This window comes from Diceros bicornis, chromosome 3, assembly GCF_020826845.1.
Source record: "Diceros bicornis minor isolate mBicDic1 chromosome 3, mDicBic1.mat.cur, whole genome shotgun sequence".
Lineage (NCBI taxonomy): Eukaryota > Metazoa > Chordata > Mammalia > Perissodactyla > Rhinocerotidae > Diceros > Diceros bicornis.
The window spans coordinates 3,594,381-3,738,559 of record NC_080742.1 but is presented as its reverse complement, the minus strand read 5'-3'; positions in this window follow the sequence as shown (position 1 = coordinate 3,738,559).

Genomic DNA, 144,179 nt, shown 5'->3' with positions numbered 1-144,179 from the left:
CTTGGTATGTGTCCAACTCCTAGAAATAACTTCATGCCCCATCTCCCTTACTTCCAGCTAGTAAGGATCACATAATTATTAGCAATGATTTGACACAGATTGCCAAATCGGGCATTCAGAACATATAGCACGTTGCTGTAAGCAAGCACATTTTCATTCAAAGTTGCAAGTTACTATGTAGGAACAAGTTTGTATAGGTATTTCAAAGATGCCCAGAACTGAGCTAAACTTGGTATGTGTCCAACTCCTAGAAATAACTTCATGCCCCATCTCCCTTACTTCCAGCTAGTAAGGATCACATAATTCCTAACAAAGTTTTGACACAGATTGCCAATTCGGGCATTCAGAACATATAGCACGTTGCTGTAAGCAAGCACATTCTCATTCAAAGATGCAAGTTACTATGTAGGAACAAGTTTGTATAGGTATTTCAAAGATGCCCAGAACTGAGCTAAACTTGGTTTGTGTCCAACTCCTAGAAATAACTTCATGCTCCATCTCCCTTACTTCCAGCTAGTAAGGATCACATAATTCCTAACAAAGTTTTGACACAGATTCCCAATTCGGGCATTCAGAACATATAGCACGTTGCTGTAAGCAAGCACATTCTCATTCAAAGTTGCAAGTTACTATGTAGGAACAAGTTTGTATAGGTATTTCAAAGATGCCCAGAACTGAGCTAAACTTGGTATGTGTCCAACTCCTAGAAATAATTTCATGCCCCATCTCCCTTACTTCCAGCTAGTAAGGATCACATAATTCCTAACAAAGTTTTGACACAGATTCCCAATTCGGGCATTCAGAACATATAGCACGTTGCTGCAAGCAAGCACATTCTCATTCAAAGTTGCAAGTTACTATGTAGGAACAAGTTTGTATAGGTATTTCAAAGATGCCCAGAACTGAGCTAAACTTGGTATGTGTCCAACTCCTAGAAATAACTTCATGCCCCATCTCCCTTACTTCCAGCTAGTAAGGATCACATAATTCCTAACAAAGTTTTGACACAGATTCCCAATTTGGGCATTCAGAACATATAGCACGTTGCTGTAAGCAAGCAGATTCTCATTCAAAGATGCAAGTTACTATGTAGGAACAAGTTTGTATAGGTATTTCAAAGATGCCCAGAACTGAGCTAAACTTGGTATGTGTCCAACTCCTAGAAATAACTTCATGCCCCATCTCCCTTACTTCCAGCTAGTAAGGATCACATAATTCCTAACAAAGTTTTGACACAGATTGCCAATTCGGGCATTCAGAACATATAGCACGTTGCTGTAAGCAAGCACATTCTCATTCAAAGATGCAAGTTACTATGTAGGAACAAGTTTGTATAGGTATTTCAAAGATGCCCAGAACTGAGCTAAACTTGGTATGTGTCCAACTCCTAGAAATAACTTCATGCTCCATCTCCCTTACTTCCAGCTAGTAAGGATCACATAATTCCTAACAAAGTTTTGACACAGATTCCCAAATCGGGCATTCGGAACATATAGCACGTTGCTGTAAGCAAGCACATTCTCATTCAAAGTTGCAAGTTACTATGTAGGAACAAGTTTGTATAGGTATTTCAAAGATGCCCAGAACTGTGCTAAACTTGGTTTGTGTCCAACTCCTAGAAATACCTTCATGCCCCAACTCCCTTACTTCCAGCTCGTAAGGATCACATAATTCCTAACAAATTTTGACACAGATTCCCAATTCGGGCATTCAGAACATATAGCACGTTGCTGCAAGCAAGCACATTCTCATTCAAAGTTGCAAGTTACTATGTAGGAACAAGTTTGTATAGGTATTTCAAAGATGCCCAGAACTGAGCTAAACTTGGTATGTGTCCAACTCCTAGAAATAACTTCATGCCCCATCTCCCTTACTTCCAGCTAGTAAGGATCACATAATTCCTAACAAAGTTTTGACACAGATTCCCAATTCGGGCATTCAGAATATATAGCACGTTGCTGTAAGCAAGCACATTCTCATTCAAAGTTGCAAGTTACTATGTAGGAACAAGTTTGTATAGGTATTTCAAAGATGCCCAGAACTGAGCTAAACTTGGTATGTGTCCAACTCCTAGAAATAACTTCATGCCCCATCTCCCTTACTTCCAGCTAGTAAGGATCACATAATTTCTAACAAAGTTTTGACACAGTTTCCCAATTCGGGCATTAAGAACATATAGCACGTTGCTGTAAGCAAGCACATTCTCATTCAAAGTTGCAAGTTACTATGTAGGAACAAGTTTGTATAGGTATTTCAAAGATGCCCAGAACTGAGCTAAACTTGGTATGTGTCCAACTCCTAGAAATAACTTCATGCCCCATCTCCCTTACTTCCAGCTAGTAAGGATCACATAATTTCTAACAAAGTTTTGACACAGTTTCCCAATTCGGGCATTAAGAACATATAGCACGTTGCTGTAAGCAAGCACATTCTCATTCAAAGTTGCAAGTTACTATGTAGGAACAAGTTTGTATAGGTATTTCAAAGATGCCCAGAACTGAGCTAAACTTGGTATGTGTCCAACTCCTAGAAATAACTTCATGCCCCATCTCCCTTACTTCCAGCTAGTAAGGATCACATAATTCCTAACAAAGTTTTGACACAGATTCCCAATTCGGGCATTCAGAACATATAGCACGTTGCTGTAAGCAAGCGCATTCTCATTCAAAGTTGCAAGTTACTATGTAGGAACAAGTTTGTATAGGTATTTCAAAGATGCCCAGAACTGAGCTAAACTTGGTATGTCTCCAACTCCTAGAAATAACTTCATGCCCCATCTCCCTTACTTTCAGCTAGTAAGGATCACATAATTCCTAACAAAGTTTTGACACAGATTCCCAATTCGGGCATTCAGAACATATAGCACGTTGCTGTAAGCAAGCACATTCTCATTCAAAGTTGCAAGTTACTATGTAGGAACAAGTTTGTATAGGTATTTCAAAGATGCCCAGAACTGAGCTAAACTTGGTATGTCTCCAACTCCTAGAAATAACTTCATGCCCCATCTCCCTTACTTCCAGCTAGTAAGGATCACATAATTCCTAACAAAGTTTTGACACAGATTCCCAATTCGGGCATTCAGAACATATAGCACGTTGCTGTAAGCAAGCACATTCTCATTCAAAGTTGCAAGTTACTATGTAGGAACTAGTTTGTATAGGTATTTCAAAGATGCCCAGAACTGAGCTAAACTTGGTATGTGTCCAACTCCTAGAAATACCTTCATGCCCCAACTCCCTTACTTCCATCTCGTAAGGATCACATAATTTCTAACAAAGTTTTGACACAGATTCCCTATTCGGGCATTCAGAACATATAGCACGTTGCTGTAAGCAAGCACATTCTCATTCAAAGTTGCAAGTTACTATGTAGGAACAAGATTGTAAAGCTATTTCAAAGATGTCCTGAACTGAGCTAAACGTTGTATGTCTCCAACTCCTAGAAATACCTTCATGCCCCAACTCCCTTACTTCCAGCTAGTAAGGATCACATAATTTCTAAAAAATTTTGACACAGATTCCCAATTCGGGCATTCAGAACATATAGCACGTTGCTGTAAGCAAGCACATTCTCATTCAAAGTTGCAAGTTACTATGTAAGAACAAGTTTGTATAGGTATTTCAAAGATGCCCAGAACTGAGCTAAACGTTGTATGTCTCCAAATCCTAGAAATAACTTCATGCCCCATCTCCCTTACTTCCAGCTAGTAAGGATCACATAATTCCTAACAAAGTTTTGACACAGATTCCCTTTTCGGGCATTCAAAGCATATAGCACGCCCTGTAAGCAAGCACATTCTCATTCAAAGTTGCAAGTTACTATGTAGGAACAAGTTTGTATAGGTATTTCAAAGATGCCCAGAACTGAGATAACTTGGTATGAGTCCAACTCCTAGAAATACCTTCATGCCCCAACTCCCTTACTTCCAGTTAGTAAGGATCACATAATTCCTAACAAATTTTGACACATATTCCCAATTCGGGCATTCAGAACATATAGCACGTTGCTGTAAGCAAGCACATTCTCATTCAAAGTTGCAATTTACTATGTAGGAACAAGTTTGTATAGGTATTTCAAAGATGCCCAGAACTGAGCTAAACTTGGTATGTGTCCAACTCCTAGAAATAACTTCATGCCCCATCTCACTTACTTTCAGCTAGTAAGGATCACATAATTCCTAACAAAGTTTTGACACAGATTCTCAATTCGGGCATTCAGAACATATAGCACGTTGCTGTAAGCAAGCACATTCTCATTCAAAGTTGCAAGTTACTTTGTAGGAACAAGTTTGTATAGGTATTTCAAAGATGCCCAGAACTGAGCTAAACGTTGTATGTCTCCAACTCCTAGAAATAACTTCATGCCCCATCTCACTTACTTCCAGCTAGTAAGGATCACATAATTCCTAACAAAGATTTGACACAGATTCCCAAATCGGGCATTCAGAACATATAGCACGTTGCTGCAAGCAAGCACATTCTCATTCAAAGTTGCAAGTTACTATGTAGGAACAAGTTTGTATAGGTATTTCAAAGATGCCCAGAACTGAGCTAAACTTTGTATGTGTCCAACTCCTAGAAATAAGTTCATGCCCCAACTCCCTTACTTTCATCTAGTAAGGATCACATAATTTCTAACAAAGTTTTGACACAGATTTCCTATTCGGGCATTCAGAACATATAGCACGTTGCTGTAAGCAAGCACATTCTCATCAAAGTTGCAAGTTACTATGTAGGAACAAGTTTGTATAGGTATTTCAAAGATGCCCAGAACTGAGCTAAACGTTGTATGTCTCCAACTCCTAGAAATAACTTCATGCCCCATCTCACTTACTTCCATCTATTAAAGATCACATAATTACTAACAAAGTTTTGACACAGATTCCCAATTCGGACATTCAGAACATATAGCACGTTGCTGTAAGCAAGCACATTCTCATTCAAAGTTGCAAGTTACTATGTAGGAACAAGTTTGTATAGGTATTTCAAAGATGCCCAGAACTGAGCTAAACGTTGTATGTCTCCAACTCCTAGAAATAACTTCATGCCCCATCTCACTTACTTCCAGCTAGTAAGGATCACATAATTCCTAACAAAGTTTTGACACAGATTCCCTTTTCGGGCATTCAGAGCATATAGCACGTTGCTGTAAGCAAGCACATTCTCATTCAAAGTTGCAAGTTACTATGTAGGAACATGTTTGTATAGGTATTTCAAAGATGCCCAGAACTGAGCTAAACTTGGTATGTGTCCAACTCCTAGAAATAACTTCATGCCCCATCTCACTTACTTCCAGCTAGTAAGGATCACATAATTCCTAACAAATTTTGACACAGATTCCCAATTCGGGCATTCAGAACATATAGCACGTTGCTGTAAGCAAGCACATTCTCATTCAAAGATGCAAGTTACTATGTAGGAACAAGTTTGTATAGGTATTTCAAAGATGCCCAGAACTGAGCTAAACTTGGTATGTCTCCAACTCCTAGAAATAACTTCATGCCCCATCTCCCTTACTTCCAGCTAGTAAGGATCACATAATTCCTAACAAAGTTTTGACACAGATTCCCTATTCGGGCATTCAGAACATATAGCACGTTGCTGTAAGCAAGCACATTCTCATTCAAAGTTGCAAGTTACTATGTAGGAACAAGTTGTATAGGTATTTCAAAGATGCCCAGAACTGTGCTAAACTTGGTATGTGTCCAACTCCTAGAAAAACCTTCATGCCCCAACTCCCTTACTTCCATCTAGTAAGGATCACATAATTCCTAACAAAGTTTTGACACATATTCCCAATTCGGGCATTCAGAACATATAGCACGTTGCTGTAAGCAAGCACATTTTCATTCAAAGTTGCAAGTTACTATGTAGGAACAAGTTTGTATAGGTATTTCAAAGATGCCCAGAACTGAGCTAAACTTGGTATGTGTCCAACTCCTAGAAATAACTTCATGCCCCATCTCCCTTACTTCCAGCTAGTAAGGATCACATAATTCCTAAGAAAGTTTTGACACAGATTCCCAATTCGGGCATTCAGAACATATAGCACGTTGCTGTAAGCAAGCAGATTCTCATTCAAAGATGCAAGTTACTATGTAGGAACAAGTTTGTATAGGTATTTCAAAGATGCCCAGAACTGAGCTAAACTTGGTATGTGTCCAACTCCTAGAAATAACTTCATGCCCCATCTCCCTTACTTCCAGCTAGTAAGGATCACATAATTCCTAACAAAGTTTTGACACAGATTGCCAATTCGGGCATTCAGAACATATAGCACGTTGCTGTAAGCAAGCACATTCTCATTCAAAGATGCAAGTTACTATGTAGGAACAAGTTTGTATAGGTATTTCAAAGTTGCACAGAACTGAGCTAAACTTGGTATGTGTCCAACTCCTAGAAATAACTTCATGCCCCATCTCCCTTACTTCCAGCTAGTAAGGATCACATAATTCCTAACAAAGTTTTGACAGATTCCCAATTCGGGCATTCAGAACATATAGCACGTTGCTGTAAGCAAGCACATTCTCATTCAAAGTTGCAAGATAGTATGTAGGAACAAGTTTGTATAGGTATTTCAAAGATGCCCAGAACTGAGCTAAACTTGGTATGTGTCCAACTCCTAGAAATAACTTCATGCCCCATCTCCCTTACTTCCAGCTAGTAAGGATCACATAATTCCTAACAAAGTTTTGACACAGATTCCCAATTCGGGCATTCAGAACATATAGCACGTTGCTGTAAGCAAGCACATTTTCATTCAAAGTTGCAAGTTACTATGTAGGAACAAGTTTGTATAGGTATTTCAAAGATGCCCAGAACTGTGCTAAACTTGATATGTGTCCAACTCCTAGAAATACCTTCATGCCCAACTCACTTACTTCCATCTAGTAAGGATCACATAATTCCTAACAAAGTTTTGACACATATTCCCAATTCGGGCATTCAGAACATATAGCACGCTGCTGTAAGCAAGCACATTTTCATTCAAAGTTGCAAGTTACTATGTAGGAACAAGTTTGTATACGTATTTCAAAGATGCCCACAACTGAGCTAAACTTGGTATGTGTCCAACTCCTAGAAATAACTTCATGCCCCATCTCCCTTACTTCCAGCTAGTAAGGATCACATAATTCCTAACAAAGTTTTGACACAGATTCCCAATTCGGGCATTCAGAACATATAGCACGTTGCTGTAAGCAAGCAGATTCTCATTCAAAGATGCAAGTTACTATGTAGGAACAAGTTTGTATAGGTATTTCAAAGATGCCCAGAACTGAGCTAAACTTGGTATGTGTCCAACTCCTAGAAATAACTTCATGCCCCATCTCCCTTACTTCCAGCTAGTAAGGATCACATCATTAATAACAAAGTTTTGACACAGATTGCCAATTCGGGCTTTCAGAACATATAGCACGTTGCTGTAAGCAAGCACATTCTCATTCAAAGATGCAAGTTACTATGTAGGAACAAGTTTGTATAGGTATTTCAAAGATGCCCAGAACTGAGCTAAACTTGGTATGTCTCCAACTCCAAGAAATAACTTCATGCCCCATCTCCCTTACTTCCAGCTAGTAAGGATCACATAATTCCTAACAAAGTTTTGACACAGATTCCCAATTCGGGCATTCAGAACATATAGCACGTTGCTGTAAGCAAGCACATTTTAATTCAAAGTAGCAAGTTACTATGTAGGAACAAGTTTGTATAGGTATTTCAAAGATGCCCAGAACTGAGCTAAACTTGGTATGTGTCCAACTCCTAGAAATAACTTCATGCCCCATCTCCCTTACTACCAACTAGTAAGGATCACATAATTCCTAACAAAGTTTTGACACAGATTCCCAATTCGGGCATTCAGAACATATAGCACGTTGCTGTAAGCAAGCACATTTTCATTCAAAGATGCAAGTTACTATGAAGGAACAAGTTTGTATAGGTATATCAAAGATGCCCAGAACTGAGCTAAACTTGGTATGTGTCCAACTCCTAGAAACAACTTCATGCCCCATCTCCCTTACGTCCAGCTAGTAAGGATCACATCATTCCTAACAAAGTTTTGACACTGATTGCCAATTCGGGCATTTACAACATATAGCACGTTGCTGTAAGCAGGCACATTCTCATTCAAAGATGCAAGTTACTATGTAGGAACAAGTTTGTATAGGTATTTCAAAGATGCCCAGAACTGAGCTAAACTTGGTATGTGTCCAACTCCTAGAAATAATTTCATGCCCCATCTCCCTTACTTCCAGCTAGTAAGGATCACATTATTCCTAACAAAGTTTTGACACAGATTCCCAATTCGGGCATTCAGAACATATAGCACGTTGCTGTAAGCAAGCACATTCTCATTCAAAGTTGCAAGTTACTATGTAGGAAGAAGTTTGTATAGGTATTTCAAAGATGCCCAGAACTGAGCTAAACTTGGTATCTGTCCAACTCCTACAAATAACTTCATGCCCCATCTCCCTTACTTCCAGCTAGTAAGGATCACATAATTCCTAACAAATTTTGACACAGATTCCCAATTCGGGCATTCAGAATATATAGCACGTTGCTGAAAGCAAGCACATTCTCATTCAAAGTTGCAAGTTAATATGTAGGAACAAGTTTGTATAGGTATTTCAAAGATACCCAGAACTGAGCTAAACTTGGTATGTGTCCAACTCCTAGAAATAACTTCATGCTCCATCTCCCTTACTTCCAGCTAGTAAGGATCACATAATTCCTAACAAAGTTTTGACACAGATTCCCAATTCGGCATTCAGAACATATAGCACGTTGCTGTAAGCAAGCACATTCTCATTCAAAGTTGCAAGTTACTATGTAGGAACAAGTTTCTATAGGTATTTCAAAGATGCCCAGAACTGAGCTAATCTTGGTATGGCTCCAACTCCTAGAAATAACTTCATGCCCCATCTCCCTTACTTCCAGCTAGTAAGGATCACATATTTCCTAACAAAGTTTTGACACAGATTCCCAATTCGGGCATTCAGAACATACAGCACGTTGCTGTAAGCAAGCACATTCTCATTCAAAGTTGCAAGTTACTATGTAGGAACAAGTTTGTATAGGTATTTCAAAGCTGCCCAGAACTGTGCTAAACTTGATATGTGTCCAACTCCTAGAAATACCTTCATGCCCAACTCCCTTACTTCCATCTAGTAAGGATCACATAATTCCTAACAAAGTTTTGACACATATTCCCAATTCGGGCATTCAGAACATATAGCACGCTGCTGTAAGCAAGCACATTTTCATTCAAAGTTGCAAGTTACTATGTAGGAACAAGTTTGTATACGTATTTCAAAGATGCCCACAACTGAGCTAAACTTGGTATGTGTCCAACTCCTAGAAATAACTTCATGCCCCATCTCCCTTACTTCCAGCTAGTAAGGATCACATAATTCCTAAAAAAGTTTTGACACAGATTCCCAATTCGGGCATTCAGAACATATAGCACGTTGCTGTAAGCAAGCACATTCTCATTCAAAGATGCAAGTTACTATGTAGGAACAAGTTTGTATAGGTATTTCAAAGATGCCCAGAACTGAGCTAAACTTGGTATGTGTCCAACTCCTAGAAATAACTTCATGTCCCATCTCCCTTACTTCCAGCTAGTAAGGATCACATAATTCCTAACAAAGTTTTGACACAGATTCCCAATTCGGGCATTCAGAACATATAGCACGTTGCTGTAAGCAAGCAGATTCTCATTCAAAGATGCAAGTTACTATTTAGGAACAAGTTTGTATAGGTATTTCAAAGATGCCCAGAACTGAGCTAAACTTGGTATGTGTCCAACTCCTAGAAATAACTTCATGCCCCATCTCCCTTACTTCCAGCTAGTAAGGATCAGATCATTAATAACAAAGTTTTGACACAGATTGCCAATTCGGGCTTTCAGAACATATAGCACGTTGCTGTAAGCAAGCACATTCTCATTCAAAGATGCAAGTTACTATGTAGGAACAAGTTTGTATAGGTATTTCAAAGATGCCCAGAACTGAGCTAAACTTGGTATGTCTCCAACTCCAAGAAATAACTTCATGCCCCATCTCCCTTACTTCCAGCTAGTAAGGATCACATAATTCCTAACAAAGTTTTGACACAGATTCCCAATTCGGGCATTCAGAACATATAGCACGTTGCTGTAAGCAAGCACATTTTAATTCAAAGTAGCAAGTTACTATGTAGGAACAAGTTTGTATAGGTATTTCAAAGATGCCCAGAACTGAGCTAAACTTGGTATGTGTCCAACTCCTAGAAATAACTTCATGCCCCATCTCCCTTACTACCAACTAGTAAGGATCACATAATTCCTAACAAAGTTTTGACACAGATTCCCAATTCGGGCATTCAGAACATATAGCACGTTGCTGTAAGCAAGCACATTTTCATTCAAAGATGCAAGTTACTATGAAGGAACAAGTTTGTATAGGTATATCAAAGATGCCCAGAACTGAGCTAAACTTGGTATGTGTCCAACTCCTAGAAACAACTTCATGCCCCATCTCCCTTACGTCCAGCTAGTAAGGATCACATCATTCCTAACAAAGTTTTGACACTGATTGCCAATTCGGGCATTTACAACATATAGCACGTTGCTGTAAGCAGGCACATTCTCATTCAAAGATGCAAGTTACTATGTAGGAACAAGTTTGTATAGGTATTTCAAAGATGCCCAGAACTGAGCTAAACTTGGTATGTGTCCAACTCCTAGAAATAATTTCATGCCCCATCTCCCTTACTTCCAGCTAGTAAGGATCACATTATTCCTAACAAAGTTTTGACACAGATTCCCAATTCGGGCATTCAGAACATATAGCACGTTGCTGTAAGCAAGCACATTCTCATTCAAAGTTGCAAGTTACTATGTAGGAACAAGTTTGTATAGGTATTTCAAAGATGCCCAGAACTGAGCTAAACTTGGTATCTGTCCAACTCCTACAAATAACTTCATGCCCCATCTCCCTTACTTCCAGCTAGTAAGGATCACATAATTCCTAACAAATTTTGACACAGATTCCCAATTCGGGCATTCAGAATATATAGCACGTTGCTGAAAGCAAGCACATTCTCATTCAAAGTTGCAAGTTAATATGTAGGAACAAGTTTGTATAGGTATTTCAAAGATACCCAGAACTGAGCTAAACTTGGTATGTGTCCAACTCCTAGAAATAACTTCATGCCCCATCTCCCTTACTTCCAGCTAGTAAGGATCACATAATTCCTAACAAAGATTTCACACATATTCCCAATTCGGGCATTCAGAACATATAGCACGTTGCTGTAAGCAAGCACATTCTCATTCAAAGATGCAAGTTCCTATGTAGGAACAAGTTTGTATAGGTATTTCAAAGATGCCCAGAACTGAGCTAAACTTGGTATGTGTCCAACTCCTAGAAATAACTTCATGCTCCATCTCCCTTACTTCCAGCTAGTAAGGATCACATAATTCCTAACAAAGTTTTGACACAGATTCCCAATTCGGCATTCAGAACATATAGCACGTTGCTGTCAGCAAGCACATTCTCATTCAAAGTTGCAAGTTACTATGTAGGAACAAGTTTCTATAGGTATTTCAAAGATGCCCAGAACTGAGCTAATCTTGGTATGGCTCCAACTCCTAGAAATAACTTCATGCCCCATCTCCCTTACTTCCAGCTAGTAAGGATCACATATTTCCTGACAAAGTTTTGACACAGATTCCCAATTCGGGCATTCAGAACATACAGCACGTTGCTGTAAGCAAGCACATTCTCATTCAAAGTTGCAAGTTACTATGTAGGAACAAGTTTGTATAGGTATTTCAAAGATGCCCAGAACTGTGCTAAACTTGGTATGTGTCCAACTCCTAGAAATACCTTCATGCCCCAACTCCCTTACTTCCATCTACTAAGGATCACATAATTTCTAACAAAGTTTTGACACAGATTCCCTATTCGGGCATTCAGAACATATAGCACGTTGCTGTAAGCAAGCACATTCTCATTCAAAGTTGCAAGTTACTATGTAGGAACAAGTTTGTATAGGTATTTCAAAGATGCCCAGAACTGAGCTAACTTGGTATGTCTCCAACTCCAAGAAATAACTTCATGCCCCATCTCCCTTACTTCCAGCTAGTAAGGATCACATCATTCCTAACAAAGTTTTGACACAGATTCCCAATTCGGGCATTCAGAACATATAGCACGTTGCTGTAAGCAAGCACATTCTCATTCAAAGTTGCAAGTTACTATGTAGGAACACGTTTGTATAGGTATTTCAAAGATGCCCAGAACTGAGCTAAACTTGGTATGTGTCCAACTAGTAGAAATAACTTCATGCCCCATCTCCCTTACTTCCAGCTAGTAAGGATCACATCATTCCTAACAAAGTTTTGACACAGATTCCCAATTCGGGCATTCAGAACATATAGCACGTTGCTGTAAGCAAGCACATTCTCATTCAAAGTTGCAAGTTACTATGTAGGAACAAGTTTGTATAGGTATTTCAAAGATGCCCAGAACTGAGCTAAACTTGGTATGTGTCCAACTCCTAGAAATAGCTTCATGCCCCATCTCCCTTACTTCCAGCTAGTAAGGATCACATAATTCCTAACAAAGTTTTGACACAGATTCCCAATTCGGCATTCAGAACATATAGCACGTTGCTGTAAGCAAGCACATTTTCATTCAAAGTTGCAAGTTACTATGTAGGAACAAGTTTGTATAGGTATTTCAAAGATGCCCAGAACTGAGCTAAACTTGGTATGTGTCCAACTCCTAGAAATAACTTCATGCCCCATCTCCCTTACTTCCAGCTAGTAAGGATCACATAATTCCTAACAAAGTTTTGACACAGATTCCCAATTCGGGCATTCAGAACATATAGCACGTTGCTGTAAGCAAGCAGATTCTCATTCAAAGATGCAAGTTACTATGTAGGAACAAGTTTGTATAGGTATTTCACAGATGCCCAGAACTGAGCTAAACTTGGTATGTGTCCAACTCCTAGAAATAACTTCATGCCCCATCTCCCTTACTTCCAGCTAGTAAGGATCACATAATTCCTAACAAAGTTTTGACACAGATTCCCAAATCGGGCATTCAGAACATATAGCACGTTGCTGCAAGCAAGCACATTCTCATTCAAAGTTGCAAGTTACTATGTAGGAACAAGTTTGTATAGGTATTTCAAAGATGCCCAGAACTGTGCTAAACTTGGTATGTGTTCAACTCCTAGAAATACCTTCATGCCCCAACTCCCTTACTTCCATCTACTAAGGATCACATAATTTCTAACAATGTTTTGACACAGATTCCCTATTCGGGCATTCAGAACATATAGCACGTTGCTCTAAGCAAGCACATTCTCATTCAAAGTTGCAAGTTAATATGTAGGAACAAGTTTGTATAGGTATTTCAAAGATACCCAAAACTGAGCTAAACTTGGTATGTGTCCAACTCCTAGAAATAACTTCATGCCCCATCTCCCTTACTTCCAGCTAGTAAGGATCACATAATTCCTAACAAAGATTTCACACATATTCCCAATTCGGGCATTCAGAACATATAGCACGTTGCTGTAAGCAAGCACATTCTCATTCAAAGATGCAAGTTCCTATGTAGGAACAAGTTTGTATAGGTATTTCAAAGATGCCCAGAACTGAGCTAAACTTGGTATGTGTCCAACTCCTAGAAATAACTTCATGCCCCATCTCCCTTACTTCCAGCTAGTAAGGATCACATAATTCCTAACAAAGTTTTGACACAGATTCCCAATTCGGCATTCAGAACATATAGCACGTTGCTGTAAGCAAGCACATTCTCATTCAAAGTTGCAAGTTACTATGTAGGAACAAGTTTCTATAGGTATTTCAAAGATGCCCAGAACTGAGCTAAACTTGGTATGGCTCCAACTCCTAGAAATAACTTCATGCCCCATCTCCCTTACTTCCAGCTAGTAAGGATCACATATTTCCTAACAAAGTTTTGACACAGATTCCCAATTCGCGCATTCAGAACATACAGCACGTTGCTGTAAGCAAGCACATTCTCATTCAAAGTTGCAAGTTACTATGTAGGAACAAGTTTGTATAGGTATTTCAAAGATGCCCAGAACTGTGCTAAACTTGGTATGTGTCCAACTCCTAGAAATACCTTCATGCCCCAACTCCCTTACTTCCATCTACTAAGGATCACATAATTTCTAAAAAAGTTTTGACACAGATTCCCTATTCGGGCATTCAGAACATATAGCACGTTGCTGTAAGCAAGCACATTCTCATTCAAAGTTGCAAGTTACTATGTAGGAACAAGTTTGTATAGGTATTTCAAAGATGCCCAGAACTGAGCTAAACTTGGTATGTCTCCAACTCCTAGAAATAACTTCATGCCCCATCTCCCTTACTTCCAGCTAGTAAGGATCACATAATTCCTAACAAAGTTTTGACACAGATTCCCTATTCGGGCATTCAAAACATATAGCACGTTGCTGTAAGCAAGCACATTCTCATTCAAAGTTGCAAGTTACTATGTAGGAACAAGTTGTATATGTATTTCAAAGATGCCCAGAACTGTGCTAAACTTGGTATGTGTCCAACTCCTAGAAATACCTTCATGCCCCAACTCCCTTACTTCCATCTAATAAGGATCACATAATTCCTAACAAAGTTTTGACACAGATTCCCAATTCGGGCATTCAGAACATATACCACGTTGCTGTAAGCAAGCACATTTTCATTCAAAGTTGCAAGTTACTATGTAGGAACAAGTTTGTATAGGTATTTCAAAGATGCCCAGAACTGAGCTAAACTTGGTATGTGTCCAACTCCTAGAAATAACTTCATGCCCCATCTCCCTTACTTCCAGCTAGTAAGGATCACATAATTCCTAACAAAGTTTTGACACAGATTCCCAATTCGGGCATTCAGAACATATAACACGTTGCTGTAAGCAAGCACATTTTCATTCAAAGTTGCAAGTTACTATGTAGGAACAAGTTTGTATAGGTATTTCAAAGATGCCCAGAACTGAGCTAAACTTGGTATGTGTCCAACTCCTAGAAATAACTTCATGCCCCATCTCCCTTACTTCCAGCTAGTAAGGATCACATAATTCCTAACAAAGTTTTGACACAGATTCCCAATTCGGGCATTCAGAACATATAGCACGTTGCTGTAAGCAAGCAGATTCTCATTCAAAGATGCAAGTTACTATGTAGGAACAAGTTTGTATAGGTATTTCAAAGATGTCCAGAACTGAGCTAAACTTGGTATGTGTCCAACTCCTAGAAATAACTTCATGCCCCATCTCCCGTACTTCCAGCTAGTAAGGATCACATCATTCCTAACAAAGTTTTGACACAGATTCCCAATTCGGGCATTCAGAACATATAGCACGTTGCTGTAAGCAAGCACATTCTCATTCAAAGTTGCAAGTTACTATGTAGGAACACGTTTGTATAGGTATTTCAAAGATGCCCAGAACTGAGCTAAACTTGGTATGTGTCCAACTAGTAGAAATAACTTCATGCCCCATCTCCCTTACTTCCAGCTAGTAAGGATCACATCATTCCTAACAAAGTTTTGACACAGATTCCCAATTCGGGCATTCAGAACATATAGCACGTTGCTGTAAGCAAGCACATTCTCATTCAAAGTTGCAAGTTACTATGTAGGAACAAGTTTGTATAGGTATTTCAAAGATGCCCAGAACTGAGCTAAACTTGGTATGTGTCCAACTCCTAGAAATAGCTTCATGCCCCATCTCCCTTACTTCCAGCTAGTAAGGATCACATAATTCCTAACAAAGTTTTGACACAGATTCCCAATTCGGCATTCAGAACATATAGCACGTTGCTGTAAGCAAGCACATTTTCATTCAAAGTTGCAAGTTACTATGTAGGAACAAGTTTGTATAGGTATTTCAAAGATGCCCAGAACTGAGCTAAACTTGGTATGTGTCCAACTCCTAGAAATAACTTCATGCCCCATCTCCCTTACTTCCAGCTAGTAAGGATCACATAATTCCTAACAAAGTTTTGACACAGATTCCCAATTCGGGCATTCAGAACATATAGCACGTTGCTGTAAGCAAGCAGATTCTCATTCAAAGATGCAAGTTACTATGTAGGAACAAGTTTGTATAGGTATTTCACAGATGCCCAGAACTGAGCTAAACTTGGTATGTGTCCAACTCCTAGAAATAACTTCATGCCCCATCTCCCTTACTTCCAGCTAGTAAGGATCACATAATTCCTAACAAAGTTTTGACACAGATTCCCAAATCGGGCATTCAGAACATATAGCACGTTGCTGCAAGCAAGCACATTCTCATTCAAAGTTGCAAGTTACTATGTAGGAACAAGTTTGTATAGGTATTTCAAAGATGCCCAGAACTGTGCTAAACTTGGTATGTGTTCAACTCCTAGAAATACCTTCATGCCCCAACTCCCTTACTTCCATCTACTAAGGATCACATAATTTCTAACAATGTTTTGACACAGATTCCCTATTCGGGCATTCAGAACATATAGCACGTTGCTCTAAGCAAGCACATTCTCATTCAAAGTTGCAAGTTACTATGTAGGAACAAGTTTGTATAGGTATTTCAAAGATGCCCAGAACTGAGTTAAACTTGGTATGTCTCCAACTCCTAGAAATAACTTCATGCCCCATCTCCCTTACTTCCAGCTAGTAAGGATCACATAACTCCCAACAAAGTTTTGACAAAGATTCCCTATTCGGGCATTCAAAACATATAGCACGTTGCTGTAAGCAAGCACATTCTCATTCAAAGTTGCAAGTTACTATGTAGGAACAAGTTTGTATAGGTATTTCAAAGATGCCCAGAACTGAGTTAAACTTGGTATGTCTCCAACTCCTAGAAATAACTTCATGCCCCATCTCCCTTACTTCCAGCTAGTAAGGATCACATAACTCCCAACAAAGTTTTGACACAGATTCCCTATTCGGGCATTCAAAACATATAGCACGTTGCTGTAAGCAAGCACATTCTCATTCAAAGTTGCAAGTTACTATGTAGGAACAAGTTGTATAGGTATTTCAAAGATGCCCAGAACTGTGCTAAACTTGGTATGTGTCCAACTCCTAGAAATACCTTCATGCCCCAACTCCCTTACTTCCATCTAGTAAGGATCACATAATTCCTAACAAAGTTTTGACACAGATTCCCATTCGGGCATTCAGAACATATAGCACGTTGCTGTAAGCAAGCACATTTTCATTCAAAGTTGCAAGTTACTATGTAGTAACAAGTTTGTATAGGTATTTCAAAGATGCCCAGAACTGAGCTAAACTTGGTATGTGTCCAACTCCTAGAAATAACTTCATGCCCCATCTTCCTTACTTCCAGCTAGTAAGGATCACATAATTCCTAACAAATTTTGAAACAGATTCACAATTCGGGCATTCAGAACATATAGCACGTTGCTGTAAGCAAGCACATTCTCATTCAAAGTTGCAAGTTACTATGTAGGAACAAGTTTGTATAGGTATTTCAAAGATGCCCAGAACTGTGCTAAACTTGGTATGTGTCCAACTCCTAGAAATACCTTCATGCCCCAACGCCCTTACTTCCATGTAGTAAGGATCACATAATTCCTAACAAAGTTTTGACACATATTCCCAATTCGGGCATTCAGAACATATAGTACGTTGCTGTAAGCAAGCACATTCTCATTCAAAGATGCAAGTTACTATGTGGAAACAAGTTTGTATAGGTATTTCAAAGATGCCCAGAACTGAGCTAAACTTGCTATGTGTCCAACTCCTAGAAATACCTTCATGCCCCAACTCCCTTACTTCCAGCTCGTAAGGATCACATAATTCCTAACAAATTTTGACACAGATTCCCAATTCGGGCATTCAGAACATATAGCACGTTGCTGTAAGCAAGCACATTCTGATTCAAAGTTGCAAGTTACTATGTAGGAACAAGTTTGTATAGGTATTTCAAAGATGCCCAGAACTGAGCTAAACTTGGTATGTGTCCAACTCCTAGAAATAACTTCATGCCCCATCTCCATTACTTCCATCTAGTAAGGATCACATAATTCCTAACAAAGTTTTGACACAGATTCCCAATTCTGGCATTCAGAACATATAGCACGTTGCTGCAAGCAAGCACATTCTCATTCAAAGTTGTAAGTTACTATGTAGGAACAAGTTTGTATAGGTGATTCAAAGATGTCCAGAACAGAGCTAAACTTGCTATGTGTCCAACTCCTAGAAATACCTTCATGCCCCAACTCCCTTACTTCCAGCTAGTAAGGATCACATAATTTCTAACAAAGTTTTGACACAGATTCCCTATTCGGGCATTCAGAACATATAGCACGTTGCTGTAAGCAAGCACATTCTCATTCAAAGTTGCAAGTTACTATGTAGGAACAAGTTTGTATAGGTATTTCAAAGATGCCCAGAACTGAGCTATACGTTGTATGTCTCCAACTCCTAGAAATATCTTCATGCCTCATCTCACTTACTTCCAGCTAGTAAGGATCACATAATTCCTAACAAAGTTTTGACACAGATTTCCAATTCGGGCATTCAGAACATATAGCACGTTGCTGTAAGCAAGCACATTCTCATTCAAAGTTGCAAGTTACTATGTAGGAACAAGTTTGTATAGGTATTTCAAAGATGCCCAGAACAGAACTAAACGTTGTATGTCTCCAACTCCTAGAAATAACTTCATGCCCCATCTCCCTTACTTCCAGCTAGTAAGGATCACATCATTCCTAACAAAGTTTTGACACAGATTCCCAATTCGGGCATTCAGAACATATAGCACGTTGCTGTAAGCAAGCACATTCTCATTCAAAGTTGCAAGTTACTATGTAGGAACAAGTTTGTATAGGTATTTCAAAAATGCCCAGAACTGAGCTAAACTTGGTATGTGTCCAACTCCTAGAAATAACTTCATGCCCCATCTCCCTTACTTCCAGCTAGTAAGGATCACATAATTCCTAACAAAGTTTTGACACAGATTCCCAATTCGGGCATTCAGAACATATAGCACGTTGCTGTAAGCAAGCACATTCTCATTCAAAGTTGCAAGTTACTATGTAGGAACAAGTTTGTATAGGTATTTCAAAGATGCCCAGAACTGAGCTAAACTTGGTATGTGTCCAACTCCTAGAAATAACTTCATGCCCCATCTCCCTTACTTCCAGCTAGTAAGTATCACATAATTCCTAACAAAGTTTTGACACAGATTCCCAATTCGGCATTCAGAACATATAGCACGTTGCTGTAAGCAAGCAGATTCTCATTCAAAGATGCAAGTTACTATGTAGGAACAAGTTTGTATAGGTATTTCAAAGATGCCCAGAACTGAGCTAAACTTGGTATGTGTCCAACTCCTAGAAATAACTTCATGCTCCATCTCCCTTACTTCCAGCTAGTAAGGATCACATAATTCCTAACAAAGTTTTGACACAGATTCCCAATTCGGGCATTCAGAACATATAGCACGTTGCTGTAAGCAAGCACATTCTCATTCAAAGTTGCAAGATAGTATGTAGGAACAAGTTTGTATAGGTATTTCAAAGATGCCCAGAACTGAGCTAAACTTGGTATGTGTCCAACTCCTAGAAATAACTTCATGCCCCATCTCCCTTACTTCCAGCTAGTAAGGATCACATAATTCCTAACAAAGTTTTGACACAGATTCCCAATTCGGGCATTCAGAACATATAGCACGTTTCTGTAAGCAAGCACATTTTCATTCAAAGTTGCAAGTTCCTATGTAGGAACAAGTTTGTATAGGTGTTTCAAAGATGCCCAGAACTGAGCTAAACTTGGTATGTGTCCAACTCCTAGAAATAACTTCATGCCCCATCTCCCTTACTTCCAGCTAGTAAGGATCACATAATTCCTAACAAAGTTTTGACACAGATTCCCAATTCGGGCATTCAGAACATATAGCACGTTGCTGTAAGCAAGCACATTTTCATTCATAGTTGCAAGTTCCTATGTAGGAACAAGTTTGTATAGGTATTTCAATGATGCCCAGAACTGTGCTAAACTTGGTATGTGTCCAACTCCTAGAAATACCTTCATGCCCCAACTCCCTTACTTCCATCTAGTAAGGATCACATAATTCCTAACAAAGTTTTGACACATATTCCCAATTCGGGCATTCAGAACATATAGCACGCTGCTGTAAGCAAGCACATTTTCATTCAAAGTTGCAAGTTACTATGTAGGAACAAGTTTGTATACGAATTTCAAAGACGCCCACAACTGAGCTAAACTTGGTATGTGTCCAACTCCTAGAAATAACTTCATGCCCCATCTCCCTTACTTCCAGCTAGTAAGGATAACATAATTCCTAACAAAGTTTTGACACAGATTGCCAATTCGGGCATTCAGAACAGATAGCACGTTGCTGTAAGCAAGCAGATTCTCATTCAAAGATGCAAGTTACTATGTAGGAACAAGTTTGTATAGGTATTTCAAAGATGCCCAGAACTGAGCTAAACTTGGTATGTGTCCAACTCCTAGAAATAACTTCATGCCCCATCTCCCTTACTTCCAGCTAGTAAGGATCACATCATTCCTAACAAAGTTTTGACACAGATTGCCAATTCGGGCATTCAGAACATATAGCACGTTGCTGTAAGCAAGCACATTTTCATTCAAAGTTGCAAGTTCCTATGTAGGAACAAGTTTGTATAGCCATTTCAAAGATGCCCAGAACTGTGCTAAACTTGGTATGTGTCCAACTCCTAGAAATACCTTCATGCCCCAACTCCCTTACTTCCATCTAGTAAGGATCACATAATTCCTAACAAAGTTTTGACACATATTCCCAATTCGGGCATTCAGAACATATAGCACGCTGCTGTAAGCAAGCACATTTTCATTCAAAGTTGCAAGTTACTATGTAGGAACAAGTTTGTATACGTATATCAAAGATGCCCACAACTGAGCTAAACTTGGTATGTGTCCAACTCCTAGAAATAACTTCATGCCCCATCTCCCTTACTTCCAGCTAGTAAGGATCACATAATTCCTAACAAAGTTTTGACACAGATTCCCAATTCGGGCATTCAGAACATATAGCACGTTGCTGTAAGCAAGCACATTCTCATTCAAAGTTGCAAGTTACTATGTAGGAACAAGTTTGTCTAGGTATTTCAAAGATGCCCAGAACTGAGCTAAACTTGGTATGTGTCCAAATCCTAGAAATAATTTCATGCCCCATCTCACTCACTTCCAGCTAGTAAGGATCACATTATTCCTAACAAAGTTTTGACACAGATTCCCAATTCGGGCATTCAGAACATATAGCACGTTGCTGTAAGCAAGCACATTCTCATTCAAAGTTGCAAGTTACTATGTAGGAACAAGTTTGTATAGGTATTTCAAAGATGCCCAGAACTGAGCTAAACTTGGTATGTGTTCAACTCCTAGAAATAACTTCATGCCACATCTCCCTTACTTCCAGCTAGTAAGGATCACATAATTCCTAACAAATTTTGACACAGATTCCAAATTCGGGCATTCAGAATATATAGCACGTTGCTGAAAGCAAGCACATTCTCATTCAAAGTTGCAAGTTAATATGTAGGAACAAGTTTGTATAGGTATTTCAAAGATACCCAGAACTGAGCTAAACTTGGTATGTGTCCAACTCCTAGAAATAACTTCATGCCCCATCTCCCTTACTTCCAGCTAGTAAGGATCACATAATTCCTAACAAAGATTTCACACATATTCCCAATTCGGGCATTCAGAACATATAGCACGTTGCTGTAAGCAGGCACATTCTCATTCAAAGATGCAAGTTCCTATGTAGGAACAAGTTTGTATAGGTATTTCAAAGATGCCCAGAACTGAGCTAAACTTGGTATGTGTCCAACTCCTAGAAATAACTTGATGCTCCATCTCCCTTACTTCCAGCTAGTAAGGATCACATAATTCCTAACAAAGTTTTGACACAGATTCCCAATTCGGCATTCAGAACATATAGCACGTTGCTGTAAGCAAGCACATTCTCATTCAAAGTTGCAAGTTACTATGTAGGAACAAGTTTCTATAGGTATTTCAAAGATGCCCAGAACTGAGCTAAACTTGGTATGGCTCCAACTCCTAGAAATAACTTCATGCCCCATCTCCCTTACTTCCAGCTAGTAAGGATCACATATTTCCTAACAAAGTTTTGACACAGATTCCCAATTCGGGCATTCAGAACATACAGCACGTTGCTGTAAGCAGGCACATTCTCATTCAAAGTTGCAAGTTACTATGTAGGAACAAGTTTGTATAGGTATTTCAAAGATGCCCAGAACTGTGCTAAACTTGGTATGTGTCCAACTCCTAGAAATACCTTCATGCCCCAACTCCCTTACTTACATCTACTAAGGATCACATAATTTCTAACAAAGTTTTGACACAGATTCCCTATTCGGGCATTCAGAACATATAGCACGTTGCTGTAAGCAAGCACATTCTCATTCAAAGTTGCAAGTTACTATGTAGGAACAAGTTTGTATAGGTATTTCAAAGATGCCCAGAACTGAGCTAAACTTGGTATGTCTCCAACTCCTAGAAATAACTTCATGCCCCATCTCCCTTACTTCCAGCTAGTAAGGATCACATAATTCCTAACAAAGTTTTGACACAGATTCCCTATTCGGGCATTCAAAACATATAGCACGTTGCTGTAAGCAAGCACATTCTCATTCAAAGTTGCAAGTTACTATGTAGGAACAAGTTATATAGGTATTTCAAAGATGCCCAGAACTGTGCTAAACTTGGTATGTGTCCAACTCCTAGAAATACCTTCATGCCCCAACTCCCTTACTTCCATCTAGTAAGGATCACATAATTCCTAACAAAGTTTTGACACAGATTCCCAATTCGGGCATTCAGAACATATACCAGGTTGCTGTAAGCAAGCACATTTTCATTCAAAGTTGCAAGTTACTATGTAGGAACAAGTTTGTATAGGTATTTCAAAGATGCCCAGAACTGAGCTAAACTTGGTATGTGTCCAACTCCTAGAAATAACTTCATGCCCCATCTCCCTTACTTCCAGCTAGTAAGGATCACATAATTCCTAACAAAGTTTTGACACAGATTCCCAATTCGGGCATTCAGAACATATAGCACGTTGCTGTAAGCAAGCAGATTCTCATTCAAAGATGCAAGTTACTATGTAGGAACAAGTTTGTATAGGTATTTCAAAGATGTCCAGAACTGAGCTAAACTTGGTATGTGTCCAACTCCTAGAAATAACTTCATGCCCCATCTCCCGTACTTCCAGCTAGTAAGGATCACATCATTCCTAACAAAGTTTTGACACAGATTCCCAATTCGGGCATTCAGAACATATAGCACGTTGCTGTAAGCAAGCACATTCTCATTCAAAGTTGCAAGTTACTATGTAGGAACAAGTTTGTATAGGTATTTCAAAGATGCCCAGAACTGAGCTAAACTTGGTATGTGTCCAACTCCTAGAAATAACTTCATGCCCCATCTCCCTTACTTCCAGCTAGTAAGGATCACATCATTCCTAACAAAGTTTTGACACAGATTCCCAATTCGGGCATTCAGAACATATAGCACGTTGCTGTAAGCAAGCACATTCTCATTCAATGTTGCAAGTTACTATGTAGGAACAAGTTTGTATAGGTATTTCAAAGATGCCCAGAACTGAGCTAAACTTGGTATGTGTCCAACTCCTAGAAATAACTTCATGCCCCATCTCCCTTACTTCCAGATAGTAAGTATCACATAATTCCTAACAAAGTTTTGACACAGATTCCCAATTCGGCATTCAGAACATATAGCACGTTGCTGTAAGCAAGCAGATTCTCATTCAAAGATGCAAGTTATTATGTAGGAACAAGTTTGTATAGGTATTTCAAAGATGCCCAGAACTGAGCTAAACTTGGTATGTGTCCAACTCCTAGAAATAACTTCATGCTCCATCTCCCTTACTTCCAGCTAGTAAGGATCACATAATTCCTAACAAAGTTTTGACACAGATTCCCAATTCGGGCATTCAGAACATATAGCACGTTGCTGTAAGCAAGCACATTCTCATTCAAAGTTGCAAGATAGTATGTAGGAACAAGTTTGTATAGGTATTTCAAAGATGCCCAGAACTGAGCTAAACTTGGTATGTGTCCAACTCCTAGAAATAACTTCATGCCCCATCTCCCTTACTTCCAGCTAGTAAGGATCACATAATTCCTAACAAAGTTTTGACACAGATTCCCAATTCGGGCATTCAGAACATATAGCACGTTGCTGTAAGCAAGCACATTTTCATTCAAAGTTGCAAGTTCCTATGTAGGAACAAGTTTGTATAGGTATTTCAAAGATGCCCAGAACTGAGCTAAACTTGGTATGTGTCCAACTCCTAGAAATAACTTCATGCCCCATCTCCCTTACTTCCAGCTAGTAAGGATCACATAATTCCTAACAAAGTTTTGACACAGATTCCCAATTCGGGCATTCAGAACATATAGCACGTTGCTGTAAGCAAGCACATTTTCATTCATAGTTGCAAGTTCCTATGTAGGAACAAGTTTGTATAGGTATTTCAAAGATGCCCAGAACTGTGCTAAACTTGGTATGTGTCCAACTCCTAGAAATACCTTCATGCCCCAACTCCCTTACTTCCAGCTAGTAAGGATCACATAATTCCTAACAAAGTTTTGACACATATTCCCAATTCGGGCATTCAGAACATATAGCACGCTGCTGTAAGCAAGCACATTTTCATTCAAAGTTGCAAGTTACTATGTAGGAACAAGTTTGTATACGTATTTCAAAGATGCCCACAACTGAGCTAAACTTGGTATGTGTCCAACTCCTAGAAATAACTTCATGCCCCATCTCCCTTACTTCCAGCTAGTAAGGATAACATAATTCCTAACAAAGTTTTGACACAGATTCCCAATTCGGGCATTCAGAACATATAGCACGTTGCTGTAAGCAAGCAGATTCTCATTCAAAGATGCAAGTTACTATGTAGGAACAAGTTTGTATAGGTATTTCAAAGATGCCCAGAACTGAGCTAAACTTGGTATGTGTCCAACTCCTAGAAATAACTTCATGCCCCATCTCCCTTACTTCCAGCTAGTAAGGATCACATCATTCCTAACAAAGTTTTGACACAGATTGCCAATTCGGGCATTCAGAACATATAGCACGTTGCTGTAAGCAAGCAGATTCTCATTCAAAGATACAAGTTACTATGTAGGAACAAGTTTGTATAGGTATTTCAAAGATGCCCAGAACTGAGCTAAACTTGGTATGTGTCCAACTCCTAGAAATAACTTCATGCCCCGTCTCCCTTATTTCTAGCTAGTAAGGATCACATAATTCCTAACAAAGTTTTGACACAGATTCCCAATTCGGGCATTCAGAACATATAGCACGTTGCTGTAAGCAAGCAGATTCTCATTCAAAGATGCAAGTTACTATGTAGGAACAAGTTTGTATAGGTATTTCAAAGATGCCCAGAACTGAGCTAAACGTTGTATGTCTCCAACTCCTAGAAATAACTTCATGCCCCATCTCCCTTACTTCCAGCTAGTAAGGATCACATAATTCCTAACAAAGTTTTGACACAGATTCCCAATTCTGGCATTCAGAACATATAGCACGTTGCTGCAAGCAAGCACATTCTCATTCAAAGTTGCAAGTTACTATGTAGGAACAAGTTTGTATAGGTATTTCAAAGATGCCCAGAACTGAGCTAAACTTGGTATGTGTCCAACTCCTAGAAATAACTTCATGCCCCATCTCCCTTACTTCCAGCTAGTAAGGATCACATAATTCCTAACAAAGTTTTGACACAGATTCCCAATTCGGGCATTCAGAACATATAGCACGTTGCTGTAAGCAAGCACATTTTCATTCAAAGTTGCAAGTTCCTATGTAGGAACAAGTTTGTATAGGTATTTCAAAGATGCCCAGAACTGTGCTAAACTTGGTATGTGTCCAACTCCTAGAAATACCTTCATGCCCCAACTCCCTTACTTCCATCTAGTAAGGATCACATAATTCCTAACAAAGTTTTGACACATATTCCCAATTCGGGCATTCAGAACATATAGCACGCTGCTGTAAGCAAGCACATTTTCATTCAAAGTTGCAAGTTACTATGTAGGAACAAGTTTGTATACGTATTTCAAAGATGCCCACAACTGAGCTAAACTTGGTATGTGTCCAACTCCTAGAAATAACTTCATGCCCCATCTCCCTTACTTCCAGCTAGTAAGGATAACATAATTCCTAACAAAGTTTTGACACAGATTCCCAATTCGGGCATTCAGAACATATAGCACGTTGCTGTAAGCAAGCAGATTCTCATTCAAAGATGCAAGTTACTATGTAGGAACAAGTTTGTATAGGTATTTCAAAGATGCCCAGAACTGAGCTAAACTTGGTATGTGTCCAACTCCTAGAAATAACTTCATGCCCCATCTCCCTTACTTCCAGCTAGTAAGGATCACATAATTCCTAACAAAGTTTTGACACAGATTGCCAATTCGGGCATTCAGAACATATAGCACGTTGCTGTAAGCAAGCAGATTCTCATTCAAAGATACAAGTTACTATGTAGGAACAAGTTTGTATAGGTATTTCAAAGATGCCCAGAACTGAGCTAAACTTGGTATGTGTCCAACTCCTAGAAATAACATCATGCCCCGTCTCCCTTACTTCTAGCTAGTAAGGATCACATAATTCCTAACAAAGTTTTGACACAGATTCCCAATTCGGGCATTCAGAACATATAGCACGTTGCTGTAAGCAAGCAGATTCTCATTCAAAGATGCAAGTTACTATGTAGGAACAAGTTTGTATAGGTATTTCAAAGATGCCCAGAACTGAGCTAAACTTGGTATGTGTCCAACTCCTAGAATTCACTTCATGCCCCATCTCCCTTACTTCCAGCTAGTAAGGATCACATAATTCCTAACAAAGCTTTGACACAGATTCCCAAATCGGGCATTCAGAACATATAGCACGTTGCTGCAAGCAAGCACATTCTCATTGAAAGTTGCAAGTTACTATGTAGGAACAAGATTGTATAGGATTTCAAAGATGCCCAGAACTGAGCTAAACTTGGTATGTCTCCAACTCCAAGAAATAACTTCATGCCCCATCTCCCTTACTTCCAGCTAGTAAGGATCACATAATTCCTAACAAAGTTTTGACACAGATTCCCAATTCGGGCATTCAGAACATATAGCACGTTGCTGTAAGCAAGCACATTCTCATTCAAAGTTGCAAGTTACTATGTAGGAACAAGTTTGTATAGGTATTTCAAAGATGCCCAGAACTGAGCTAAACTTGGTATGTGTCCAACTCCTAGAAATAATTTCATGCCCCATTTCACTCACTTCCAGCTAGTAAGGATCACATTATTCCTAACAAAGTTTTGACACAGATTCCCAATTCGGGCATTCAGAACATATAGCACGTTGCTGTAAGCAAGCACATTCTCATTCAAAGTTGCAAGTTACTATGTAGGAACAAGTTTGTATAGGTATTTCAAAGATGCCCAGAACTGAGCTAAACTTGGTATGTGTTCAACTCCTAGAAATAACTTCATGCCCCATCTCCCTTACTTCCAGCTAGTAAGGATCACATAATTCCTAACAAATTTTGACACAGATTCCCAATTCGGGCATTCAGAATATATAGCACGTTGCTGAAAGCAAGCACATTCTCATTCAAAGTTGCAAGTTAATATGTAGGAACAAGTTTGTATAGGAATTTCAAAGATACCCAGAACTGAGCTAAACTTGGTATGTGTCCAACTCCTGGAAATAACTTCATGCCCCATCTCCCTTACTTCCAGCTAGTAAGGATCACATAATTCCTAACAAAGATTTCACACATATTCCCAATTCGGGCATTCAGAACATATAGCACGTTGCTGTAAGCAAGCACATTCTCATTCAAAGATGCAAGTTCCTATGTAGGAACAAGTTTGTATAGGTATTTCAAAGATGGCCAGACCTGAGCTAAACTTGGTATGTGTCCAACTCCTAGAAATAACTTCATGCTCCATCTCCCTTACTTCCAGCTAGTAAGGATCACATAATTCCTAACAAAGTTTTGACACAGATTCCCAATTCGGCATTCAGAACATATAGCACGTTGCTGTAAGCAAGCACATTCTCATTCAAAGTTGCAAGTTACTATGTAGGAACAAGTTTGTATAGGTATTTCAAAGATGCCCAGAACTGAGCTAAACTTGGTATGTCTCCAACTCCTAGAAATAACTTCATGCCCCATCTCCCTTACTTCCAGCTAGTAAGGATCACATAATTCCTAACAAAGTTTTGACACAGATTCCCTATTCGGGCATTCAAAACATATAGCACGTTGCTGTAAGCAAGCACATTCTCATTCAAAGTTGCAAGTTACTATGTAGGAACAAGTTTGTATAGGTATTTCAAAGATGCCCAGAACTGAGCTAAACTTGGTATGTGTCCAACTCCTAGAAATAACTTCATGCCCCATCTCCCTTACTTCCAGCTAGTAAGGATCACATAATTCCTAACAAAGTTTTGACACAGATTCCCAATTCGGGCATTCAGAACATATAGCACGTTGCTGTAAGCAAGCAGATTCTCATTCAAAGATGCAAGTTACTATGTAGGAACAAGTTTGTATAGGTATTTCAAAGATGTCCAGAACTGAGCTAAACTTGGTATGTGTCCAACTCCTAGAAATAACTTCATGCCCCATCTCCCGTACTTCCAGCTAGTAAGGATCACATCATTCCTAACAAAGTTTTGACACAGATTCCCAATTCGGGCATTCAGAACATATAGCACGTTGCTGTAAGCAAGCACATTCTCATTCAAAGTTGCAAGTTACTATGTAGGAACAAGTTTGTATAGGTATTTCAAAGATGCCCAGAACTGAGCTAAACTTGGTATGTGTCCAACTCCTAGAAATAACTTCATGCCCCATCTCCCTTACTTCCAGCTAGTAAGGATCACATCATTCCTAACAAAGTTTTGACACAGATTCCCAATTCGGGCATTCAGAACATATAGCACGTTGCTGTAAGCAAGCACATTCTCATTCAAAGTTGCAAGTTACTATGTAGGAACAAGTTTGTATAGGTATTTCAAAGATGCCCAGAACTGAGCTAAACTTGGTATGTGTCCAACTCCTAGAAATAACTTCATGCCCCGTCTCTCTTACTTCCAGCTAGTAAGGATCACATAATTCCTAACAAAGTTTTGACACAGATTCCCAATTCGGAATTCAGAACATATAGCACGTTGCTGTAAGCAAGCACATTTTCATTCAAAGTTGCAAGTTACTATGTAGGAACAAGTTTGTATAGGTATTTCAAAGATGCCCAGAACTGAGCTAAACTTGGTATGTGTCCAACTCCTAGAAATAACTTCATGCCCCATCTCACTTACTTCCAGCTAGTAAGGATCACATAATTCCTAACAAAGTTTTGACACAGATTCCCAATTCGGGCATTCAGAACATATAGCACGTTGCTGTAAGCAAGCAGATTCTCATTCAAAGATGCAAGTTACTATGTAGGAACAAGTTTGTATAGGTATTTCACAGATGCCCAGAACTGAGCTAAACTTGGTATGTGTCCAACTCCTAGAAATAACTTCATGCCCCATCTCCCTTACTTCCAGCTAGTAAGGATCACATAATTCCTAACAAAGTTTTGACACAGATTCCCAAATCGGGCATTCAGAACATATAGCACGTTGCTGCAAGCAAGCACATTCTCATTCAAAGTTGCAAGTTACTATGTAGGAACAAGTTTGTATAGGTATTTCAAAGATGCCCAGAACTGTGCTAAACTTGGTATGTGTCCAACTCCTAGAAATACCTTCATGCCCCAACTCCCTTACTTCCATCTAGTAAGGATCACATAATTCCTAACAAAGTTTTGACACATATTCCCAATTCGGGCATTCAGAACATATAGCACGCTACTGTAAGCAAGCACATTTTCATTCAAAGTTGCAAGTTACTATGTAGGAACAAGTTTGTATACGTATTTCAAAGATGCCCACAACTGAGCTAAACTTGGTATGTGTCCAACTCCTAGAAATAACTTCATGCCCCATCTCCCTTACTTCCAGCTAGTAAGGATCACATAATTCCTAACAAAGTTTTGACACAGATTCCCAATTCGAGCATTCAGAACATATAGCACGTTGCTGTAAGCAAGCAGATTCTCATTCAAAGATGCAAGTTACTATGTAGGAACAAGTTTGTATAGGTATTTCAAAGATGCCCAGAACTGAGCTAAACTTGGTATGTGTCCAACTCCTAGAAATAACTTCATGCCCCATCTCCCTTACTTCCAGCTAGTAAGGATCACATCATTCCTAACAAAGTTTTGACACAGATTGCCAATTCGGGCATTCAGAACATATAGCACGTTGCTGTAAGCAAGCAGATTCTCATTCAAAGATACAAGTTACTATGTAGGAACAAGTTTGTATAGGTATTTCAAAGATGCCCAGAACTGAGCTAAACGTTGTATGTCTCCAACTCCTAGAAATAACTTCATGCCCCATCTCCCTTACTTTCAGCTAGTAAGGATCACATAATTCCTAACAAAGTTTTGACACAGATTCCCAATTCTGGCATTCAGAACATATAGCACGTTGCTGCAAGCAAGCACATTCTCATTCAAAGTTGCAAGTTACTATGTAGGAACAAGTTTGTATAGGTATTTCAAAGATGCCCAGAACTGAGCTAAACTTGGTATGTGTCCAACTCCTAGAAATAACTTCATGCCCCATCTCCCTTACTTCCAGCTAGTAAGGATCACATAATTCCTAACAAAGTTTTGACACAGATTCCCAATTCGGGCATTCAGAACATATAGCACGTTGCTGTAAGCAAGCACATTTTCATTCAAAGTTGCAAGTTCCTATGTAGGAACAAGTTTGTATAGGTATTTCAAAGATGCCCAGAACTGTGCTAAACTTGGTATGTGTCCAACTCCTAGAAATACCTTCATGCCCCAACTCCCTTACTTCCATCTAGTAAGGATCACATAATTCCTAACAAAGTTTTGACACATATTCCCAATTCGGGCATTCAGAACATATAGCACGCTGCTGTAAGCAAGCACATTTTCATTCAAAGTTGCAAGTTACTATGTAGGAACAAGTTTGTATAGGTATTTCAAAGATGCCCAGAACTGAGCTAAACTTGGTATGTGTCCAACTCCTAGAAGTAACTTCATGCCCCATCTCCCTTACTTCCAGCTAGTAAGGATCACATAATTCCTAACAAAGTTTTGACACAGATTGCCAATTCGGGCATTCAGAACATATAGCACGTTGCTGTAAGCAAGCAGATTCTCATTCAAAGATACAAGTTACTATGTAGGAACAAGTTTGTATAGGTATTTCAAAGATGCCCAGAACTGAGCTAAACTTGGTATGTGTCCAACTCCTAGAAATAACATCATGCCCCGTCTCCCTTACTTCTAGCTAGTAAGGATCACATAATTCCTAACAAAGTTTTGACACAGATTCCCAATTCGGGCATTCAGAACATATAGCACGTTGCTGTAAGCAAGCAGATTCTCATTCAAAGATGCAAGTTACTATGTAGGAACAAGTTTGTATAGGTATTTCAAAGATGCCCAGAACTGAGCTAAACTTGGTATGTGTCCAACTCCTAGAAATAACTTCATGCCCCATCTCCCTTACTTCCAGCTAGTAAGGATCACATAATTCCTAACAAAGTTTTGACACAGATTCCCAAATCGGGCATTCAGAACATATAGCACGTTGCTGCAAGCAAGCACATTCTCATTCAAAGTTGCAAGTTACTATGTAGGAACAAGATTGTATAGGTATTTCAAAGATGCCCAGAACTGAGCTAAACTTGGTATGTCTCCAACTCCAAGAAATAACTTCATGCCCCATCTCCCTTACTTCCAGCTAGTAAGGATCACATAATTCCTAACAAAGTTTTGACACAGATTCCCAATTCGGGCATTCAGAACATATAGCACGTTGCTGTAAGCAAGCACATTCTCATTCAAAGTTGCAAGTTACTATGTAGGAACAAGTTTGTATAGGTATTTCAAAGATGCCCAGAACTGAGCTAAACTTGGTATGTGTCCAACTCCTAGAAATAATTTCATGCCCCTTCTCACTCACTTCCAGCTAGTAAGGATCACATTATTCCTAACAAAGTTTTGACACAGATTCCCAATTCGGGCATTCAGAACATATAGCACGTTGCTGTAAGCAAGCACATTCTCATTCAAAGTTGCAAGTTACTATGTAGGAACAAGTTTGTATAGGTATTTCAAAGATACCCAGAACTGAGCTAAACTTGGTATGTGTCCAACTCCTAGAAATAACTTCATGCCCCATCTCCCTTACTTCCAGCTAGTAAGGATCACATAATTCCTAACAAAGATTTCACACATATTCCCAATTCGGGCATTCAGAACATATAGCACGTTGCTGTAAGCAAGCACATTCTCATTCAAAGATGCAAGTTCCTATGTAGGAACAAGTTTGTATAGGTATTTCAAAGATGCCCAGAACTGAGCTAAACTTGGTATGTGTCCAACTCCTAGAAATAACTTCATGCTCCATCTCCCTTACTTCCAGCTAGTAAGGATCACATAATTCCTAACAAAGTTTTGACACAGATTCCCAATTCGGCATTCAGAACATATAGCACGTTGCTGTAAGCAAGCACATTCTCATTCAAAGTTGCAAGTTACTATGTAGGAACAAGTTTCTATAGGTATTTCAAAGATGCCCAGAACTGAGCTAAACTTGGTATGGCTCCAACTCCTAGAAATAACTTCATGCCCCATCTCCCTTACTTCCAGCTAGTAAGGATCACATATTTCCTAACAAAGTTTTGACACAGATTCCCAATTCGGGCATTCAGAACATACAGCACGTTGCTGTAAGCAAGCACATTCTCATTCAAAGTTGCAAGTTACTATGTAGGAACAAGTTTGTATAGGTATTTCAAAGATGCCCAGAACTGTGCTAAAGTTGGTATGTGTCCAACTCCTAGAAATACCTTCATGCCCCAACTCACTTACTTCCATCTACTAAGGATCACATAATTTCTAACAAAGTTTTGACACAGATTCCCTATTCGGGCATTCAGAATATATAGCACGTTGCTGTAAGCAAGCACATTCTCATTCAAAGTTGCAAGTTACTATGTAGGAACAAGTTTGTATAGGTATTTCAAAGATGCCCAGAACTGAGCTAAACTTGGTATGTCTCCAACTCCAAGAAATAACTTCATGCCCCATCTCCCTTACTTCCAGCTAGTAAGGATCACATAATTCCTAACAAAGTTTTGACACAGATTCCCAATTCGGGCATTCAGAACATATAGCACGTTGCTGTAAGCAAGCACATTTTCATTAAAAGTTGCAAGTTACTATGTAGGAACAAGTTTGTATAGGTATTTCAAAGATGCCCAGAACTGAGCTAAACTTGGTATGTGTCCAACTCCTAGAAAAAACTTCATGCCCCATCTCCCTTACTACCAGCTAGTAAGGATCACATCATTCCTAACAAAGTTTTGACACAGATTGCCAATTCGGGCATTCAGAACATATAGCACGTTGCTGTAAGCAAGCACATTTTCATTCAAAGTTGCAAGTTACTATGAAGGAACAAGTTTGTATAGGTATATCAAAGATGCCCAGAACTGAGCTAAACTTGGTATGTGTCCAACTCCTAGAAACAACTTCATGCCCCATCTCCCTTACTTCCAGCTAGTAAGGATCACATCATTCCTAACAAAGTTTTGACACAGATTGCCAATTCGGGCATTTACAACATATAGCACGTTGCTGTAAGCAAGCAGATTCTCATTCAAAGATGCAAGTTACTATGTAGGAACAAGTTTGTATAGGTATTTCAAAGATGCCCAGAACTGAGCTAAACTTGGTATGTGTCCAACTCCTAGAAATAACTTCATGCCCCATCTCCCTTACTTCCAGCTAGTAAGGATCACATCATTCCTAACAAAGTTTTGACACAGATTGCCAATTCGGGCATTCAGAACATATAGCACGTTGCTGTAAGCAAGCACATTCTCATTCAAAGATGCAAGTTACTATGTAGGAACAAGTTTGTATAGGTATTTCAAAGATGCCCAGAACTGAGCTAAACTTGGTATGTTTCCAACTCCTAGAAATAACTTCATGCCCCATCTCCCTTACTTCCAGCTAGTAAGGATCACATCATTCCTAACAAAGTTTTGACACAGATTGACAATTCGGGCATTTACAACATATAGCACGTTGCTGTAAGCAAGCAGATTCTCATTCAAAGATGCAAGTTACTATGTAGGAACAAGTTTGTATAGGTATTTCAAAGATGCCCAGAACTGAGCTAAACTTGGTGTGTGTCCAACTCCTAGAAATAACTTAATGCCCCATCTCCCTTACTTCCAGCTAGTAAGGATCACATCATTCCTAACAAAGTTTTGACACAGATTCCCAATTCGGGCATTCAGAACATATAGCACGTTGCTGTAAGCAAGCAGATTCTCATTCAAAGATGCAAGTTACTATGTAGGAACAAGTTTGTATAGGTATTTCAAAGATGCCCAGAACTGAGCTAAACTTGGTATGTGTCCAATTCCTAGAAATAACTTCTTGCCCCATCTCCCTTACTTCCAGCTAGTAAGGATCACATCATTCCTAACAAAGTTTTGACACAGATTGCCAATTCGGGCATTCAGAACATATAGCACGTTGCTGTAAGCAAGCACATTCTCATTCAAAGTTGCAAGTTACTATGTAGGAACAAGTTTGTATAGGTATTTCAAAGATGCCCAGAACTGAGCTAAACTTGGTATGTGTCCAACTCCTAGAAATAACTTCATTCCCCATCTCCCTTACTTCCAGCTTGTAAGGATCACATAATTCCTAACAAAGTTTTGACACAGATTCCCAATTCGGGCATTCAGTACATATAGCACGTTGCTGTAAGCAAGCAGATTCTCATTCAAAGTTGCAAGTTACTATGTAGGAACAAGTTTGTATAGGTATTTCAAAGATGCCCAGAACTGAGCTAAACTTGGTATGTGTCCAACTCCTAGAAATAACTTCATGCCCCATCTCCCTTACTTCCAGCTAGTAAGGATCACATCATTCCTAACAAAGTTTTGACACAGATTCCCAATTCGGGCATTCAGAACATATAGCACGTTGCTGTAAGCAAGCAGATTCTCATTCAAAGATGCAAGTTACTATGTAGGAACAAGTTTGTATAGGTATTTCACAGATGCCCAGAACTGAGCTAAACTTGGTATGTGTCCAACTCCTAGAAATAACTTCATGCCCCATCTCCCTTACTTCCAGCTAGTAAGGATCACATAATTCCTAACAAAGCTTTGACACAGATTCCCAAATCGGGCATTCAGAACATATAGCACGTTGCTGCAAGCAAGCACATTCTCATTCAAAGATGCAAGTTACTATGTAGGAACAAGTTTGTATAGGTATTTCAAAGATGCCCAGAACTGAGCTAAACTTGGTATGTGTCCAACTCCTAGAAATAACTTCATGACCCATCTCCCTTACTTCCAGCTAGTAAGGATCACATAATTCCTAACAAAGTTTTGACACAGATTGCCAATTCGGGCATTCAGAACATATAGCACGTTGCTGTAAGCAAGCACATTCTCATTCAAAGATGCAAGTTACTATGTAGGAACAAGTTTGTATAGGTATTTCAAAGATGCCCAGAACTGAGCTAAACTTGGTATGTGTCCAACTCCTAGAAATAACTTCATGCCCCATCTCCCTTACTTCCAGCTAGTAAGGATCACATAATTCCTAACAAAGTTTTGACACAGATTCCCAATTCGGGCATTCAGAACATATAGCACGTTGCTGTAAGCAAGCAGATTCTCATTCAAAGATGCAAGTTACTATGTAGGAACAAGTTTGTATAGGTATTTCAAAGATGCCCAGAACTGAGCTAAACTTGGTATGTGTCCAACTCCTAGAAATAACTTCATGCCCCAACTCCCTTACTTCCAGCTAGTAAGGATCACATAATTCCTAACAAAGTTTTGACACAGATTCCCAAATCGGGCATTCAGAACATATAGCACGTTGCTGCAAGCAAGCACATTCTCATTCAAAGATGCAAGTTACTATGTAGGAACAAGTTTGTATAGGTATTTCACAGATGCCCAGAACTGAGCTAAACTTGGTATGTGTCCAACTCCAAGAAATAACTTCATGCCCCATCTCCCTTACTTCCAGCTAGTAAGGATCACATAATTCCTAACAAAGTTTTGACACAGATTCCCAATTCGGGCATTCAGAACATATAGCACGTTGCTGTAAGGAAGCACATTCTCATTGAAAGTTGCAAGTTACTATGTAGGAACAAGTTTGTATAGGTATTTCAAAGATGCCCAGAACTGAGCTAAACTTGGTATGTGTCCAACTCCTAGAAATAACTTCATGCCCCATCTCCCTTACTTCCAGCTAGTAAGGATCACATAATTCCTAACAAAGTTTTGACACAGATTGCCAATTCGGGCATTCAGAACATATAGCACGTTGCTGTAAGCAAGCACATTCTCATTGAAAGATGCAAGGTTACTATGTAGGAACAAGTTTGTATAGGTATTTCAAAGATGCCCAGAACTGAGCTAAACTTGGTATGTGTCCAACTCCTAGAAATAACTTCATGCTCCATCTCCCTTACTTCCAGCTAGTAAGGATCACATCATTCCTAACAAAGTTTTGACACAGATTCCCAAATCGGGCATTCAGAACATATAGCACGTTGCTGCAAGCAATCACATTCTCATTCAAAGTTGCAAGTTACTATGTAGGAACAAGTTTGTATAGGTATTTCAAAGATGCCCAGAACTGAGCTAAACTTGGTATGTGTCCAACTCCTAGAAATAACTTCATGCCCCATCTCCCTTACTTCCAGCTAGTAAGGATCACATAATTCCTAACAAAGCTTTGACACAGATTCCCAAATCGGGCATTCAGAACATATAGCACGTTGCTGCAAGCAAGCACATTCTCATTCAAAGATGCAAGTTACTATGTAGGAACAAGTTTGTATAGGTATTTCAAAGATGCCCAGAACTGAGCTAAACTTGGTATGTGTCCAACTCCTAGAAATAACTTCATGCCCCATCTCCCTTACTTCCAGCTAGTAAGGATCACATAATTCCTAACAAAGTTTTGACACAGATTGCCAATTCGGGCATTCAGAACATATAGCACGTTGCTGTAAGCAAGCACATTCTCATTCAAAGATGCAAGTTACTATGTAGGAACAAGTTTGTATAGGTATTTCAAAGATGCCCAGAACTGAGCTAAACTTGGTATGTGTCCAACTCCTAGAAATAACTTCATGCCCCATCTCCCTTACTTCCAGCTAGTAAGGATCACATAATTCCTAACAAAGTTTTGACACAGATTCCCAATTCGGGCATTCAGAACATATAGCACGTTGCTGTAAGCAAGCAGATTCTCATTCAAAGATGCAAGTTACTATGTAGGAACAAGTTTGTATAGGTATTTCAAAGATGCCCAGAACTGAGCTAAACTTGGTATGTGTCCAACTCCTAGAAATAACTTCATGCCCCAACTCCCTTACTTCTAGCTAGTAAGGATCACATAATTCCTAACAAAGTTTTGACACAGATTCCCAAATCGGGCATTCAGAACATATAGCACGTTGCTGCAAGCAAGCACATTCTCATTCAAAGATGCAAGTTACTATGTAGGAACAAGTTTGTATAGGTATTTCACAGATGCCCAGAACTGAGCTAAACTTGGTATGTGTCCAACTCCAAGAAATAACTTCATGCCCCATCTCCCTTACTTCCAGCTAGTAAGGATCACATAATTCCTAACAAAGTTTTGACACAGATTCCCAATTCGGGCATTCAGAACATATAGCACGTTGCTGTAAGCAAGCACATTCTCATTGAAAGTTGCAAGTTACTATGTAGGAACAAGTTTGTATAGGTATTTCAAAGATGCCCAGAACTGAGCTAAACTTGGTATGTGTCCAACTCCTAGAAATAACTTCATGCCCCATCTCCCTTACTTCCAGCTAGTAAGGATCACATAATTCCTAACAAAGTTTTGACACAGATTGCCAATTCGGGCATTCAGAACATATAGCACGTTGCTGTAAGCAAGCACATTCTCATTGAAAGATGCAAGGTTACTATGTAGGAACAAGTTTGTATAGGTATTTCAAAGATGCCCAGAACTGAGTTAAAGTTGGTATGTCTCCAACTCCTAGAAATAACTTCATGCCCCATCTCCCTTACTTCCAGCTAGTAAGGATCACATAACTCCCAACAAAGTTTTGACACAGATTCCCTATTCGGGCATTCAAAACATATAGCACGTTGCTGTAAGCAAGCACATTCTGATTCAAAGTTGCAAGTTACTATGTAGGAACAAGTTGTATAGGTATTTCAAAGATGCCCAGAACTGTGCTAAACTTGGTATGTGTCCAACTCCTAGAAATACCTTCATGCCCCAACTCCCTTACTTCCATCTAGTAAGGATCACATCATTCCTAACAAAGATTTGACACAGATTCCCAATTCGGGCATTCAGAACATATAGCACGTTGCTGTAAGCAAGCACATTTTCATTCAAAGTTGCAAGTTACTATGTAGGAACAAGTTTGTATAGGTATTTCAAAGATGCCCAGAACTGAGCTAAACTTGGTATGTGTCCAACTCCTAGAAATAACTTCATGCCCCATCTCCCTTACTTCCAGCTAGTAAGGATCACATAATTCCTAACAAAGTTTTGACACAGAATCCCAATTCGGGCATTCAGAACATATAGCACGTTGCTGTAAGCAAGCACATTCTCATTCAAAGATGCAAGTTACTATGTAGGAACAAGTTTGTATAGGTATTTCAAAGATGCCCAGAACTGAGCTAAACTTGGTATGTGTCCAACTCCTAGAAATAACTTCATGCCCCATCTCCCTTACTTCCAGCTAGTAAGGATCACATCATTCCTAACAAAGTTTTGACACAGATTCCCAATTCGGGCATTCAGAACATATAGCACGTTGCTGTAAGCAAGCACATTCTCATTCAAAGTTGCAAGTTACTATGTAGGAACAAGTTTGTATAGGTATTTCAAAAATGCCCAGAACTGAGCTAAACTTGGTATGTGTCCAACTCCTAGAAATAACTTCATGCCTCATCTCCCTTACTTCCAGCTAGTAAGGATCACATAATTCCTAACAATGTTTTGACACAGATTCCCAATTCGGGCATTCAGAACATATAGCACGTTGCTGTAAGCAAGCACATTCTCATTCAAAGTTGCAAGTTACTATGTAGGAACAAGTTTGTATAGGTATTTCAAAGATGCCCAGAACTGAGCTAAACTTGGTATGTGTCCAACTCCTAGAAATAACTTCATGCCACATCTCCCTTACTTCCAGCTAGTAAGGATCACATAATTCCTAACAAAGTTTTGACACAGATTCCCAATTCGGCATTCAGAACATATAGCACGTTGCTGTAAGCAAGCACATTCTCATTCAAAGTTGCAAGTTACTATGTAGGAACAAGTTTGTATAGGTATTTCAAAGATGACCAGAACTGAGCTAAACTTGGTATGTGTCCAACTCCTAGAAATAACTTCATGCCCCATCTCCCTTACTTCCAGCTAGTAGGGATCACATAATTCCTAACAAAGTTTTGACACAGATTCCCAATTCGGGCATTCAGAACATATAGCACGTTGCTGTAAGCAAGCAGATTCTCATTAAAAGATGCAACTTACTATGTAGGAACAAGTTTGTATAGTTATTTCACAGATGCCCAGAACTGAGCTAAACTTGGTATGTGTCCAACTCCTAGAAATAACTTCATGCCCCATCTCCCTTACTTCCAGCTAGTAAGGATCACATAATTCCTAACAAAGTTTTGACACAGATTCCCAAATCGGGCATTCAGAACATATAGCACGTTGCTGCAAGCCATCACATTCTCATTCAAAGTTGCAAGTTACTATGTAGGAACAAGTTTGTATAGGTATTTCAAAGATGCCCAGAACTGAGCTAAACTTGGTATGTCTCCAACTCCAAGAAATAACTTCATGCCCCATCTCCCTTACTTCCACCTAGTAAGGATCACATAATTCCTAACAAAGTTTTGACACAGATTCCCAAATCGGGCATTCAGAACATATAGCACGTTGCTGTAAGCAAGCACATTCTCATTCAAAGTTGCAAGTTACTATGTAGGAACAAGTTTGTATAGGTATTTCAAAGATGCCCAGAACTGAGCTAAACTTGGTATGCGTCCAACTCCTAGAAATAACTTCATGCCCCATCTCCCTGACTTCCAGCTAGTAGGGATCACATAATTCCTAACAAAGTTTTGACACAGATTCCCAATTCGGGCATTCAGAACATATAGCACGTTGCTGTAAGCAAGCACATTCTCATTCAAAGTTGCAAGTTACTATGTAGGAACAAGTTTGTATAGGTATTTCAAAGATGCCCAGAACTGAGCTAAACTTGGTATGTGTCCAACTCCTAGAAACCACTTCATGCCCCATCTCCCTTACTTCCAGCTAGTAAGGATCACATAATTCCTAACAAAGTTTTGACACAGATTCCCAATTCGGCATTCAGAACATATAGCATGTTGCTGTAAGCAAGCACATTCTCATTCAAAGTTGCAAGTTACTATGTAGGAACAAGTTTGTATAGGTATTTCAAAGATTCCCAGAACTGAGCTAAACTTGGTATGTGTCCAACTCCTAGAAATAACTTCATGCCCCATCTCCCTTACTTCCAGCTAGTAAGGATCACATAATTCCTAACAAAGTTTTGACACAGATTCCCAATTCGGCATTCAGAACATATAGCACGTTGCTGTAAGCAAGCACATTTTCATTCAAAGTTGCAAGTTACTATGTAGGAACAAGTTTGTATAGGTATTTCAAAGATGCCCAGAACTGAGCTAAACTTGGTATGTGTCCAACTCCTAGAAATAACTTCATGCCCCATCTCCCTTACTTCCAGCTAGTAAGGATCACATAATTCCTAACAAAGTTTTGACACAGATTCCCAATTCGGGCATTCAGAACATATAGCACGTTGCTGTAAGCAAGAAGATTCTCATTCAAAGATGCAAGTTACTATGTAGGAACAAGTTTGTATAGGTATTTCACAGATGCCCAGAACTGAGCTAAACTTGGTATGTGTCCAACTCCTAGAAATAACTTCATGCCCCATCTCCCTTACTTCCAGCTAGTAAGGATCACATAGTTCCTAACAAAGTTTTGACACAGATTCCCAAATCGGGCATTCAGAAAATATAGCACGTTGCTGTAAGCAAGCAGATTCTCATTCAAAGATGCAAGTTACTATGTAGGAACAAGTTTGTATAGGTATTTCAAAGATGTCCAGAACTGAGCTAAACTTGTTATGTGTCCAACTCCTAGAAATAACTTCATGCCCCATCTCCCTTACTTCCAGCTAGTAAGGATCACATCATTCCTAACAAAGTTTTGACACAGATTCCCAATTCGGGCATTCAGAACATATAGCACGTTGCTGTAAGCAAGCACATTCTCATTCAAATTTGCAAGTTACTATGTAGGAACAAGTTTGTATAGGTATTTCAAAAATGCCCAGAACTGAGCCTAACTTGGTATGTGTCCAACTCCTAGAAATAACTTCATGCCCCATCTCCCTTACTTCCAGCTAGTAAGGATCACATCATTCCTAACAAAGTTTTGACACAGATTCCCAATTCGGGCATTCAGAACATATAGCACGTTGCTGTAAGCAAGCACATTCTCATTCAAAGTTGCAAGTTACTATGTAGGAACAAGTTTGTATAGGTATTTCAAAGATGCCCAGAACTGAGCTAAACTTGGTATGTGTCCAACTCCTAGAAATAACTTCATGCCCCATCTCCCTTACTTCCAGCTAGTAAGGATCACATAATTCCTAACAAAGTTTTGACACAGATTCCCAATTCGGGCATTCAGAACATATAGCACGTTGCTGTAAGCAAGCAGATTCTCATTAAAAGATGCAACTTACTATGTAGGAACAAGTTTGTATAGGTATTTCACAGATGCCCAGAACTGAGCTAAACTTGGTATGTGTCCAACTCCTAGAAATAACTTCATGCCCCATCTCCCTTACTTCCAGCTAGTAAGGATCACATAATTCCTAACAAAGTTTTGACACAGATTCCCAAATCGGGCATTCAGAACATATAGCACGTTGCTGCAAGCCATCACATTCTCATTCAAAGTTGCAAGTTACTATGTAGGAACAAGTTTGTATAGGTATTTCAAAGATGCCCAGAACTGAGCTAAACTTGGTATGTCTCCAACTCCAAGAAATAACTTCATGCCCCATCTCCCTTACTTCCACCTAGTAAGGATCACATAATTCCTAACAAAGTTTTGACACAGATTCCCAAATCGGGCATTCAGAACATATAGCACGTTGCTGTAAGCAAGCACATTCTCATTCAAAGTTGCAAGTTACTATGTAGGAACAAGTTTGTATAGGTATTTCAAAGATGCCCAGAACTGAGCTAAACTTGGTATGCGTCCAACTCCTAGAAATAACTCATGCCCCATCTCCCTGACTTCCAGCTAGTAGGGATCACATAATTCCTAACAAAGTTTTGACACAGATTCCCAATTCGGGCATTCAGAACATATAGCACGTTGCTGTAAGCAAGCACATTCTCATTCAAAGTTGCAAGTTACTATGTAGGAACAAGTTTGTATAGGTATTTCAAAGATGCCCAGAACTGAGCTAAACTTGGTATGTGTCCAACTCCTAGAAACCACTTCATGCCCCATCTCCCTTACTTCCAGCTAGTAAGGATCACATAATTCCTAACAAAGTTTTGACACAGATTCCCAATTCGGCATTCAGAACATATAGCACGTTGCTGTAAGCAAGCACATTCTCATTCAAAGTTGCAAGTTACTATGTAGGAACAAGTTTGTATAGGTATTTCAAAGATTCCCAGAACTGAGCTAAACTTGGTATGTGTCCAACTCCTAGAAATAACTTCATGCCCCATCTCCCTTACTTCCAGCTAGTAAGGATCACATAATTCCTAACAAAGTTTTGACACAGATTCCCAATTCGGCATTCAGAACATATAGCACGTTGCTGTAAGCAAGCACATTTTCATTCAAAGTTGCAAGTTACTATGTAGAACAAGTTTGTATAGGTATTTCAAAAATGCCCAGAACTGAGCCTAACTTGGTATGTGTCCAACTCCTAGAAATAACTTCATGCCCCATCTCCCTTACTTCCAGCTAGTAAGGATCACATCATTCCTAACAAAGTTTTGACACAGATTCCCAATTCGGGCATTCAGAACATATAGCACGTTGCTGTAAGCAAGCACATTCTCATTCAAAGTTGCAAGTTACTATGTAGGAACAAGTTTGTATAGGTATTTCAAAGATGCCCAGAACTGAGCTAAACTTGGTATGTGTCCAACTCCTAGAAATAACTTCATGCCCCATCTCCCTTACTTCCAGCTAGTAAGGATCACATAATTACTAACAAAGTTTTGACACAGATTCCCAATTCGGGCATTCAGAACATATAGCACGTTGCTGTAAGCAAGCAGATTCTCATTAAAAGATGCAACTTACTATGTAGGAACAAGTTTGTATAGGTATTTCACAGATGCCCAGAACTGAGCTAAACTTGGTATGTGTCCAACTCCTAGAAATAACTTCATGCCCCATCTCCCTTACTTCCAGCTAGTAAGGATCACATAATTCCTAACAAAGTTTTGACACAGATTCCCAAATCGGGCATTCAGAACATATAGCACGTTGCTGCAAGCCATCACATTCTCATTCAAAGTTGCAAATTACTATGTAGGAACAAGTTTGTATAGGTATTTCAAAGATGCCCAGAACTGAGCTAAACTTGGTATGTCTCCAACTCCAAGAAATAACTTCATGCCCCATCTCCCTTACTTCCACCTAGTAAGGATCACATAATTCCTAACAAAGTTTTGACACAGATTCCCAAATCGGGCATTCAGAACATATAGCACGTTGCTGTAAGCAAGCACATTCTCATTCAAAGTTGCAAGTTACTATGTAGGAACAAGTTTGTATAGGGATTTCAAAGATGCCCAGAACTGAGCTAAACTTGGTATGCGTCCAACTCCTAGAAATAACTTCATGCCCCATCTCCCTGACTTCCAGCTAGTAGGGATCACATAATTCCTAACAAAGTTTTGACACAGATTCCCAATTCGGGCATTCAGAACATATAGCACGTTGCTGTAAGCAAGCACATTCTCATTCAAAGTTGCAAGTTACTATGTAGGAACAAGTTTGTATAGGTATTTCAAAGATGCCCAGAACTGAGCTAAACTTGGTATGTGTCCAACTCCTAGAAACCACTTCATGCCCCATCTCCCTTACTTCCAGCTAGTAAGGATCACATAATTCCTAACAAAGTTTTGACACAGATTCCCAATTCGGCATTCAGAACATATAGCACGTTGCTGTAAGCAAGCACATTCTCATTCAAAGTTGCAAGTTACTATGTAGGAACAAGTTTGTATAGGTATTTCAAAGATTCCCAGAACTGAGCTAAACTTGGTATGTGTCCAACTCCTAGAAATAACTTCATGCCCCATCTCCCTTACTTCCAGCTAGTAAGGATCACATAATTCCTAACAAAGTTTTGACACAGATTCCCAATTCGGCATTCAGAACATATAGCACGTTGCTGTAAGCAAGCACATTCTCATTCAAAGTTGCAAGTTACTATGTAGGAACAAGTTTGTATAGGTATTTCAAAGATTCCCAGAACTGAGCTAAACTTGGTATGTGTCCAACTCCTAGAAATAACTTCATGCCCCATCTCCCTTACTTCCAGCTAGTAAGGATCACATAATTCCTAACAAAGTTTTGACACAGATTCCCAATTCGGCATTCAGAACATATAGCACGTTGCTGTAAGCAAGCACATTTTCATTCAAAGTTGCAAGTTACTATGTAGGAACAAGTTTGTATAGGTATTTCAAAGATGCCCAGAACTGAGCTAAACTTGGTATGTGTCCAACTCCTAGAAATAACTTCATGCCCCATCTCCCTTACTTCCAGCTAGTAAGGATCACATAATTCCTAACAAAGTTTTGACACAGATTCCCAATTCGGGCATTCAGAACATATAGCACGTTGCTGTAAGCAAGAAGATTCTCATTCAAAGATGCAAGTTACTATGTAGGAACAAGTTTGTATAGGTATTTCACAGATGCCCAGAACTGAGCTAAACTTGGTATGTGTCCAACTCCTAGAAATAACTTCATGCCCCATCTCCCTTACTTCCAGCTAGTAAGGATCACATAGTTCCTAACAAAGTTTTGACACAGATTCCCAAATCGGGCATTCAGAACATATAGCACGTTGCTGTAAGCAAGCACATTCTCATTCAAAGTTGCAAGTTACTATGTAGGAACAAGTTTGTATAGGTATTTCAAAGATGCCCAGAACTGAGCTAAACTTGGTATGTGTCCAACTCCTAGAAATAACTTCATGCCCCATCTCCCTTACTTCCAGCTAGTAAGGATCACATAATTCCTAACAAAGTTTTGACACAGATTCCCAATTCGGCATTCAGAACATATAGCACGTTGCTGTAAGCAAGCACATTTTCATTCAAAGTTGCAAGTTACTATGTAGGAACAAGTTTGTATAGGTATTTCAAAGATGCCCAGAACTGAGCTAAACTTGGTATGTGTCCAACTCCTAGAAATAACTTCATGCCCCATCTCCCTTACTTCCAGCTAGTAAGGATCACATAATTCCTAACAAAGTTTTGACACAGATTCCCAATTCGGGCATTCAGAACATATAGCACGTTGCTGTAAGCAAGCAGATTCTCATTCAAAGATGCAAGTTACTATGTAGGAACAAGTTTGTATAGGTATTTCACAGATGCCCAGAACTGAGCTAAACTTGGTATGTGTCCAACTCCTAGAAATAACTTCATGCCCCATCTCCCTTACTTCCAGCTAGTAAGGATCACATAATTCCTAACAAAGTTTTGACAGAGATTCCCAAATCGGGCATTCAGAACATATAGCACGTTGCTGCAAGCAAGCACATTCTCATTCAAAGTTGCAAGTTACTATGTAGGAACAAGTTTGTATAGGTATTTCAAAGATGCCCAGAACTGAGCTAAACTTGGTATGTGTCCAACTCCAAGAAATAACTTCATGCCCCATCTCCCTTACTTCCAGCTAGTAAGGATCACATAATTCCTAACAAAGTTTTGACACAGATTCCCAATTCGGGCATTCAGAACATATAGCACGTTGCTGTAAGCAAGCAGATTCTCATTCAAAGATGCAAGTTACTATGTAGGAACAAGTTTGTATAGGTATTTCAAAGATGTCCAGAACTGAGCTAAACTTGTTATGTGTCCAACTCCTAGAAATAACTTCATGCCCCATCTCCCTTACTTCCAGCTAGTAAGGATCACATCATTCCTAACAAAGTTTTGACACAGATTCCCAATTCGGGCATTCAGAACATATAGCACGTTGCTGTAAGCAAGCACATTCTCATTCAAATTTGCAAGTTACTATGTAGGAACAAGTTTGTATAGGTATTTCAAAAATGCCCAGAACTGAGCCTAACTTGGTATGTGTCCAACTCCTAGAAATAACTTCATGCCCCATCTCCCTTACTTCCAGCTAGTAAGGATCACATCATTCCTAACAAAGTTTTGACACAGATTCCCAATTCGGGCATTCAGAACATATAGCACGTTGCTGTAAGCAAGCACATTCTCATTCAAAGTTGCAAGTTACTATGTAGGAACAAGTTTGTATAGGTATTTCAAAGATGCCCAGAACTGAGCTAAACTTGGTATGTGTCCAACTCCTAGAAATAACTTCATGCCCCATCTCCCTTACTTCCAGCTAGTAAGGATCACATAATTCCTAACAAAGTTTTGACACAGATTCCCAATTCGGCATTCAGAACATATAGCACGTTGCTGTAAGCAAGCACATTTTCATTCAAAGTTGCAAGTTACTATGTAGGAACAAGTTTGTATAGGTATTTCAAAGATGCCCAGAACTGAGCTAAACTTGGTATGTGTCCAACTCCTAGAAATAACTTCATGCCCCATCTCCCTTACTTCCAGCTAGTAAGGATCACATAATTCCTAACAAAGTTTTGACACAGATTCCCAATTCGGGCATTCAGAACATATAGCACGTTGCTGTAAGCAAGCAGATTCTCATTCAAAGATGCAAGTTACTATGTAGGAACAAGTTTGTATAGGTATTTCACAGATGCCCAGAACTGAGCTAAACTTGGTATGTGTCCAACTCCTAGAAATAACTTCATGCCCCATCTCCCTTACTTCCAGCTAGTAAGGATCACATAATTCCTAACAAAGTTTTGACAGAGATTCCCAAATCGGGCATTCAGAACATATAGCACGTTGCTGCAAGCAAGCACATTCTCATTCAAAGTTGCAAGTTACTATGTAGGAACAAGTTTGTATAGGTATTTCAAAGATGCCCAGAACTGAGCTAAACTTGGTATGTGTCCAACTCCAAGAAATAACTTCATGCCCCATCTCCCTTACTTCCAGCTAGTAAGGATCACATAATTCCTAACAAAGTTTTGACACAGATTCCCAATTCGGGCATTCAGAACATATAGCACGTTGCTGTAAGCAAGCACATTCTCATTCAAAGTTGCAAGTTACTATGTAGGAACAAGTTTGTATAGGTATTTCAAAGATGCCCAGACCTGAGCTAAACTTGGTATGTCTCCAACTCCTAGAAATAACTTCATGCCCCATCTCCCTTACTTCCAGCTAGTAAGGATCACAGCATTCCTAACAAAGTTTTGACACAGATTCCCTATTCGGGCATTCAAAACATATAGCACGTTGCTGTAAGCAAGCACATTCTCATTCAAAGTTGCAGGTTACTATGTAGGAACAAGTTGTATAGGTATTTCAAAGATGCCCAGAACTGTGCTAAACTTGGTATGTGTCCAACTCCTAGAAATACCTTCATGCCCCAACTCCCTTACTTCCATCTAGTAAGGATCACATAATTCCTAACAAAGTTTTGACACAGATTCCCAATTCGGGCATTCAGAACATATAGCACGTTGCTGTAAGCAAGCACATTTTCATTCAAAGTTGCAAGTTACTATGTAGGAACAAGTTTGTATAGGTATTTCAAAGATGCCCAGAACTGAGCTAAACTTGGTATGTGTCCAACTCCTAGAAATAACTTCATGCCCCATCTCCCTTACTTCCAGCTAGTAAGGATCACATAATTCCTAACAAAGATTTGACACAGATTCCCAATTCGGGCATTCAGAACATATAGCACGTTGCTGTAAGCAAGCAGATTCTCATTCAAAGATGCAAGTTACTATGTAGGAACAAGTTTGTATAGGTATTTCAAAGATGGCCAGACCTGAGCTAAACTTGGTATGTGTCCAACTCCTAGAAATAACTTCATGCCCCATCTCCCTTACTTCCAGCTAGTAAGGATCACATAATTCCTAACAAAGTTTTGACACAGATTCCCAATTCGGGCATTCAGAACATATAGCACGTTGCTGTAAGCAAGCAGATTCTCATTCAAAGATGCAAGTTACTATGTAGGAACAAGTTTGTATAGGTATTTCAAAGATGCCCAGAACTGAGCTAAACTTGGTATGTGTCCAACTCCTAGAAATAACTTCATGCCCCATCTCCCTTACTTCCAGCTAGTAAGGATCACATCATTCCTAACAATGTTTTGACACAGATTCCCAATTCGGGCTTTCAGAACATATAGCACGTTGCTGTAAGCAAGCACATTCTCATTCAAAGTTGCAAGTTACTATGTAGGAACAAGTTTGTATAGGTATTTCAAAAATGCCCAGAACTGAGCTAAACTTGGTATGTGTCCAACTCCTAGAAATAACTTCATGCCCCATCTCCCTTACTTCCAGCTAGTAAGGATCACATAATTCCTAAAAAAGTTTTGACACAGATTCCCAATTCGGCATTCAGAACATATAGCACGTTGCTGTAAGCAAGCACATTTTCATTCAAAGTTGCAAGTTACTATGTAGGAACAATTTTGTATAGGTATTTCAAAGATGCCCAGAACTGAGCTAAACTTGGTATGTGTCCAACTCCTAGAAATAACTTCATGCCCCATCTCCCTTACTTCCAGCTAGTAAGGATCACATAATTCCTAACAAAGTTTTGACACAGATTCCCAATTCGGGCATTCAGAACATATAGCACGTTGCTGCAAGCAAGCACATTCTCATTCAAAGTTGCAAGTTACTATGTAGGAACAAGTTTGTATAGGTATTTCAAAGATGCCCAGAACTGAGCTAAACTTGGTATGTGTCCAACTCCTAGAAATAACTTCATGCCCCATCTCCCTTACTTCCAGCTAGTAAGGATCACATAATTCCTAACAAAGTTTTGACACAGATTCCCAATTCGGGCATTCAGAACATATAGCACGTTGCTGTAAGCAAGCACATTCTCATTCAAAGATGCAAGTTACTATGTAGGAACAAGTTTGTATAGGTATTTCAAAGATGCCCAGAACTGAGCTAAACTTGGTATGTGTCCAACTCCTAGAAATAACTTCATGCCCCATCTCCCTTACTTCCAGCTAGTAAGGATCACATAATTCCTAACAAAGTTTTGACACAGATTGCCAATTCGGGCATTCAGAACATATAGCACGTTGCTGCAAGCAAGCACATTCTCATTCAAAGTTGCAAGTTACTATGTAGGAACAAGTTTTTATAGGTATTTCAAAGATGCCCAGAACTGAGCTAAACTTGGTATGTGTCCAACTCCTAGAAACCACTTCATGCCCCATCTCCCTTACTTCCAGCTAGTAAGGATCACATAATTCCTAACAAAGTTTTGACACAGATTCCCAATTCGGGCATTCAGAACATATAGCACGTTGCTGTAAGCAAGAAGATTCTCATTCAAAGATGCAAGTTACTATGTAGGAACAAGTTTGTATAGGTATTTCACAGATGCCCAGAACTGAGCTAAACTTGGTATGTGTCCAACTCCTAGAAATAACTTCATGCCCCATCTCCCTTACTTCCAGCTAGTAAGGATCACATAGTTCCTAACAAAGTTTTGACACAGATTCCCAAATCGGGCATTCAGAACATATAGCACGTTGCTGTAAGCAAGCAGATTCTCATTCAAAGATGCAAGTTACTATGTAGGAACAAGTTTGTATAGGTATTTCAAAGATGTCCAGAACTGAGCTAAACTTGTTATGTGTCCAACTCCTAGAAATAACTTCATGCCCCATCTCCCTTACTTCCAGCTAGTAAGGATCACATCATTCCTAACAAAGTTTTGACACAGATTCCCAATTCGGGCATTCAGAACATATAGCACGTTGCTGTAAGCAAGCACATTCTCATTCAAATTTGCAAGTTACTATGTAGGAACAAGTTTGTATAGGTATTTCAAAAATGCCCAGAACTGAGCCTAACTTGGTATGTGTCCAACTCCTAGAAATAACTTCATGCCCCATCTCCCTTACTTCCAGCTAGTAAGGATCACATAATTCCTAACAAAGTTTTGACACAGATTCCCAATTCGGGCATTCAGAACATATAGCACGTTGCTGTAAGCAAGCACATTCTCATTCAAAGTTGCAAGTTACTATGTAGGAACAAGTTTGTATAGGTATTTCAAAGATGCCCAGAACTGAGCTAAACTTGGTATGTGTCCAACTCCTAGAAATAACTTCATGCCCCATCTCCCTTACTTCCAGCTAGTAAGGATCACATAATTCCTAACAAAGTTTTGACACAGATTCCCAATTCGGCATTCAGAACATATAGCACGTTGCTGTAAGCAAGCACATTTTCATTCAAAGTTGCAAGTTACTATGTAGGAACAAGTTTGTATAGGTATTTCAAAGATGCCCAGAACTGAGCTAAACTTGGTATGTGTCCAACTCCTAGAAATAACTTCATGCCCCATCTCCCTTACTTCCAGCTAGTAAGGATCACATAATTCCTAACAAAGTTTTGACACAGATTCCCAATTCGGGCATTCAGAACATATAGCACGTTGCTGTAAGCAAGCAGATTCTCATTCAAAGATGCAAGTTACTATGTAGGAACAAGTTTGTATAGGTATTTCACAGATGCCCAGAACTGAGCTAAACTTGGTATGTGTCCAACTCCTAGAAATAACTTCATGCCCCATCTCCCTTACTTCCAGCTAGTAAGGATCACATAATTCCTAACAAAGTTTTGACAGAGATTCCCAAATCGGGCATTCAGAACATATAGCACGTTGCTGCAAGCAAGCACATTCTCATTCAAAGTTGCAAGTTACTATGTAGGAACAAGTTTGTATAGGTATTTCAAAGATGCCCAGAACTGAGCTAAACTTGGTATGTGTCCAACTCCAAGAAATAACTTCATGCCCCATCTCCCTTACTTCCAGCTAGTAAGGATCACATAATTCCTAACAAAGTTTTGACACAGATTCCCAATTCGGGCATTCAGAACATATAGCACGTTGCTGTAAGCAAGCACATTCTCATTCAAAGTTGCAAGTTACTATGTAGGAACAAGTTTGTATAGGTATTTCAAAGATGCCCAGACCTGAGCTAAACTTGGTATGTCTCCAACTCCTAGAAATAACTTCATGCCCCATCTCCCTTACTTCCAGCTAGTAAGGATCACAGCATTCCTAACAAAGTTTTGACACAGATTCCCTATTCGGGCATTCAAATCATATAGCACGTTGCTGTAAGCAAGCACATTCTCATTCAAAGTTGCAGGTTACTATGTAGGAACAAGTTGTATAGGTATTTCAAAGATGCCCAGAACTGTGCTAAACTTGGTATGTGTCCAACTCCTAGAAATACCTTCATGCCCCAACTCCCTTACTTCCATCTAGTAAGGATCACATAATTCCTAACAAAGTTTTGACACAGATTCCCAATTCGGGCATTCAGAACATATAGCACGTTGCTGTAAGCAAGCACATTTTCATTCAAAGTTGCAAGTTACTATGTAGGAACAAGTTTGTATAGGTATTTCAAAGATGCCCAGAACTGAGCTAAACTTGGTATGTGTCCAACTCCTAGAAATAACTTCATGCCCCATCTCCCTTACTTCCAGCTAGTAAGGATCACATAATTCCTAACAAAGATTTGACACAGATTCCCAATTCGGGCATTCAGAACATATAGCACGTTGCTGTAAGCAAGCAGATTCTCATTCAAAGATGCAAGTTACTATGTAGGAACAAGTTTGTATAGGTATTTCAAAGATGGCCAGACCTGAGCTAAACTTGGTATGTGTCCAACTCCTAGAAATAACTTCATGCCCCATCTCCCTTACTTCCAGCTAGTAAGGATCACATAATTCCTAACAAAGTTTTGACACAGATTCCCAATTCGGGCATTCAGAACATATAGCACGTTGCTGTAAGCAAGCAGATTCTCATTCAAAGATGCAAGTTACTATGTAGGAACAAGTTTGTATAGGTATTTCAAAGATGCCCAGAACTGAGCTAAACTTGGTATGTGTCCAACTCCTAGAAATAACTTCATGCCCCATCTCCCTTACTTCCAGCTAGTAAGGATCACATCATTCCTAACAAAGTTTTGACACAGATTCCCAATTCGGGCTTTCAGAACATATAGCACGTTGCTGTAAGCAAGCACATTCTCATTCAAAGTTGCAAGTTACTATGTAGGAACAAGTTTGTATAGGTATTTCAAAAATGCCCAGAACTGAGCTAAACTTGGTATGTGTCCAACTCCTAGAAATAACTTCATGCCCCATCTCCCTTACTTCCAGCTAGTAAGGATCACATAATTCCTAAAAAAGTTTTGACACAGATTCCCAATTCGGCATTCAGAACATATAGCACGTTGCTGTAAGCAAGCACATTTTCATTCAAAGTTGCAAGTTACTATGTAGGAACAAGTTTGTATAGGTATTTCAAAGATGCCCAGAACTGAGCTAAACTTGGTATGTGTCCAACTCCTAGAAATAACTTCATGCCCCATCTCCCTTACTTCCAGCTAGTAAGGATCACATAATTCCTAACAAAGTTTTGACACAGATTCCCAATTCGGGCATTCAGAACATATAGCACGTTGCTGCAAGCAAGCACATTCTCATTCAAAGTTGCAAGTTACTATGTAGGAACAAGTTTGTATAGGTATTTCAAAGATGCCCAGAACTGAGCTAAACTTGGTATGTGTCCAACTCCTAGAAATAACTTCATGCCCCATCTCCCTTACTTCCAGCTAGTAAGGATCACATAATTCCTAACAAAGTTTTGACACAGATTCCCAATTCGGGCATTCAGAACATATAGCACGTTGCTGTAAGCAAGCACATTCTCATTCAAAGATGCAAGTTACTATGTAGGAACAAGTTTGTATAGGTATTTCAAAGATGCCCAGAACTGAGCTAAACTTGGTATGTGTCCAACTCCTAGAAATAACTTCATGCCCCATCTCCCTTACTTCCAGCTAGTAAGGATCACATAATTCCTAACAAAGTTTTGACACAGATTGCCAATTCGGGCATTCAGAACATATAGCACGTTGTTGTAAGCAAGCACATTCTCATTCAAAGATGCAAGTTACTATGTAGGAACAAGTTTGTATAGGTATTTCAAAGATGCCCAGAACTGAGCTAAACTTGGTATGTGTCCAACTCCTAGAAATAACTTCATGCTCCATCTCCCTTACTTCCAGCTAGTAAGGATCACATAATTCCTAACAAAGTTTTGACACAGATTCCCAATTCGGGCATTCAGAACATATAGCACGTTGCTGCAAGCAAGCACATTCTCATTCAAAGTTGCAAGTTACTATGTAGGAACAAGTTTGTATAGGTATTTCAAAGATGCCCAGAACTGAGCTAAACTTGGTATGTGTCCAACTCCTAGAAATAACTTCATGCCCCATCTCCCTTACTTCCAGCTAGTAAGGATCACATAATTCCTAACAAAGTTTTGACACAGATTGCCAATTCGGGCATTCAGAACATATAGCACGTTGCTGTAAGCAAGCACATTCTCATTCAAAGATGCAAGTTACTATGTAGGAACAAGTTTGTATAGGTATTTCAAAGATGCCCAGAACTGAGCTAAACTTGGTATGTGTCCAACTCCTAGAAATAACTTCATGCCCCATCTCCCTTACTTCCAGCTAGTAAGGATCACATAATTCCTAACAAAGTTTTGACACAGATTCCCAATTCGGGCATTCAGAACATATAGCACGTTGCTGTAAGCAGGCACATTCTCATTCAAAGTTGCAAGTTACTATGTAGGAACAAGTTTGTATAGGTATTTCAAAGATGCCCAGAACTGAGCTAAACTTGGTATGTGTCCAACTCCTAGAAATAATTTCATGCCCCATCTCCCTTACTTCCAGCTAGTAAGGATCACATAATTCCTAACAAAGTTTTGACACAGATTCCCAATTTGGGCATTCAGAACATATAGCACGTTGCTGCAAGCAAGCACATTCTCATTCAAAGTTGCAAGTTACTATGTAGGAACAAGTTTTTATAGGTATTTCAAAGATGCCCAGAACTGAGCTAAACTTGGTATGTGTCCAACTCCTAGAAACCACTTCATGCCCCATCTCCCTTACTTCCAGCTAGTAAGGATCACATAATTCCTAACAAAGTTTTGACACAGATTGCCAATTCGGGCATTCAGAACATATAGCACGTTGCTGTAAGCAAGCACATTCTCATTCAAAGATGCAAGTTACTATGTAGGAACAAGTTTGTATAGGTATTTCAAAGATGCCCAGAACTGAGCTAAACTTGGTATGTGTCGAACTCCTAGAAATAACTTCATGCTCCATCTCCCTTACTTCCAGCTAGTAAGGATCACATAATTCCTAACAAAGTTTTCACACAGATTCCCAAATTGGGCATTCAGAACATATAGCACGTTGCTGCAAGCAAGCACATTCTCATTCAAAGCTGCAAGTTACTATGTAGGAACAAGTTTGTATAGGTATTTCAAAGATGCCCAGAACTGAGCTAAACTTGGTATGTCTCCAACTCCAAGAAATAACTTCATGCCCCATCTCCCTTACTTCCAGCTAGTAAGGATCACATCATTCCTAACAAAGTTTTGACACAGATTCCCAATTCGGGCATTCAGAACATATAGCACGTTGCTGTAAGCAAGCACATTCTCATTCAAAGTTGCAAGTTACTATGTAGGAACAAGTTTGTATAGGTATTTCAAAGATGCCCAGAACTGAGCTAAACTTGGTATGTGTCCAACTCCTAGAAATAACTTCATGCCCCATCTGCCTTACTTCCAGCTAGTAAGGATCACATAATTCCTAACAAAGTTTTGACACAGATTGCCAATTCGGGCATTCAGAACATATAGCACGTTGCTGCAAGTAAGCACATTCTCATTCAAAGTTGCAAGTTACTATGTAGGAACAAGTTTGTATAGGTATTTCAAAGATGCCCAGAACTGAGCTAAACTTGGTATGTGTCCAACTCCTAGAAATAATTTCATGCCCCATCTCCTTTACTTCCAGCTAGTAAGGATCACATAATTCCTAACAAAGTTTTGACACAGATTCCCAATTCGGGCATTCAGAACATATAGCACGTTGCTGTAAGCAAGCACATTCTCATTCAAAGATGCAAGTTACTATGTAGGAACAAGATTGTATAGGTATTTCAAAGATGCCCAGAACTGAGCTAAACTTGGTATGTGTCCAACTCCTAGAAACAACTTCATGCCCCATCTCCCTTACTTCCAGCTAGTAAGGATCACATAATTCCTAACAAAGTTTTGACACAGATTGCCAATTCGGGCATTCAGAACATATAGCACGTTGCTGTAAGCAAGCACATTCTCATTCAAAGATGCAAGTTACTATGTAGGAACAAGTTTGTATAGGTATTTCAAAGATGCCCAGAACTGAGCTAAACTTGGTATGTGTCCAACTCCTAGAAATAACTTCATGCTCCATCTCCCTTACTTCCAGCTAGTAAGGATCACATAATTCCTAACAATGTTTTGACACAGATTCCCAATTCGGGCATTCAGAACATGTAGCACGTTGCTGCAAGAAAGCACATTCTCATTCAAAGTTGCAAGTTACTATGTAGGAACAAGTTTGTATAGGTATTTCAAAGATGCCCAGAACTGAGCCAAACTTGGTATGTGTCCAACTCCTAGAAATAACTTCATGCCCCATCTCCCTTACTTCCAGCTAGTAAGGATCACATAATTCCTAACAAAGTTTTGACACAGATTCCCAATTCGGGCATTCAGAACATATAGCACGTTGCTGTAAGCAAGCACATTCTCATTCAAAGATGCAAGTTACTATGTAGGAACAAGTTTGTGTAGGTATTTCAAAGGTGCCCAGAACTGAGCTAAACTTGGTATGTGTCCAACTCCTAGAAATAACTTCATGCCCCATCTCCCTTACTTCCAGCTAGTAAGGATCACATAATTCTTAACAAAGTTTTGACACAAATTCCCAATTCGGGCATTCAGAACATATAGCACGTTGCTGTAAGCAGGCACATTCTCATTCAAAGTTGCAAGTTACTATGTAGGAACAAGTTTGTATAGGTATTTCAAAAATGCCCAGAACTGAGCTAAACTTGGTATGTGTCCAACTCCTAGAAATAACTTCATGCCCCATCTCCCTTACTTCCAGCTAGTAAGGATCACATAATTCCTAACAAAGTTTTGACACAGATTCCCAATTCGGGCATTCAGAACATATAGCACGTTGCTGTAAGCAAGCACATTTTCATTCAAAGTTGCAAGTTACTATGTAGGAACAAGTTTGTGTAGGTATTTCAAAGATGCCCAGAACTGAGCTAAACTTGGTATGTGTCCAACTCCTAGAAATAACTTCATGCCCCATCTCCCTTACTTCCAGCTAGTAAGGATCACATAATTCCTAACAAAGTTTTGACACAGATTCCCAATTCGGGCATTCAGAACATATAGCACGTTGCTGTAAGCAAGCTGATTCTCATTCAAAGATGCAAGTTACTATGTAGGAACAAGTTTGTATAGGTATTTCAAAGATGCCCAGAACTGAGCTAAACTTGGTATGTGTCCAACTCCTAGAAATAACTTCATGCCCCATCTCCCTTACTTCCAGCTAGTAAGGATCACATAATTCCTAACAAAGTTTTGACACAGATTGCCAATTCGGGCTTTCAGAACATATAGCACGTTGCTGTAAGCAAGCACATTCTCATTCAAAGATGCAAGTTACTATGTAGGAACAAGTTTGTATAGGTATTTCAAAGATGCCCAGAACTGAGCTAAACTTGGTATGTGTCCATCTCCTAGAAATAACTTCATGCTCCATCTCCCTTACTTCCAGCTAGTAAGGATCACATAATTCCTAACAAAATTTTGACACAGATTCCCAAATCGGGCATTCAGAACATATAGCACGTTGCTGCAAGCAAGCACATTCTCATTCAAAGTTGCAAGTTACTATGTAGGAACAAGTTCGTATAGGTATTTCAAAGATGCCCAGAACTGAGCTAAACGTTGTATGTCTCCAACTCCTAGAAATAACTTCATGCCCCATCTCACTTACTTCCAGCTAGTAAGGATCACATAATTCCTAACAAAGTTTTGACACAGATTCCGTTTTCGGGCATTCAGAGCATGTAGCACGTTGCTGTAAGCAAGCACATTCTCATTCAAAGTTGCAAGTTACTATGTAGGAACAAGTTTGTATAGGTATTTCAAAGATGCCCAGAACTGAGCTAAACTTGGTATGTGTCCAACTCCTAGAAATAACTTCATGCCCCATCTCCCTTACTTCCAGCTAGTAAGGATCACATAATTCCTAACAAATTTTGACACAGATTCCCAATTCGGGCATTCAGAACATATAGCACGTTGCTGTAAGCAAGCACATTCTCATTCAAAGATGCAAGTTACTATGTAGGAACAAGTTTGTATAGGTATTTCAAAGATGCCCAGAACTGAGCTAAACTTGGTATGTGTCCAACTCCTAGAAATAACTTCATGCCCCATCTCCCTTACTTCCAGCTAGTAAGGATCACATAATTCCTAACAAAGTTTTGACACAGATTCCCTATTCGGGCATTCAGAACATATAGCACGTTGCTGTAAGCAAGCACATTCTCATTCAAAGTTGCAAGTTACTATGTAGGAACAAGTTGTATAGGTATTTCAAAGATGCCCAGAACTGTGCTAAACTTGGTATGTGTCCAACTCCCAGAAATACCTTCATGCCCCATCTCCCTTACTTCCAGCTAGTAAGGATCACATAATTCCTAACATATTTTTGACACAGATTCCCAATTCGGGCATTCAGAACATATAGCACGTTGCTGCAAGCAAGCACATTCTCATTCAAAGTTGCAAGTTACTATGTAGGAACAAGTTTGTATAGGTATTTCAAAGATGCCCAGAACTGAGCTAAACTTGGTATGTGTCCAACTCCTAGAAATAACTTCATGCGCGTCTCCCTTACTTCCAGCTAGTAAGGATCACATAATTCCTAACAAAGTTTTAACACAGATTCCCAATTCGGGCATTCAGAACATATAGCACGTTGCTGTAAGCAAGCACATTTTCATTCAAAGTTGCAAGTTACTATGTAGGAACAAGTTTGTATAGGTATTTCAAAGATGCCCAGAACTGAGCTAAACTTTGTATGTGTCCAACTCCTAGAAATAACTTCATGCCCCATCTACCTTACTTCCAGCTAGTAAGGACCACATAATTCCTAACAATGTTTTGACACAAATTTTCAATTCGGGCAATCAGAACATATAGCACGTTGCTGTAAGCAAGCACATTCTCATTCAAAGTTGCAAGTTACTATGTAGGAACAAGTTTGTATAGGTATTTCAAAGATGCCCAGAACTGAGCTAAACTTGGTATGTGTCCAACTCCTAGAAATAACTTCATGCCCCATCTCCCTTACTTCCAGCTAGTAAGGATCACATAATTCCTAACAAAGTTTTGACACAGATTCCCAATTCGGGCATTCAGAACATATAGCACGTTGCTGCAAGCAAGCAGATTCTCATTCAAAGATGCAAGTTACTATGTAGGAACAAGTTTGTATAGGTATTTCAAAGATGCCCAGAACTGAGCTAAACTTGGTATGTGTCCAACTCCTAGAAATAACTTCATGCCCCATCTCCCTTACTTCCAGCTAGTAAGGATCACATAATTCCTAACAAAGTTTTGACACAGATTGCCAATTCGGGCATTCAGAACATATAGCACGTTGCTGTAAGCAAGCACATTCTCATTCAAAGATGCAAGTTACTATGTAGGAACAAGTTTGTATAGGTATTTCAAAGATGCCCAGAACTGAGCTAAACTTGGCATGTCTCCAACTCCAAGAAATAACTTCATGCCCCATCTCCCTTACTTCCAGCTAGTAAGGATCACATAATTCCTAACAAAGTTTTGACACAGATTCCCAAATCGGGCATTCAGAACATATAGCACGTTGCTGTAAGCAAGCACATTCTCATTCAAAGTTGCAAGTTACTATGTAGGAACAAGTTTGTATAGGTATTTCAAAGATGCCCAGAACTGAGCTAAACTTGGTATGTGTCCAACTCCTAGAAATAACTTCATGCCCCATCTCCCTTACTTCCAGCTAGTAAGGATCACATAATTCCTAACAAAGTTTTGACACAGATTCCCAATTCGGGCATTCAGAACATATAGCACGTTGCTGCAAGCAAGCAGATTCTCATTCAAAGATGCAAGTTACTATGTAGGAACAAGTTTGTATAGGTATTTCAAAGATGCCCAGAACTGAGCTAAACTTGGTATGTGTCCAACTCCTAGAAATAACTTCATGCCCCATCTCCCTTACTTCCAGCTAGTAAGGATCACATAATTCCTAACAAAGTTTTGACACAGATTGCCAATTCGGGCATTCAGAACATATAGCACGTTGCTGTAAGCAAGCACATTCTCATTCAAACATGCAAGTTACTATGTAGGAACAAGTTTGTATAGGTATTTCAAAGATGCCCAGAACTGAGCTAAACTTGGCATGTCTCCAACTCCAAGAAATAACTTCATGCCCCATCTCCCTTACTTCCAGCTAGTAAGGATCACATAATTCCTAACAAAGTTTTGACAGAGATTCCCAAATCGGGCATTCAGAACATATAGCACGTTGCTGTAAGCAAGCACATTCTCATTCAAAGTTGCAAGTTACTATGTAGGAACAAGTTTGTATAGGTATTTCAAAGATGCCCAGAACTGAGCTAAACTTGGTATGTGTCCAACTCCTAGAAATAACTTCATGCCCCATCTCCCTTACTTCCAGCTAGTAAGGATCACATAATTCCTAACAATGTTTTGACACAGATTCCCAATTCGGGCATTCAGAACATATAGCACGTTGCTGTAAGCAAGCACATTTTCATTCAAAGTTGCAAGTTACTATGTAGGAACAAGTTTGTATAGGTATTTCAAAGATGCCCAGAACTGAGCTAAACTTGGTATGTGTCCAACTCCTAGAAATAACTTCATGCCCCATCTCCCTTACTTCCAGCTAGTAAGGATCACATAATTCCTAACAAAGTTTTGACACAGATACCCAATTCGGCATTCAGAACATATAGCACGTTGCTGTAAGCAAGCACATTTTCATTCAAAGTTGCAAGTTACTATGTAGGAACAAGTTTGTATAGGTATTTCAAAGATGCCCAGAACTGAGCTAAACTTGGTATGTGTCCAACTCCTAGAAATAACTTCATGCCCCATCTCCCTTACTTCCAGCTAGTAAGGATCACATAATTCCTAACAAAGTTTTGACACAGATTCCCAATTCGGGCATTAAGAACATATAGCACGTTGCTGTAAGCAAGCAGATTCTCATTCAAAGATGCAAGTTAGTATGTAGGAAGAAGTTTGTATAGGTGTTTCAAAGATGCCCAGAACTGAGCTAAACTTGGTATGTGTCCAACTCCTAGAAATAACTTCATGCCCCATCTCCCTTACTTCCAGCTAGTAAGGATCACATAATTCCTAACAAAGTTTTGACACAGATTGCCAATTCGGGTATTCAGAACATATAGCACGTTGCTGTAAGCAAGCACATTCTCATTCAAAGATGCAAGTTACTATGTAGGAACAAGTTTGTATAGGTATTTCAAAGATGCCCAGAACTGAGCTAAACTTGGTATGTGTCCAACTCCTAGAAATAACTTCATGCTCCATCTCCCTTACTTCCAGCTAGTAAGGATCACATAATTCCTAACAAAGTTTTGACACAGATTCCCAATTCGGGCATTCAGAACATATAGCACGTTGCTGCAAGCAAGCACATTCTCATTCAAAGTTGCAAGTTACTATGTAGGAACAAGTTTGTATAGGTATTTCAAAGATGCCCAGAACTGAGCTAAACTTGGTATGTGTCCAACTCCTAGAAATAACTTCATGCCCCATCTCCCTTACTTCCAGCTAGTAAGGATCACATAATTCCTAACAAAGTTTTGACACAGATTGCCAATTCGGGCATTCAGAACATATAGCACGTTGCTGTAAGCAAGCACATTCTCATTCAAAGATGCAAGTTACTATGTAGGAACAAGTTTGTATAGGTATTTCAAAGATGCCCAGAACTGAGCTAAACTTGGTATGTGTCCAACTCCTAGAAATAACTTCATGCCCCATCTCCCTTACTTCCAGCTAGTAAGGATCACATAATTCCTAACAAAGTTTTGACACAGATTCCCAATTCGGGCATTCAGAACATATAGCACGTTGCTGTAAGCAGGCACATTCTCATTCAAAGTTGCAAGTTACTATGTAGGAACAAGTTTGTATAGGTATTTCAAAGATGCCCAGAACTGAGCTAAACTTGGTATGTGTCCAACTCCTAGAAATAATTTCATGCCCCATCTCCCTTACTTCCAGCTAGTAAGGATCACATAATTCCTAACAAAGTTTTGACACAGATTCCCAATTTGGGCATTCAGAACATATAGCACGTTGCTGCAAGCAAGCACATTCTCATTCAAAGTTGCAAGTTACTATGTAGGAACAAGTTTTTATAGGTATTTCAAAGATGCCCAGAACTGAGCTAAACTTGGTATGTGTCCAACTCCTAGAAACCACTTCATGCCTCATCTCCCTTACTTCCAGCTAGTAAGGATCACATAATTCCTAACAAAGTTTTGACACAGATTGCCAATTCGGGCATTCAGAACATATAGCACGTTGCTGTAAGCAAGCACATTCTCATTCAAAGATGCAAGTTACTATGTAGGAACAAGTTTGTATAGGTATTTCAAAGATGCCCAGAACTGAGCTAAACTTGGTATGTGTCGAACTCCTAGAAATAACTTCATGCTCCATCTCCCTTACTTCCAGCTAGTAAGGATCACATAATTCCTAACAAAGTTTTCACACAGATTCCCAAATTGGGCATTCAGAACATATAGCACGTTGCTGCAAGCAAGCACATTCTCATTCAAAGTTGCAAGTTACTATGTAGGAACAAGTTTGTATAGGTATTTCAAAGATGCCCAGAACTGAGCTAAACTTGGTATGTCTCCAACTCCAAGAAATAACTTCATGCCCCATCTCCCTTACTTCCAGCTAGTAAGGATCACATCATTCCTAACAAAGTTTTGACACAGATTCCCAATTCGGGCATTCAGAACATATAGCACGTTGCTGTAAGCAAGCACATTCTCATTCAAAGTTGCAAGTTACTATGTAGGAACAAGTTTGTATAGGTATTTCAAAGATGCCCAGAACTGAGCTAAACTTGGTATGTGTCCAACTCCTAGAAATAACTTCATGCCCCATCTGCCTTACTTCCAGCTAGTAAGGATCACATAATTCCTAACAAAGTTTTGACACAGATTGCCAATTCGGGCATTCAGAACATATAGCACGTTGCTGCAAGAAGGCACATTCTCATTCAAAGTTGCAAGTTACTATGTAGGAACAAGTTTGTATAGGTATTTCAAAGATGCCCAGAACTGAGCTAAACTTGGTATGTGTCCAACTCCTAGAAATAATTTCATGCCCCATCTCCTTTACTTCCAGCTAGTAAGGATCACATAATTCCTAACAAAGTTTTGACACAGATTCCCAATTCGGGCATTCAGAACATATAGCACGTTGCTGTAAGCAAGCACATTCTCATTCAAAGATGCAAGTTACTATGTAGGAACAAGATTGTATAGGTATTTCAAAGATGCCCAGAACTGAGCTAAACTTGGTATGTGTCCAACTCCTAGAAACAACTTCATGCCCCATCTCCCTTACTTCCAGCTAGTAAGGATCACATAATTCCTAACAAAGTTTTGACACAGATTGCCAATTCGGGCATTCAGAACATATAGCACGTTGCTGTAAGCAAGCACATTCTCATTCAAAGATGCAAGTTACTATGTAGGAACAAGTTTGTATAGGTATTTCAAAGATGCCCAGAACTGAGCTAAACTTGGTATGTGTCCAACTCCTAGAAATAACTTCATGCTCCATCTCCCTTACTTCCAGCTAGTAAGGATCACATAATTCCTAACAAAGTTTTGACACAGATTCCCAATTCGGGCATTCAGAACATGTAGCACGTTGCTGCAAGCAAGCACATTCTCATTCAAAGTTGCAAGTTACTATGTAGGAACAAGTTTGTATAGGTATTTCAAAGATGCCCAGAACTGAGCCAAACTTGGTATGTGTCCAACTCCTAGAAATAACTTCATTCCCCATCTCCCTTACTTCCAGCTAGTAAGGATCACATAATTCCTAACAAAGTTTTGACACAGATTCCCAATTCGGGCATTCAGAACATATAGCACGTTGCTGTAAGCAAGCACATTCTCATTCAAAGATGCAAGTTACTATGTAGGAACAAGTTTGTATAGGTATTTCAAAGGTGCCCAGAACTGAGCTAAACTTGGTATGTGTCCAACTCCTAGAAATAACTTCATGCCCCATCTCCCTTACTTCCAGCTAGTAAGGATCACATAATTCTTAACAAAGTTTTGACACAAATTCCCAATTCGGGCATTCAGAACATATAGCACGTTGCTGTAAGCAGGCACATTCTCATTCAAAGTTGCAAGTTACTATGTAGGAACAAGTTTGTATAGGTATTTCAAAAATGCCCAGAACTGAGCTAAACTTGGTATGTGTCCAACTCCTAGAAATAACTTCATGCCCCATCTCCCTTACTTCCAGCTAGTAAGGATCACATAATTCCTAACAAAGTTTTGACACAGATTCCCAATTCGGGCAATCAGAACATATAGCACGTGGCTGTAAGCAAGCACATTTTCATTCAAAGTTGCAAGTTACTATGTAGGAACAAGTTTGTGTAGGTATTTCAAAGATGCCCAGAACTGAGCTAAACTTGGTATGTGTCCAACTCCTAGAAATAACTTCATGCCCCATCTCCCTTACTTCCAGCTAGTAAGGATCACATAATTCCTAACAAAGTTTTGACACAGATTCCCAATTCGGGCATTCAGAACATATAGCACGTTGCTGTAAGCAAGCTGATTCTCATTCAAAGATGCAAGTTACTATGTAGGAACAAGTTTGTATAGGTATTTCAAAGATGCCCAGAACTGAGCTAAACTTGTTATGTGTCCAACTCCTAGAAATAACTTCATGCCCCATCTCCCTTACTTCCAGCTAGTAAGGATCACATAATTCCTAACAAAGTTTTGACACAGATTGCCAATTCGGGCTTTCAGAACATATAGCACGTTGCTGTAAGCAAGCACATTCTCATTCAAAGATGCAAGTTACTATGTAGGAACAAGTTTGTATAGGTATTTCAAAGATGCCCAGAACTGAGCTAAACTTGGTATGTGTCCATCTCCTAGAAATAACTTCATGCTCCATCTCCCTTACTTCCAGCTAGTAAGGATCACATAATTCCTAACAAAATTTTGACACAGATTCCCAAATCGGGCATTCAGAACATATAGCACGTTGCTGCAAGCAAGCACATTCTCATTCAAAGTTGCAAGTTACTATGTAGGAACAAGTTCGTATAGGTATTTCAAAGATGCCCAGAACTGAGCTAAACGTTGTATGTCTCCAACTCCTAGAAATAACTTCATGCCCCATCTCACTTACTTCCAGCTAGTAAGGATCACATAATTCCTAACAAAGTTTTGACACAGATTCCGTTTTCGGGCATTCAGAGCATGTAGCACGTTGCTGTAAGCAAGCACATTCTCATTCAAAGTTGCAAGTTACTATGTAGGAACAAGTTTGTATAGGTATTTCAAAGATGCCCAGAACTGAGCTAAACTTGGTATGTGTCCAACTCCTAGAAATAACTTCATGCCCCATCTCCCTTACTTCCAGCTAGTAAGGATCACATAATTCCTAACAAATTTTGACACAGATTCCCAATTCGGGCATTCAGAACATATAGCACGTTGCTGTAAGCAAGCACATTCTCATTCAAAGATGCAAGTTACTATGTAGGAACAAGTTTGTATAGGTATTTCAAAGATGCCGAGAACTGAGCTAAACTTGGTATGTGTCCAACTCCTAGAAATAACTTCATGCCCCATCTCCCTTACTTCCAGCTAGTAAGGATCACATAATTCCTAACAAAGTTTTGACACAGATTCCCTATTCGGGCATTCAGAACATATAGCACGTTGCTGTAAGCAAGCACATTCTCATTCAAAGTTGCAAGTTACTATGTAAGAACAAGTTGTATAGGTATTTCAAAGATGCCCAGAACTGTGCTAAACTTGGTATGTGTCCAACTCCCAGAAATACCTTCATGCCCCATCTCCCTTACTTCCAGCTAGTAAGGATCACATAATTCCTAACAAATTTTTGACACAGATTCCCAATTCGGGCATTCAGAACATATAGCACGTTGCTGTAAGCAAGCACATTCTCATTCAAAGTTGCAAGTTACTATGTAGGAACAAGTTTGTATAGGTATTTCAAAGATGCCCAGAACTGAGCTAAACTTGGTATGTGTCCAACTCCTAGAAATAACTTCATGCGCGTCTCCCTTACTTCCAGCTAGTAAGGATCACATAATTCCTAACAAAGTTTTAACACAGATTCCCAATTCGGGCATTCAGAACATATAGCACGTTGCTGTAAGCAAGCACATTTTCATTCAAAGTTGCAAGTTACTATGTAGGAACAAGTTTGTATAGGTATTTCAAAGATGCCCAGAACTGAGCTAAACTTTGTATGTGTCCAACTCCTAGAAATAACTTCATGCCCCATCTCCCTTACTTCCAGCTAGTAAGGACCACATAATTCCTAACAATGTTTTGACACAAATTTTCAATTCGGGCAATCAGAACATATAGCACGTTGCTGTAAGCAAGCACATTCTCATTCAAAGTTGCAAGTTACTATGTAGGAACAAGTTTGTATAGGTATTTCAAAGATGCCCAGAACTGAGCTAAACTTGGTATGTGTCCAACTCCTAGAAATAACTTCATGCCCCATCTCCCTTACTTCCAGCTAGTAAGGATCACATAATTCCTAACAAAGTTTTGACACAGATTCCCAATTCGGGCATTCAGAACATATAGCACGTTGCTGCAAGCAAGCAGATTCTCATTCAAAGATGCAAGTTACTATGTAGGAACAAGTTTGTATAGGTATTTCAAAGATGCCCAGAACTGAGCTAAACTTGGTATGTGTCCAACTCCTAGAAATAACTTCATGCCCCATCTCCCTTACTTCCAGCTAGTAAGGATCACATAATTCCTAACAAAGTTTTGACACAGATTGCCAATTCGGGCATTCAGAACATATAGCACGTTGCTGTAAGCAAGCACATTCTCATTCAAAGATGCAAGTTACTATGTAGGAACAAGTTTGTATAGGTATTTCAAAGATGCCCAGAACTGAGCTAAACTTGGCATGTCTCCAACTCCAAGAAATAACTTCATGCCCCATCTCCCTTACTTCCAGCTAGTAAGGATCACATAATTCCTAACAAAGTTTTGACACAGATTCCCAAATCGGGCATTCAGAACATATAGCACGTTGCTGTAAGCAAGCACATTCTCATTCAAAGTTGCAAGTTACTATGTAGGAACAAGTTTGTATAGGTATTTCAAAGATGCCCAGAACTGAGCTAAACTTGGTATGTGTCCAACTCCTAGAAATAACTTCATGCCCCATCTCCCTTACTTCCAGCTAGTAAGGATCACATAATTCCTAACAAAGTTTTGACACAGATTCCCAATTCGGGCATTCAGAACATATAGCACGTTGCTGCAAGCAAGCAGAATCTCATTCAAAGATGCAAGTTACTATGTAGGAACAAGTTTGTATAGGTATTTCAAAGATGCCCAGAACTGAGCTAAACTTGGTATGTGTCCAACTCCTAGAAATAACTTCATGCCCCATCTCCCTTACTTCCAGCTAGTAAGGATCACATAATTCCTAACAAAGTTTTGACACAGATTGCCAATTCGGGCATTCAGAACATATAGCACGTTGCTGTAAGCAAGCACATTCTCATTCAAAGATGCAAGTTACTATGTAGGAACAAGTTTGTATAGGTATTTCAAAGATGCCCAGAACTGAGCTAAACTTGGCATGTCTCCAACTCCAAGAAATAACTTCATGCCCCATCTCCCTTACTTCCAGCTAGTAAGGATCACATAATTCCTAACAAAGTTTTGACAGAGATTCCCAAATCGGGCATTCAGAACATATAGCACGTTGCTGTAAGCAAGCACATTCTCATTCAAAGTTGCAAGTTACTATGTAGGAACAAGTTTGTATAGGTATTTCAAAGATGCCCAGAACTGAGCTAAACTTGGTATGTGTCCAACTCCTAGAAATAACTTCATGCCCCATCTCCCTTACTTCCAGCTAGTAAGGATCACATAATTCCTAACAATGTTTTGACACAGATTCCCAATTCGGGCATTCAGAACATATAGCACGTTGCTGTAAGCAAGCACATTTTCATTCAAAGTTGCAAGTTACTATGTAGGAACAAGTTTGTATAGGTATTTCAAAGATGCCCAGAACTGAGCTAAACTTGGTATGTGTCCAACTCCTAGAAATAACTTCATGCCCCATCTCCCTTACTTCCAGCTAGTAAGGATCACATAATTCCTAACAAAGTTTTGACACAGATACCCAATTCGGCATTCAGAACATATAGCACGTTGCTGTAAGCAAGCACATTTTCATTCAAAGTTGCAAGTTACTATGTAGGAACAAGTTTGTATAGGTATTTCAAAGATGCCCAGAACTGAGCTAAACTTGGTATGTGTCCAACTCCTAGAAATAACTTCATGCCCCATCTCCCTTACTTCCAGCTAGTAAGGATCACATAATTCCTAACAAAGTTTTGACACAGATTCCCAATTCGGGCATTAAGAACATATAGCACGTTGCTGTAAGCAAGCAGATTCTCATTCAAAGATGCAAGTTAGTATGTAGGAACAAGTTTGTATAGGTGTTTCAAAGATGCCCAGAACTGAGCTAAACTTGGTATGTGTCCAACTACTAGAAATAACTTCATGCCCCATCTCCCTTACTTCCAGCTAGTAAGGATCACATAATTCCTAACAAAGTTTTGACACAGATTGCCAATTCGGGTATTCAGAACATATAGCACGTTGCTGTAAGCAAGCACATTCTCATTCAAAGATGCAAGTTACTATGTAGGAACAAGTTTGTATAGGTATTTCAAAGATGCCCAGAACTGAGCGAAACTTGGTATGTGTCCAACTCCTAGAAATAACTTCATGCCCCATCTCCCTTACTTCCAGCTAGTAAGGATCACATAATTCCTAACAAAGTTTTGACACAGATTCCCAATTCGGGCATTCAGAACAAATAGCACGTTGCTGTAAGCATGCACATTCTCATTCAAAGTTGCAAGTTACTATGTAGGAACAAGTTTGTATAGGTATTTCAAAGATGCCCAGAACTGAGCTAAACTTGGTATGTGTCCAACTCCTAGAAATAACTTCATGCCCCATCTCCCTTACTTCCAGCTAGTAAGGATCACATAATTCCTAACAAAGTTTTGACACAGATTGCCAATTCGGGCATTCAGAACATATAGCACGTTGCTGTAAGCAAGCACATTCTCATTCAAAGTTGCAAGTTACTATGTAGGAACAAGTTTGTATAGGTATTTCAAAGATGCCCAGAACTGAGCTAAACTTGGTATGTCTTCAACTCCAAGAAATAACTTCATGCCCCATCTCCCTTACTTCCAGCTAGTAAGGATCACATAATTCCTAACAAAGTTTTGACACAGATTCCCAATTCGGGCATTCAGAACATATAGCACGTTGCTGTAAGCAAGCACATTCTCATTCAAAGTTGCAAGTTACTATGTAGGAACAAGTTTGTATAGGTATTTCAAAGATGCCCAGAACTGAGCTAAACTTGGTATGTGTCCAACTCCTAGAAATAACTTCATGCCCCATCTCCCTTACTTCCAGCTAGTAAGGATCACATAATTCCTAACAAAGTTTTGACACAGATTCTCAATTCGGGCATTCAGAACATATAGCACGTTGCTGTAAGCAAGCACATTCTCATTGAAAGGTGCAAGTTACTATGTAGGAACAAGTTTGTATAGGTATTTCAAAGATGCCCAGAACTGAGCTAAACTTGGTATGTGTCCAACTCCTAGAAATAACTTCATGCCCCATCTCCCTTACTTCCAGCTAGTAAGGATCACATAATTCCTAACAAAGTTTTGACACAGATTCCCAATTCGGGCATTCAGAACATATAGCACGTTGCTGCAAGCAAGCAGATTCTCATTCAAAGATGCAAGTTACTATGTAGGAACAAGTTTGTATAGGTATTTCAAAGATGCCCAGAACTGAGCTAAACTTGGTATGTGTCCAACTCCTAGAAATAACTTCATGCCCCATCTCCCTTACTTCCAGCTAGTAAGGATCACATAATTCCTAACAAAGTTTTGACACAGATTCCCAATTCGGGCATTCAGAACATATAGCACGTTGCTGTAAGCAAGCAGATTCTCATTCAAAGATGCAAGTTACTATGTAGGAACAAGTTTGTATAGGTATTTCAATGATGCCCAGAACTGAGCTAAACTTGGTATGTGTCCAACTCCTAGAAATAACTTCATGCCCCATCTCACTTACTTCCAGCTAGTAAGGATCACATATTTCCTAACAAAGTTTTGACACAGATTGCCAATTCGGGCATTCAGAACATATAGCACGTTGCTGTAAGCAAGCACATTCTCATTCAAAGATGCAAGTTACTATGTAGGAACAAGTTTGTATAGGTATTTCAAAGATGCCCAGAACTGAGCTAAACTTGGTATGTGTCCAACTCCTAGAAATAACTTCATGCTCCATCTCCCTTACTTCCAGATAGTAAGGATCACATAATTCCTAACAAAGGTTTGACACAGATTGCCAATTCGGGCATTCAGAACATATAGCACGTTGCTGCAAGCAAGCACATTCTCATTCAAAGTTGCAAGTTACTATGTAGGATCAAGTTTGTATAGGTATTTCAAAGATGCCCAGAACTGAGCTAAACTTGGTATGTCTCCAACTCCAAGAAATAACTTCATGCCCCATCTCCCTTACTTCCAGCTAGTAAGGACCACATAATTCCTAACAAAGTTTTGACACAGATTCCCAATTCGGGCATTCAGAACATATAGCACGTTGCTGTAAGCAAGCACATTCTCATTCAAAGTTGCAAGTTACTATGTAGGAACAAGTTTGTATAGGTATTTCAAAGATGCCCAGAACTGAGCTAAACTTGGTATGTGTCCAACTCCTAGAAATAACTTCATGCCCCATCTCCCTTACTTCCAGCTAGTAAGGACCACATAATTCCTAACAATGTTTTGACACAAATTTTCAATTCGGGCAATCAGAAAATATAGCACGTTGCTGTAAGCAAGCACATTCTCATTCAAAGTTGCAAGTTACTATGTAGGAACAAGTTTGTATAGGTATTTCAAAGATGCCCAGAACTGAGCTAAACTTGGTATGTGTCCAACTCCTAGAAATAACTTCATGCCCCATCTCCCTTACTTCCAGCTAGTAAGGATCACATAATTCCTAACAAAGTTTTGACACAGATTCCCAATTCGGGCATTCAGAACATATAGCACGTTGCTGCAAGCAAGCAGATTCTCATTCAAAGATGCAAGTTACTATGTAGGAACAAGTTTGTATAGGTATTTCAAAGATGCCCAGAACTGAGCTAAACTTGGTATGTGTCCAACTCCTAGAAATAACTTCATGCCCCATCTCCCTTACTTCCAGCTAGTAAGGATCACATAATTCCTAACAAAGTTTTGACACAGATTGCCAATTCGGGCATTCAGAACATATAGCACGTTGCTGTAAGCAAGCACATTCTCATTCAAAGATGCAAGTTACTATGTAGGAACAAGTTTGTATAGGTATTTCAAAGATGCCCAGAACTGAGCTAAACTTGGCATGTCTCCAACTCCAAGAAATAACTTCATGCCCCATCTCCCTTACTTCCAGCTAGTAAGGATCACATAATTCCTAACAAAGTTTTGACACAGATTCCAAAATCGGGCATTCAGAACATATAGCACGTTGCTGTAAGCAAGCACATTCTCATTCAAAGTTGCAAGTTACTATGTAGGAACAAGTTTGTATAGGTATTTCAAAGATGCCCAGAACTGAGCTAAACTTGGTATGTGTCCAACTCCTAGAAATAACTTCATGCCCCATCTCCCTTACTTCCAGCTAGTAAGGATCACATAATTCCTAACAAAGTTTTGACACAGATTCCCAATTCGGGCATTCAGAACATATAGCACGTTGCTGCAAGCAAGCAGATTCTCATTCAAAGATGCAAGTTACTATGTAGGAACAAGTTTGTATAGGTATTTCAAAGATGCCCAGAACTGAGCTAAACTTGGTATGTGTCCAACTCCTAGAAATAACTTCATGCCCCATCTCCCTTACTTCCAGCTAGTAAGGATCACATAATTCCTAACAAAGTTTTGACACAGATTGCCAATTCGGGCATTCAGAACATATAGCACGTTGCTGTAAGCAAGCACATTCTCATTCAAAGATGCAAGTTACTATGTAGGAACAAGTTGGTATAGGTATTTCAAAGATGCCCAGAACTGAGCTAAACTTGGCATGTCTCCAACTCCAAGAAATAACTTCATGCCCCATCTCCCTTACTTCCAGCTAGTAAGGATCACATAATTCCTAACAAAGTTTTGACAGAGATTCCCAAATCGGGCATTCAGAACATATAGCACGTTGCTGTAAGCAAGCACATTCTCATTCAAAGTTGCAAGTTACTATGTAGGAACAAGTTTGTATAGGTATTTCAAAGATGCCCAGAAGTGAGCTAAACTTGGTATGTGTCCAACTCCTAGAAATAACTTCATGCCCCATCTCCCTTACTTCCAGCTAGTAAGGATCACATAATTCCTAACAATGTTTTGACACAGATTCCCAATTCGGGCATTCAGAACATATAGCACGTTGCTGTAAGCAAGCACATTTTCATTCAAAGTTGCAAGTTACTATGTAGGAACAAGTTTGTATAGGTATTTCAAAGATGCCCAGAACTGAGCTAAACTTGGTATGTGTCCAACTCCTAGAAATAACTTCATGCCCCATCTCCCTTACTTCCAGCTAGTAAGGATCACATAATTCCTAACAAAGTTTTGACACAGATACCCAATTCGGCATTCAGAACATATAGCACGTTGCTGTAAGCAAGCACATTTTCATTCAAAGTTGCAAGTTACTATGTAGGAACAAGTTTGTATAGGTATTTCAAAGATGCCCAGAACTGAGCTAAACTTGGTATGTGTCCAACTCCTAGAAATAACTTCATGCCCCATCTCCCTTACTTCCAGCTAGTAAGGATCACATAATTCCTAACAAAGTTTTGACACAGATTCCCAATTCGGGCATTAAGAACATATAGCACGTTGCTGTAAGCAAGCAGATTCTCATTCAAAGATGCAAGTTAGTATGTAGGAAGAAGTTTGTATAGGTGTTTCAAAGATGCCCAGAACTGAGCTAAACTTGGTATGTGTCCAACTCCTAGAAATAACTTCATGCCCCATCTCCCTTACTTCCAGCTAGTAAGGATCACATAATTCCTAACAAAGTTTTGACACAGATTGCCAATTCGGGCATTCAGAACATATAGCACGTTGCTGTAAGCAAGCACATTCTCATTCAAAGATGCAAGTTACTATGTAGGAACAAGTTTGTATAGGTATTTCAAAGATGCCCAGAACTGAGCTAAACTTGGTATGTGTCCAACTCCTAGAAATAACTTCATGCTCCATCTCCCTTACTTCCAGCTAGTAAGGATCACATAATTCCTAACAAAGTTTTGACACAGATGACCAAATCGGGCATTCAGAACATATAGCACGTTGCTGCAAGGAAGCACATTCTCATTCAAAGTTGCAAGTTACTATGTAGGAACAAGTTTGTATAGGTATTTCAAAGATGCCCAGAACTGAGCTAAACTTGGTATGTGTCCAACTCCTAGAAATAACTTCATGCCCCATCTCCCTTAATTCCAGCTAGTAAGGATCACATAATTCCTAACAAAGTTTTGACACAGATTCCCAATTCGGGCATTCAGAACATATAGTACGTTGCTCTAAGCAAGCAGATTCTCATTCAAAGATGCAAGTTACTATGTAGGAACAAGTTTGTATAGGTATTTCAAAGATGCCCAGAACTGAGCTAAACTTGGTATGTGTCCAACTCCTAGAAATAACTTCATGCCCCATCTCCCTTACTTCCAGCTAGTAAGGATCACATAATTCCTAACAAAGTTTTGACACAGATTCCCAATTCGGGCATTCAGAACATATAGCACGTTGCTGTAAGCAAGCAGATTCTCATTCAAAGATGCAAGTTACTATGTAGGAACAAGTTTGTATAGGTATTTCAAAGATGCCCAGAACTGAGCTAAACTTGGTATGTGTCCAACTCCTAGAAATAACTTCATGCCCCATCTCCCTTACTTCCAGCTAGTAAGGATCACATAATTCCTAAGAAAGTTTTGACACAGATTGCCAATTCGGGCATTGAGAACATATAGCACGTTGCTGTAAGCAAGCACATTCTCATTCAAAGATGCAAGTTACTATGTAGGAACAAGTTTGTATAGGTATTTCAAAGATGCCCAGAACTGAGCTAAACTTGGTATGTGTCCAACTCCTAGAAATAACTTCATGCCCCATCTGCCTTACTTCCAGCTAGTAAGGATCACATAATTCCTAACAAAGTTTTGACACAGATTGCCAATTCGGGCATTCAGAACATATAGCACGTTGCTGTAAGCAAGCACATTCTCATTCAAAGATGCAAGTTACTATGTAGGAACAAGTTTGTATAGGTATTTCAAAGATGCCCAGAACTGAGCTAAACTTGGTATGTGTCCAACTCCTAGAAATAACTTCATGCCCCATCTCCCTTACTGCCAGCTAGTAAGGATCACATAATTCCTAACAAAGTTTTGACACAGATTCCCAATTCGGGCATTCAGAACATATAGCACGTTGCTGTAAGCAAGCACATTCTCATTCAAAGATGCAAGTTACTATGTAGGAACAAGTTTGTATAGGTATTTCAAAGATGCCCAGAACTGAGCTAAACTTGGTATGTGTCCAACTCCTAGAAATAACTTCATGCCCCATCTCCCTTACTTCCAGCTAGTAAGGATCACATAATTCCTAACAAAGTTTTGACACAGATTGCCAATTCGGGCATTCAGAACATATAGCACGTTGCTGTAAGCAAGCACATTCTCATTCAAAGATGCAAGTTACTATGTAGGAACAAGTTTGTATAGGTATTTCAAAGATGCCCAGAACTGAGCTAAACTTGGTATGTGTCCAACTCCTAGAAATAACTTCATGCCCCATCTCCCTTACTTCCAGCTAGTAAGGATCACATAATTCCTAACAAAGTTTTGACACAGATTCCCAAATCGGGCATTCAGAACATATAGCACGTTGCTGTAAGCAAGCACATTCTCATTCAAAGTTGCAAGTTACTATGTAGGAACAAGTTTGTATAGGTATTTCAAAGATGCCCAGAACTGAGCTAAACTTGGTATGTCTCCAACTCCAAGAAATAACTTCATGCCCCATCTCCCTTACTTCCAGCTAGTAAGGATCACATAATTCCTAACAAAGTTTTGACACAGATTCCCAATTCGGGCATTCAGAACATATAGCACGTTGCTGTAAGCAAGCACATTCTCATTCAAAGTTGCAAGTTACTATGTAGGAAGAAGTTTGTATAGGTATTTCAAAGATGCCCAGAACTGAGCTAAACTTGGTATGTGTCCAACTCCTAGAAATAACTTCATGCCCCATCTCCCTTACTTCCAGCTAGTAAGGATCACATAATTCCTAACAAAGTTTTGACACAGATTCCCAATTCGGGCATTCAGAACATATAGCACGTTGCTGTAAGCAAGCAGATTCTCATTCAAAGATGCAAGTTACTATGTAGGAACAAGTTTGTATAGGTATTTCAAAGATGCCCAGAACTGAGCTAAACTTGGTATGTGTCCAACTCCTAGAAATAACTTCATGCCCCATCTCCCTTACTTCCAGCTAGTAAGGATCACATAATTCCTAACAAAGTTTTGACACAGATTGCCAATTCGGGCATTCAGAACATATAGCACGTTGCTGTAAGCAAGCACATTCTCATTCAAAGATGCAAGTTACTATGTAGGAACAAGTTTGTATAGGTATTTCAAAGATGCCCAGAACTGAGCTAAACTTGGTATGTGTCCAACTCCTAGAAATAACTTCATGCTCCATCTCCCTAACTTCCAGCTAGTAAGGATCACATAATTCCTAACAAAGTTTTGACACAGATGACCAAATCGGGCATTCAGAATATATAGCACGTTGCTGCAAGCAAGCACCTTCTCATTCAAAGTTGCAAGTTACTATGTAGGAACAAGTTTGTATAGGTATTTCAAAGATGCCCAGAACTGAGCTAAACTTGGTATGTCTCCAACTCCAAGAAATAACTTCATGCCCCATCTCCCTTACTTCCAGCTAGTAAGGATCACATAATTCCTAACAAAGTTTTGACACAGATTCCAAAATCGGGCATTCAGAACATATAGCACGTTGCTGTAAGCAAGCACATTCTCATTCAAAGTTGCAAGTTACTATGTAGGAACAAGTTTGTATAGGTATTTCAAAGATGCCCAGAACTGAGCTAAACTTGGTATGTGTCCAACTCCTAGAAATAACTTCATGCCCCATCTCCCTTACTTCCAGCTAGTAAGGATCACATAATTCCTAACAAAGTTTTGACACAGATTCCCAATTCGGGCATTCAGAACATATAGCACGTTGCTGTAAGCAAGCAGATTCTCATTCAAAGATGCAAGTTACTATGTAGGAACAAGTTTGTATAGGTATTTCAAAGATGCCCAGAACTGAGCTAAACTTGGTATGTGTCCAACTCCTAGAAATAACTTCATGCCCCATCTCCCTTACTTCCAGCTAGTAAGGATCACATAATTCCTAACAAAGTTTTGACACAGATTCCCAATTCGGGCATTCAGAACATATAGCACGTTGCTGTAAGCAAGCATATTTTCATTCAAAGTTGCAAGTTACTATGTTGGAACAAGTTTGTATAGGTATTTCAAAGATGCCCAGACTGAGCTAAACTTGGTATGTGTCCAACTCCTAGAAATAACTTCATGCCCCATCTCCCTTACTTCCAGCTAGTAAGGATCACATAATTCCTAACAAAGTTTTGACACAAATTCCCAATTCGGGCATTCAGAACATATAGCACGTTGCTGTAAGCAAGCACATTCTCATTCAAAGATGCAAGTTACTATGTAGGAACAAGTTTGTATAGGTATTTCAAAGATGCCCAGAACTGAGCTAAACTTGGTATGTGTCCAACTCCTAGAAATAACTTCATGCCCCATCTCCCTTACTTCCAGCTAGTAAGGATCACATAATTCCTAACAAAGTTTTGACACAGATTCCCAATTCGGGCATTCAGAACATATAGCACGTTGCTGTAAGCAAGCAGATTCTCCTTCAAAGATGCAAGTTACTATGTAGGAACAAGTTTGTATAGGTATTTCAAAGATGCCCAGAACTGAGCTAAACTTGGTATGTGTCCAACTCCTAGAAATAACTTCATGCCCCATCTCCCTTACTTCTAGCTAGTAAGGATCACATAATTCCTAACAAAGTTTTGACACAGATTCCCAAATCGGGCATTTAGAACATATAGCACGTTGCTGCAAGCAAGCACATTCTCATTCAAAGTTGCAAGTTACTATGTAAGAACAAGTTTGTATAGGTATTTCAAAGATGCCCAGAACTGAGCTAAACTTGGTATGTCTCCAACTCCAAGAAATAACTTCATGCCCCATCTCCCTTACTTCCAACTAGTAAGGATCACATAATTCCTAACAAAGTTTTGACACAGATTCCCAATTCGGGCATTCAGAACATATAGCACGTTGCTGCAAGCAAGCACATTCTCATTCAAAGTTGCAAGTTACTATGTAGGAACAAGTTTGTATAGGTATTTCAAAGATGTCCAGAACTGAGCTAAACTTGGTATGTGTCCAACTCCTAGAAATAACTTCATGCCCCATCTCCCTTACTTTCAGCTAGTAAGGATCACATAATTCCTAACAAAGTTTTGACACAGATTCCCAATTCGGGCATTCAGAACATATAGCACGTTGCTGCAAGCAAGCAGATTCTCATTCAAAGATGCAAGTTACTATGTAGGAACAAGTTTGTATAGGCATTTCAAAGATGCCCAGAACTGAGCTAAACTTGGTATGTGTCAAACTCCTAGAAATAACTTCATGCCCCATCTCCCTTACTTCCAGCTAGTAAGGATCACATAATTCCTAACAAAGTTTTGACACAGATTGCCAATTCGGGCATTCAGAACATATAGCACGTTGCTGTAAGCAAGCACATTCTCATTCAAAGATGCAAGTTACTATGTAGGAACAAGTTTGTATAGGTATTTCAAAGATGCCCAGAACTGAGCTAAACTTGGTATGTGTCCAACTCCTAGAAATAACTTCATGCCCCATCTCCCTTACTTCCAGCTAGTAAGGATCACATAATTCCTAACAAAGTTTTGACACAGATTGCCAATTCGGGCATTCAGAACATATAGCACGTTGCTGTAAGCAAGCACATTCTCATTCAAAGATGCAAGTTACTATGTAGGAACAAGTTTGTATAGGTATTTCAAAGATGCCCAGAACTGAGCTAAACTTGGTATGTGTCCAACTCCTAGAAATAACTTCATGCCCCATCTCCCTTACTTCCAGCTAGTAAGGATCACATAATTCCTAACAAAGTTTTGACACAGATTCCCAAATCGGGCATTCAGAACATATAGCACGTTGCTGTAAGCAAGCACATTCTCATTCAAAGTTGCAAGTTACTATGTAGGAACAAGTTTGTATAGGTATTTCAAAGATGCCCAGAACTGAGCTAAACTTGGTATGTCTCCAACTCCAAGAAATAACTTCATGCCCCATCTCCCTTACTTCCAGCTAGTAAGGATCACATAATTCCTAACAAAGTTTTGACACAGATTCCCAATTCGGGCATTCAGAACATATAGCACGTTGCTGTAAGCAAGCACATTCTCATTCAAAGTTGCAAGTTACTATGTAGGAACAAGTTTGTATAGGTATTTCAAAGATGCCCAGAACTGAGCTAAACTTGGTATGTGTCCAACTCCTAGAAATAACTTCATGCCCCATCTCCCTTACTTCCAGCTAGTAAGGATCACATAATTCCTAACAAAGTTTTGACACAGATTCCCAATTCGGGCATTCAGAACATATAGCACGTTGCTGTAAGCAAGCACATTCTCATTCAAAGATGCAAGTTACTATGTAGGAACAAGTTTGTATAGGTATTTCAAAGATGCCCAGAACTGAGCTAAACTTGGTATGTGTCCAACTCCTAGAAATAACTTCATGCCCCATCTCCCTTACTTCCAGCTAGTAAGGATCACATAATTCCTAACAAAGTTTTGACACAGATTCCCAATTCGGGCATTCAGAACATATAGCACGTTGCTGTAAGCAAGCAGATTCTCATTCAAAGATGCAAGTTACTATGTAGGAACAAGTTTGTATAGGTATTTCAAAGATGCCCAGAACTGAGCTAAACTTGGTATGTGTCCAACTCCTAGAAATAACTTCATGCCCCATCTCCCTTACTTCCAGCTAGTAAGGATCACATAATTCCTAACAAAGTTTTGACACAGATTGCCAATTCGGGCATTCAGAACATATAGCACGTTGCTGTAAGCAAGCACATTCTCATTCAAAGATGCAAGTTACTATGTAGGAACAAGTTTGTATAGGTATTTCAAAGATGCCCAGAACTGAGCTAAACTTGGTATGTGTCCAACTCCTAGAAATAACTTCATGCTCCATCTCCCTTACTTCCAGCTAGTAAGGATCACATAATTCCTAACAAAGTTTTGACACAGATGACCAAATCGGGCATTCAGAATATATAGCACGTTGCTGCAAGCAAGCACCTTCTCATTCAAAGTTGCAAGTTACTATGTAGGAACAAGTTTGTATAGGTATTTCAAAGATGCCCAGAACTGAGCTAAACTTGGTATGTCTCCAACTCCAAGAAATAACTTCATGCCCCATCTCCCTTACTTCCAGCTAGTAAGGATCACATAATTCCTAACAAAGTTTTGACACAGATTCCCAAATCGGGCATTCAGAACATATAGCACGTTGCTGTAAGCAAGCACATTCTCATTCAAAGTTGCAAGTTACTATGTAGGAACAAGTTTGTATAGGTATTTCAAAGATGCCCAGAACTGAGCTAAACTTGGTATGTGTCCAACTCCTAGAAATAACTTCATGCCCCATCTCCCTTACTTCCAGCTAGTAAGGATCACATAATTCCTAACAAAGTTTTGACACAGATTCCCAAATCGGGCATTCAGAACATATAGCACGTTGCTGTAAGCAAGCAGATTCTCATTCAAAGATGCAAGTTACTATGTAGGAACAAGTTTGTATAGGTATTTCAAAGATGCCCAGAACTGAGCTAAACTTGGTATGTGTCCAACTCCTAGAAATAACTTCATGCCCCATCTCCCTTACTTCCAGCTAGTAAGGATCACATAATTCCTAACAAAGTTTTGACACAGATTCCCAATTCGGGCATTCAGAACATATAGCACGTTGCTGTAAGCAAGCATATTTTCATTCAAAGTTGCAAGTTACTATGTTGGAACAAGTTTGTATAGGTATTTCAAAGATGCCCAGACTGAGCTAAACTTGGTATGTGTCCAACTCCTAGAAATAACTTCATGCCCCATCTCCCTTACTTCCAGCTAGTAAGGATCACATAATTCCTAACAAAGTTTTGACACAAATTCCCAATTCGGGCATTCAGAACATATAGCACGTTGCTGTAAGCAAGCACATTCTCATTCAAAGATGCAAGTTACTATGTAGGAACAAGTTTGTATAGGTATTTCAAAGATGCCCAGAACTGAGCTAAACTTGGTATGTGTCCAACTCCTAGAAATAACTTCATGCCCCATCTCCCTTACTTCCAGCTAGTAAGGATCACATAATTCCTAACAAAGTTTTGACACAGATTCCCAATTCGGGCATTCAGAACATATAGCACGTTGCTGTAAGCAAGCAGATTCTCCTTCAAAGATGCAAGTTACTATGTAGGAACAAGTTTGTATAGGTATTTCAAAGATGCCCAGAACTGAGCTAAACTTGGTATGTGTCCAACTCCTAGAAATAACTTCATGCCCCATCTCCCTTACTTCTAGCTAGTAAGGATCACATAATTCCTAACAAAGTTTTGACACAGATTCCCAAATCGGGCATTTAGAACATATAGCACGTTGCTGCAAGCAAGCACATTCTCATTCAAAGTTGCAAGTTACTATGTAAGAACAAGTTTGTATAGGTATTTCAAAGATGCCCAGAACTGAGCTAAACTTGGTATGTCTCCAACTCCAAGAAATAACTTCATGCCCCATCTCCCTTACTTCCAACTAGTAAGGATCACATAATTCCTAACAAAGTTTTGACACAGATTCCCAATTCGGGCATTCAGAACATATAGCACGTTGCTGCAAGCAAGCACATTCTCATTCAAAGTTGCAAGTTACTATGTAGGAACAAGTTTGTATAGGTATTTCAAAGATGTCCAGAACTGAGCTAAACTTGGTATGTGTCCAACTCCTAGAAATAACTTCATGCCCCATCTCCCTTACTTTCAGCTAGTAAGGATCACATAATTCCTAACAAAGTTTTGACACAGATTCCCAATTCGGGCATTCAGAACATATAGCACGTTGCTGCAAGCAAGCAGATTCTCATTCAAAGATGCAAGTTACTATGTAGGAACAAGTTTGTATAGGCATTTCAAAGATGCCCAGAACTGAGCTAAACTTGGTATGTGTCAAACTCCTAGAAATAACTTCATGCCCCATCTCCCTTACTTCCAGCTAGTAAGGATCACATAATTCCTAACAAAGTTTTGACACAGATTGCCAATTCGGGCATTCAGAACATATAGCACGTTGCTGTAAGCAAGCACATTCTCATTCAAAGATGCAAGTTACTATGTAGGAACAAGTTTGTATAGGTATTTCAAAGATGCCCAGAACTGAGCTAAACTTGGTATGTGTCCAACTCCTAGAAATAACTTCATGCCCCATCTCCCTTACTTCCAGCTAGTAAGGATCACATAATTCCTAACAAAGTTTTGACACAGATTGCCAATTCGGGCATTCAGAACATATAGCACGTTGCTGTAAGCAAGCACATTCTCATTCAAAGATGCAAGTTACTATGTAGGAACAAGTTTGTATAGGTATTTCAAAGATGCCCAGAACTGAGCTAAACTTGGTATGTGTCCAACTCCTAGAAATAACTTCATGCCCCATCTCCCTTACTTCCAGCTAGTAAGGATCACATAATTCCTAACAAAGTTTTGACACAGATTCCCAAATCGGGCATTCAGAACATATAGCACGTTGCTGTAAGCAAGCACATTCTCATTCAAAGTTGCAAGTTACTATGTAGGAACAAGTTTGTATAGGTATTTCAAAGATGCCCAGAACTGAGCTAAACTTGGTATGTCTCCAACTCCAAGAAATAACTTCATGCCCCATCTCCCTTACTTCCAGCTAGTAAGGATCACATAATTCCTAACAAAGTTTTGACACAGATTCCCAATTCGGGCATTCAGAACATATAGCACGTTGCTGTAAGCAAGCACATTCTCATTCAAAGTTGCAAGTTACTATGTAGGAACAAGTTTGTATAGGTATTTCAAAGATGCCCAGAACTGAGCTAAACTTGGTATGTGTCCAACTCCTAGAAATAACTTCATGCCCCATCTCCCTTACTTCCAGCTAGTAAGGATCACATAATTCCTAACAAAGTTTTGACACAGATTGCCAATTCTGGCATTCAGAACATATAGCACGTTGCTGTAAGCAAGCACATTCTCATTCAAAGATGCAAGTTACTATGTAGGAACAAGTTTGTATAGGTATTTCAAAGATGCCCAGAACTGAGCTAAACTTGGTATGTGTCCAACTCCTAGAAATAACTTCATGCTCCATCTCCCTTACTTCCAGTTAGTAAGGATCACATAATTCCTAACAAAGTTTTGACACAGATGACCAAATCGGGCATTCAGAATATATAGCACGTTGCTGCAAGCAAGCACCTTCTCATTCAAAGTTGCAAGTTACTATGTAGGAACAAGTTTGTATAGGTATTTCAAAGATGCCCAGAACTGAGCTAAACTTGGTATGTCTCCAACTCCAAGAAATAACTTCATGCCCCATCTCCCTTACTTCCAGCTAGTAAGGATCACATAATTCCTAACAAAGTTTTGACACAGATTCCCAAATCGGGCATTCAGAACATATAGCACGTTGCTGTAAGCAAGCACATTCTCATTCAAAGTTGCAAGTTACTATGTAGGAACAAGTTTGTATAGGTATTTCAAAGATGCCCAGAACTGAGCTAAACTTGGTATGTGTCCAACTCCTAGAAATAACTTCATGTCCCATCTCCCTTACTTCCAGCTAGTAAGGATCACATAATTCCTAACAAAGTTTTGACACAGATTCCCAATTCGGGCATTCAGAACATATAGCACGTTGCTGTAAGCAAGCAGATTCTCATTCAAAGATGCAAGTTACTATGTAGGAACAAGTTTGTACAGGTATTTCAAAGATGCCCAGAACTGAGCTAAACTTGGTATGTGTCCAACTCCTAGAAATAACTTCATGCCCCATCTCCCTTACTTCCAGCTAGTAAGGATCACATAATTCCTAACAAAGTTTTGACACAGATTCCCAATTCGGGCATTCAGAACATATAGCACGTTGCTGTAAGCAAGCATATTTTCATTCAAAGTTGCAAGTTACTATGTTGGAACAAGTTTGTATAGGTATTTCAAAGATGCCCAGACTGAGCTAAACTTGGTATGTGTCCTACTCCTAGAAATAACTTCATGCCCCATCTCCCTTACTTCCAGCTAGTAAGGATCACATAATTCCTAACAAAGTTTTGACACAGATTCCCAATTCGGGCATTCAGAACATATAGCACGTTGCTGTAAGCAAGCACATTCTCATTCAAAGATGCAAGTTACTATGTAGGAACAAGTTTGTATAGGTATTTCAAAGATGCCCAGAACTGAGCTAAACTTGGTATGTGTCCAACTCCTAGAAATAACTTCATGCCCCATCTCCCTTACTTCCAGCTAGTAAGGATCACATAATTCCTAACAAAGTTTTGACACAGATTCCCAATTCGGGCATTCAGAACATATAGCACGTTGCTGTAAGCAAGCAGATTCTCATTCAAAGATGCAAGTTACTATGTAGGAACAAGTTTGTATAGGTATTTCAAAGATGCCCACAACTGAGCTAAACTTGGTATGTGTCCAACTCCTAGAAATAACTTCATGCCCCATCTCCCTTACTTCTAGCTAGTAAGGATCACATAATTCCTAACAAAGTTTTGACACAGATTCCCAAATCGGGCATTCAGAACATATAGCACGTTGCTGCAAGCAAGCACATTCTCATTCAAAGTTGCAAGTTACTATGTAGGAACAAGTTTGTATAGGTATTTCAAAGATGCCCAGAACTGAGCTAAACTTGGTATGTCTCCAACTCCAAGAAATAACTTCATGCCCCATCTCCCTTACTTCCAACTAGTAAGGATCACATAATTCCTAACAAAGTTTTGACACAGATTCCCAATTCGGGCATTCAGAACATATAGCACGTTGCTGCAAGCAAGCACATTCTCATTCAAAGTTGCAAGTTACTATGTAGGAACAAGTTTGTATAGGTATTTCAAAGATGCCCAGAACTGAGCTAAACTTGGTATGTGTCCAACTCCTAGAAATAACTTCATGCCCCATCTCCCTTACTTTCAGCTAGTAAGGATCACATAATTCCTAACAAAGTTTTGACACAGATTCCCAATTCGGGCATTCAGAACATATAGCACGTTGCTGCAAGCAAGCAGATTCTCATTCAAAGATGCAAGTTACTATGTAGGAACAAGTTTGTATAGGCATTTCAAAGATGCCCAGAACTGAGCTAAACTTGGTATGTGTCAAACTCCTAGAAATAACTTCATGCCCCATCTCCCTTACTTCCAGCTAGTAAGGATCACATAATTCCTAACAAAGTTTTGACACAGATTGCCAATTCGGGCATTCAGAACATATAGCACGTTGCTGTAAGCAAGCACATTCTCATTCAAAGATGCAAGTTACTATGTAGGAACAAGTTTGTATAGGTATTTCAAAGATGCCCAGAACTGAGCTAAACTTGGTATGTGTCCAACTCCTAGAAATAACTTCATGCCCCATCTCCCTTACTTCCAGCTAGTAAGGATCACATAATTCCTAACAAAGTTTTGACACAGATTCCCAATTCGGGCATTCAGAACATATAGCACGTTGCTGTAAGCAAGCACATTCTCATTCAAAGTTGCAAGTTACTATGTAGGAACAAGTTTGTATAGGTATTTCAAAGATGCCCAGAACTGAGCTAAACTTGGTATGTCTCCAACTCCAAGAAATAACTTCATGCCCCATCTCCCTTACTTCCAGCTAGTAAGGATCACATAATTCCTAACAAAGTTTTGACACAGATTCCCAATTCGGGCATTCAGAACATATAGCACGTTGCTGTAAGCAAGCACATTCTCATTCAAAGTTGCAAGTTACTATGTAGGAACAAGTTTGTATAGGTATTTCAAAGATGCCCAGAACTGAGCTAAACTTGGTATGTGTCCAACTCCTAGAAATAACTTCATGCCCCATCTCCCTTACTTCCAGCTAGTAAGGATCACATAATTCCTAACAAAGTTTTGACACAGATTCCCAATTCGGGCATTCAGAACATATAGCACGTTACTGCAAGCAAGCAGATTCTCATTCAAAGATGCAAGTTACTATGTAGGAACAAGTTTGTATAGGTATTTCAAAGATGCCCAGAACTGAGCTAAACTTGGTATGTGTCCAACTCCTAGAAATAACTTTATGCCCAATCTCCCTTACTTCCAGCTAGTAAGGATCACATAATTCCTAACAAAGTTTTGACACAGATTGCCAACTCGCGCATTCAGAACATATAGCACGTTGCTGTAAGCAAGCACATTCTCATTCAAAGATGCAAGTTACTATGTAGGAACAAGTTTGTATAGGTATTTCAAAGATGCCCAGAACTGAGCTAAACTTGGTATGTGTCCAACTCCTAGAAATAACTTCATGCCCCATCTCCCTTACTTCCAGCTAGTAAGGATCACATAATTCCTAACAAAGTTTTGACACAGATTCCCAATTCGGGCATTCAGAACATATAGCACGTTGCTGTAAGCAAGCACATTCTCATTCAAAGATGCAAGTTACTATGTAGGAACAAGTTTGTATAGGTATTTCAAAGATGCCCAGAACTGAGCTAAACTTGGTATGTGTCCAACTCCTAGAAATAACTTCATGCTCCATCTCCCTTACTTCCAGCTAGTAAGGATCACATAATTCCTAACAAAGTTTTGACACAGATTCCCAAATCGGGCATTCAGAACATATGGCACGTTGCTGCAAGCAAGCACATTCTCATTCAAAGTTGCAAGTTACTATGTAGGAACAAGTTTGTATAGGCATTTCAAAGATGCCCAGAACTGAGCTAAACTTGGTATGTGTCCAACTCCTAGAAATAACTTCATGCCCCATCTCCCTTACTTCCAGCCTGTAAGGATCACATAATTCCTAACAAAGTTTTGACACAGATTCCCAATTCGGGCATTCAGAACATATGGCACGTTGCTGTAAGCAAGCACATTCTCATTCAAAGATGCAAGTTACTATGTAGGAACAAGTTTGTGTAGGTATTTCAAAGATGCCGAGAACTGAGCTAAACTTGGTATGTGTCCAACTCCTAGAAATAACTTCATGCCCCATCTCCCTTACTTCCAGCTAGTAAGGATCACATAATTCCTAACAAAGTTTTGACACAGATTCCCAATTCGGGCATTCAGAACATATAGCACGTTGCTGTAAGCAAGCACATTTTCATTCAAAGTTGCAAGTTACTATGTAGGAACAAGTTTGTATAGGTTTTTCAAAGATGCCCAGAACTGAGCTAAACGTTGTATGTGTCCAACTCCTAGAAATAACTTCATGCCCCATCTCCCTTACTTCCAGCTAGTAAGGATCACATAATTCCTAACAAAGTTTTGACACAGATTGCCAATTCGGGCATTCAGAACATATAGCACGTTGCTGTAAGCAAGCACATTCTCATTCAAAGATGCAAGTTACTATGTAGGAACAAGTTTGTATAGGTATTTCAAAGATGCCCAGAACTGAGCTAAACTTGGTATGTGTCCAACTCCTAGAAATAACTTCATGCCCCATCTGCCTTACTTCCAGCTAGTAAGGATCACATAATTCCTAACAAAGTTTTGACACAGATTCCCAAATCGGGCATTCAGAACATATAGCACGTTGCTGCAAGCAAGCACGTTCTCATTCAAAGTTGCAAGTTACTATGTAGGAACAAGTTTGTATAGGTATTTCAAAGATGCCCAGAACTGAGCTAAACTTGGTATGTGTCCAACTCCTAGAAATAACTTCATGCCCCATCTCCCTTACTTCCAGCTAGTAAGGATCACATAATTCCTAACAAAGTTTTGACACAGATTCCCAATTCGGGCATTCAGAACATATAGCACGTTGCTGCAAGCAAGCAGATTCTCATTGAAAGATGCAAGTTACTATGTAGGAACAAGTTTGTATAGGCATTTCAAAGATGCCCAGAACTGAGCTAAACTTGGTATGTGTCCAACTCCTAGAAATAACTTCATGCCCCATCTCCCTTACTTCCAGCTAGTAAGGATCACATAATTCCTAACAAAGTTTTGACACATATTGCCAATTCGGGCATTCAGAACATATAGCACGTTGCTGTAAGCAAGCACATTCTCATTCAAAGATGCAAGTTACTATGTAGGAACAAGTTTGTATAGGTATTTCAAAGATGCCCAGAACTGAGCTAAACTTGGTATGTGTCCAACTCCTAGAAATAACTTCATGCCCCATCTCCCTTACTTCCAGCTAGTAAGGATAACATAATTCCTAACAAAGTTTTGACACAGATTCCCAAATCGGGCATTCAGAACATATAGCACGTTGCTGTAAGCAAGCACATTCTCATTCAAAGTTGCAAGTTACTATGTAGGAACAAGTTTGTATAGGTATTACAAAGATGCCCAGAACTGAGCTAAACTTGGTATGTCTCCAACTCCAAGAAATAACTTCATGCCCCATCTCCCTTACTTCCAGCTAGTAAGGATCACATAATTCCTAACAAAGTTTTGACACAGATTCCCAATTCGGGCATTCAGAACATATAGCACGTTGCTGTAAGCAAGCACATTCTCATTCAAAGATGCAAGTTACTATGTAGGAACAAGTTTGTATAGGTATTTCAAAGATGCCCAGAACTGAGCTAAACTTGGTATGTGACCAACTCCTAGAAATAACTTCATGCTCCATCTCCCTTACTTCCAGCTAGTAAGGATCACATAATTCCTAACAAAGTTTTGACACAGATTCCAAAATCGGGCATTCAGAACATATGGCACGTTGCTGCAAGCAAGCACATTCTCATTCAAAGTTGCAAGTTACTATGTAGGAACAAGTTTGTATAGGCATTTCAAAGATGCCCAGAACTGAGCTAAACTTGGTATGTGTCCAACTCCTAGAAATAACTTCATGCCCCATCTCCCTTACTTCCAGCCTGTAAGGATCACATAATTCCTAACAAAGTTTTGACACAGATTCCCAATTCGGGCATTCAGAACATATGGCACGTTGCTGTAAGCAAGCACATTCTCATTCAAAGATGCAAGTTACTATGTAGGAACAAGTTTGTATAGGTATTTCAAAGATGCCGAGAACTGAGCTAAACTTGGTATGTGTCCAACTCCTAGAAATAACTTCATGCCCCATCTCCCTTACTTCCAGCTAGTAAGGATCACATAATTCCTAACAAAGTTTTGACACAGATTCCCAATTCGGGCATTCAGAACATATAGCACGTTGCTGTAAGCAAGCACATTCTCATTCAAAGATGCAAGTTACTATGTAGGAACAAGTTTGTATAGGTATTTCAAAGATGCCCAGAACTGAGCTAAACTTGGTATGTGTCCAACTCCTAGAAATAACTTCATGCCCCATCTCCCTTACTTCCAGCTAGTAAGGATCACATAATTCCTAACAAAGTTTTGACACAGATTCCCAATTCGGGCATTCAGAACATATAGCACGTTGCTGTAAGCAAGCACATTTTCATTCAAAGTTGCAAGTTACTATGTAGGAACAAGTTTGTATAGGTATTTCAAAGATGCCCAGAACTGAGCTAAACGTTGTATGTGTCCAACTCCTAGAAATAACTTCATGCCCCATCTCCCTTACTTCCAGCTAGTAAGGATCACATAATTCCTAACAAAGTTTTGACACAGATTGCCAATTCGGGCATTCAGATCATATAGCACGTTGCTGTAAGCAAGCACATTCTCATTCAAAGATGCAAGTTACTATGTAGGAACAAGTTTGTATAGGTATTTCAAAGATGCCCAGAACTGAGCTAAACTTGGTATGTGTCCAACTACTAGAAATAACTTCATGCCCCATCTGCCTTACTTCCAGCTAGTAAGGATCACATAATTCCTAACAAAGTTTTGACACAGATTCCCAAATCGGGCATTCAGAACATATAGCACGTTGCTGCAAGCAAGCACATTCTCATTCAAAGTTGCAAGTTACTATGTAGGAACAAGTTTGTATAGGTATTTCAAAGATGCCCAGAACTGAGCTAAACTTGGTATGTGTCCAACTCCTAGAAATAACTTCATGCCCCATCTCCCTTACTTCCAGCTAGTAAGGATCACATAATTCCTAACAAAGTTTTGACACAGAATCCCAATTCGGGCATTCAGAACATATAGCACGTTGCTGCAAGCAAGCAGATTCTCATTCAAAGATGCAAGTTACTATGTAGGAACAAGTTTGTATAGGCATTTCAAAGATGCCCAGAACTCAGCTAAACTTGGTATGTGTCCAACTCCTAGAAATAACTTCATGCCCCATCTCCCTTACTTCCAGCTAGTAAGGATCACATAATTCCTAACAAAGTTTTGACACATATTGCCAATTCGGGCATTCAGAACATATAGCACGTTGCTGTAAGCAAGCACATTCTCATTCAAAGATGCAAGTTACTATGTAGGAACAAGTTTGTATAGGTATTTCAAAGATGCCCAGAACTGAGCTAAACTTGGTATGTGTCCAACTCCTAGAAATAACTTCATGCCCCATCTCCCTTACTTCCAACTAGTAAGGATAACATAATTCCTAACAAAGTTTTGACACAGATTCCCAAATCGGGCATTCAGAACATATAGCACGTTGCTGTAAGCAAGCACATTCTCATTCAAAGTTGCAAGTTACTATGTAGGAACAAGTTTGTATAGGTATTACAAAGATGCCCAGAACTGAGCTAAACTTGGTATGTCTCCAACTCCAAGAAATAACTTCATGCCCCATCTCCCTTACTTCCAGCTAGTAAGGATCACATAATTCCTAACAAAGTTTTGACACAGATTCCCAATTCGGGCATTCAGAACATATAGCACGTTGCTGTAAGAAAGCACATTCTCATTCAAAGTTGCAAGTTACTATGTAGGAACAAGTTTGTATAGGTATTTCAAAGATGCCCAGAACTGAGCTAAACTTGCTATGTGTCCAACTCCTAGAAATAACTTCATGCCCCATCTCCCTTACTTCCAGCTAGTAAGGATCACATATTTCCTAACAAAGTTTTGACACAGATTCCCAATTCGGGCATTCAGAACATATGGCACGTTGCTGTAAGCAAGCACATTCTCATTCAAAGATGCAAGTTACTATGTAGGAACAAGTTTGTATAGGTATTTCAAAGATGCCCAGAACTGAGCTAAACTTGGTATGTGTCCAACTCCTAGAAATAACTTCATGCCCCATCTCCCTTACTTCCAGCTAGTAAGGATCACATAATTCCTAACAAAGTTTTGACACAGATTCCCAATTCGGGCATTCAGAACATATAGCACGTTGCTGCAAGCAAGCAGATTCTCATTGAAAGATGCAAGTTACTATGTAGGAACAAGTTTGTATAGGCATTTCAAAGATGCCCAGAACTGAGCTAAACTTGGTATGTGTCCAACTCCTAGAAATAACTTCATGCCCCATCTCCCTTACTTCCAGCTAGTAAGGATCACATAATTCCTAACAAAGTTTTGACACATATTGCCAATTCGGGCATTCAGAACATATAGCACGTTGCTGTAAGCAAGCACATTCTCATTCAAAGATGCAAGTTACTATGTAGGAACAAGTTTGTATAGGTATTTCAAAGATGCCCAGAACTGAGCTAAACTTGGTATGTGTCCAACTCCTAGAAATAACTTCATGCCCCATCTCCCTTACTTCCAGCTAGTAAGGATAACATAATTCCTAACAAAGTTTTGACACAGATTCCCAAATCGGGCATTCAGAACATATAGCACGTTGCTGTAAGCAAGCACATTCTCATTCAAAGTTGCAAGTTACTATGTAGGAACAAGTTTGTATAGGTATTACAAAGATGCCCAGAACTGAGCTAAACTTGGTATGTCTCCAACTCCAAGAAATAACTTCATGCCCCATCTCCCTTACTTCCAGCTAGTAAGGATCACATAATTCCTAACAAAGTTTTGACACAGATTCCCAATTCGGGCATTCAGAACATATAGCACGTTGCTGTAAGCAAGCACCTTCTCATTCAAAGATGCAAGTTACTATGTAGGAACAAGTTTGTATAGGTATTTCAAAGATGCCCAGAACTGAGCTAAACTTGGTATGTGACCAACTCCTAGAAATAACTTCATGCTCCATCTCCCTTACTTCCAGCTAGTAAGGATCACATAATTCCTAACAAAGTTTTGACACAGATTCCAAAATCGGGCATTCAGAACATATGGCACGTTGCTGCAAGCAAGCACATTCTCATTCAAAGTTGCAAGTTACTATGTAGGAACAAGTTTGTATAGGCATTTCAAAGATGCCCAGAACTGAGCTAAACTTGGTATGTGTCCAACTCCTAGAAATAACTTCATGCCCCATCTCCCTTACTTCCAGCCTGTAAGGATCACATAATTCCTAACAAAGTTTTGACACAGATTCCCAATTCGGGCATTCAGAACATATGGCACGTTGCTGTAAGCAAGCACATTCTCATTCAAAGATGCAAGTTACTATGTAGGAACAAGTTTGTATAGGTATTTCAAAGATGCCGAGAACTGAGCTAAACTTGGTATGTGTCCAACTCCTAGAAATAACTTCATGCCCCATCTCCCTTACTTCCAGCTAGTAAGGATCACATAATTCCTAACAAAGTTTTGACACAGATTCCCAATTCGGGCATTCAGAACATATAGCACGTTGCTGTAAGCAAGCACATTCTCATTCAAAGATGCAAGTTACTATGTAGGAACAAGTTTGTATAGGTATTTCAAAGATGCCCAGAACTGAGCTAAACTTGGTATGTGTCCAACTCCTAGAAATAACTTCATGCCCCATCTCCCTTACTTCCAGCTAGTAAGGATCACATAATTCCTAACAAAGTTTTGACACAGATTCCCAATTCGGGCATTCAGAACATATAGCACGTTGCTGTAAGCAAGCACATTTTCATTCAAAGTTGCAAGTTACTATGTAGGAACAAGTTTGTATAGGTATTTCAAAGATGCCCAGAACTGAGCTAAACGTTGTATGTGTCCAACTCCTAGAAATAACTTCATGCCCCATCTCCCTTACTTCCAGCTAGTAAGGATCACATAATTCCTAACAAAGTTTTGACACAGATTGCCAATTCGGGCATTCAGATCATATAGCACGTTGCTGTAAGCAAGCACATTCTCATTCAAAGATGCAAGTTACTATGTAGGAACAAGTTTGTATAGGTATTTCAAAGATGCCCAGAACTGAGCTAAACTTGGTATGTGTCCAACTACTAGAAATAACTTCATGCCCCATCTGCCTTACTTCCAGCTAGTAAGGATCACATAATTCCTAACAAAGTTTTGACACAGATTCCCAAATCGGGCATTCAGAACATATAGCACGTTGCTGCAAGCAAGCACATTCTCATTCAAAGTTGCAAGTTACTATGTAGGAACAAGTTTGTATAGGTATTTCAAAGATGCCCAGAACTGAGCTAAACTTGGTATGTGTCCAACTCCTAGAAATAACTTCATGCCCCATCTCCCTTACTTCCAGCTAGTAAGGATCACATAATTCCTAACAAAGTTTTGACACAGAATCCCAATTCGGGCATTCAGAACATATAGCACGTTGCTGCAAGCAAGCAGATTCTCATTCAAAGATGCAAGTTACTATGTAGGAACAAGTTTGTATAGGCATTTCAAAGATGCCCAGAACTCAGCTAAACTTGGTATGTGTCCAACTCCTAGAAATAACTTCATGCCCCATCTCCCTTACTTCCAGCTAGTAAGGATCACATAATTCCTAACAAAGTTTTGACACATATTGCCAATTCGGGCATTCAGAACATATAGCACGTTGCTGTAAGCAAGCACATTCTCATTCAAAGATGCAAGTTACTATGTAGGAACAAGTTTGTATAGGTATTTCAAAGATGCCCAGAACTGAGCTAAACTTGGTATGTGTCCAACTCCTAGAAATAACTTCATGCCCCATCTCCCTTACTTCCAACTAGTAAGGATAACATAATTCCTAACAAAGTTTTGACACAGATTCCCAAATCGGGCATTCAGAACATATAGCACGTTGCTGTAAGCAAGCACATTCTCATTCAAAGTTGCAAGTTACTATGTAGGAACAAGTTTGTATAGGTATTACAAAGATGCCCAGAACTGAGCTAAACTTGGTATGTCTCCAACTCCAAGAAATAACTTCATGCCCCATCTCCCTTACTTCCAGCTAGTAAGGATCACATAATTCCTAACAAAGTTTTGACACAGATTCCCAATTCGGGCATTCAGAACATATAGCACGTTGCTGTAAGAAAGCACATTCTCATTCAAAGTTGCAAGTTACTATGTAGGAACAAGTTTGTATAGGTATTTCAAAGATGCCCAGAACTGAGCTAAACTTGCTATGTGTCCAACTCCTAGAAATAACTTCATGCCCCATCTCCCTTACTTCCAGCTAGTAAGGATCACATAATTCCTAACAAAGTTTTGACACAGATTCCCAATTCGGGCATTCAGAACATATGGCACGTTGCTGTAAGCAAGCACATTCTCATTCAAAGATGCAAGTTACTATGTAGGAACAAGTTTGTATAGGTATTTCAAAGATGCCCAGAACTGAGCTAAACTTGGTATGTGTCCAACTCCTAGAAATAACTTCATGCCCCATCTCCCTTACTTCCAGCTAGTAAGGATCACATAATTCCTAACAAAGTTTTGACACAGATTCCCAATTCGGGCATTCAGAACATATAGCACGTTGCTGTAAGCAAGCAGATTCTCATTCAAAGATGCAAGTTACTATGTAGGAACAAGTTTGTATAGGTATTTCAAAGATGCCCAGAACTGAGCTAAACTTGGTATGTGTCCAACTCCTAGAAATAACTTCATGCCCCATCTCCCTTACTTCCAGCTAGTAAGGATCACATAATTCCTAACAAACTTTTGACACAGATTCCCAATTCGGGCATTCAGAACATATAGCACGTTGCTGTAAGCAAGCACATTCTCATTCAAAGATGCAAGTTACTATGTAGGAACAAGTTTGTATAGGTATTTCAAAGATGCCCAGAACTGAGCTAAACTTGGTATGTGTCCAACTCCTAGAAATAACTTCATGCTCCATCTCCCTTACTTCCAGCTAGTAAGGATCACATAATTCCTAACAAAGTTTTGACACAGATTCCCAAATCGGGCATTCAGAACATATGGCACGTTGCTGCAAGCAAGCACATTCTCATTCAAAGTTGCAAGTTACTATGTAGGAACAAGTTTGTATAGGCATTTCAAAGATGCCCAGAACTGAGCTAAACTTGGTATGTGTCCAACTCCTAGAAATAACTTCATGCCCCATCTCCCTTACTTCCAGCCTGTAAGGATCACATAATTCCTAACAAAGTTTTGACACAGATTCCCAATTCGGGCATTCAGAACATATGGCACGTTGCTGTAAGCAAGCACATTCTCATTGAAAGATGCAAGTTACTATGTAGGAACAAGTTTGTATAGGTATTTCAAAGATGCCCAGAACTGAGCTAAACTTGGTATGTGTCCAACTCCTAGAAATAACTTCATGCCCCATCTCCCTTACTTCCAGCCTGTAAGGATCACAGAATTCCTAACAAAGTTTTGACACAGATTCCCAATTCGGGCATTCAGAACATATGGCACGTTGCTGTAAGCAAGCAGATTCTCATTCAAAGATGCAAGTTACTATGTAGGAACAAGTTTGTATAGGTATTTCAAAGATGCCCAGAACTGAGCTAAACTTGGTATGTGTCCAACTCCTAGAAATAACTTCATGCCCCATCTCCCTTACTTCCAGCTAGTAAGGATCACATAATTCCTAACAAAGTTTTGACACAGATTGCCAATTCGGGCATTCAGAACATATAGCACGTTGCTGTAAGCAAGCACATTCTCATTCAAAGATGCAAGTTACTATGTAGGAACAAGTTTGTATAGGTATTTCAAAGATGCCCAGAACTGAGCTAAACTTGGTATGTGTCCAACTCCTAGAAATAACTTCATGCTCCATCTCCCTTACTTCCAGCTAGTAAGGATCACATAATTCCTAACAAAGTTTTGACACAGATGACCAAATCGGGCATTCAGAATATATAGCACGTTGCTGCAAGCAAGCACCTTCTCATTCAAAGTTGCAAGTTACTATGTAGGAACAAGTTTGTATAGGTATTTCAAAGATGCCCAGAACTGAGCTAAACTTGGTATGTCTCCAACTCCAAGAAATAACTTCATGCCCCATCTCCCTTACTTCCAGCTACTAAGGATCACATAATTCCTAACAAAGTTTTGACACAGATTCCCAAATCGGGCATTCAGAACATATAGCACGTTGCTGTAAGCAAGCACATTCTCATTCAAAGTTGCAAGTTACTATGTAGGAACAAGTTTGTATAGGTATTTCAAAGATGCCCAGAACTGAGCTAAACTTGGTATGTGTCCAACTCCTAGAAATAACTTCATGCCCCATCTCCCTTACTTCCAGCTAGTAAGGATCACATAATTCCTAACAAAGTTTTGACACAGATTCCCAATTCGGGCATTCAGAACATATAGCACGTTGCTGTAAGCAAGCAGATTCTCATTCAAAGATGCAAGTTACTATGTAGGAACAAGTTTGTATAGGTATTTCAAAGATGCCCAGAACTGAGCTAAACTTGGTATGTGTCCAACTCCTAGAAATAACTTCATGCCCCATCTCCCTTACTTCCAGCTAGTAAGGATCACATAATTCCTAACAAAGTTTTGACACAGATTCCCAATTCGGGCATTCAGAACATATAGCACGTTGCTGTAAGCAAGCATATTTTCATTCAAAGTTGCAAGTTACTATGTTGGAACAAGTTTGTATAGGTATTTCAAAGATGCCCAGACTGAGCTAAACTTGGTATGTGTCCAACTCCTAGAAATAACTTCATGCCCCATCTCCCTTACTTCCAGCTAGTAAGGATCACATAATTCCTAACAAAGTTTTGACACAGATTCCCAATTCGGGCATTCAGAACATATAGCACGTTGCTGTAAGCAAGCACATTCTCATTCAAAGATGCAAGTTACTATGTAGGAACAAGTTTGTATAGGTATTTCAAAGATGCCCAGAACTGAGCTAAACTTGGTATGTGTCCAACTCCTAGAAATAACTTCATGCCCCATCTCCCTTACTTCTAGCTAGTAAGGATCACATAATTCCTAACAAAGTTTTGACACAGATTCCCAAATCGGGCATTTAGAACATATAGCACGTTGCTGCAAGCAAGCACATTCTCATTCAAAGTTGCAAGTTACTATGTAAGAACAAGTTTGTATAGGTATTTCAAAGATGCCCAGAACTGAGCTAAACTTGGTATGTCTCCAACTCCAAGAAATAACTTCATGCCCCATCTCCCTTACTTCCAGCTAGTAAGGATCACATAATTCCTAACAAAGTTTTGACACAGATTCCCAATTCGGGCATTCAGAACATATAGCACGTTGCTGCAAGCAAGCACATTCTCATTCAAAGTTGCAAGTTACTATGTAGGAACAAGTTTGTATAGGTATTTCAAAGATGTCCAGAACTGAGCTAAACTTGGTATGTGTCCAACTCCAAGAAATAACTTCATGCCCCATCTCCCTTACTTCCAGCTAGTAAGGATCACATAATTCCTAACAAAGTTTTGACACAGATTCCCAATTCGGGCATTCAGAACATATAGCACGTTGCTGTAAGCAAGCACATTCTCATTCAAAGTTGCAAGTTACTATGTAGGAACAAGTTTGTATAGGTATTTCAAAGATGCCCAGAACTGAGCTAAACTTGGTATGTGTCCAACTCCTAGAAATAACTTCATGCCCCATCTCCCTTACTTCCAGCTAGTAAGGATCACATAATTCCTAACAAAGTTTTGACACAGATTGCCAATTCGGGCATTCAGAACATATAGCACGTTGCTGTAAGCAAGCACATTCTCATTCAAAGATGCAAGTTACTATGTAGGAACAAGTTTGTATAGGTATTTCAAAGATGCCCAGAACTGAGCTAAACTTGGTATGTGTCCAACTCCTAGAAATAACTTCATGCCCCATCTCCCTTACTTCCAGCTAGTAAGGATCACATAATTCCTAACAAAGTTTTGACACAGATTCCCAAATCGGGCATTCAGAACATATAGCACGTTGCTGTAAGCAAGCACATTCTCATTCAAAGTTGCAAGTTACTATGTAGGAACAAGTTTGTATAGGTATTTCAAAGATGCCCAGAACTGAGCTAAACTTGGTATGTCTCCAACTCCAAGAAATAACTTCATGCCCCATCTCCCTTACTTCCAGCTAGTAAGGATCACATAATTCCTAACAAAGTTTTGACACAGATTCCCAATTCGGGCATTCAGAACATATAGCACGTTGCTGTAAGCAAGCACATTCTCATTCAAAGTTGCAAGTTACTATGTAGGAACAAGTTTGTATAGGTATTTCAAAGATGCCCAGAACTGAGCTAAACTTGGTATGTGTCCAACTCCTAGAAATAACTTCATGTCCCATCTCCCTTACTTCCAGCTAGTAAGGATCACATAATTCCTAACAAAGTTTTGACACAGATTCCCAATTCGGGCATTCAGAACATATAGCACGTTGCTGTAAGCAAGCAGATTCTCATTCAAAGATGCAAGTTACTATGTAGGAACAAGTTTGTACAGGTATTTCAAAGATGCCCAGAACTGAGCTAAACTTGGTATGTGTCCAACTCCTAGAAATAACTTCATGCCCCATCTCCCTTACTTCCAGCTAGTAAGGATCACATAATTCCTAACAAAGTTTTGACACAGATTCCCAATTCGGGCATTCAGAACATATAGCACGTTGCTGTAAGCAAGCATATTTTCATTCAAAGTTGCAAGTTACTATGTTGGAACAAGTTTGTATAGGTATTTCAAAGATGCCCAGACTGAGCTAAACTTGGTATGTGTCCTACTCCTAGAAATAACTTCATGCCCCATCTCCCTTACTTCCAGCTAGTAAGGATCACATAATTCCTAACAAAGTTTTGACACAGATTCCCAATTCGGGCATTCAGAACATATAGCACGTTGCTGTAAGCAAGCACATTCTCATTCAAAGATGCAAGTTACTATGTAGGAACAAGTTTGTATAGGTATTTCAAAGATGCCCAGAACTGAGCTAAACTTGGTATGTGTCCAACTCCTAGAAATAACTTCATGCCCCATCTCCCTTACTTCCAGCTAGTAAGGATCACATAATTCCTAACAAAGTTTTGACACAGATTCCCAATTCGGGCATTCAGAACATATAGCACGTTGCTGTAAGCAAGCAGATTCTCATTCAAAGATGCAAGTTACTATGTAGGAACAAGTTTGTATAGGTATTTCAAAGATGCCCACAACTGAGCTAAACTTGGTATGTGTCCAACTCCTAGAAATAACTTCATGCCCCATCTCCCTTACTTCTAGCTAGTAAGGATCACATAATTCCTAACAAAGTTTTGACACAGATTCCCAATTCGGGCATTCAGAACATATAGCACGTTGCTGCAAGCAAGCACATTCTCATTCAAAGTTGCAAGTTACTATGTAGGAACAAGTTTGTATAGGTATTTCAAAGATGCCCAGAACTGAGCTAAACTTGGTATGTCTCCAACTCCAAGAAATAACTTCATGCCCCATCTCCCTTACTTCCAACTAGTAAGGATCACATAATTCCTAACAAAGTTTTGACACAGATTCCCAATTCGGGCATTCAGAACATATAGCACGTTGCTGCAAGCAAGCACATTCTCATTCAAAGTTGCAAGTTACTATGTAGGAACAAGTTTGTATAGGTATTTCAAAGATGCCCAGAACTGAGCTAAACTTGGTATGTGTCCAACTCCTAGAAATAACTTCATGCCCCATCTCCCTTACTTTCAGCTAGTAAGGATCACATAATTCCTAACAAAGTTTTGACACAGATTCCCAATTCGGGCATTCAGAACATATAGCACGTTGCTGCAAGCAAGCAGATTCTCATTCAAAGATGCAAGTTACTATGTAGGAACAAGTTTGTATAGGCATTTCAAAGATGCCCAGAACTGAGCTAAACTTGGTATGTGTCAAACTCCTAGAAATAACTTCATGCCCCATCTCCCTTACTTCCAGCTAGTAAGGATCACATAATTCCTAACAAAGTTTTGACACAGATTGCCAATTCGGGCATTCAGAACATATAGCACGTTGCTGTAAGCAAGCACATTCTCATTCAAAGATGCAAGTTACTATGTAGGAACAAGTTTGTATAGGTATTTCAAAGATGCCCAGAACTGAGCTAAACTTGGTATGTGTCCAACTCCTAGAAATAACTTCATGCCCCATCTCCCTTACTTCCAGCTAGTAAGGATCACATAATTCCTAACAAAGTTTTGACACAGATTCCCAATTCGGGCATTCAGAACATATAGCACGTTGCTGTAAGCAAGCACATTCTCATTCAAAGTTGCAAGTTACTATGTAGGAACAAGTTTGTATAGGTATTTCAAAGATGCCCAGAACTGAGCTAAACTTGGTATGTCTCCAACTCCAAGAAATAACTTCATGCCCCATCTCCCTTACTTCCAGCTAGTAAGGATCACATAATTCCTAACAAAGTTTTGACACAGATTCCCAATTCGGGCATTCAGAACATATAGCACGTTGCTGTAAGCAAGCACATTCTCATTCAAAGTTGCAAGTTACTATGTAGGAACAAGTTTGTATAGGTATTTCAAAGATGCCCAGAACTGAGCTAAACTTGGTATGTGTCCAACTCCTAGAAATAACTTCATGCCCCATCTCCCTTACTTCCAGCTAGTAAGGATCACATAATTCCTAACAAAGTTTTGACACAGATTCCCAATTCGGGCATTCAGAACATATAGCACGTTGCTGCAAGCAAGCAGATTCTCATTCAAAGATGCAAGTTACTATGTAGGAACAAGTTTGTATAGGTATTTCAAAGATGCCCAGAACTGAGCTAAACTTGGTATGTGTCCAACTCCTAGAAATAACTTTATGCCCAATCTCCCTTACTTCCAGCTAGTAAGGATCACATAATTCCTAACAAAGTTTTGACACAGATTGCCAACTCGGGCATTCAGAACATATAGCACGTTGCTGTAAGCAAGCACATTCTCATTCAAAGATGCAAGTTACTATGTAGGAACAAGTTTGTATAGGTATTTCAAAGATGCCCAGAACTGAGCTAAACTTGGTATGTGTCCAACTCCTAGAAATAACTTCATGCCCCATCTCCCTTACTTCCAGCTAGTAAGGATCACATAATTCCTAACAAAGTTTTGACACAGATTCCCAATTCGGGCATTCAGAACATATAGCACGTTGCTGTAAGCAAGCACATTCTCATTCAAAGATGCAAGTTACTATGTAGGAACAAGTTTGTATAGGTATTTCAAAGATGCCCAGAACTGAGCTAAACTTGGTATGTGTCCAACTCCTAGAAATAACTTCATGCTCCATCTCCCTTACTTCCAGCTAGTAAGGATCACATAATTCCTAACAAAGTTTTGACACAGATTCCCAAATCGGGCATTCAGAACATATGGCACGTTGCTGCAAGCAAGCACATTCTCATTCAAAGTTGCAAGTTACTATGTAGGAACAAGTTTGTATAGGCATTTCAAAGATGCCCAGAACTGAGCTAAACTTGGTATGTGTCCAACTCCTAGAAATAACTTCATGCCCCATCTCCCTTACTTCCAGCCTGTAAGGATCACAGAATTCCTAACAAAGTTTTGACACAGATTCCCAATTCGGGCATTCAGAACATATGGCACGTTGCTGTAAGCAAGCACATTCTCATTCAAAGATGCAAGTTACTATGTAGGAACAAGTTTGTGTAGGTATTTCAAAGATGCCGAGAACTGAGCTAAACTTGGTATGTGTCCAACTCCTAGAAATAACTTCATGCCCCATCTCCCTTACTTCCAGCTAGTAAGGATCACATAATTCCTAACAAAGTTTTGACACAGATTCCCAATTCGGGCATTCAGAACATATAGCACGTTGCTGTAAGCAAGCACATTCTCATTCAAAGATGCAAGTTACTATGTAGGAACAAGTTTGTATAGGTATTTCAAAGATGCCCAGAACTGAGCTAAACGTTGTATGTGTCCAACTCCTAGAAATAACTTCATGCCCCATCTCCCTTACTTCCAGCTAGTAAGGATCACATAATTCCTAACAAAGTTTTGACACAGATTGCCAATTCGGGCATTCAGAACATATAGCACGTTGCTGTAAGCAAGCACATTCTCATTCAAAGATGCAAGTTACTATGTAGGAACAAGTTTGTATAGGTATTTCAAAGATGCCCAGAACTGAGCTAAACTTGGTATGTGTCCAACTCCTAGAAATAACTTCATGCCCCATCTGCCTTACTTCCAGCTAGTAAGGATCACATAATTCCTAACAAAGTTTTGACACAGATTCCCAAATCGGGCATTCAGAACATATAGCACGTTGCTGCAAGCAAGCACATTCTCATTCAAAGTTGCAAGTTACTATGTAGGAACAAGTTTGTATAGGTATTTCAAAGATGCCCAGAACTGAGCTAAACTTGGTATGTGTCCAACTCCTAGAAATAACTTCATGCACCATCTCCCTTACTTCCAGCTAGTAAGGATCACATAATTCCTAACAAAGTTTTGACACAGATTCCCAATTCGGGCATTCAGAACATATAGCACGTTGCTGCAAGCAAGCAGATTCTCATTGAAAGATGCAAGTTACTATGTAGGAACAAGTTTGTATAGGCATTTCAAAGATGCCCAGAACTGAGCTAAACTTGGTATGTGTCCAACTCCTAGAAATAACTTCATGCCCCATCTCCCTTACTTCCAGCTAGTAAGGATCACATAATTCCTAACAAAGTTTTGACACATATTGCCAATTCGGGCATTCAGAACATATAGCACGTTGCTGTAAGCAAGCACATTCTCATTCAAAGATGCAAGTTACTATGTAGGAACAAGTTTGTATAGGTATTTCAAAGATGCCCAGAACTGAGCTAAACTTGGTATGTGTCCAACTCCTAGAAATATCTTCATGCCCCATCTCCCTTACTTCCAGCTAGTAAGGATAACATAATTCCTAACAAAGTTTTGACACAGATTCCCAAATCGGGCATTCAGAACATATAGCACGTTGCTGTAAGCAAGCACATTCTCATTCAAAGTTGCAAGTTACTATGTAGGAACAAGTTTGTATAGGTATTACAAAGATGCCCAGAACTGAGCTAAACTTGGTATGTCTCCAACTCCAAGAAATAACTTCATGCCCCATCTCCCTTACTTCCAGCTAGTAAGGATCACATAATTCCTAACAAAGTTTTGACACAGATTCCCAATTCGGGCATTCAGAACATATAGCACGTTGCTGTAAGCAAGCACATTCTCATTCAAAGATGCAAGTTACTATGTAGGAACAAGTTTGTATAGGTATTTCAAAGATGCCCAGAACTGAGCTAAACTTGGTATGTGACCAACTCCTAGAAATAACTTCATGCTCCATCTCCCTTACTTCCAGCTAGTAAGGATCACATAATTCCTAACAAAGTTTTGACACAGATTCCAAAATCGGGCATTCAGAACATATGGCACGTTGCTGCAAGCAAGCACATTCTCATTCAAAGTTGCAAGTTACTATGTAGGAACAAGTTTGTATAGGCATTTCAAAGATGCCCAGAACTGAGCTAAACTTGGTATGTGTCCAACTCCTAGAAATAACTTCATGCCCCATCTCCCTTACTTCCAGCCTGTAAGGATCACATAATTCCTAACAAAGTTTTGACACAGATTCCCAATTCGGGCATTCAGAACATATGGCACGTTGCTGTAAGCAAGCACATTCTCATTCAAAGATGCAAGTTACTATGTAGGAACAAGTTTGTATAGGTATTTCAAAGATGCCGAGAACTGAGCTAAACTTGGTATGTGTCCAACTCCTAGAAATAACTTCATGCCCCATCTCCCTTACTTCCAGCTAGTAAGGATCACATAATTCCTAACAAAGTTTTGACACAGATTCCCAATTCGGGCATTCAGAACATATAGCACGTTGCTGTAAGCAAGCACATTCTCATTCAAAGATGCAAGTTACTATGTAGGAACAAGTTTGTATAGGTATTTCAAAGATGCCCAGAACTGAGCTAAACTTGGTATGTGTCCAACTCCTAGAAATAACTTCATGCCCCATCTCCCTTACTTCCAGCTAGTAAGGATCACATAATTCCTAACAAAGTTTTGACACAGATTCCCAATTCGGGCATTCAGAACATATAGCACGTTGCTGTAAGCAAGCACATTTTCATTCAAAGTTGCAAGTTACTATGTAGGAACAAGTTTGTATAGGTATTTCAAAGATGCCCAGAACTGAGCTAAACGTTGTATGTGTCCAACTCCTAGAAATAACTTCATGCCCCATCTCCCTTACTTCCAGCTAGTAAGGATCACATAATTCCTAACAAAGTTTTGACACAGATTGCCAATTCGGGCATTCAGATCATATAGCACGTTGCTGTAAGCAAGCACATTCTCATTCAAAGATGCAAGTTACTATGTAGGAACAAGTTTGTATAGGTATTTCAAAGATGCCCAGAACTGAGCTAAACTTGGTATGTGTCCAACTACTAGAAATAACTTCATGCCCCATCTGCCTTACTTCCAGCTAGTAAGGATCACATAATTCCTAACAAAGTTTTGACACAGATTCCCAAATCGGGCATTCAGAACATATAGCACGTTGCTGCAAGCAAGCACATTCTCATTCAAAGTTGCAAGTTACTATGTAGGAACAAGTTTGTATAGGTATTTCAAAGATGCCCAGAACTGAGCTAAACTTGGTATGTGTCCAACTCCTAGAAATAACTTCATGCCCCATCTCCCTTACTTCCAGCTAGTAAGGATCACATAATTCCTAACAAAGTTTTGACACAGAATCCCAATTCGGGCATTCAGAACATATAGCACGTTGCTGCAAGCAAGCAGATTCTCATTCAAAGATGCAAGTTACTATGTAGGAACAAGTTTGTATAGGCATTTCAAAGATGCCCAGAACTCAGCTAAACTTGGTATGTGTCCAACTCCTAGAAATAACTTCATGCCCCATCTCCCTTACTTCCAGCTAGTAAGGATCACATAATTCCTAACAAAGTTTTGACACATATTGCCAATTCGGGCATTCAGAACATATAGCACGTTGCTGTAAGCAAGCACATTCTCATTCAAAGATGCAAGTTACTATGTAGGAACAAGTTTGTATAGGTATTTCAAAGATGCCCAGAACTGAGCTAAACTTGGTATGTGTCCAACTCCTAGAAATAACTTCATGCCCCATCTCCCTTACTTCCAACTAGTAAGGATAACATAATTCCTAACAAAGTTTTGACACAGATTCCCAAATCGGGCATTCAGAACATATAGCACGTTGCTGTAAGCAAGCACATTCTCATTCAAAGTTGCAAGTTACTATGTAGGAACAAGTTTGTATAGGTATTACAAAGATGCCCAGAACTGAGCTAAACTTGGTATGTCTCCAACTCCAAGAAATAACTTCATGCCCCATCTCCCTTACTTCCAGCTAGTAAGGATCACATAATTCCTAACAAAGTTTTGACACAGATTCCCAATTCGGGCATTCAGAACATATAGCACGTTGCTGTAAGAAAGCACATTCTCATTCAAAGTTGCAAGTTACTATGTAGGAACAAGTTTGTATAGGTATTTCAAAGATGCCCAGAACTGAGCTAAACTTGCTATGTGTCCAACTCCTAGAAATAACTTCATGCCCCATCTCCCTTACTTCCAGCTAGTAAGGATCACATAATTCCTAACAAAGTTTTGACACAGATTCCCAATTCGGGCATTCAGAACATATGGCACGTTGCTGTAAGCAAGCACATTCTCATTCAAAGATGCAAGTTACTATGTAGGAACAAGTTTGTATAGGTATTTCAAAGATGCCCAGAACTGAGCTAAACTTGGTATGTGTCCAACTCCTAGAAATAACTTCATGCCCCATCTCCCTTACTTCCAGCTAGTAAGGATCACATAATTCCTAACAAAGTTTTGACACAGATTCCCAATTCGGGCATTCAGAACATATAGCACGTTGCTGTAAGCAAGCAGATTCTCATTCAAAGATGCAAGTTACTATGTAGGAACAAGTTTGTATAGGTATTTCAAAGATGCCCAGAACTGAGCTAAACTTGGTATGTGTCCAACTCCTAGAAATAACTTCATGCCCCATCTCCCTTACTTCCAGCTAGTAAGGATCACATAATTCCTAACAAACTTTTGACACAGATTCCCAATTCGGGCATTCAGAACATATAGCACGTTGCTGTAAGCAAGCACATTCTCATTCAAAGATGCAAGTTACTATGTAGGAACAAGTTTGTATAGGTATTTCAAAGATGCCCAGAACTGAGCTAAACTTGGTATGTGTCCAACTCCTAGAAATAACTTCATGCTCCATCTCCCTTACTTCCAGCTAGTAAGGATCACATAATTCCTAACAAAGTTTTGACACAGATTCCCAAATCGGGCATTCAGAACATATGGCACGTTGCTGCAAGCAAGCACATTCTCATTCAAAGTTGCAAGTTACTATGTAGGAACAAGTTTGTATAGGCATTTCAAAGATGCCCAGAACTGAGCTAAACTTGGTATGTGTCCAACTCCTAGAAATAACTTCATGCCCCATCTCCCTTACTTCCAGCCTGTAAGGATCACATAATTCCTAACAAAGTTTTGACACAGATTCCCAATTCGGGCATTCAGAACATATGGCACGTTGCTGTAAGCAAGCACATTCTCATTCAAAGATGCAAGTTACTATGTAGGAACAAGTTTGTATAGGTATTTCAAAGATGCCCAGAACTGAGCTAAACTTGGTATGTGTCCAACTCCTAGAAATAACTTCATGCCCCATCTCCCTTACTTCCAGCCTGTAAGGATCACAGAATTCCTAACAAAGTTTTGACACAGATTCCCAATTCGGGCATTCAGAACATATGGCACGTTGCTGTAAGCAAGCACATTCTCATTCAAAGATGCAAGTTACTATGTAGGAACAAGTTTGTATAGGTATTTCAAAGATGCCCAGAACTGAGCTAAACTTGGTATGTGTCCAACTCCTAGAAATAACTTCATGCCCCATCTCCCTTACTTCCAGCTAGTAAGGATCACATAATTCCTAACAAAGTTTTGACACAGATTCCCAATTCGGGCATTCAGAACATATAGCACGTTGCTGTAAGCAAGCACATTCTCATTCAAAGATGCAAGTTACTATGTAGGAACAAGTTTGTATAGGTATTTCAAAGATGCCCAGAACTGAGCTAAACTTGGTATGTGTCCAACTCCTAGAAATAACTTCATGCCAAATCTCCCTTACTTCCAGCTAGTAAGGATCACATAATTCCTAACAAAGTTTTGACACAGATTCCCAATTCGGGCATTCAGAACATACAGCACGTTGCTGTAAGCAAGCACATTTTCATTCAAAGTTGCAAGTTACTATGTAGGAACAAGTTTGTATAGGTATTTCAAAGATGCCCAGAACTGAGCTAAACGTTGTATGTGTCCAACTCCTAGAAATAACTTCATGCCCCATCTCCCTTACTTCCAGCTAGTAAGGATCACATAATTCCTAACAAAGTTTTGACACAGATTGCCAATTCGGGCATTCAGAACATATAGCACGTTGCTGTAAGCAAGCACATTCTCATTCAAAGATGCAAGTTACTATGTAGGAACAAGTTTGTATAGGTATTTCAAAGATGCCCAGAACTGAGCTAAACTTGGTATGTGTCCAACTCCTAGAAGTAACTTCATGCCCCATCTGCCTTACTTCCAGCTAGTAAGGATCACATAATTCCTAACAAAGTTTTGACACAGATTCCCAAATCGGGCATTCAGAACATATAGCACGTTGCTGCAAGCAAGCACATTCTCATTCAAAGTTGCAAGTTACTATGTAGGAACAAGTTTGTATAGGTATTTCAAAGATGCCCAGAACTGAGCTAAACTTGGTATGTGTCCAACTCCTAGAAATAACTTCATGCCCCATCTCCCTTACTTCCAGCTAGTAAGGATCACATAATTCCTAACAAAGTTTTGACACAGATTCCCAATTCGGGCATTCAGAACATATAGCACGTTGCTGCAAGCAAGCAGATTCTCATTCAAAGATGCAAGTTACTATGTAGGAACAAGTTTGTATAGGCATTTCAAAGATGCCCAGAACTGAGCTAAACTTGGTATGTGTCCAACTCCTAGAAATAACTTCATGCCCCATCTCCCTTACTTCCAGCTAGTAAGGATCACATAATTCCTAACAAAGTTTTGACACAGATTCCCAATTCGGGCATTCAGAACATATAGCACGTTGCTGTAAGCAAGCACATTCTCATTCAAAGATGCAAGTTACTATGTAGGAACAAGTTTGTATAGGTATTTCAAAGACGCCCAGAACTGAGGTAAACTTGGGATGTGTCCAACTCCTACAAATAACTTCATGCCCCATCTCCCTTACTTCCAGCTAGTAAGGATCACATAATTCCTAACAAAGTTTTGACACAGATTCCCAATTCGGGCATTCAGAACATATAGCACGTTGCTGTAAGCAAGCACATTCTCATTCAAAGATGCAAGTTACTATGTAGGAACAAGTTTGTATAGGTATTTCAAAGATGCCCAGAACTGAGCTAAACTTGGTATGTCTCCAACTCCTAGAAAAAACTTCATGCCCCATCTCCCTTACTTCCAGCTAGTAAGTATCACATAATTCCTAACAAAGTTTTGACACAGATTCCCAAATCGGGCATTCAGAACATATGGCACGTTGCTGCAAGCAAGCACATTCTCATTCAAAGTTGCAAGTTACTATGTAGGAACAAGTTTGTATAGGCATTTCAATGATGCCCAGAACTGAGCTAAACTTGGTATGTGTCCAACTCCTAGAAATAACTTCTTGCCCCATCTCCCTTACTTCCAGCTAGTAAGGATCACATAATTCCTAACAAAGTTTTGACACAGATTCCCAATTCGGGCATTCAGAACATATGGCACGTTGCTGCAAGCAAGCACATTCTCATTCAAAGATGCAAGTTACTATGTAGGAACAAGTTTGTATAGGTATTTCAAAGATACCCAGAACTGAGCTAAACTTGGTATGTGTCCAACTCCTAGAAATAACTTCATGCCCCATCTCCCTTACTTCCAGCTAGTAAGGATCACATAATTCCTAACAAAGTTTTGACACAGATTCCCAATTCGGGCATTCAGAACATATAGCACGTTGCTGTAAGCAAGCACATTCTCATTCAAAGATGCAAGTTACTATGTAGGAACAAGTTTGTATAGGTATTTCAAAGATGCCCAGAACTGAGCTAAACTTGGTATGTGTCCAACTCCTAGAAATAACTTCATGCCCCATCTCCCTTACTTCCAGCTAGTAAGGATCACATAATTCCTAACAAAGTTTTGACACAGATTCCCAATTCGGGCATTCAGAACATATAGCACGTTGCTGTAAGCAAGCACATTTTCATTCAAAGTTGCAAGTTACTATGTAGGAACAAGTTTGTATAGGTATTTCAAAGATGCCCAGAACTGAGCTAAACTTGGTATGTGTCCAACTCCTAGAAATAACTTCATGCCCCATCTCCCTTACTTCCAGCTAGTAAGGATCACATAATTCCTAACAAAGTTTTGACACAGATTGCCAATTCGGGCATTCAGAACATATAGCACGTTGCTGTAAGCAAGCACATTCTCATTCAAAGATGCAAGTTACTATGTAGGAACAAGTTTGTATAGGTATTTCAAAGATGCCCAGAACTGAGCTAAACTTGGTATGTGTCCAACTACTAGAAATAACTTCATGCCCCATCTCCCTTACTTCCAGGTAGTAAGGATCACATAATTCCTAACAAAGTTTTGACACAGATTCCCAAATCGGGCATTCAGAACATATAGGACGTTGCTGTAAGCAAGCACATTCTCATTCAAAGTTGCAAGTTACTATGTAGGAACAAGTTTGTATAGGTATTTCAAAGATGCCCAGAACTGAGCTAAACTTGGTATGTGTCCAACTCCTAGAAATAACTTCATGCCCCATCTCCCTTACTTCCAGCTAGTAAGGATCACATAATTCCTAACAAAGTTTTGACACAGATTCCCAATTCGGGCATTCAGAACATATAGCACGTTGCTGTAAGCAAGCACATTCTCATTCAAAGTTGCAAGTTACTATGTAGGAACAAGTTTGTATAGGTATTTCAAAGATGCCCAGAACTGAGCTAAACTTGGTATGTGTCCAACTCCTAGAAATAACTTCATGCCCCATCTCCCTTACTTCCAGCTAGTAAGGATCACATAATTCCTAACAAAGTTTTGACACAGATTCCCAATTCGGGCATTCAGAACATATAGCACGTTGCTGTAAGCAAGCAGATTCTCATTCAAAGATGCAAGTTACTATGTAGGAACAAGTTTGTATAGGTATTTCAAAGATGCCCAGAACTGAGCTAAACTTGGTATGTGTCCAACTCCTAGAAATAACTTCATGCCCCATCTCCCTTACTTCCAGCTAGTAAGGATCACATAATTCCTAACAAAGTTTTGACACAGATTGCCAATTCCGGCATTCAGAACATATAGCACGTTGCTGTAAGCAAGCACATTCTCATTCAAAGATGCAAGTTACTATGTAGGAACAAGTTTGTATAGGTATTTCAAAGATGCCCAGAACTGAGCTAAACTTGGTATGTGTCCAACTACTAGAAATAACTTCATGCCCCATCTCCCTTACTTCCAGGTAGTAAGGATCACATAATTCCTAACAAAGTTTTGACACAGATTCCCAAATCGGGCATTCAGAACATATAGGACGTTGCTGTAAGCAAGCACATTCTCATTCAAAGTTGCAAGTTACTATGTAGGAACAAGTTTGTATAGGTATTTCAAAGATGCCCAGAACTGAGCTAAACTTGGTATGTGTCCAACTCCTAGAAATAACTTCATGCCCCATCTCCCTTACTTCCAGCTTGTAAGGATCACATAATTCCTAACAAAGTTTTGACACAGATTCCCAATTCGGGCATTCAGAACATATAGCACGTTGCTGTAAGCAAGCACATTCTCATTCAAAGTTGCAAGTTACTATGTAGGAACAAGTTTGTATAGGTATTTCAAAGATGCCCAGAACTGAGCTAAACTTGGTATGTGTCCAACTCCTAGAAATAACTTCATGCCCCATCTCCCTTACATCCAGCTAGTAAGGATCACATAATTCCTAACAAAGTTTTGACACAGATTCCCAATTCGGGCATTCAGAACATATAGCACGTTGCTGTAAGCAAGCAGATTCTCATTCAAAGATGCAAGTTAATATGTAGGAACAAGTTTGTATAGGTATTTCAAAGATGCCCAGAACTGAGCTAAACTTGGTATGTGTCCAACTCCTAGAAATAACTTCATGCCCCATCTCCCTTACTTCTAGCTAGTAAGGATCACATAATTCCTAACAAAGTTTTGACACAGATTCCCAATTCGGGCATTCAGAACATATAGCACGTTGCTGTAAGCAAGCACATTCTCATTCAAAGATGCAAGTTACTATGTAGGAACAAGTTTGTATAGGTATTTCAAAGATGCCCAGAACTGAGCTAAACTTGGTATGTGTCCAACTCCTAGAAATAACTTCATGCTCCATCTCCCTTACTTCCAGCTAGTAAGGATCACATAATTCCTAACAAAGTTTTGACACAGATTCCCAAATCGGGCATTCAGAACATATAGCACGTTGCTGCAAGCAAGCACATTCTCATTCAAAGTTGCAAGTTACTATGTAGGAACAAGTTTGTATAGGCATTTCAAAGAAGCCCAGAACTGAGCTAAACTTGGTATGTGTCCAACTCCTAGAAATAACTTCATGCCCCATCTCCCTTACTTCCAGCTAGTAAGGATCACATAATTCCTAACAAAGTTTTGACACAGATTCCCAATTCGGGCATTCAGAACATATGGCACGTTGCTGTAAGCAAGCACATTCTCATTCAAAGATGCAAGTTACTATGTAGGAACAAGTTTGTATAGGTATTTCAAAGATGCCCAGAACTGAGCTAAACTTGGTATGTGTCCAACTCCTAGAAATAACTTCATGCCCCATCTCCCTTACTTCCAGCTAGTAAGGATCACATAATTCCTAACAAAGTTTTGACACAGATTGCCAATTCGGGCATTCAGAACATATAGCACGTTGCTGTAAGCAAGCACATTCTCATTCAAAGATGCAAGTTACTATGTAGGAACAAGTTTGTATAGGTATATCAAAGATGCCCAGAACTGAGCTAAACTTGGTATGTGTCCAACTCCTAGAAATAACTTCATGCCCCATCTCCATTACTTCCAGCTAGTAAGGATCACATAATTCCTAACAAAGTTTTGACACAGATTCCCAAATCGGGCATTCAGAACATATAGCACGTTGCTGTAAGCAAGCACATTCTCATTCAAAGTTGCAAGTTACTATGTAGGAACAAGTTTGTATAGGTATTTCAAAGATGCCCAGAACTGAGCTAAACTTGGTATGTCTCCAACTCCAAGAAATAACTTCATGCCCCATCTCCCTTACTTCCAGATAGTAAGGATCACATAATTCCTAACAAAGTTTTGACACAGATTCCCAATTCGGTAATTCAGAACATATAGCACGTTGCTGTAAGCAAGCACATTCTCATTCAAAGTTGCAAGTTACTATGTAGGAACAAGTTTGTATAGGTATTTCAAAGATGCCCAGAACTGAGCTAAACTTGGTATGTGTCCAACTCCTAGAAATAACTTCATGCCCCATCTCCCTTACTTCCAGCTAGTAAGGATCACATAATTCCTAACAAAGTTTTGACACAGATTGCCAATTCGGGCATTCAGAACATATAGCACGTTGCTGTAAGCAAGCACATTCTCATTCAAAGATGCAAGTTACTATGTAGGAACAAGTTTGTATAGGTATTTCAAAGATGCCCAGAACTGAGCTAAACTTGGTATGTGTCCAACTCCTAGAAATAACTTCATGCCCCATCTCACTTACTTCCAGCTAGTAAGGATCACATAATTCCTAACAAAGTTTTGACACAGATTCCCAAATCGGGCATTCAGAACATATAGCACGTTGCTGTAAGCAAGCACATTCTCATTCAAAGTTGCAAGTTACTATGTAGGAACAAGTTTGTATAGGTATTTCAAAGATGCCCAGAACTGAGCTAAACTTGGTATGTCTCCAACTCCAAGAAATAACTTCATGCCCCATCTCCCTTACTTCCAGCTAGTAAGGATCACATAATTCCTAACAAAGTTTTGACACAGATTCCCAATTCGGGCATTCAGAACATATAGCACGTTGCTGTAAGCAAGCACATTCTCATTCAAAGTTGCAAGTTACTATGTAGGAACGGGTTTGTATAGGTATTTCAACGATGCCCAGAACTGAGCTAAACTTGGTATGTGTCCAACTCCTAGAAATAACTTCATGCCCCTTCTCCCTTACTTCCAGCTAGTAAGGATCACATAATTCCTAACAAAGTTTTGACACAGATTCCCAATTCGGGCATTCAGAACATATAGCACGTTGCTGTAAGCAAGCACATTCTCATTCAAAGTTGCAAGTTACTATGTAGGAACAAGTTTGTATAGGTATTTCAAAGATGCCCAGAACTGAGCTAAACTTGGTATGTCTCCAACTCCAAGAAATAACTTCATGCCCCATCTCCCTTACTTCCAGCTAGTAAGGATCACATAATTCCTAACAAAGTTTTGACACAGATTCCCAATTCGGGCATTCAGAACATATAGCACGTTGCTGTAAGCAAGCACATTCTCATTCAAAGTTGCAAGTTACTATGTAGGAACAAGTTTGTATAGGTATTTCAAAGATGCCCAGAACTGAGCTAAACTTGGTATGTGTCCAACTCCTAGAAATAACTTCATGCCCCATCTCCCTTACTTCCAGCTAGTAAGGATCACATAATTCCTAACAAAGTTTTGACACAGATTGCCAATTCGGGCATTCAGAACATATAGCACGTTGCTGTAAGCAAGCACATTCTCATTCAAAGATGCAAGTTACTATGTAGGAACAAGTTTGTATAGGTATTTCAAAGATGCCCAGAACTGAGCTAAACTTGGTATGTGTCCAACTACTAGAAATAACTTCATGCCCCATCTCCCTTACTTCCAGGTAGTAAGGATCACATAATTCCTAACAAAGTTTTGACACAGATTCCCAAATCGGGCATTCAGAACATATAGGACGTTGCTGTAAGCAAGCACATTCTCATTCAAAGTTGCAAGTTACTATGTAGGAACAAGTTTGTATAGGTATTTCAAAGATGCCCAGAACTGAGCTAAACTTGGTATGTGTCCAACTCCTAGAAATAACTTCATGCCCCATCTCCCTTACTTCCAGCTAGTAAGGATCACATAATTCCTAACAAAGTTTTGACACAGATTCCCAATTCGGGCATTCAGAACATATAGCACGTTGCTGTAAGCAAGCACATTCTCATTCAAAGTTGCAAGTTACTATGTAGGAACAAGTTTGTATAGGTATTTCAAAGATGCCCAGAACTGAGCTAAACTTGGTATGTGTCCAACTCCTAGAAATAACTTCATGCCCCATCTCCCTTACTTCCAGCTAGTAAGGATCACATAATTCCTAACAAAGTTTTGACACAGATTCCCAATTCGGGCATTCAGAACATATAGCACGTTGCTGTAAGCAAGCAGATTCTCATTCAAAGATGCAAGTTACTATGTAGGAACAAGTTTGTATAGGTATTTCAAAGATGCCCAGAACTGAGCTAAACTTGGTATGTGTCCAACTCCTAGAAATAACTTCATGCCCCATCTCCCTTACTTCCAGCTAGTAAGGATCACATAATTCCTAACAAAGTTTTGACACAGATTGCCAATTCCGGCATTCAGAACATATAGCACGTTGCTGTAAGCAAGCACATTCTCATTCAAAGATGCAAGTTACTATGTAGGAACAAGTTTGTATAGGTATTTCAAAGATGCCCAGAACTGAGCTAAACTTGGTATGTGTCCAACTACTAGAAATAACTTCATGCCCCATCTCCCTTACTTCCAGGTAGTAAGGATCACATAATTCCTAACAAAGTTTTGACACAGATTCCCAAATCGGGCATTCAGAACATATAGGACGTTGCTGTAAGCAAGCACATTCTCATTCAAAGTTGCAAGTTACTATGTAGGAACAAGTTTGTATAGGTATTTCAAAGATGCCCAGAACTGAGCTAAACTTGGTATGTGTCCAACTCCTAGAAATAACTTCATGCCCCATCTCCCTTACTTCCAGCTTGTAAGGATCACATAATTCCTAACAAAGTTTTGACACAGATTCCCAATTCGGGCATTCAGAACATATAGCACGTTGCTGTAAGCAAGCACATTCTCATTCAAAGTTGCAAGTTACTATGTAGGAACAAGTTTGTATAGGTATTTCAAAGATGCCCAGAACTGAGCTAAACGTTGTATGTGTCCAACTCCTAGAAATAACTTCATGCCCCATCTCCCTTACATCCAGCTAGTAAGGATCACATAATTCCTAACAAAGTTTTGACACAGATTCCCAATTCGGGCATTCAGAACATATAGCACGTTGCTGTAAGCAAGCAGATTCTCATTCAAAGATGCAAGTTAATATGTAGGAACAAGTTTGTATAGGTATTTCAAAGATGCCCAGAACTGAGCTAAACTTGGTATGTGTCCAACTCCTAGAAATAACTTCATGCCCCATCTCCCTTACTTCTAGCTAGTAAGGATCACATAATTCCTAACAAAGTTTTGACACAGATTCCCAATTCGGGCATTCAGAACATATAGCACGTTGCTGTAAGCAAGCACATTCTCATTCAAAGATGCAAGTTACTATGTAGGAACAAGTTTGTATAGGTATTTCAAAGATGCCCAGAACTGAGCTAAACTTGGTATGTGTCCAACTCCTAGAAATAACTTCATGCTCCATCTCCCTTACTTCCAGCTAGTAAGGATCACATAATTCCTAACAAAGTTTTGACACAGATTCCCAAATCGGGCATTCAGAACATATAGCACGTTGCTGCAAGCAAGCACATTCTCATTCAAAGTTGCAAGTTACTATGTAGGAACAAGTTTGTATAGGCATTTCAAAGAAGCCCAGAACTGAGCTAAACTTGGTATGTGTCCAACTCCTAGAAATAACTTCATGCCCCATCTCCCTTACTTCCAGCTAGTAAGGATCACATAATTCCTAACAAAGTTTTGACACAGATTCCCAATTCGGGCATTCAGAACATATGGCACGTTGCTGTAAGCAAGCACATTCTCATTCAAAGATGCAAGTTACTATGTAGGAACAAGTTTGTATAGGTATTTCAAAGATGCCCAGAACTGAGCTAAACTTGGTATGTGTCCAACTCCTAGAAATAACTTCATGCCCCATCTCCCTTACTTCCAGCTAGTAAGGATCACATAATTCCTAACAAAGTTTTGACACAGATTGCCAATTCGGGCATTCAGAACATATAGCACGTTGCTGTAAGCAAGCACATTCTCATTCAAAGATGCAAGTTACTATGTAGGAACAAGTTTGTATAGGTATATCAAAGATGCCCAGAACTGAGCTAAACTTGGTATGTGTCCAACTCCTAGAAATAACTTCATGCCCCATCTCCATTACTTCCAGCTAGTAAGGATCACATAATTCCTAACAAAGTTTTGACACAGATTCCCAAATCGGGCATTCAGAACATATAGCACGTTGCTGTAAGCAAGCACATTCTCATTCAAAGTTGCAAGTTACTATGTAGGAACAAGTTTGTATAGGTATTTCAAAGATGCCCAGAACTGAGCTAAACTTGGTATGTCTCCAACTCCAAGAAATAACTTCATGCCCCATCTCCCTTACTTCCAGATAGTAAGGATCACATAATTCCTAACAAAGTTTTGACACAGATTCCCAATTCGGTAATTCAGAACATATAGCACGTTGCTGTAAGCAAGCACATTCTCATTCAAAGTTGCAAGTTACTATGTAGGAACAAGTTTGTATAGGTATTTCAAAGATGCCCAGAACTGAGCTAAACTTGGTATGTGTCCAACTCCTAGAAATAACTTCATGCCCCATCTCCCTTACTTCCAGCTAGTAAGGATCACATAATTCCTAACAAAGTTTTGACACAGATTGCCAATTCGGGCATTCAGAACATATAGCACGTTGCTGTAAGCAAGCACATTCTCATTCAAAGATGCAAGTTACTATGTAGGAACAAGTTTGCATAGGTATTTCAAAGATGCCCAGAACTGAGCTAAACTTGGTATGTGTCCAACTCCTAGAAATAACTTCATGCCCCATCTCCATTACTTCCAGCTAGTAAGGATCACATAATTCCTAACAAAGTTTTGACACAGATTCCCAAATCGGGCATTCAGAACATATAGCACGTTGCTGTAAGCAAGCACATTCTCATTCAAAGTTGCAAGTTACTATGTAGGAACAAGTTTGTATAGGTATTTCAAAGATGCCCAGAACTGAGCTAAACTTGGTATGTCTCCAACTCCAAGAAATAACTTCATGCCCCATCTCCCTTACTTCCAGCTAGTAAGGATCACATAATTCCTAACAAAGTTTTGACACAGATTCCCAATTCGGGCATTCAGAACATATAGCACGTTGCTGTAAGCAAGCACATTCTCATTCAAAGTTGCAAGTTACTATGTAGGAACAAGTTTGTATAGGTATTTCAACGATGCCCAGAACTGAGCTAAACTTGGTATGTGTCCAACTCCTAGAAATAACTTCATGCCCCATCTCCCTTACTTCCAGCTAGTAAGGATCACATAATTCCTAACAAAGTTTTGACACAGATTCCCAATTCGGGCATTCAGAACATATAGCACGTTGCTGTAAGCAAGCACATTTTCATTCAAAGTTGCAAGTTACTATGTAGGAACAAGTTTGTATAGGTATTTCAAAGATGCCCAGAACTGAGCTAAACTTGGTATGTGTCCAACTCCTAGAAATAACTTCATGCCCCATCTCCCTTACTTCCAGCTAGTAAGGATCACATAATTCCTAACAAAGTTTTGACACAGATTCCCAATTCGGGCATTCAGAACATATAGCACGTTGCTGTAAGCAAGCAGATTCTCATTCAAAGATGCAAGTTACTATGTAGGAACAAGTTTGTATAGGTATTTCAAAGATGCCCAGAACTGAGCTAAACTTGGTATGTGTCCAACTCCTAGAAATAACTTCATGCCCCATCTCCCTTACTTCCAGCTAGTAAGGATCACATAATTCCTAACAAAGTTTTGACACAGATTGCCAATTCGGGCATTCAGAACATATAGCACGTTGCTGTAAGCAAGCACATTCTCATTCAAAGTTGCAAGTTACTATGTAGGAACAAGTTTGTATAGGTATTTCAAAGATGCCCAGAACTGAGCTAAACTTGGTATGTGTCCAACTCCTAGAAATAACTTCATGCCCCATCTCCCTTACTTCCAGCTAGTAAGGATCACATAATTCCTAACAAAGTTTTGACACAGATTCCCAAATCGGGCATTCAGAACATATAGCACGTTGCTGTAAGCAAGCACATTCTCATTCAAAGTTGCAAGTTACTATGTAGGAACAAGTTTGTATAGGTATTTCAAAGATGCCCAGAACTGAGCTAAACTTGGTATGTCTCCAACTCCAAGAAATAACTTCATGCCCCATCTCCCTTACTTCCAGCTAGTAAGGATCACATAATTCCTAACAAAGTTTTGACACAGATTCCCAATTCGGGCATTCAGAACATATAGCACGTTGCTGTAAGCAAGCACATTCTCATTCAAAGTTGCAAGTTACTATGTAGGAACAAGTTTGTATAGGTATTTCAAAGATGCCCAGAACTGAGCTAAACTTGGTATGTGTCCAACTCCTAGAAATAACTTCATGCCCCATCTCCCTTACTTCCAGCTAGTAAGGATCACATAATTCCTAACAAAGTTTTGACACAGATTCCCAAATCGGGCATTCAGAACATATAGCACGTTGCTGTAAGCAAGCACATTCTCATTCAAAGTTGCAAGTTACTATGTAGGAACAAGTTTGTATAGGTATTTCAAAGATGCCCAGAACTGAGCTAAACTTGGTATGTCTCCAACTCCAAGAAATAACTTCATGCCCCATCTCCCTTACTTCCAGCTAGTAAGGATCACATAATTCCTAACAAAGTTTTGACACAGATTCCCAATTCGGGCATTCAGAACATATAGCACGTTGCTGTAAGCAAGCACATTCTCATTCAAAGTTGCAAGTTACTATGTAGGAACAAGTTTGTATAGGTATTTCAAAGATGCCCAGAACTGAGCTAAACTTGGTATGTGTCCAACTCCTAGAAATAACTTCATGCCCCATCTCCCTTACTTCCAGCTAGTAAGGATCACATAATTCCTAACAAAGTTTTGACACAGATTCCCAATTCGGGCATTCAGAACATATAGTACGTTGCCGTAAGCAAGCACATTTTCATTCAAAGTTGCAAGTTACTATGTAGGAACAAGTTTGTATAGGTATTTCAAAGATGCCCAGAACTGAGCTAAACTTGGTATGTGTCCAACTACTAGAAATAACTTCATGCCCCATCTCCCTTACTTCCAGCTAGTAAGGATCACATAATTCCTAACAAAGTTTTGACACAGATTCCCTATTCGGGCATTCAGAACATATAGCACGTTGCTGTAAGCAAGCAGATTCTCATTCAAAGATGCAAGTTACTATGTAGGAACAAGTTTGTATAGGTATTTCAAAGATGCCCAGAACTGAGCTAAACTTGGTATGTGTCCAACTCCTAGAAATAACTTCATGCCCCATCTCCCTTACTTCCAGCTAGTAAGGATCACATAATTCCTAACAAAGTTTTGACACAGATTGCCAATTCGGGCATTCAGAACATATAGCACGTTGCTGTAAGCAAGCACATTCTCATTCAAAGATGCAAGTTACTATGTAGGAACAAGTTTGTATAGGTATTTCAAAGATGCCCAGAACTGAGCTAAACTTGGTATGTGTCCAACTCCTAGAAATAACTTCATGCCCCATCTCCGTTACTTCCAGCTAGTAAGGATCACATAATTCCTAACAAAGTTTTGACACAGATTCCCAAATCGGGCATTCAGAACATATAGCACGTTGCTGTAAGCAAGCACATTCTCATTCAAAGTTGCAAGTTACTATGTAGGAACAAGTTTGTATAGGTATTTCAAAGATGCCCAGAACTGAGCTAAACTTGGTATGTTTCCAACTCCAAGAAATAACTTCATGCCCCATCTCCCTTACTTCCAGCTAGTAAGGATCACATAATTCCTAACAAAGTTTTGACACAGATTCCCAATTCGGGCATTCAGAACATAGAGCACGTTGCTGTAAGCAAACACATTCTCATTCAAAGTTGCAAGTTACTATGTAGGAACAAGTTTGTATAGGTATTTCAAAGATGCCCAGAACTGAGCTAAACTTGGTATGTGTCCAACTCCTAGAAATAACTTCATGCCCCATCTCCTTTACTTCCAGCTAGTAAGGATCACATAATTCCTAACAAAGTTTTGACACAGATTCCCAATTCGGGCATTCAGAACATATAGCACGTTGCTGTAAGCAAGCACATTTTCATTCAAAGTTGCAAGTTACTATGTAGGAACAAGTTTGTATAGGTATTTCAAAGATGCCCAGAACTGAGCTAAACTTGGTATGTGTCCAACTCCTAGAAATAACTTCATGCCCCATCTCCCTTACTTCCAGCTAGTAAGGATCACATAATTCCTAACAAATTTTTGACACAGATTCCCAATTCGGGCATTCAGAACATATAGCACGTTGCTGTAAGCAAGCAGATTCTCATTCAAAGATGCAAGTTACTATGTAGGAACAAGTTTGTATAGGTATTTCAAAGATGCCCAGAACAGAGCTAAACTTGGTATGTCTCCAACTCCAAGAAATAACTTCTTGCCCCATCTCCCTTACTTCCAGCTAGTAGGGATCACATAATTCCTAACAAAGTTTTGACACAGATTCCCAAATCGGGCATTCAGAACATATAGCACGTTGCTGTAAGCAAGCACATTCTCATTCAAAGTTGCAAGTTACTATGTAGGAACAAGTTTGTATAGGTATTTCAAAGATGCCCAGAACTGAGCTAAACTTGGTATGTGTCCAACTCCTAGAAATAACTTCATGCCCCATCTCCCTTACTTCCAGCTAGTAAGGATCACATAATTCCTAACAAAGTTTTGACACAGATTCCCAATTCGGGCATTCAGAACATATAGCACGTTGCTGTAAGCAAGCAGATTCTCATTCAAAGATGCAAGTTACTATGTAGGAACAAGTTTGTAGAGGTATTTCAAAGATGCCCAGAACTGAGCTAAACTTGGTATGTGTCCAACTCCTAGAAATAACTTCATGCCCCATCTCCCTTACTTCCAGCTAGTAAGGATCACATAATTCCTAACAAAGTTTTGACACAGATTCCCAAATCGGGCATTCAGAACATATAGCACGTTGCTGCAAGCAAGCACATTCTCATTCAAAGTTGCAAGTTACTATGTAGGAACAAGTTCGTATAGGTATTTCAAAGATGCCCAGAACTGAGCTAAACGTTGTATGTCTCCAACTCCTAGAAATAACTTCATGCCCCATCTCACTTACTTCCAGCTAGTAAGGATCACATAATTCCTAACAAAGTTTTGACACAGATTCCGTTTTCGGGCATTCAGAGCATGTAGCACGTTGCTGTAAGCAAGCACATTCTCATTCAAAGTTGCAAGTTACTATGTAGGAACAAGTTTGTATAGGTATTTCAAAGATGCCCAGAACTGAGCTAAACTTGGTATGTGTCCAACTCCTAGAAATAACTTCATGCCAAATCTCCCTTACTTCCAGCTAGTAAGGATCACATAATTCCTAACAAATTTTGACACAGATTCCCAATTCGGGCATTCAGAACATATAGCACGTTGCTGTAAGCAAGCACATTCTCATTCAAAGATGCAAGTTACTATGTAGGAACAAGTTTGTATAGGTATTTCAAAGATGCCCAGAACTGAGCTAAACTTGGTATGTGTCCAACTCCTAGAAATAACTTCATGCCCCATCTCCCTTACTTCCAGCTAGTAAGGATCACATAATTCCTAACAAAGTTTTGACACAGATTCCCTATTCGGGCATTCATACATATAGCACGTTGCTGTAAGCAAGCACATTCTCATTCAAAGTTGCAAGTTACTATGTAGGAACAAGTTGTATAGGTATTTCAAAGATGCCCAGAACTGTGCTAAACTTGGTATGTGTCCAACTCCCAGAAATACCTTCATGCCCCATCTCCCTTACTTCCAGCTAGTAAGGATCACATAATTCCTAACAAATTTTTGACACAGATTCCCAATTCGGGCATTCAGAACATATAGCACGTTGCTGTAAGCAAGCACATTCTCATTCAAAGTTGCAAGTTACTATGTAGGAACAAGTTTGTATAGGTATTTCAAAGATGCCCAGAACTGAGCTAAACTTGGTATGTGTCCAACTCCTAGAAATAACTTCATGCGCGTCTCCCTTACTTCCAGCTAGTAAGGATCACATAATTCCTAACAAAGTTTTAACACAGATTCCCAATTCGGGCATTCAGAACATATAGCACGTTGCTGTAAGCAAGCACATTTTCATTCAAAGTTGCAAGTTACTATGTAGGAACAAGTTTGTATAGGTATTTCAAAGATGCCCAGAACTGAGCTAAACTTTGTATGTGTCCAACTCCTAGAAATAACTTCATGCCCCATCTCCCTTACTTCCAGCTAGTAAGGACCACATAATTCCTAACAATGTTTTGACACAAATTTTCAATTCGTGCAATCAGAACATATAGCACGTTGCTGTAAGCAAGCACATTCTCATTCAAAGTTGCAAGTTACTATGTAGGAACAAGTTTGTATAGGTATTTCAAAGATGCCCAGAACTGAGCTAAACTTGGTATGTGTCCAACTCCTAGAAATAACTTCATGCCCCATCTCCCTTACTTCCAGCTAGTAAGGATCACATAATTCCTAACAAAGTTTTGACACAGATTCCCAATTCGGGCATTCAGAACATATAGCACGTTGCTGCAAGCAAGCAGATTCTCATTCAAAGATGCAAGTTACTATGTAGGAACAAGTTTGTATAGGTATTTCAAAGATGCCCAGAACTGAGCTAAACTTGGTATGTGTCCAACTCCTAGAAATAACTTCATGCCCCATCTCCCTTACTTCCAGCTAGTAAGGATCACATAATTCCTAACAAAGTTTTGACACAGATTGCCAATTCGGGCATTCAGAACATATAGCACGTTGCTGTAAGCAAGCACATTCTCATTCAAAGATGCAAGTTACTATGTAGGAACAAGTTTGTATAGGTATTTCAAAGATGCCCAGAACTGAGCTAAACTTGGCATGTCTCCAACTCCAAGAAATAACTTCATGCCCCATCTCCCTTACTTCCAGCTAGTAAGGATCACATAATTCCTAACAAAGTTTTGACACAGATTCCCAAATCGGGCATTCAGAACATATAGCACGTTGCTGTAAGCAAGCACATTCTCATTCAAAGTTGCAAGTTACTATGTAGGAACAAGTTTGTATAGGTATTTCAAAGATGCCCAGAACTGAGCTAAACTTGGTATGTGTCCAACTCCTAGAAATAACTTCATGCCCCATCTCCCTTACTTCCAGCTAGTAAGGATCACATAATTCCTAACAAAATTTTGACACAGATTCCCAATTCGGGCATTCAGAACATATAGCACGTTGCTGCAAGCAAGCAGATTCTCATTCAAAGATGCAAGTTACTATGTAGGAACAAGTTTGTATAGGTATTTCAAAGATGCCCAGAACTGAGCTAAACTTGGTATGTGTCCAACTCCTAGAAATAACTTCATGCCCCATCTCCCTTACTTCCAGCTAGTAAGGATCACATAATTCCTAACAAAGTTTTGACACAGATTGCCAATTCGGGCATTCAGAACATATAGCACGTTGCTGTAAGCAAGCACATTCTCATTCAAAGATGCAAGTTACTATGTAGGAACAAGTTTGTATAGGTATTTCAAAGATGCCCAGAACTGAGCTAAACTTGGCATGTCTCCAACTCCAAGAAATAACTTCATGCCCCATCTCCCTTACTTCCAGCTAGTAAGGATCACATAATTCCTAACAAAGTTTTGACAGAGATTCCCAAATCGGGCATTCAGAACATATAGCACGTTGCTGTAAGCAAGCACATTCTCATTCAAAGTTGCAAGTTACTATGTAGGAACAAGTTTGTATAGGTATTTCAAAGATGCCCAGAACTGAGCTAAACTTGGTATGTGTCCAACTCCTAGAAATAACTTCATGCCCCATCTCCCTTACTTCCAGCTAGTAAGGATCACATAATTCCTAACAATGTTTTGACACAGATTCCCAATTCGGGCATTCAGAACATATAGCACGTTGCTGTAAGCAAGCACATTTTCATTCAAAGTTGCAAGTTACTATGTAGGAACAAGTTTGTATAGGTATTTCAAAGATGCCCAGAACTGAGCTAAACTTGGTATGTGTCCAACTCCTAGAAATAACTTCATGCCCCATCTCCCTTACTTCCAGCTAGTAAGGATCACATAATTCCTAACAAAGTTTTGACACAGATACCCAATTCGGCATTCAGAACATATAGCACGTTGCTGTAAGCAAGCACATTCTCATTCAAAGTTGCAAGTTACTATGTAGGAACAAGTTTGTATAGGTATTTCAAAGATGCCCAGAACTGAGCTAAACTTGGTATGTGTCCAACTCCTAGAAATAACTTCATGCCCCATCTCCCTTACTTCCAGCTAGTAAGGATCACATAATTCCTAACAAAGTTTTGACACAGATTCCCAATTCGGGCATTAAGAACATATAGCACGTTGCTGTAAGCAAGCAGATTCTCATTCAAAGATGCAAGTTAGTATGTAGGAAGAAGTTTGTATAGGTGTTTCAAAGATGCCCAGAACTGAGCTAAACTTGGTATGTGTCCAACTCCTAGAAATAACTTCATGCCCCATCTCCCTTACTTCCAGCTAGTAAGGATCACATAATTCCTAACAAAGTTTTGACACAGATTGCCAATTCGGGTATTCAGAACATATAGCACGTTGCTGTAAGCAAGCACATTCTCATTCAAAGATGCAAGTTACTATGTAGGAACAAGTTTGTATAGGTATTTCAAAGATGCCCAGAACTGAGCTAAACTTGGTATGTGTCCAACTCCTAGAAATAACTTCATGCTCCATCTCCCTTACTTCCAGCTAGTAAGGATCACATAATTCCTCACAAAGTTTTGACACAGATTCCCAATTCGGGCATTCAGAACATATAGCACGTTGCTGCAAGCAAGCACATTCTCATTCAAAGTTGCAAGTTACTATGTAGGAACAAGTTTGTATAGGTATTTCAAAGATGCCCAGAACTGAGCTAAACTTGGTATGTGTCCAACTCCTAGAAATAACTTCATGCCCCATCTCCCTTACTTCCAGCTAGTAAGGATCACATAATTCCTAACAAAGTTTTGACACAGATTGCCAATTCGGGCATTCAGAACATATAGCACGTTGCTGTAAGCAAGCACATTCTCATTCAAAGATGCAAGTTACTATGTAGGAACAAGTTTGTATAGGTATTTCAAAGATGCCCAGAACTGAGCTAAACTTGGTATGTGTCCAACTCCTAGAAATAACTTCATGCCCCATCTCCCTTACTTCCAGCTAGTAAGGATCACATAATTCCTAACAAAGTTTTGACACAGATTCCCAATTCGGGCATTCAGAACATATAGCACGTTGCTGTAAGCAGGCACATTCTCATTCAAAGTTGCAAGTTACTATGTAGGAACAAGTTTGTATAGGTATTTCAAAGATGCCCAGAACTGAGCTAAACTTGGTATGTGTCCAACTCCTAGAAATAATTTCATGCCCCATCTCCCTTACTTCCAGCTAGTAAGGATCACATAATTCCTAACAAAGTTTTGACACAGATTCCCAATTTGGGCATTCAGAACATATAGCACGTTGCTGCAAGCAAGCACATTCTCATTCAAAGTTGCAAGTTACTATGTAGGAACAAGTTTGTATAGGTATTTCAAAGATGCCCAGAACTGAGCTAAACTTGGTATGTGTCCAACTCCTAGAAACCACTTCATGCCCCATCTCCCTTACTTCCAGCTAGTAAGGATCACATAATTCCTAACAAAGTTTTGACACAGATTGCCAATTCGGGCATTCAGAACATATAGCACGTTGCTGTAAGCAAGCACATTCTCATTCAAAGATGCAAGTTACTATGTAGGAACAAGTTTGTATAGGTATTTCAAAGATGCCCAGAACTGAGCTAAACTTGGTATGTGTCGAACTCCTAGAAATAACTTCATGCTCCATCTCCCTTACTTCCAGCTAGTAAGGATCACATAATTCCTAACAAAGTTTTCACACAGATTCCCAAATTGGGCATTCAGAACATATAGCACGTTGCTGCAAGCAAGCACATTCTCATTCAAAGTTGCAAGTTACTATGTAGGAACAAGTTTGTATAGGTATTTCAAAGATGCCCAGAACTGAGCTAAACTTGGTATGTGTCCAACTCCTAGAAACCACTTCATGCCCCATCTCCCTTACTTCCAGCTAGTAAGGATCACATAATTCCTAACAAAGTTTTGACACAGATTGCCAATTCGGGCATTCAGAACATATAGCACGTTGCTGTAAGCAAGCACATTCTCATTCAAAGATGCAAGTTACTATGTAGGAACAAGTTTGTATAGGTATTTCAAAGATGCCCAGAACTGAGCTAAACTTGGTATGTGTCGAACTCCTAGAAATAACTTCATGCTCCATCTCCCTTACTTCCAGCTAGTAAGGATCACATAATTCCTAACAAAGTTTTCACACAGATTCCCAAATTGGGCATTCAGAACATATAGCACGTTGCTGCAAGCAAGCACATTCTCATTCAAAGTTGCAAGTTACTATGTAGGAACAAGTTTGTATAGGTATTTCAAAGATGCCCAGAACTGAGCTAAACTTGGTATGTCTCCAACTCCAAGAAATAACTTCATGCCCCATCTCCCTTACTTCCAGCTAGTAAGGATCACATCATTCCTAACAAAGTTTTGACACAGATTCCCAATTCGGGCATTCAGAACATATAGCACGTTGCTGTAAGCAAGCACATTCTCATTCAAAGTTGCAAGTTACTATGTAGGAACAAGTTTGTATAGGTATTTCAAAGATGCCCAGAACTGAGCTAAACTTGGTATGTGTCCAACTCCTAGAAATAACTTCATGCCCCATCTGCCTTACTTCCAGCTAGTAAGGATCACATAATTCCTAACAAAGTTTTGACACAGATTGCCAATTCGGGCATTCAGAACATATAGCACGTTGCTGCAAGTAAGCACATTCTCATTCAAAGTTGCAAGTTACTATGTAGGAACAAGTTTGTATAGGTATTTCAAAGATGCCCAGAACTGAGCTAAACTTGGTATGTGTCCAACTCCTAGAAATAATTTCATGCCCCATCTCCTTTACTTCCAGCTAGTAAGGATCACATAATTCCTAACAAAGTTTTGACACAGATTCCCAATTCGGGCATTCAGAACATATAGCACGTTGCTGTAAGCAAGCACATTCTCATTCAAAGATGCAAGTTACTATGTAGGAACAAGATTGTATAGGTATTTCAAAGATGCCCAGAACTGAGCTAAACTTGGTATGTGTCCAACTCCTAGAAACAACTTCATGCCCCATCTCCCTTACTTCCAGCTAGTAAGGATCACATAATTCCTAACAAAGTTTTGACACAGATTGCCAATTCGGGCATTCAGAACATATAGCACGTTGCTGTAAGCAAGCACATTCTCATTCAAAGATGCAAGTTACTATGTAGGAACAAGTTTGTATAGGTATTTCAAAGATGCCCAGAACTGAGCTAAACTTGGTATGTGTCCAACTCCTAGAAATAACTTCATGCTCCATCTCCCTTACTTCCAGCTAGTAAGGATCACATAATTCCTAACAAAGTTTTGACACAGATTCCCAATTCGGGCATTCAGAACATGTAGCACGTTGCTGCAAGCAAGCACATTCTCATTCAAAGTTGCAAGTTACTATGTAGGAACAAGTTTGTATAGGTATTTCAAAGATGCCCAGAACTGAGCCAAACTTGGTATGTGTCCAACTCCTAGAAATAACTTCATGCCCCATCTCCCTTACTTCCAGCTAGTAAGGATCACATAATTCCTAACAAAGTTTTGACACAGATTCCCAATTCGGGCATTCAGAACATATAGCACGTTGCTGTAAGCAAGCACATTCTCATTCAAAGATGCAAGTTACTATGTAGGAACAAGTTTGTATAGGTATTTCAAAGGTGCCCAGAACTGAGCTAAACTTGGTATGTGTCCAACTCCTAGAAATAACTTCATGCCCCATCTCCCTTACTTCCAGCTAGTAAGGATCACATAATTCTTAACAAAGTTTTGACACAAATTCCCAATTCGGGCATTCAGAACATATAGCACGTTGCTGTAAGCAGGCACATTCTCATTCAAAGTTGCAAGTTACTATGTAGGAACAAGTTTGTATAGGTATATCAAAAATGCCCAGAACTGAGCTAAACTTGGTATGTGTCCAACTCCTAGAAATAACTTCATGCCCCATCTCCCTTACTTCCAGCTAGTAAGGATCACATAATTCCTAACAAAGTTTTGACACAGATTCCCAATTCGGGCATTCAGAACATATAGCACGTTGCTGTAAGCAAGCACATTTTCATTCAAAGTTGCAAGTTACTATGTAGGAACAAGTTTGTGTAGGTATTTCAAAGATGCCCAGAACTGAGCTAAACTTGGTATGTGTCCAACTCCTAGAAATAACTTCATGCCCCATCTCCCTTACTTCCAGCTAGTAAGGATCACATAATTCCTAACAAAGTTTTGACACAGATTCCCAATTCGGGCATTCAGAACATATAGCACGTTGCTGTAAGCAAGCTGATTCTCATTCAAAGATGCAAGTTACTATGTAGGAACAAGTTTGTATAGGTATTTCAAAGATGCCCAGAACTGAGCTAAACTTGGTATGTGTCCAACTCCTAGAAATAACTTCATGCCCCATCTCCCTTACTTCCAGCTAGTAAGGATCACATAATTCCTAACAAAGTTTTGACACAGATTGCCAATTCGGGCTTTCAGAACATATAGCACGTTGCTGTAAGCAAGCACATTCTCATTCAAAGATGCAAGTTACTATGTAGGAACAAGTTTGTATAGGTATTTCAAAGATGCCCAGAACTGAGCTAAACTTGGTATGTGTCCATCTCCTAGAAATAACTTCATGCTCCATCTCCCTTACTTCCAGCTAGTAATGATCACATAATTCCTAACAAAATTTTGACACAGATTCCCAAATCGGGCATTCAGAACATATAGCACGTTGCTGCAAGCAAGCACATTCTCATTCAAAGTTGCAAGTTACTATGTAGGAACAAGTTCGTATAGGTATTTCAAAGATGCCCAGAACTGAGCTAAACGTTGTATGTCTCCAACTCCTAGAAATAACTTCATGCCCCATCTCACTTACTTCCAGCTAGTAAGGATCACATAATTCCTAACAAAGTTTTGACACAGATTCCGTTTTCGGGCATTCAGAGCATGTAGCACGTTGCTGTAAGCAAGCACATTCTCATTCAAAGTTGCAAGTTACTATGTAGGAACAAGTTTGTATAGGTATTTCAAAGATGCCCAGAACTGAGCTAAACTTGGTATGTGTCCAACTCCTAGAAATAACTTCATGCCCCATCTCCCTTACTTCCAGCTAGTAAGGATCACATAATTCCTAACAAATTTTGACACAGATTCCCAATTCGGGCATTCAGAACATATAGCACGTTGCTGTAAGCAAGCACATTCTCATTCAAAGATGCAAGTTACTATGTAGGAACAAGTTTGTATAGGTATTTCAAAGATGCCCAGAACTGAGCTAAACTTGGTATGTGTCCAACTCCTAGAAATAACTTCATGCCCCATCTCCCTTACTTCCAGCTAGTAAGGATCACATAATTCCTAACAAAGTTTTGACACAGATTCCCTATTCGGGCATTCAGAACATATAGCACGTTGCTGTAAGCAAGCACATTCTCATTCAAAGTTGCAAGTTACTATGTAGGAACAAGTTGTATAGGTATTTCAAAGATGCCCAGAACTGTGCTAAACTTGGTATGTGTCCAACTCCCAGAAATACCTTCATGCCCCATCTCCCTTACTTCCAGCTAGTAAGGATCACATAATTCCTAACAAATTTTTGACACAGATTCCCAATTCGGGCATTCAGAACATATAGCACGTTGCTGTAAGCAAGCACATTCTCATTCAAAGTTGCAAGTTACTATGTAGGAACAAGTTTGTATAGGTATTTCAAAGATGCCCAGAACTGAGCTAAACTTGGTATGTGTCCAACTCCTAGAAATAACTTCATGCGCGTCTCCCTTACTTCCAGCTAGTAAGGATCACATAATTCCTAACAAAGTTTTAACACAGATTCCCAATTCGGGCATTCAGAACATATAGCACGTTGCTGTAAGCAAGCACATTTTCATTCAAAGTTGCAAGTTACTATGTAGGAACAAGTTTGTATAGGTATTTCAAAGATGCCCAGAACTGAGCTAAACTTTGTATGTGTCCAACTCCTAGAAATAACTTCATGCCCCATCTCCCTTACTTCCAGCTAGTAAGGACCACATAATTCCTAACAATGTTTTGACACAAATTTTCAATTCGGGCAATCAGAACATATAGCACGTTGCTGTAAGCAAGCACATTCTCATTCAAAGTTGCAAGTTACTATGTAGGAACAAGTTTGTATAGGTATTTCAAAGATGCCCAGAACTGAGCTAAACTTGGTATGTGTCCAACTCCTAGAAATAACTTCATGCCCCATCTCCCTTACTTCCAGCTAGTAAGGATCACATAATTCCTAACAAAGTTTTGACACAGATTCCCAATTCGGGCATTCAGAACATATAGCACGTTGCTGCAAGCAAGCAGATTCTCATTCAAAGATGCAAGTTACTATGTAGGAACAAGTTTGTATAGGTATTTCAAAGATGCCCAGAACTGAGCTAAACTTGGTATGTGTCCAACTCCTAGAAATAACTTCATGCCCCATCTCCCTTACTTCCAGCTAGTAAGGATCACATAATTCCTAACAAAGTTTTGACACAGATTGCCAATTCGGGCATTCAGAACATATAGCACGTTGCTGTAAGCAAGCACATTCTCATTCAAAGATGCAAGTTACTATGTAGGAACAAGTTTGTATAGGTATTTCAAAGATGCCCAGAACTGAGCTAAACTTGGCATGTCTCCAACTCCAAGAAATAACTTCATGCCCCATCTCCCTTACTTCCAGCTAGTAAGGATCACATAATTCCTAACAAAGTTTTGACAGAGATTCCCAAATCGGGCATTCAGAACATATAGCACGTTGCTGTAAGCAAGCACATTCTCATTCAAAGTTGCAAGTTACTATGTAGGAACAAGTTTGTATAGGTATTTCAAAGATGCCCAGAACTGAGCTAAACTTGGTATGTGTCCAACTCCTAGAAATAACTTCATGCCCCATCTCCCTTACTTCCAGCTAGTAAGGATCACATAATTCCTAACAAAGTTTTGACACAGATTGCCAATTCGGGTATTCAGAACATATAGCACGTTGCTGTAAGCAAGCACATTCTCATTCAAAGATGCAAGTTACTATGTAGGAACAAGTTTGTATAGGTATTTCAAAGATGCCCAGAACTGAGCGAAACTTGGTATGTGTCCAACTCCTAGAAATAACTTCATGCCCCATCTCCCTTACTTCCAGCTAGTAAGGATCACATAATTCCTAACAAAGTTTTGACACAGATTCCCAATTCGGGCATTCAGAACAAATAGCACGTTGCTGTAAGCATGCACATTCTCATTCAAAGTTGCAAGTTACTATGTAGGAACAAGTTTGTATAGGTATTTCAAAGATGCCCAGAACTGAGCTAAACTTGGTATGTGTCCAACTCCTAGAAATAACTTCATGCCCCATCTCCCTTACTTCCAGCTAGTAAGGATCACATAATTCCTAACAAAGTTTTGACACAGATTGCCAATTCGGGCATGCAGAACATATAGCACGTTGCTGTAAGCAAGCACATTCTCATTCAAAGTTGCAAGTTACTATGTAGGAACAAGTTTGTATAGGTATTTCAAAGATGCCCAGAACTGAGCTAAACTTGGTATGTCTTCAACTCCAAGAAATAACTTCATGCCCCATCTCCCTTACTTCCAGCTAGTAAGGATCACATAATTCCTAACAAAGTTTTGACACAGATTCCCAATTCGGGCATTCAGAACATATAGCACGTTGCTGTAAGCAAGCACATTCTCATTCAAAGTTGCAAGTTACTATGTAGGAACAAGTTTGTATAGGTATTTCAAAGATGCCCAGAACTGAGCTAAACTTGGTATGTGTCCAACTCCTAGAAATAACTTCATGCCCCATCTCCCTTACTTCCAGCTAGTAAGGATCACATAATTCCTAACAAAGTTTTGACACAGATTCTCAATTCGGGCATTCAGAACATATAGCACGTTGCTGTAAGCAAGCACATTCTCATTGAAAGGTGCAAGTTACTATGTAGGAACAAGTTTGTATAGGTATTTCAAAGATGCCCAGAACTGAGCTAAACTTGGTATGTGTCCAACTCCTAGAAATAACTTCATGCCCCATCTCCCTTACTTCCAGCTAGTAAGGATCACATAATTCCTAACAAAGTTTTGACACAGATTCCCAATTCGGGCATTCAGAACATATAGCACGTTGCTGCAAGCAAGCAGATTCTCATTCAAAGATGCAAGTTACTATGTAGGAACAAGTTTGTATAGGTATTTCAAAGATGCCCAGAACTGAGCTAAACTTGGTATGTGTCCAACTCCTAGAAATAACTTCATGCCCCATCTCCCTTACTTCCAGCTAGTAAGGATCACATAATTCCTAACAAAGTTTTGACACAGATTCCCAATTCGGGCATTCAGAACATATAGCACGTTGCTGTAAGCAAGCAGATTCTCATTCAAAGATGCAAGTTACTATGTAGGAACAAGTTTGTATAGGTATTTCAATGATGCCCAGAACTGAGCTAAACTTGGTATGTGTCCAACTCCTAGAAATAACTTCATGCCCCATCTCACTTACTTCCAGCTAGTAAGGATCACATATTTCCTAACAAAGTTTTGACACAGATTGCCAATTCGGGCATTCAGAACATATAGCACGTTGCTGTAAGCAAGCACATTCTCATTCAAAGATGCAAGTTACTATGTAGGAACAAGTTTGTATAGGTATTTCAAAGATGCCCAGAACTGAGCTAAACTTGGTATGTGTCCAACTCCTAGAAATAACTTCATGCTCCATCTCCCTTACTTCCAGATAGTAAGGATCACATAATTCCTAACAAAGGTTTGACACAGATTGCCAATTCGGGCATTCAGAACATATAGCACGTTGCTGCAAGCAAGCACATTCTCATTCAAAGTTGCAAGTTACTATGTAGGATCAAGTTTGTATAGGTATTTCAAAGATGCCCAGAACTGAGCTAAACTTGGTATGTCTCCAACTCCAAGAAATAACTTCATGCCCCATCTCCCTTACTTCCAGCTAGTAAGGACCACATAATTCCTAACAAAGTTTTGACACAGATTCCCAATTCGGGCATTCAGAACATATAGCACGTTGCTGTAAGCAAGCACATTCTCATTCAAAGTTGCAAGTTACTATGTAGGAACAAGTTTGTATAGGTATTTCAAAGATGCCCAGAACTGAGCTAAACTTGGTATGTGTCCAACTCCTAGAAATAACTTCATGCCCCATCTCCCTTACTTCCAGCTAGTAAGGACCACATAATTCCTAACAATGTTTTGACACAAATTTTCAATTCGGGCAATCAGAAAATATAGCACGTTGCTGTAAGCAAGCACATTCTCATTCAAAGTTGCAAGTTACTATGTAGGAACAAGTTTGTATAGGTATTTCAAAGATGCCCAGAACTGAGCTAAACTTGGTATGTGTCCAACTCCTAGAAATAACTTCATGCCCCATCTCCCTTACTTCCAGCTAGTAAGGATCACATAATTCCTAACAAAGTTTTGACACAGATTCCCAATTCGGGCATTCAGAACATATAGCACGTTGCTGCAAGCAAGCAGATTCTCATTCAAAGATGCAAGTTACTATGTAGGAACAAGTTTGTATAGGTATTTCAAAGATGCCCAGAACTGAGCTAAACTTGGTATGTGTCCAACTCCTAGAAATAACTTCATGCCCCATCTCCCTTACTTCCAGCTAGTAAGGATCACATAATTCCTAACAAAGTTTTGACACAGATTGCCAATTCGGGCATTCAGAACATATAGCACGTTGCTGTAAGCAAGCACATTCTCATTCAAAGATGCAAGTTACTATGTAGGAACAAGTTTGTATAGGTATTTCAAAGATGCCCAGAACTGAGCTAAACTTGGCATGTCTCCAACTCCAAGAAATAACTTCATGCCCCATCTCCCTTACTTCCAGCTAGTAAGGATCACATAATTCCTAACAAAGTTTTGACACAGATTCCAAAATCGGGCATTCAGAACATATAGCACGTTGCTGTAAGCAAGCACATTCTCATTCAAAGTTGCAAGTTACTATGTAGGAACAAGTTTGTATAGGTATTTCAAAGATGCCCAGAACTGAGCTAAACTTGGTATGTGTCCAACTCCTAGAAATAACTTCATGCCCCATCTCCCTTACTTCCAGCTAGTAAGGATCACATAATTCCTAACAAAGTTTTGACACAGATTCCCAATTCGGGCATTCAGAACATATAGCACGTTGCTGCAAGCAAGCAGATTCTCATTCAAAGATGCAAGTTACTATGTAGGAACAAGTTTGTATAGGTATTTCAAAGATGCCCAGAACTGAGCTAAACTTGGTATGTGTCCAACTCCTAGAAATAACTTCATGCCCCATCTCCCTTACTTCCAGCTAGTAAGGATCACATAATTCCTAACAAAGTTTTGACACAGATTCCCAATTCGGGCATTCAGAACATATAGCACGTTGCTGTAAGCAAGCACATTCTCATTCAAAGATGCAAGTTACTATGTAGGAACAAGTTTGTATAGGTATTTCAAAGATGCCCAGAACTGAGCTAAACTTGGCATGTCTCCAACTCCAAGAAATAACTTCATGCCCCATCTCCCTTACTTCCAGCTAGTAAGGATCACATAATTCCTAACAAAGTTTTGACAGAGATTCCCAAATCGGGCATTCAGAACATATAGCACGTTGCTGTAAGCAAGCACATTCTCATTCAAAGTTGCAAGTTACTATGTAGGAACAAGTTTGTATAGGTATTTCAAAGATGCCCAGAAGTGAGCTAAACTTGGTATGTGTCCAACTCCTAGAAATAACTTCATGCCCCATCTCCCTTACTTCCAGCTAGTAAGGATCACATAATTCCTAACAATGTTTTGACACAGATTCCCAATTCGGGCATTCAGAACATATAGCACGTTGCTGTAAGCAAGCACATTTTCATTCAAAGTTGCAAGTTACTATGTAGGAACAAGTTTGTATAGGTATTTCAAAGATGCCCAGAACTGAGCTAAACTTGGTATGTGTCCAACTCCTAGAAATAACTTCATGCCCCATCTCCCTTACTTCCAGCTAGTAAGGATCACATAATTCCTAACAAAGTTTTGACACAGATACCCAATTCGGCATTCAGAACATATAGCACGTTGCTGTAAGCAAGCACATTTTCATTCAAAGTTGCAAGTTACTATGTAGGAACAAGTTTGTATAGGTATTTCAAAGATGCCCAGAACTGAGCTAAACTTGGTATGTGTCCAACTCCTAGAAATAACTTCATGCCCCATCTCCCTTACTTCCAGCTAGTAAGGATCACATAATTCCTAACAATGTTTTGACACAGATTCCCAATTCGGGCATTAAGAACATATAGCACGTTGCTGTAAGCAAGCAGATTCTCATTCAAAGATGCAAGTTAGTATGTAGGAAGAAGTTTGTATAGGTGTTTCAAAGATGCCCAGAACTGAGCTAAACTTGGTATGTGTCCAACTACTAGAAATAACTTCATGCCCCATCTCCCTTACTTCCAGCTAGTAAGGATCACATAATTCCTAACAAAGTTTTGACACAGATTGCCAATTCGGGTATTCAGAACATATAGCACGTTGCTGTAAGCAAGCACATTCTCATTCAAAGATGCAAGTTACTATGTAGGAACAAGTTTGTATAGGTATTTCAAAGATGCCCAGAACTGAGCGAAACTTGGTATGTGTCCAACTCCTAGAAATAACTTCATGCCCCATCTCCCTTACTTCCAGCTAGTAAGGATCACATAATTCCTAACAAAGTTTTGACACAGATTCCCAATTCGGGCATTCAGAACAAATAGCACGTTGCTGTAAGCATGCACATTCTCATTCAAAGTTGCAAGTTACTATGTAGGAACAAGTTTGTATAGGTATTTCAAAGATGCCCAGAACTGAGCTAAACTTGGTATGTGTCCAACTCCTAGAAATAACTTCATGCCCCATCTCCCTTACTTCCAGCTAGTAAGGATCACATAATTCCTAACAAAGTTTTGACACAGATTGCCAATTCGGGCATTCAGAACATATAGCACGTTGCTGTAAGCAAGCACATTCTCATTCAAAGTTGCAAGTTACTATGTAGGAACAAGTTTGTATAGGTATTTCAAAGATGCCCAGAACTGAGCTAAACTTGGTATGTCTTCAACTCCAAGAAATAACTTCATGCCCCATCTCCCTTACTTCCAGCTAGTAAGGATCACATAATTCCTAACAAAGTTTTGACACAGATTCCCAATTCGGGCATTCAGAACATATAGCACGTTGCTGTAAGCAAGCACATTCTCATTCAAAGTTGCAAGTTACTATGTAGGAACAAGTTTGTATAGGTATTTCAAAGATGCCCAGAACTGAGCTAAACTTGGTATGTGTCCAACTCCTAGAAATAACTTCATGCCCCATCTCCCTTACTTCCAGCTAGTAAGGATCACATAATTCCTAACAAAGTTTTGACACAGATTCTCAATTCCTGCATTCAGAACATATAACACGTTGCTGTAAGCAAGCACATTCTCATTCAAAGTTGCAAGTTACTATGTAGGAAGAAGTTTGTATAGGTATTTCAAAGATGCCCAGAACTGAGCTAAACTTGGTATGTGTCCAACTCCTAGAAATAACTTCATGCCCCATCTCCCTTACTTCCAGCTAGTAAGGATCACATAATTCCTAACAAAGTTTTGACACAGATTCCCAATTCGGGCATTCAGAACATATAGCACGTTGCTGCAAGCAAGCAGATTCTCATTCAAAGATGCAAGTTACTATGTAGGAACAAGTTTGTATAGGTATTTCAAAGATGCCCAGAACTGAGCTAAACTTGGTATGTGTCCAACTCCTAGAAATAACTTCATGCCCCATCTCCCTTACTTCCAGCTAGTAAGGATCACATAATTCCTAACAAAGTTTTGACACAGATTGCCAATTCGGGCATTCAGAACATATAGCACGTTGCTGTAAGCAAGCACATTCTCATTCAAAGATGCAAGTTACTATGTAGGAACAAGTTTGTATAGGTATTTCAAAGATGCCCAGAACTGAGCTAAACTTGGTATGTGTCCAACTCCTAGAAATAACTTCATGCCCCATCTCCCTTACTTCCAGCTAGTAAGGATCACATTATTCCTAACAAAGTTTTGACACAGATTCCCAATTCGGGCATTCAGAACATATAGCACGTTGCTGTAAGCAAGCACATTTTCATTCAAAGTTGCAAGTTACTATGTAGGAACAAGTTTGTATAGGTATTTCAAAGATGCCCAGAACTGAGCTAAACTTGGTATGTGTCCAACTCCTAGAAATAACTTCATGCCCCATCTCCCTTACTTCCAGGTAGTAAGGACCACATAATTCCTAACAAAGTTTTGACACAGATTCCCAATTCGGGCATTCAGAACATATAGCACGTTGCTGTAAGCAAGCACATTTTCATTCAAAGTTGCAAGTTACTATGTAGGAACAAGTTTGTATAGGTATTTCAAAGATGCCCAGAACTGAGCTAAACTTGGTATGTGTCCAACTCCTAGAAATAACTTCATGCCCCATCTCCCTTACTTCCAGCTAGTAAGGATCACATAATTCCTAACAAAATTTTGACACAGATTCCCAATTCGGGCATTCAGAACATATAACACGTTGCTCTAAGCAAGCAGATTCTCATTCAAAGATGCAAGTTACTATGTAGGACCAAGTTTGTATAGGTATTTCAAAGATGCCCAGAACTGAGCTAAACTTGGTATGTGTCCAACTCCTAGAAATAACTTCATGCCCCATCTCCCTTACTTCCAGCTAGTAAGGATCACATAATTCCTAACAAAGTTTTGACACAGATTGCCAATTCGGGCATTCAGAACATATAGCACGTTGCTGTAAGCAAGCACATTCTCATTCAAAGATGCAAGTTACTATGTAGGAACAAGTTTGTATAGGTATTTCAAAGATGCCCAGAACTGAGCTAAACTTGGTATGTCTCCAACTCCAAGAAATAACATCATGCCCCATCTCCCTTACTTCCAGCTAGTAAGGATCACATAATTCCTAACAAAGTTTTGACACAGATTCCCAAATCGGGCATTCAGAACATATAGCACGTTGCTGTAAGCAAGCACATTTTCATTCAAAGTTGCAAGTTACTATGTAGGAACAAGTTTGTATAGGTATTACAAAGATGCCCAGAACTGAGCTAAACTTGGTATGTGTCCAACTCCTAGAAATAACTTCATGCCCCATCTCCCTTACTTCCAGCTAGTAAGGATCACATAATTCCTAACAAAGTTTTGACACAGATTCCCAATTCGGCATTCAGAACATATAGCACGTTGCTGTAAGCAAGCACATTTTCATTCAAAGTTGTAAGTTACTACGTAGGAACAAGTTTGTATAGGTATTTCAAAGATGCCCAGAACTGAGCTAAACTTGGTATGTGTCCAACTCCTAGAAATAACTTCATGCCCCATCTCCCTTACTTCCAGCTAGTAAGGATCACATAATTCCTAACAAAGTTTTGACACAGATTCCCAATTGGGGCATTAAGAACATATAGCACGTTGCTGTAAGCAAGCAGATTCTCATTCAAAGATGCAAGTTAGTATGTAGGAAGAAGTTTGTATAAGTATTTCAAAGATGCCCAGAACTGAGCTAAACTTGGTATGTGTCCAACTCCTAGAAATAAAGTCATGCCCCATCTCCCTTACTTCCAGCTAGTAAGGATCACATAATTCCTAACAAAGTTTTGACACAGATTGCCAATTCGGGCATTCAGAACATATAGCACGTTGCTGTAAGCAAGCACATTCTCATTCAAAGATGCAAGTTACTATGTAGGAACAAGTTTGTATAGGTATTTCAAAGATGCCCAGAACTGAGCTAAACTTGGTATGTGTCCAACTCCTAGAAATAACTTCATGCTCCATCTCCCTTACTTCCAGCTAGTAAGGATCACATAATTCCTAACAAAGTTTTGACACAGATGACCAAATCGGGCATTCAGAACATATAGCACGTTGCTGCAAGGAAGCACATTCTCATTCAAAGTTGCAAGTTACTATGTAGGAACAAGTTTGTATAGGTATTTCAAAGATGCCCAGAACTGAGCTAAACTTGGTATGTGTCCAACTCCTAGAAATAACTTCATGCCCCATCTCCCTTAATTCCAGCTAGTAAGGATCACATAATTCCTAACAAAGTTTTGACACAGATTCCCAATTCGGGCATTCAGAACATATAGTACGTTGCTCTAAGCAAGCAGATTCTCATTCAAAGATGCAAGTTACTATGTAGGAACAAGTTTGTATAGGTATTTCAAAGATGCCCAGAACTGAGCTAAACTTGGTATGTGTCCAACTCCTAGAAATAACTTCATGCCCCATCTCCCTTACTTCCAGCTAGTAAGGATCACATAATTCCTAACAAAGTTTTGACACAGATTCCCAATTCGGGCATTCAGAACATATAGCACGTTGCTGTAAGCAAGCAGATTCTCATTCAAAGATGCAAGTTACTATGTAGGAACAAGTTTGTATAGGTATTTCAAAGATGCCCAGAACTGAGCTAAACTTGGTATGTGTCCAACTCCTAGAAATAACTTCATGCCCCATCTCCCTTACTTCCAGCTAGTAAGGATCACATAATTCCTAACAAAGTTTTGACACAGATTGCCAATTCGGGCATTGAGAACATATAGCACGTTGCTGTAAGCAAGCACATTCTCATTCAAAGATGCAAGTTACTATGTAGGAACAAGTTTGTATAGGTATTTCAAAGATGCCCAGAACTGAGCTAAACTTGGTATGTGTCCAACTCCTAGAAATAACTTCATGCCCCATCTGCCTTACTTCCAGCTAGTAAGGATCACATAATTCCTAACAAAGTTTTGACACAGATTGCCAATTCGGGCATTCAGAACATATAGCACGTTGCTGTAAGCAAGCACATTCTCATTCAAAGATGCAAGTTACTATGTAGGAACAAGTTTGTATAGGTATTTCAAAGATGCCCAGAACTGAGCTAAACTTGGTATGTGTCCAACTCCTAGAAATAACTTCATGCCCCATCTGCCTTACTTCCAGCTAGTAAGGATCACATAATTCCTAACAAAGTTTTGACACAGATTGCCAATTCGGGCATTCAGAACATATAGCACGTTGCTGTAAGCAAGCACATTCTCATTCAAAGATGCAAGTTACTATGTAGGAACAAGTTTGTATAGGTATTTCAAAGATGCCCAGAACTGAGCTAAACTTGGTATGTGTCCAACTCCTAGAAATAACTTCATGCCCCATCTCCCTTACTTCCAGCTAGTAAGGATCACATAATTCCTAACAAAGTTTTGACACAGATTGCCAATTCGGGCATTCAGAACATATAGCACGTTGCTGTAAGCAAGCACATTCTCATTCAAAGATGCAAGTTACTATGTAGGAACAAGTTTGTATAGGTATTTCAAAGATGCCCAGAACTGAGCTAAACTTAGTATGTGTCCAACTCCTAGAAATAACTTCATGCCCCATCTCCCTTACTTCCAGCTAGTAAGGATCACATAATTCCTAACAAAGTTTTGACACAGATTCCCAAATCGGGCATTCAGAACATATAGCACGTTGCTGTAAGCAAGCACATTCTCATTCAAAGTTGCAAGTTACTATGTAGGAACAAGTTTGTATAGGTATTTCAAAGATGCCCAGAACTGAGCTAAACTTGGTATGTCTCCAACTCCAAGAAATAACTTCATGCCCCATCTCCCTTACTTCCAGCTAGTAAGGATCACATAATTCCTAACAAAGTTTTGACACAGATTCCCAATTCGGGCATTCAGAACATATAGCACGTTGCTGTAAGCAAGCACATTCTCATTCAAAGTTGCAAGTTACTATGTAGGAAGAAGTTTGTATAGGTATTTCAAAGATGCCCAGAACTGAGCTAAACTTGGTATGTGTCCAACTCCTAGAAATAACTTCATGCCCCATCTCCCTTACTTCCAGCTAGTAAGGATCACATAATTCCTAACAAAGTTTTGACACAGATTCCCAATTCGGGCATTCAGAACATATAGCACGTTGCTGTAAGCAAGCAGATTCTCATTCAAAGATGCAAGTTACTATGTAGGAACAAGTTTGTATAGGTATTTCAAAGATGCCCAGAACTGAGCTAAACTTGGTATGTGTCCAACTCCTAGAAATAACTTCATGCCCCATCTCCCTTACTTCCAGCTAGTAAGGATCACATAATTCCTAACAAAGTTTTGACACAGATTGCCAATTCGGGCATTCAGAACATATAGCACGTTGCTGTAAGCAAGCACATTCTCATTCAAAGATGCAAGTTACTATGTAGGAACAAGTTTGTATAGGTATTTCAAAGATGCCCAGAACTGAGCTAAACTTGGTATGTGTCCAACTCCTAGAAATAACTTCATGCTCCATCTCCCTTACTTCCAGCTAGTAAGGATCACATAATTCCTAACAAAGTTTTGACACAGATGACCAAATCGGGCATTCAGAATATATAGCACGTTGCTGCAAGCAAGCACCTTCTCATTCAAAGTTGCAAGTTACTATGTAGGAACAAGTTTGTATAGGTATTTCAAAGATGCCCAGAACTGAGCTAAACTTGGTATGTCTCCAACTCCAAGAAATAACTTCATGCCCCATCTCCCTTACTTCCAGCTAGTAAGGATCACATAATTCCTAACAAAGTTTTGACACAGATTCCCAAATCGGGCATTCAGAACATATAGCACGTTGCTGTAAGCAAGCACATTCTCATTCAAAGTTGCAAGTTACTATGTAGGAACAAGTTTGTATAGGTATTTCAAAGATGCCCAGAACTGAGCTAAACTTGGTATGTGTCCAACTCCTAGAAATAACTTCATGCCCCATCTCCCTTACTTCCAGCTAGTAAGGATCACATAATTCCTAACAAAGTTTTGACACAGATTCCCAATTCGGGCATTCAGAACATATAGCACGTTGCTGTAAGCAAGCACATTCTCATTCAAAGATGCAAGTTACTATGTAGGAACAAGTTTGTATAGGTATTTCAAAGATGCCCAGAACTGAGCTAAACTTGGTATGTGTCCAACTCCTAGAAATAACTTCATGCCCCATCTCCCTTACTTCCAGCTAGTAAGGATCACATAATTCCTAACAAAGTTTTGACACAGATTCCCAATTCGGGCATTCAGAACATATAGCACGTTGCTGTAAGCAAGCATATTTTCATTCAAAGTTGCAAGTTACTATGTTGGAACAAGTTTGTATAGGTATTTCAAAGATGCCCAGACTGAGCTAAACTTGGTATGTGTCCAACTCCTAGAAATAACTTCATGCCCCATCTCCCTTACTTCCAGCTAGTAAGGATCACATAATTCCTAACAAAGTTTTGACACAAATTCCCAATTCGGGCATTCAGAACATATAGCACGTTGCTGTAAGCAAGCACATTCTCATTCAAAGATGCAAGTTACTATGTAGGAACAAGTTTGTATAGGTATTTCAAAGATGCCCAGAACTGAGCTAAACTTGGTATGTGTCCAACTCCTAGAAATAACTTCATGCCCCATCTCCCTTACTTCCAGCTAGTAAGGATCACATAATTCCTAACAAAGTTTTGACACAGATTCCCAATTCGGGCATTCAGAACATATAGCACGTTGCTGTAAGCAAGCAGATTCTCCTTCAAAGATGCAAGTTACTATGTAGGAACAAGTTTGTATAGGTATTTCAAAGATGCCCAGAACTGAGCTAAACTTGGTATGTGTCCAACTCCTAGAAATAACTTCATGCCCCATCTCCCTTACTTCTAGCTAGTAAGGATCACATAATTCCTAACAAAGTTTTGACACAGATTCCCAAATCGGGCATTTAGAACATATAGCACGTTGCTGCAAGCAAGCACATTCTCATTCAAAGTTGCAAGTTACTATGTAAGAACAAGTTTGTATAGGTATTTCAAAGATGCCCAGAACTGAGCTAAACTTGGTATGTCTCCAACTCCAAGAAATAACTTCATGCCCCATCTCCCTTACTTCCAACTAGTAAGGATCACATAATTCCTAACAAAGTTTTGACACAGATTCCCAATTCGGGCATTCAGAACATATAGCACGTTGCTGCAAGCAAGCACATTCTCATTCAAAGTTGCAAGTTACTATGTAGGAACAAGTTTGTATAGGTATTTCAAAGATGTCCAGAACTGAGCTAAACTTGGTATGTGTCCAACTCCTAGAAATAACTTCATGCCCCATCTCCCTTACTTTCAGCTAGTAAGGATCACATAATTCCTAACAAAGTTTTGACACAGATTCCCAATTCGGGCATTCAGAACATATAGCACGTTGCTGCAAGCAAGCAGATTCTCATTCAAAGATGCAAGTTACTATGTAGGAACAAGTTTGTATAGGCATTTCAAAGATGCCCAGAACTGAGCTAAACTTGGTATGTGTCAAACTCCTAGAAATAACTTCATGCCCCATCTCCCTTACTTCCAGCTAGTAAGGATCACATAATTCCTAACAAAGTTTTGACACAGATTGCCAATTCGGGCATTCAGAACATATAGCACGTTGCTGTAAGCAAGCACATTCTCATTCAAAGATGCAAGTTACTATGTAGGAACAAGTTTGTATAGGTATTTCAAAGATGCCCAGAACTGAGCTAAACTTGGTATGTGTCCAACTCCTAGAAATAACTTCATGCCCCATCTCCCTTACTTCCAGCTAGTAAGGATCACATAATTCCTAACAAAGTTTTGACACAGATTGCCAATTCGGGCATTCAGAACATATAGCACGTTGCTGTAAGCAAGCACATTCTCATTC